General features: G+C 39.8%; 1 protein-coding gene across 1 annotated transcript in view; it reads left to right on the top strand.

Annotated features, from left to right (window-relative positions):
- The first annotated feature begins 142,673 nt into the window (after positions 1-142,673).
- LOC104226741 (inositol-3-phosphate synthase) overlaps positions 142,674-144,179 on the top strand; it is a 3,226-nt gene continuing 1,720 nt past the window's right edge. The window contains exons 1-5 of the mRNA XM_009778801.2: positions 142,674-142,966; positions 143,126-143,194; positions 143,326-143,461; positions 143,621-143,868; positions 143,960-144,179. The exon at positions 143,960-144,179 is cut by the window's right edge and continues 7 nt beyond it. Coding sequence (XP_009777103.1) covers positions 142,779-142,966; positions 143,126-143,194; positions 143,326-143,461; positions 143,621-143,868; positions 143,960-144,179 — 861 coding nt within the window. The 5' untranslated portion in view covers positions 142,674-142,778. The remainder of the gene's footprint in view (positions 142,967-143,125; positions 143,195-143,325; positions 143,462-143,620; positions 143,869-143,959) is intronic.

Raw genomic sequence — 144,179 nt, 5'->3', positions numbered from 1 at the left:
CCATGCATGTTAATAGCCACCGCTGGGACCCACTCCAAAATCTGCACAAGAAGTGCAGAGTATAGTATGAATACAATTGACCCCATATACTCTGTAAGTGTCGAGCCTAACCTCGACGAAGTATGACGAGGCTAAGGCGGATCACTCATACTACAATCTGTATGCAATATATAATAAAGGCAGAAAAAGGAAATATGGAACAAGATAAGAAAAGTCAACTGCAAATAATAACTACAGCCTCAAGTTATAACACAATATCGTCCAGAATTACCAATCTTTAGCAGTTCAAATGGTAATATTGAAAACCAATATAGCTCAAGAAATAGAGACACATAGATTGTTGCGGCGTGCAACTCGACCTTACCGTACAATTCAAATCCTCCCTTAATTCACCGTAATGACATCAACAATAGAGATAATATATAAATATTGCGGCGCGCAACCCGATCTTACCATATATCAATATCAGTATAATAAGTCAACCTTATTTCACCATATCAATCTACCCTTATTTCCACCTGTTGTGGCGTGCAACCCGATCCTACCGTATCAAAACAAGTTCATCCTTATTCCACCATATATTTCCACCCATATTCCACATGTTGTGGCGTGCAACCCGATCCCACCATATCAATATCAAATACTCAATGTACACAATCAAATTAATAATTCAAACCACGAAAACCTTTACGATCAATAAATACCAAACTAAACCAGAAAGGAAAACCTTGTACAACACAGGAATCTACATAAATAATACTATTCAACTAGACCAATCTAGTAATTGACAATTAGAATGTGCTAGTGAGTCAATTTAGTCAAATAACAGGGAATTATGAAACTATGAAAAGGTATAACATCATTAACAGGAGAAGACAATGATGAATGGTAGTAGTTAAGCATGCAAAGCATTTAGAACATATAACAGTTAAGACAGGGAAAGAGACAACTAAATTAAAGTGGAAAATCAGGTAAAACAGATAATTTAACGATGTATAATCACTCGTCACCTCGCATATACGCCGCTCACATAAAATTCACATAGCACATAGTTTGAGGATTCCTATTCCCTCAAGTCAAGGTTAACCACGACACTTACCTCACTCTGCAGTCAATTCAAAGCTCTACCTGTGCTTTTCCCCTAGAATTCGCCTTCAAACCACTCGTATCTGTCACACCTCCTTTTTTACCTACACCTTCGGAAGGGCATAAGGGAGTTTTTCCAATTAAAGGACAATCGAAACGGGATTTTATTTAAAGATTTAGAGTCGCCACTTGGGAGATTTATGGTGTCCCAAGTCACCGGTTGAATCCCGAATCGAGGAAAAGATTGACTCTGTATTACAGTCCGCAAACCAGAAATCCGAGTAAGGAATTCTGTTAACCCGGGAGAAGGTGTTAGGCATTCCCGAGTTCCGTGGTTCTAACACGGTCGCTCAACTGTCATATTCGGCTTATTTATTTGATTTTAATACATGTTGAACCTATGTGCAAATTATAACTTTTTACCGCTTTATTATTATTATTTTTAGAAGAGAATTGCAACATCGTAAAAACGCATCTCGAACCACATCACATCAATGTACCCGTGGTTGTTGACACATATCGAATCCGTTGAGATTTGGATTTGGGTCACATAAATGTGCACCCGAGTTTAGGGAGGTAATATTATTAAAATACGCGCCTAAAGAGACTAACGCATTATTATTTTGGGGAAGGCCGTAAAATTCACTAAACGGCCCGTCCCGAATTCTAAATGTTTTATTTTAACCATTTATTGAGGGCCCCACAAAGTTGCATTTTTATTTGGCGAGGCTCGTCTCATTTTTATTCAAAGGTCGATACTAAAGTGACTATGATTTTCTATTTTTGTCTCTCAAAGAAAAAAGAAAAAAAACTAATTAATTAAAGTGCTCAAAAGCTTAAGTTCCAGTATAAGAAGATGTCTGAACTTAGTCACATTAATGGGCATGGTGTTGGGCTTGAGACGGGACCCAAATTGAATGGGGCGGAACCGCCCAGGCGAGGTTAAGGAGTCGAACCCTTGTAGCCGGGCAGGCCACGAAACGGCTCACCAATATGTTCGTCCTTAAATCGGGCATAATTAAGCAATGGACTCGTTTTGCTTTGTAAGTTATACTTTCTTTTTTCGGCTTCCAATTATTAGAGCAGATGTGAAATGAGATACCCCAAATTCCTTTTAATTACAAATGAAAGGAAAGATAACTACTGAAAGTTTATCTTATTGTTGGTTTGGCTTTTCAAACATATTTACAAAGGAAGCACATAATAGGAAACTGGCTGAAGCTAACCTAACTTATTATACGAACTTATATTGAACCTAATTACAACTAACACTCAAACTAAAGAAGAAAACTTACATACATTTCAGGGCAAAACAATTAACAGTCCGTGCTAATACCAACAGTTTTTCAGTTTATTGTTACATAACTAATTTCAGTCCTACTAGTACAACTTCAAGCAAAGGTCTTACTACATTAAAAAACCAAACATTCTGATACATAAATCAAATGACTAAATCACATAATCTCATGCTTCAGTTTCTATGTCATTCTTCACATTTCAGTTCAAAATTAACCAGGATCAAGCTATGTACCTGGAAACGGCAATACAAGAAGAGGAGAAGGAATAGTCAGCAGCCGCAGATAACACAACAACAACAAACAGCAATCCACAAACAGCGCAGTAACATATGCAGCAAACCCAGGTGAATTTGAAACCATTCAAAACCAGGACACTCAAACTTAAACAGCTCAAACGACCTCAGAAATGAAATCAGAAAAACACACTACTGCAACACTACACCCAAACTCATCTCAAGCTGTCTCAAAACCTTTGAAATCCCGACAGCAACAAAATTCAATCGAAAATCTACTCAACTTTGACCAAAATTACTCAGCATGAAACTCTAAACCAATGTAATAGCATTTTTTATGGAACAGTAGCTCCTTTCAGGGTTGAATGCTATAACTTTTAAGAATATTATCTAAGACCTGGCCTGAATGGAACAGTAGAACCCAAGTATGTATGCCTATATTCTCAGCCTGTTTTCAGCCTCAAAGACTCTGTTAACAATGCTCTTCCCCTCTCCTCCAAAATGTTCTCACTTCCCTTCTTTATACGCAAACTACAACCCCTTTTCCAGCTCTTTGGAGCACTCAGACCCATTAATTAAGCATATTTTTCCCATGATATTCTCTAGAACCCCACCCCTATATGTTTTGCTCTAATTTTGATTCACTTGCTCCCCACTAACCCTTGTCTTTTCTTTATTTAATTCAATGGTTATGGGTATTACATACTTTAATTACATTCCCATTAGGCCTCCCCATGCTATTATGTTTTGTTCCCCACTACTACTAAACAAATGCATTAGTTTAATGTTACCTTAGTACTTACTGTACAGAACACTTAAACTAACCACTTTTAAACTTTTAAGTCCCAAATTATCCCTTGAAACCCCTGTGATTACTACCCATCATCTATAACCAATCCACCTAACAATTAACTAATTAACCACATGAAACTAACTCCTAATCAACACTATCACACCAAAACTGAATTTAAACCAATGATAGATTCATATCAGACCCTGAACATGACAACCTTAGGATTCAATTCATCAAACTCAGACCACAGTTTAAGCTCGAAACTCAAATTAAATGAATAGCATTAAAACAAAGATGTAGGAGCAGAAAGCATACTAACGATGAGCCCTGAAGCTAAGTGTCTAAGGATCAGTACATACAACACTCGACATCAAACCATTTGACGAAAACTACTGGTCTACAAACAAGAATGAATTAATCGACGAAACTATTATAACATATGTTATTAATTGACAGAAGAAAGCTGGACTAAGTAAATGGTCTGATGGAGAAAGGAGAAAATAACAGACAAAGACGAATTACAACGAACCTAATTTAGGCAAACGAATAATCGATTGAACTACTCAAACGAACATTGGAGTATTTAATCTGACCAGAATCAGAAAAAAGGCAGAATATTTACTAGATTAAGAATTAACTTAAACTGAAAACCTAAAGAAACGACTAATTACAACTTAACACAAACAAATAAACATATAGAAAAAGGAAAAGAAGAAGCTAAGAAGAACTTACTGTTCTTTTCTCGGATCCCACCAACATGCCCTTTCGAACTTGAGTTCCAGTTAGCATTAAACGTCTATTTCGTTAGAAATAGGCTTATAATACTAACTAGAACCCATTTTCAACCCTGACAGCTTTGAAACAGTCTCGAACCGTTGAACCCTAGATCAAGAGGATTATTGGGTGTGCTTTTGGGGTTAAGCGGACAGGATAGGGTTTGGGACAGGGATCTTCGATCGAATATTCGAGGGGCTCGGGGGTGATTCGAAGAAAAATGAGCGTGGATTCGGAGAGGGGATGGTTTGATGGTTCAGGGGTGTGATTTTGGTGTTGTTTGGCCACCGTCCGCCACCGTGGGCGATTTCCGGCGGGCGGAAGGCGGTGGTGTGTGTTTTGGTCTCTGAAGAGACGAGTGGGGGGGGGTGTTTGGTATATCAAAATTAGTTGATTAATCTGGGCCATTGGATGATGGGAACCAACGGTCCAGATTAAGTCACTTAAGCCAAACGAGGTCGTTTAGGCTTAGCTGGGGCGGGTATGGTTCGGGGTAAGCGGGTTGGGTTAGAGACAGGTTATGGGAGGGGGATCTTAGACCATTGGATTGGGTGATTGAACGGTTGAGATTGATTGGCGATGAAACGGCGTCGTCTGGTATGGTCTCTTGGACCGGCCGGTTGGGCCTGGATATGGGATGTGACATTGGGCCTGAACCTTTCTTTTAAAACTGGCCTAGTCCGATTTTTAACTTTTCTTCTCTTGTTTCTTCTTTTTCTTTTATTTTCTTTTTAATTCCTAATTACCAAAAATTCTAAATAAATTGTAAAGCCAAAATTAACTTAGAAAAATACTAATTAACCCTTAATAATAATTATCACACAAAACTAAATACAAAGATAATCACACAATTTTGACATTAGACACTAAAAATGCGAAGTACGTTATTTTTTCGATTTTTCATTTTCGTAAAACAAATTACTGTTTAATTAATCCTAAATTGCAAAACTAAATCGTAAATGCAAATGCAACACATATATTTTTTGTATTTAAAAATAGAATAAACATTCACCGACAAAAATACAAATAATTATCAAAAACAATGCCACGCGAATTCTCAAAATTGCACACAAAGAAAAAATTATTTTATTTTCAATTTTTGGAAGTAGTTCTCATAGGGCAAAAATCACGTGCTCACAGCTGCCCCTCTTTGTCCGAAAATACTAGGGGTTTTCGTGCAAAGATAAAGTGAGCGGATACGAGTGATTTTTGCCCGTTGGAATACTCCGTGTGAAGCATATTTTTGAAAGAGAGTTGACTGAACCTCTGCTTCGAAGGTTTCCTACATATCCCTGGCTAAAAGGGAATCAGGTCAATGTAGTTTGGGAAGTTATCGTAGCTGGGACTACCATGGAGCTGTAATTTTGCTGTTACTGCTATTGCTTAATTAATCCTAAATTGCAAAACTAAATCGTAAATGCAAATGCAACACATATATTTTTTGTATTTAAAAATAGAATAAACATTCACAGACAAAAATACAAATAATTATCCAAAAAAATGCCACGCGAATTCTCAAAATTGCACACAAAGAAAAAATTATTTTATTTTGAATTTTTGGAAGTAGTTCTCATAGGGCAAAAATCACATGCTCACAGCTTCCCTTCTTTGTCCGAAAACACAAGGGGTTTTCGTGCAATGAGCGGATACGAGCGATTTTTGCCCGTTGGAATACTCCGTGTGAAGCATATTTTTGAAAGAGAGTTGACCGAACCTCTGCTTCGAAGGTTTCCTACATATCCCTGGCTAAAAGGGAATCAGGTCAATGTAGTTCGGGAAGTTATGGTAGCTGGGACTACCATGGAGATGTAATTTTGTTGTTACTGCTATTGCTGCTGCTACCGCTTACTTACCTCCTTATTACATCATGGTAAAAGAAAACAAGAAGCTGGGCTAAACTAGAAATTACAAAATCTTATCTAGATCTTCAAACTTGCTCTTGTTGCCTTGCTTTCTTGTTGGCTTGTGTTTCTTCTTATGTTTCTTTCTTTCTTGTGAAATTCGAACTGTTTCTCCTCCGACACGCGAATTATCTTCCTTTGACCATTGTTGCCTTTCTTTTGACTTCTGCACTTGAGTTTATGCTGGGGATTTTTGTTGTAACCCTCCGCTCTTCAGACGGGCTCCTGACTTCTACTACGACTTAAAAAGATAATACCTCCATTCTCCAGGCGGGCTCCTGACTTGAATAAAAAACTCAAAGATAATACCTCCATTCTCCAGGTGGTCTCCTGACTTCAACTACAACTTAGAAATATAATATCTCCATTCTCCAGGCGGGCTCCTGACTTCAACAACTTCTTAAAATATAATACCTCCATTCTCCAGACGGGCTCCTGACTTCAACAACTTCTTAAAATATAATACCTCCATTCTCCAGGCGGGCTCCTGACTTCAACAACTTCTTAAAAATATAATACCTCCATTCTCCAGGCGGGGCTCCTGACTTCAACAACTTCTTAAAATATAATACCTCCATTCTCCAGGTGGGATCCTGACTTCAACAACTTCTTAAAAATATAATACCTCCATTCTCCAGGCGGGGCTCCTGACTTCAACAACTTCTTAAAATATAATACCTCCATTCTCCAGGCAGGCTCCTGACTTCAACAACTTCTTAAAAATGTGTTCTATTGTCGTTGTTCCTTCCTACCTCCTGAACCATTTTCCTTCTAACTTGAATTATCTTCTTTCAGAACTGCTTCCCTCAAAACTGGTGTTTCATTCCTCTGAAAACTGCTGGGGATAACACCGGTATTTCATTCAAAAATATGTTATTTTCCTCCTTCAGAGACTACTTCCCTTAAAGCTGGTGCTTTCCTTCCTCTGGAACTACTTCCCTTAAGACTTGTGTTATCTTCCTCCCGAAATTGCTTTCTTTAAACTTGTTTTGCCTTCTTCCAAAACTACTGGGGATACCACTTTTCTCCAAACTTGTGTTATCTTCCTTCTTCCCCAAGTGGGTACCTGACTTCCAGAAAATTTTCAAAATGAAAGAAAATTTCCTGCCCCAATTTGACAATCTTTCTTGTGGCATGTCTTTCTGTCATCAATAACATTTCCTGTCCCTGCTTAAAATCAAAGAGAATTTGTTAGTTTAAAAAGTGGGGATGCTCCTACTGGGGACGGTTTTCCCTTTCGCTCTTTTCTATGCTTCACGTTGTTCGGCATCTTGAAACTTGGCCGATAACTTCCGACCTTCTTGATGATTCTGTATTCAACAACTTCTCAACCGTTGTTTTCCACCTTTGCTCCACACTGTCCCGAAATCTTAGACCAATCCATCATTTGGTCTTACAACGACGTCTTTCTCGTCCCATCACATTATCCTCGCCTGTCTTATCCCCATTTACCTTGCATCATGTTGGCAACTGGTAGTTAGCTTTGAAAATCCTTCTTGAAAACAAACTACTATTGATAAAAAAGAAATGGAAAATGATGACTTTGAAAGATAGAACAAGAAAAATCTTTCTGAACAATTGTTTGAAGAGAAAATAACTTATCTGAATGGTATAACCGATCCCAATGGTCATGTCGTGCATTTTTGGATCAATCAACCCAGTCTATTTATATCAATCAATCTTTCTGATGTCCCTACTTTGCATTTCACAGGTCCCGCAACCCATCTTCTTTTGCCGAAACAACATCTTTATTCTGCTTGATGTCTCGACGGATCCTTTACATCAAGCTTATCTTGTTGGCCCCCTTTTAATTCCTCGTCGTCTTATAGTGCTCTTCGAGGGGTTTTCACTTAATAAGACTCTCTCGTTTCTCTCAACTCCTGTCGCCTTATGGTGCATGTGAAGGTTTTCACCGATAAGACTCTCTCACTTTATTTCTCTCAACTTTTGTCGCCTTATGGTGCCTATGAAGGATTTCACCAATAAGACTCTCTCATTTTCATTAATTTCCCTGCTTGGACCGGAGTATTACCCTGACATGAATCACTTATGTTTGCTCGACTTGTCATCTCTCGAAAAATTGATCAGAAGGTCTTTATCTGGACCGTAATGTGGCCTTTTGGATGGGATTAGAAAGAAAGGGTATCAAAGGCTCAAAATAATTTGACATAGATTTAAAATTACAACTTTTGGAATCACATTTCTTATTATAAATACAACTTCTGCCCCTGTTTCTTGCTTGGGGATCTTTGGATATTTTATTTTACTATGACCGAGCTGTAAAGCTGCTACGTACCCTTAACAGGGATCAGGTCAAACGTAGTTCACACATGAATTTCCTTGTTGTTATACTTTCTACTTCTTTTCTTTTCTCTTTTTCTTTTCTCTCTTTCTCGTTATTGATTCCAAAAGAGGGGTGTGAAAGAAATAAATAAGGCTCAAAATGGGGGACAAAGGGTGGAGTTGTTAGATAGCAGAACAAATTGCCTTCGTCATTCCAATCTTCGAAATAATGCCAAATACAAACAATCAACAGTTATAACAAAGAAATCATACATAATATCTTTTTACTGCATCAGAATTGATAGCCATGTCTATGCATTTTCCTTCGATATCTGTTAAACATAAAGCACCATTGGACAATACTCTGGTCACAACGAATGTCCCTTGCCAATTTGGGGCGAACTTGCCTTTCGCTTCAACCTGGTGTGGAAGGATACGTTTCAGCACCTGCTGGCCCACTTCAAACTTCCTGGGACGTACCTTTTTGTTGTATGCTCTTGCCATTCTCTTTTGATACAACTGGCCATGACACACTGCTGCTAATCTTTTTTCATCAATCAAATTCAACTGCTCCAACCGGGTCTTGACCCACTCATTATTATCGGTTTCAGCCTCAGCGACAATCCGAAGGGACGGGATTTCAACTTCTGCAGGTATCACTGCTTCAGTTCCATATACCAACAAATAAGGAGTCGCACCTACTAAATTACAGATAGTAGTGCAATAGCCCAGTAACGCAAACGGTAATTTTTCATGCCATTGCCTGGAACTTTCTACCATTTTCCGAAGTATCTTCTTTATGTTTTTGTTGGCAGCTTCAACTGCCCCATTCGCCTTGGGACGATATGGGGTAGAATTGCGATGTGTAATCTTAAACTGTTGGCATACCTCTTCCATCAATTTACTGTTAAGATTAGCACCATTATCCGTGATGATCACCTTTGGGATGCCGAATCGACAGATGATATTTGAGTGAACAAAATCGACCACTACTTTCTTGGTCACCGATTTGAAAGTTTTGGCCTCAACCCACTTGGTGAAATAATCAATGGCTACCAGAATGAATCTATGTCGTTGGATGCTGCTGGCTCAATTGGTCCAATGATATCCATGCCCCAAGCAACGAAGGGCCATGGTGCCGACATCGTGTGCAATTCTGATGGTGGAGAATGAATCAAATCTCCGTGTATCTGGCATTGATGACATTTGCGTACAAAACTGATACAATCTCGCTCCATGGTGAGCCAATAATAACCTGCTCGGAGAATTTTCTTTGCCAGCACATACCCGCTCATATGTGGTCCGCAAACTCCTGAATGTACTTCAGACATGACAGTCGTAGCTTGTCTAGCATCTATGCATCTTAACAATCCAAGGTCTGGTGTTCTTTTATACAAAACTCCTCCACTTAAGAAGAATCCACTCGCCAATCGTCGAATTGTTCTCTTTTGATCCCCCATGGCTTGCACTGGGTATATCCCCATTCTGATGTATTCCTTGATATCATGGAACCATGGTTCGCCATCAAATTCTTCTTCAATCATGTTGCAGTAAGCATGCTGATCTCGCACTTGAATGTGCAAAGGATCGACATAGGCTTTGTCCGAATGGTGTAGCATTGATGCTAGGGTAGCCAAAGCATCGGCGACCTAATTATGGACCCTTGGAATATGCCTAAACTCCACTGATCTAAACCGTTGACAAAGATCATGCAAGCATTCTCGGTATGGTATGAGCTTCAGATCTCGCGTTTCCCATTCTCCTTGAATTTGATGTACCAGAAGGTCCGAGTCTCCCAAGACCAAGACTTCCTGGACACCCATGTCTGCAGCTAGCCTTAAACCCAAAACGCATGCTTCGTATTCAGCCATATTATTGGTACAGTAAAAATGAAGCTGAGCCGTAACAGGATAGTGATGCCCTGTTTCCGAAATAAGCATAGCTCCTATTACTACTCCTTTCATGTTAGCGGCCCCATCAAAGAAAAGTTTCCAACCTGGTTTTTCGGCCTGTTCTAGTTCATCAATATGCATCACCTCTTCATCAGGAAAATAAGTCCTCAGTGGCTCATACTCTTCATCGACCGGGTTCTCGGCCAAATAATCGGCCAATGCTTGGGCTTTCATCGCAGTCCGAGTCACATAGATTATGTCAAACTCTGTGAGCAAAATCTGCCATTTTGCAAGTCTTCCTGTCGGCATAGGCTTTTGAAAGATATACTTCAACGGATCCAAACGCGAAATGAGGTAGGTAGTGTAGGATGACACATAATGTTTCAATTTTTGTGCCACCCAAGTTAGGGCGCAACATGTCCTTTCCAGGTGAGTGTACTTAACCTCATAAGCTGTGAACTTCTTACTAAGATAATAGATGGCTTGTTCTTTCTTGTCGGTGACGTCATGCTACCCCAGTACACAACCAAATGAATTTTCCAAGACTGTCAAGTAAAGAATCAAAGGTCTCCCTGGTTCTGGCGGAACCAGCACATGTGGGTTTGAAAAGTAACCTTTTATCTAATCAAATGCTTCTTGACACTCATCAGTCCACTTGATCGCAGCGTCCTTCTTCAACAACTTGAAAATAGGCTCACAAGTTGTCGTGAGCTGAGCAATAAACCTGCTAGTGTAGTTCAACCTTCCTAACAGACTCATCACTTCAGTCTTGTTCCTCGGAGGGGGCAATTCTTGTATGGATTTTATCTTTGATGGGTCCAACTCGATGCCTCGCCGACTGACTATGAATCTTAACAGTTTACCGGATGGAACACCAAATGCACACTTGGCGGGGTTAAGCTTGAGGTTGTACCTGCAAAGCCTCTGGAATAATTTCCTCAAATCCTCGACGTGGTCGGCCTGATGTTTTGATTTATGATCACATCATCTACATATACCTCAATCTCCTTGTGTATCATATCATGAAACACAGTAGTCATTGCTCTCTTATAAGTTGCCCCAGCATTCTTCAACCCAAATGGCATTACCCGGTAGCAATAAGTTCCTCATGGCGTGATGAAGGCTATCTTTTCCGCATCTTCTTCGTCCATTAAAATCTGATGATACCCGGCATAGAAATCCACAAAATATCCAATCTCGCACTTGGCACAATTGTCAATCAGAATGTGGATATTGGGTAGTGGGAAGTTATCCTTCGGACTTGCTTTGTTGAGATTGCGGTAATCGACGCATACTCTGATCTTGCCATCCTTCTTCGGCACAGGCACGACATTAGCCAACCAAACAGGATATCGGGTGACCCGGATAACCTTTGCATCCAACTGTTTGGTAACTTCTTATTTAATCTTCACACTCATATCAGTTTTGAATTTCCTCAACTTTTGCTTGACGGGAGGGAATGCTGGATCAGTGGGCAATTTGTGGACTACTAAATCAGTGCTTAAACCCGGCATGTCGTCATATGACCATGCAAAAACATCTTTGTACTCGATGAGTGCTTTGATTAACTCCTCCCGGATTTTTGGCTCGAGGTAGACACTTATTTTAGTCTCTTGAACATTGTCTGTGTCCCCTAAATTGACGACTTCTGTGTCATTCAGGTTGGGTTTGGGTTTTTCTTCGAAGTGAATTAACTCCTTACTAATCTCTTCGAAGGCTTCATCCTCATCCTCCTATTCGGATTTGTAATCACAATCTACTTCTTGAACTAATATTTCGGAGTCAGACTGATTTTTAAGACTGGGCTGTATAGAAAGGAAAACAAAAACAAAAGAAAAACCATCAGGAATGATGAAGAAAGGGAAATTGTATTTCATTGAATGATAAAAGATAACAAGGTTTGCACACTCAAACAGACAGAACAAATGAAATCTGGATTACAACCCTGGAATAATCCGTACAAACTTAAAGGAAAATCAAAGCGAACTACCAAGACTCCTTCCGAGTAGGGAGAGGAGTAGCCTTCCAATTATTAAGCTTTGTTTTTTTGCCCGACAAATTGCACTTCCGCATTGCTAGAACCTTCTCCAATTTCCACCATGTTCACACTATCGAACAACTTATCAAATCTTTCAATCAACTCCTTGTCAGGATTAATCATAGAACTGGGAATTGCTGTCACTGGGTGACTCCTCGTACCGGACTTGAAAAATGATCTGGAAAGACGTGGGACTGGCTTTGGAAGGACCCATGCCCTCTGTTTCAATTTCCTGGCTCTTTTTATATCTGCGGCTGTGGGCTTGAATCCCAGACCAAATGTTCCCAAGTTCTCGGGAAGAGACACAGGTTGTATGATGCCTTGCAACGCTGATCCCAAACCCTTTCCTGATACAAAACCATTCTTCAACATTTCATACGCTACCATGACTGATGCGGCATTTATCTTCGGATTCAGGATACACTTCCCTTCTGGAACTTTCTCGACTGACATTGCGTCAGAAACTTGGTAGACCCATGGTCCCTTGTCATCTTCAATGAATGGCACAATGGTGTTGTTGTGAGCACACAAATTATCTTTTTCCGTGCACCACTATTTCCTGTCTGTCCCATTCAAACTTGACCATCTGATGGAGCGTTGATGGCACTGCTTTAGCAGCGTGAATCCACGGTCGCCGTAATAGCAAATTTTAGGAAACAGCTATATCCAGCACTTGGAATTCCATTGTGAATTCTACTGCACCTATGGTCAGCTCCAACATTATGTCCCCGACTGAGTCTTTGCCTCCGCCGTCAAATCCCCGCACACAGGTACTGTTCTTATGGATCCTCTCATCTTCTACTTTCATCTTGCTTAGAGTGGAGAAAGGATAAATGTTCGCACTTGAACCGTTGTCAACCAATACCCGGGTAACCACGGAATCCTCGCATTTCACTGTAAGGTAAAGGGTTTTGTTATGCTCAGTACCCTCTACCGGCTATTCATCATCGGAAAAAGTGACTCTGTTTACTTCAAAAGTCTTGTTGGCTATCTTTTCCAGATGGTTTACCGAGATCTTGTCGGGAACATGGGCCTCATTCAAGATTTTCATCAGTTATTGGCGGTGCTCATCTGAATGGATTAGCAATGAGAGTAATGAAATCTGAGCGGGTGTTTTCCTCAACTGTTCTACAACAGAATAGTCATGCACTTTCATTTTCCTCAAAAATTCCTCTGCCTCTTCTTTAGTTACAGCTTTCTTCACCGACGTTGGATCATTTTTAGTTCTTCTTAACTCCTCGGGAGTAAAACACATTCCTGAGCGAGTCAAACCTTGTGCTTCACAAACTTCTTCCTTGATTTATTTCCCTTTGTAAATCACCGTCACCCGTTCATAATTCCAAGGAACAACCTTGTTATTGATCATTGGAAGCTGAGTTACTGGTTTTATAATAACAGGCTCGGTGCGAGCCCCCTTCACGACCACAATTGTTCACTTGCAACCCCCGGTACTACCACTTTAGCTTTCTCGGGTTTCACTGCAACAATGCTTGACGACCATTTCTTGGCTACCACAGCTGGCTTATTGTCTACCCCTTTCAACTGGATCATTGATTTCCCATTAGTTACCTTTTCCTTTGAGCTGGTTTCACTGTAACGGACCATCATTACCGTCTGCGAGGGCTTCTTGGGATCCCCTCCTTTGTGTATCAACTCAATCATATGGGTCTCATGGTGAGCTGGCAGGGGATTCTGATTGATATTTGGTACTTCTGGGGCCTGAACCTCGATCCGATGAGTATCAATAAGCTCTTGCACATCTGTTTTCAGTTTCCAACACTTTTCTGTATCATACCCCGGGGCTCCTGAACAATACTCACAACTCACCGAGTGGTCAAGATTTCTAGGAGGAGGATTAGGCACTTTAGGCTCAATTGGATTCAATATGCCCAACTGCCTCAACCTGTGGAAAAGACTGGTATATGATTCCCCCAGTGGAGTGAAAACCTTTTGCTTCTGTAACCTCTCATTCTTGAAGGCTTGGTTTGGTCGGAAACTCGTCCCGGAGGGATTTCTGTAGGCTCTTGTGGGTGGATACGTGTTTTGTGGAGCTGGGTATGGATTTTGTGGAGCCGGCGCACGCCATTGTGCGTGTGCCGGAGTTTGGGTATAGGTTTGTGCATGATGGACGGAAAAATAGGGATCTGGCGGTGGGTAGTAATGTTGTGGAGGGCTATATAGAGTGTGGGGGTAATTTTGGTAGTAGGGTCATGGTTGGATATAGTAGGATGACGGGCCTCTAGATCCGAACCAGGCTCCGAACTCAATAGTCGTGACATCTTCTTTCTTCTTCTTCCCAAGTACACCCCTAGTGCCGCTTTGAATGGCCTGAGTGGTTGTCTTGATCGCTGAATAACTCATGATTTTGTTGGACTTAAGCCCCTCCTCGACCATGCCTCCCATTTTTACAACCTCATTAAAAGACTTGCCAATTGCGGACACCAAATGACCAAAGTAAGTTGGCTCCAAAGCCTGCAAAAAGTAATCGACCATCTCTCTCTCTTTCATTGGGGGATCTACCCTTGCTGCTTCCTCCCTCCACCGGAAACCATATTCTCTAAAGATTTCACTGTGCTTCTTTTCTAGTTTAGTCAAAGATTTTCGGTCTGGAATGATCTCAAGATTATACTGAAAGTGACAAGCGAATACCTGTGCCAGATCATCCCATGTGTACCATCTTCCATGATCTTGGCGAGTGTACCACTCCAATGCTGCTCTGCTCAAACTCTGACTGAAGTAAGCCATTAGAAATTCATCCTTTCCTCCGGCTCCCCTCATCTTACTGCAAAAACCTCTCAAATGAGCCACCGGATCACCGTGTCCGTTGTACAAGTGGAATTTAGGCATTTTGAAGCCTGCCGGTAGTTGTACATTTGGGAATAAACACAGGTCTTTGTAAGCCACGCTTACCTGACCTCTTAGCCCTCTCATATCCCTGTAGTATTGTTCTATGCTTTTCATTTTTCTAAACATCTCCTCATGTTCGGGATTTTTGGCTGGTCTCTCAGCTTCTCTCGGGAGATCAAAACGTGGATCGTAGGGGTAGGTTTCGGGAGCTTTGAAGGTGGGTTTCGGGGGATAATACTGGTTGTCCTGAGCTTGGAACACGGGTTCACTCAGGGATCTATGGAGTGCAGGTGGTGGAGATGCCACAAAGATAGGGGTGACTGGCGGAGGAGGGCATGGAATCGATTTTGGTGGTGGAGCTTGCGGCATATGAGAAGTAGTGCCATGGTAGTGTTGATAAATGGGAAAACCTGGATTGGTGGCGGGATGATCCTGAGACTGAGCTAATGGTGGGGTAAAATCCGGGTTGGCTGGGTAAGACGGTGGTGAATTGCCCTTGGGACCAGGCCTGGTACATTTCGTCCATCTGTTGCTTAAGCTTGAACATCTCCTTTTTCATTTTATTGACGTCCAACTCCTCTACCTCAACACTAGTGTCGACCCCCAGGATAGACATGATTTCTGGTATTGGTCCCTTTGATCTGGTTTGGTAATGATAATGTGCTAGTATCCTCTAAATAAACAAACTGCTTGAACTCTCTGGAAATCAACAAACTGGTTAGCTTTTTAGAGTTTAACACATATGCAATCACAAGTTGGGATGCAATACACCTAAGCAATTAACCATTTTCTATCATGCATTTGCTTCGGTTGCGTGCATCATTCCGGCCTCTCATGATTGTGCCCCTTCTTTTAAGCTTCTTTTGTTCTATCCTTTATTTATTTTTTCATTTTCCCTCTTTTCTTTTTTTTCTTTTTTTTAGTGGTGATCGAATCCTATAGAGATTGCCTACGTATCATGTTCCCGCATGAATCAGACCGTGCGTAGTTCTACTTCTGTCAGATAAGTGTGCAAGTAAATAAACTATTTTGGGATTTTTAGTTTTTATAAAAACAGATGCTTCAATTACAAAGACTCAATATTAACAAATTTCAAAAGACCAACAGACTTTGATGCAAAGACGAAAAACAGACTCCGAAATTAAGCTATCATACTCTAAAGAAATACAAACTCAAAACAGAAAGAAAATACAAACCCAACATGACTCCCAGACTCTGACAGAAAAAGAAATATAGACTCAAACGGAAAATCATGAGTACATCAATGCTCCTAGTGCCTGCGGGACATCATTCGGTCTCGTCGCGGGCCTATACGCAAGATCCCTTTGGAGTCGGTCCAAGTCACTCATTATCTGCCTAACAAATGTCATCACTGCTGCGAAGAAGGTAGTGCGAGTCATATCCTCATAGATCTGGCATTTCATGACGATGTAGTCGGCGATGTTCCTAATTTTCTCTCTTACGACGGCTTTTTCTTGTAACAAATGCCCAATCTGCTGGGCCCTGGCTTCCAAAGTTTGCTCGACCACATGATTCTGCTTCTGAAGTCATTGCAGATCTATTTCTAATTGCGCCAAGGCCGTATAACAATGTTCCCTTTCAACCCTAAAGTCCTTTTCCTGCTTGATCCTTTTGTTTTCTGTGGCGCTGACCCTTTTCTTTAGCCCTGCAACCTCATTATCATACTTTTCTCTCAGATGCTTAATCAGATATGTTCGTTCTGCCGAGTTTTCGGCCAATTATTTTCGAGCCCTGGTTAATTCACTTTCTGCTTTTTTCAGATTAAAATTATATTCGCCCACTTTCTGCCTCAGGTTAGCTACGAGCTTTTCATCTCTGTTACTTCGGACTGGATTTTCTGCCGCTACTTTCAGTTTCTGAATTTGAGCTCGGAGGGCCTCATTTTCTTTGGCTAGCCTTTTCTTTTCACCCTCATCCGCTGCTGCTTGTAAGCCATTCTCAAATTGAAGGTCTTTGACTTGCTTTTCCAGCTTTCCTATTGTGGCCTTGTACTCGTTTTCTTTGGCCAATCAAGCCCATGGGTATTGCGACACCTTGACGAACTCCTGGAGATTGGGTCATTTGGCCGGCCTCCCAAACTCAATTTCTCTCCTATACCAAGCAAGGTACCCCGACGAAACATCACCTTTGGATCGATCATGTACACATGTATTTGTCATCAAGTATTGACACTCCCTCCAAATTTGACGAACCGTTCCTTTCTTGAAATTGTCCATTAGGCCCGATCTCGACCATTTGGCCACTAAGGTCTTCATCTTTCGGAACTATCTGGCATCTCCCCAACTGCCTCAAAACTCGATACGGGGCATAGGGCTGGATACTCCTGAGTCCCATCAAAAGGAAATGGGGTCCAGTGGCTGGCATATATATGATTTCATCCACAGGCAGCCATCCAAATGTCCATTCTATTTGGCTTGCAGTGACAGAACGAAGGCGCGCTGTCCACTCTGTGACCCCTTCTGGTAAGCTGATTCCATCAACCCTCGTAGAAAATTCCTCTATGTATGTTTTCTCTGTCGACCCATAACTCATAAATTGAGGATGGCGGCATAGGTGTTCGATCATCCACATCTGCAGCAACACGTTGCACCCCTCAAAAATGTTTCCCCTGGCTTTGCAGGTTGTGAGAGCGCGGAAGATTTCAGCTACTATCATGGGTGCGAGGGTGTTGTTGGCATGAGTAAGCAAAGTGCTGACAACCCCAGATACTCGTATGTCAATGTTCCCGTCTTTTCTAGGAAACACTAGGAGTCCCAAAAAGGCTACCATGAATGCAAAACACCTATGTTCTTCCCACTTAAGGCGGTTTCCTTTGCTACAGGTTTTGTAATCTGGCTTGTTGAACCCCCCTATGCGACCATATCTATTGTATATAAACTACAAAGTACTAAATCTAGCTGCCAAGTCTGGGTTGCAGACCCTCCTACTTATTTTCAAAGAGTCTAGGAATCTGTGTACGGCTATGGCCCTCGGAGCAATTAGGTACTGGTGTCTCAGAGGAACTTTGGGACCCCTAATATATCCGGCTATTTCTTTCAATGTTGGGGTAAGTTCAAAATTTGAGAAATGAAATACGTTGTGAGTCGGGTCCCAGAACGTGACCAGTGCCTTTATGATATCCCCTCTGGGATTAATTTTCAGCAACCCAGTGAGGCCTCCTAAATATAGATTTACCGTGTCTCGCCCTGATTCGCCCAAGTCATCCCACCACATGCGCAACTCCAAAGGGATCTTTTTCATAATTGTTATTGGTAAACTCTGGCTTGTGCTCATTCTGCACATTTGTTAAGGTGATTAATCATTATTTGCTCTATTTTGATCAAATTCAAAACTGACTTTTTTTTTGCAAATACGGCCTTTCAACACTTTCGGAGGGAGATTTTAAAGTTGTGTTTGCTAACTGGCCAAAATTTGGAAAAAGCCCAAAGGTGGCTGTTTATGCAAAATCAGCCTTCCGGCGTCCCTTTCGGGAACATTCAGCTATTTTTGACAAAAACGACATTGCCCTAACTATTTTCAGATAAAAGTAAAATTTTGTTCTTTTGGGTTACTTTTGCAAAAAGAAAGTTGGACCCGATGGGGGTTACCTACGTATCTCACACCCTGTGAGAATCAAACTGGCGTAGTTCGGGCAGATCAAACAAACTATTTTTGAAATCAAGACTTTTTTTTAATTGGCAAATAAAATAAACTATTTTTGAAAACAAACTCTTTTTTTTGGCGAATAAAGCAGCTATTTTTTTATTTTCTCAAAAATTCGGCAGAGTTTCGTTACTATTTGGGTTTTTTTTCAAAATAGGCGATTAACTCTCTTTAACCCTTCTACTGCTATTTCTCTTTCCTTAACTTTTCAAATATTCAAAAGCCGGTCAGCATACAAGTCCAAAGCAAATAAATGCACTAGTAGCAAGTAAGATGTATCAGGATGGTCATATTTCATTTTTGGTACACCTGTCCTAGACAGACCCAACCCCTGTGTTGAGCCTCCAAAGTCAAATGCACATGATGCAACCAAATGTTCCTACTAGGGATCCGGCATGAAGCTGAGTTATTCTAGGTTCAAAACCTGGGTATTTGTTATAGACTGTGTACCCGAGCGGACAACTCGAGCCGAGGAGGGGGCTACGTACCGGGAACCAAAAGGCCATCCGGCTTAGTAACTTGTCCGAGCCTCTTTCTTATTTCAGGGTATGACACTAACAGAATAGAGAGTCTCAACCAGCGAGCACATCCCCGAAGATGAGAAGATAAGGGTTTTATAGCAGTTTATATACAGTTCAGATAATATCAAAGCGGTAAAAAGCAGGACTTAGCACATTAGGCCCAAACATGTGAACAAAGTCAGATAATAAATAAATCCAAATACAATAATTATTCTAAGCTCGAATTCTAAACCCTAAACCAGAGGTTCTGGGTTCTGTCCCCAGCAGAGTCGCTAGAGCTGTCACACCTCCTTTTTTACCTACACCCCCGGAAGGGCATAAGGGAGTTTTTTCAATTAAAGGACAATCGAACGGTATTTTATTTAAAGATTCAGAGTCGCCACTTGGGAGATTTATGGTGTCCCAAGTCACCGGTTGAATCCCGAATCGAGGAAAAGATTGACTCTGTATTACAGTCCGCAAACCAGAAATCCGAGTAAAGAATTCTGTTAACCCAGGAGAAGGTGTTAGGCATTCCCGAGTTCCGTGGTTCTAGCACGGTCGCTCAACTGTCATACTAGGCTTATTTATTTGATTTTAATACATGTTGAACCTATGTGCAAATTATAACTTTTTACCGCTTTATTATTATTATTTTTAGAAGAGAATTGCAACATCGTAAAAACGCGTCTCGAACCACGCCACATCAATGTACCCATGGTTGTTGACACATCTCGACTCCGTTGAGATCTGGATTTGGGTCACATAAATGTGCACCCGAGTTTAGGGAGGTAATGTTATTAAAATACGCGCCTAAAGAGACTAACGCATTATTATTTTGGGGAAGGCCGTAAAATTCACTAAACGGTCCGTCCCGAATTCTAAATATTTTATTTTAACCATTTATTGAGGGCCCCGCAAAGTTGCATTTTTATTTGGCGAGGCTCGTCTCATTTTTATTCAAAGGTCGATCCTAAAGTGACTATGATTTTCTATTTTTGTCTCTCAAAGAAAAAAAAACCTAATTAATTAAAGTGCTCAAAAGCTTAAGGTCCAGTTTAAGAAGATGTTTGAACTTAGTCACATTAATGGGCATGGTGTTGGGCTTGAGACGGGACCCAAGTTGGATGGGGCGGAACCGCCCAGTTGAGGTTAAGGAGTCGAACCCTTGTAACCGGGCAAGCCACGAAATGGCTCACCGATGTGTCGTCCTTAAATCGGGCATAATTAAGCAATGGACTCGTTTCGCTTTGTAAGTTATACTTTCTTTTTTCGGCTTCCAATTATTAGAGAAGATGTGAAATGAGATACCCCAAATTCCTTTTAATTACAAATGATAGGAAAGATAACTACTGAAAGTTTATCTTATTATTGGTTTGGCTTTTCAAACATATTTACAAAGGAAGCACATAATAGGAAACTAGCTGAAGCTAACCTAACTTATTATACCAACTTATATTGAACCTAATTACAACTAACACTTAAACTAAAGCAGAAAACTTATATACATTTCAGGGCAAAACAATTAACAGTCCGTGCTAATACCAACAGTTTTTCAGTTTATTGTTACATAACTAATTTCAGTCCTACTAGTACAACTTCAAGCAAAGGTCTTACTACATTAAGAAACCAAACATTCTGATACATAAATCAAATGACTAAATCACATAATCTCATGATTTAGTTTCTATGTAATTCTTCACATTTCAGTTCACAATTAACCAGGATCAAGCTATGTACCTGGAAATGGCAATACAAGAAGAGGAGAAGGAATAGTCAGCAGCCGCAGATAACACAGCAACAACAAACAACAATCCACAAAGAGCCCAGTAACATATGCAGCAAACCCAGGTGAATTTGAAACCAGTCAAAACCAGGACACCCAAACTTAAACAGCTCAAACGACCTCAGAAATGAAATCAGAAAAATACACTACTGCAACACTACACCCAAACTCATCTCAAGTTGTCTCAAAACCTTTGAAATCTCGACAACAACAAAATTCAATCGAAAATCTACTCAACTTTGACCAAAATTACTCAGCATGAAACTCTAAACCAATGTAACAGCATTTTTTATGGAACAGTAGCTCCTTTCAGGGTTGAATACTATAACTTTTAAGAATATTATCTAAGACCTGACCTGAATGGAACAGTAGAACCCAAGTGTGTATGCCTATATTCTCAGCCTGTTTTCAGCCTCAAAGACTCTGTTAACAATGCTTTTCCCCTCTCCTCCAAAATGTTCTCCCTTCCCTTCTTTATACGCAAACTACAGCCCTTTTTCCAGCTCTTAGGAGCACTCAGACCCATTAATTAAGCATATTTTGCCCATAATATTCTCTAGAACCCCACCCCTATATGTTTTGCTCTATTTTTGATTCACTTGTTCCCCACTAACCCTTGTCTTTTCTTTATTTAATTCAATGGTTATGGGTAGTACATACTTTAATTACATTCCCATTAGTCCTCCCCATGCTATTATATTTTGTTACCCACTACTACTAAACAAATGCATTAGTTTAATGTTACCTTAGTACTTACTGGACAGAACACTTAAACTAACCACTTTTAAACTTTTAAGTCCCAAATTATCCCCTGAAACCCCTATGATTACTACCCATCATCTATAATCAATCCACCTAACAATTAACTAATTAACCACATGAAACTAACTCCTAATCAATACTATCACACCAAAACTGAATTTAAACCAATGATAGATTCATATCAGACCCTGAACATGACAACCTTAGGATTCAATTCATCAAACTCAGACCACAGTTTAAGCTCGAAACTCAAATTAAATGAATAGCATTAAAACAAAGATGTAGGAGCAGAAAGCATACTAACGATGAGCCCTGAAGCTAAGTGCCTAAGGATCAGTACATACAACACTCAACATCAAACCATTTGACGAAAACTACTGGTCTACAAACAAGAATGAATTAATCGACGAAACTATTTATAACATATGTTATTAATTGACAGAAGAAAATTGGACTAAGTAAATGGTCTGATGGAGAAAGGAAAAAATAACGGACAAAGACGAATTACAACGAACCTAATTTAGGCAAACGAATAATCGATTGAACTACTCAAACGAACATTGGAGTATTTAATCTGACCAGAATCAGAAAAAGAGGCGGAATATTTACTGGATTAAGAATTAACTTAAACTGAAAACCTAAAGAAACGACTAATTACAACTTAACACAAACAAATAAACATATAGAAAAAGGAAAAGAAGAAGCTAAGAAGAACTTACTGTTCTTTTCTCGGATCCCACCAACATGCCCTTTCGAACTTGAGTTCCAGTTAGCATTACATGTCTATTTCATCAGAAATAGGCTTATAATACTAACTAGAACCCATTCAACCCTGACAGCTTTGAAACAGTCTCGAACCATTGAACCCTAGATCCGCCATTCGACGAGTTTTACTCGGATTCGAGCCAATTTGGTTAGGGATTAGCGATGAGGAGGTCAAGAGGATTATTGGGTGTGCTTTTGGGGTTAAGCAGACAGGCTAGGGTTTGGGACGGGGATCTTCGATCGAAGATTCGAGGGGCTCGGGGTGATTCGAAGAAAAATGAGCGTGGATTCGGAGAGGGGATGGTTTGATGGTTCAGGGGTGTGATTTTGGGGTTGTTTGGCCACCGTCCGTTGCCGTGGGCGATTTCCGGCAGGCGGAAGGCGGTGGTGTGTGGTGGTGTGTGTTTTGGTCTCTGAAGAGACGAGTGGGGGGGGGGTGTTTGGTATATCAAAATTAGTTGATTAATCTGAGGCGTTGGATGATGGGAACCAACAGTCCAGATTAAGTCACTTAAGCGAAACGGGGCCGTTTAGGCTTAGCTGGGGCGGGTATGGTTCGGGGTAAGCGGGTCGGGTTAGAGACGGGTTATGGGAGGGGGATCTTAGACTGTTGGATTGGGTGATTGAACGTTTGAGATTGATTGGAGACGAAACGGCGTCGTCTGGTATGGTCTCTTGGACCGGCCGGTTGGGCCTGGATATGGGGTGTGACATTGGGCTTGAACCTTTCTTTTAAAACTGGCTCAGTCCGATTTTTAACTTTTCTTCTCTTGTTTCTTCTTTTTCTTTTATTTTCTTTTAAATTCCTAATTACCAAAAATTCTAAATAAATTGTAAAGCCAAAATTAACTTAGAAAAATACTAATTAACCCTTAATAATAATTATCACACAAAATTAAATACAAAGATAATCACGCAATTTTGACATTAGACACTAAAAATGCGAAGTACGTTATTTTTTCGAATTTTCATTTTTGTAAAACAAATTACTGTTTAATTAATCCTAAATTGCAAAACTAAATCGTAAATGCAAATGCAACACATGTATTTTTTGTATTTAAAAATAGAATAAACATTCACAAACAAAAATACAAATAATTATCCAAAAATAATGCCACGCGTCTCAAAATTGCACACAAAGAAAAAATTATTTTATTTTGAATTTTTGGAAGTAATTCTTATAGGACAAAAATCACTTGCTCACAGTATCTAATCACAATTGACAAGGAATCAATTACAATGCATAAATTTAGAATTCCCAAACGTTTCCCCAAAAAGTCAAAAATCGACCCCGGACCCGCTTGGTCCAAACCCGAAATTCGGACCAAAACCCTATTACCCATTCACCCTCGAACCCGACTATGTGATTTGTTTTGGAATCCAATCTCAATTTGAGGTCTAAATCCCAATTTCACAAAAATTCCTAATTCTACCCAAACCCCCAATTTTCTCCATGAACACACTAGATTTTAGGTTTAATTCTTATGGAATGTAATGAAAAATTGAAAGAAAATGGGTTAGAATAACTTACCAATGAACTGGAGAAGAAAGGGTCTTGGAAAAAATTGCCAATAGGGTTTTCTTGTTTTGAAAATTTGAAGAATGAACAAAATCCCGTCTAACTTATGTTTTACACAGTTGCAGATGTCGCAAATGCGACCAGGGTTTCGCAATTGCGAACCCCGCAAATGCGAGAAATGCTTCGCAAATACGAAGGCCCCCCATCTCTGTTGCCTTCTCAAATGCGGATTGTGAGGATCGCAAATGCGACCCAAGATTTTGCAATTGCAAAAGTCCACCCCCAGCCCACTGCTCGCAAATGCGATAGTTCCTTCGCAAATGCAAGGCTTGCATTTGCGAGCTAGACCTCGCATGATCTGATACACCAGCTATGATTTTCTAAGTCCATTGCACTCCGTAGCCTATCCAGAACTCACATGAGCCCTCAAAGCTCCAAGCCAAATATGCACACAAGTCCAAACAATATTATACGAACTTGCTCGCGCGATCAAATCGCCACCAAATCAAAAGAAATTTTTCAGAAAACTTTAAAACTTCTATTTTCACAACCGATCGTCCAAATCACGTCAAACCAACTCCTTTTCTCACCAAATTTGACAGACAAGTCTTAAATATAATAATACTTGTATCGGGCTCCGAAACCAAAATACGGACCCGGTATCAACAAATTCAAACTTCGGTCATTCTAAAAATCATTAAACTTTTAATCTTTCAATTTTCAACAAAAATTAATAACTCAAGCTAGGGACCTCCGAATTCAATTTCGGGCATATGCGTAGGTCCCATATTACGATACGGACCCACCTGAACCGTCAAAATACAAATCCGGGTCTGTTTACTTAAAACGTTGACCGAAATTAACTGAAATGAATTTTCAAGGCGAAATTCTTATATATTTTTTTCAGTTTTCAACATAAAAGCTTTTCGAAAATACACCCGTACTGCGCACGCAAATCGTGAAGGACTAAAATGAGGTATTTAAGACTTCAAAGCATAAAATTAGTTTCTAAATATAAAATGACCTATCGGATCATCACATATCTTAATATACAACTTAATATTCAATTGTGTATTCATCTCCAAACATTTAAAATCTTAATACACATCTTAATATTCAGATTTACATTCAGATTAAGACGTCGGAAAGTTAATAAAAACAAATGAGGCCAAAATGCAAAAGCGTTAACTGAAACCATTAACCATGAACACATATAATTTTTTCAGTCATGCGATTCATGATCTTCCAAATCATATTGTCACGAAGATATAGATTTATATGATTTAGTGACTGTCACTCTATTAATAATTGCACATAACTTTTTTATTTCTACTTTAATCCATTAAAAATTAAAAATATAAGTGAGTCTATTTACATGTAAAAGCCCACCGGTCCCCCCATTTTTCTCGTTCCATCTCGACCCCGTCCCCCTGACCTAGGAGTGGCAAACGCACGGGTTGAGTCGGCTATGAATGGGTCAAAAATGGATGATAAAAACAATTATCCGATCCGACTCATATTTAATATAGATAAAAAGGAGTTAACCGGCAGATAATATGAATTTCCATATTATCAATGGCTTCTTATCACTTTTCGGAGAATTCCTAGTCTACCAAACTTGAGGAATCCCTAATTTGAGGCTTTACTAAATGTAAAAGTTAAACCCATTAGTTATCTATTTTCTAAATGAATAATATGGTTTTTATCCATATCTGACCTGTTTTTAAAAAGTTCATAATCCAACCTATTTTAATGGATAATACGGGTAGATAACTGTTTTCTTTAACTATTTTGCCACCACTATCTCGTCCCCCTTCCCCGCACCCCACCCCCACCCTAACACCCTTATTAGTGAGTAACATAAAAATTATTGTTATTATGTCACGACCCTGGTTCACCAATTGTGAACCTGTCGTGACGGCGCCCAGTCTTCGCGACTAGGTAAGCCTAACACATTGCGGAATTTAACAGTTCGAAATAAAAACAGTAAACAAACACTAAATAGAAAAGGAAGTGTATAACGATGTCGCTTGGCACATACACTAAATACACAACTCCTGAAAGTAACATCCCAAAACCCGGAATCCCACGGGCAACACAGGTTACAAGAAGTCTAACACTGCTCTAGTCACCAGAATTTGTCTAATACAAAGAGAGGAATCGAAATAACAGCTAACAACTAGGGATGGAATGAGAAGGAGACTTTGCGGATCTGCGGACGTAGTAGATGTATACCTCAAGTCTCCAATAATGCTCCCTGACAGCTACTAGCGGTATGCCTGCTCAGATGTACCTGGATCTGCACAACAAAAGTGTGCAGAAGAGTAGCATGAGTACACCACAGCGGTACTCAGTAAGTGTCAAGCCTAACCTCGGTGGAGTAGTGACGAGAAAGGTCGAGGCCCTACTGAGATAAAATAAGAATAAATATGAAATAAATAGACAGAAGGAAATACAGTAAATCTTGAGTATCTAGCAAAAATAATAAGTAAACGGAACAGGATACAAATACAAATCTACAAATACAAGAATGATCACTACAGGCTATTTATCATCGGGGATCTCCTGGTATCCTCTTCATATATACAAGGGATCTCCAAGTATCCCGAGGATCTCTTAGTATCCTCCATTTAATCACGAGGGATCTCCAAGTATCCCGAAGATCTTCTAGTATCCTCCATTTAATCACGAGGGATCTCCAAGTATCCCGAGGATCTCCTGGTATCCTCTTCATATATACAAGGGATCTCCAAGTATCCTGAGGGTCTCCTAGTATCCTCCATTTAATCACGAGGGATCTCCAAGTATCCCGAGGATCTCCTGGTATCCTCTTCATATATACAAGTGATCTCCAAGTATCCCGAGGATCTCCTAGTATCCTCCATTTAATCAATCATGTGCCGGGGATCCCTTAATATCCCGCACTTCCAAATCTCGGAAAAAAAATACGAACGAGGGAAACTCCTGGATGCCGTCCCGTAGACCCAATCGTAAACACATCACAACAAATCAATAATTAATAGAAAGAAGTTAAGTGCGGACAACAAGAAAAAAAAATCTAGAGTCTAACATGCTTCACAAAGGAAGACATTGCAATTTAGTCAAATAGAGCAAATAAGTTACTAACATGTTCTCCCTAAGCTGAAACAAGTGAAATTGCCTTTTTAACAGTTAAATACGTGAAGATACACAGTCTAAATAAGTCAAGTAAGGTGAATTTTAAACAATTAGCACAAGTACACCCCATCACCTCGTGCACAAGGCATTTTAACAACAGCAAAGACATCCTAAGGGGAGAGGTCCCCCACACAAAGTTAGACAAGCCACTTACCTCGAACCGGTACAAAAATCGCTAAGAAACAATGCCCTTGCCACGAGTATCCGACTCCGAGTGGACCAAATCTATTCAAACTAATTACATATTGTAAATAACATCGCAAGTAACTAGTTCCACTATTAAAATTAAAGCTAAGGCGCGAAAATAGGTAAAATGACCAAAATACCCCTCAGGTCAACGTCTCAGAATCGAATAAAATTTATATTTCCAGAAACCTCATACTCTCACGAGTCTAACCATTCCAAATTTATCTAATTCCGACACCATTTGGTCCTTCAAATCTTCATTTTATATTTTTGAAAGATTCCACAATTTTCTTCCCAAATTCCATCTCAAATCACTAATTAAATGATAAATTCAATGGTATATTCATGTATTCTAACCAAATCTGAGTTAGAATCACTTACCCCGATGAATTTCTTGAAAAACCTTCGAAAAATCGCCAAAATCCGAGCTCTATAGGTCAAAATATCAAATAAAACCCAAAACCTCGTATTTATAGAGTACCCATCGGATTCCGACAGTGTTGACCGCACAAAAATTACCGCGGTCCGCGCCTAGGGAGTGCTGACCGCACAAAAATGGTCGCGGTCACGCAGCAATTTGACTGCAGTGGCAGGCTTCACTACTTTGGCCATAACGTTCTCTACTGATGTCCAAATGCATATTATAATATGATTTTGAAACCTAGATTCAAAGCTCTACAGCTTTCGTTTTTGAATCACCTCAATATTCCGTGTTGATCAAAAGATATGAGCTTCGGAAGTAGAACCAGCAGCCTGCAGATCTTCCCGGGCGCGGCTGCACGCCCAGCGCGAAAAGGAGCACGGTCCGCGTCTCCACTGCTGCCACCTCCATTTTTCTAAGTTTCGGGGTGTCCGTACTTGCTCAAAACTCACCCGAAATACACCCGAGGCCCCCCTGACCTCAACCAAAAGCACCAACGCATCCTAAAACATTATGCAAACTTGTTCCAATCATCAAAATACCTCGACTAACACTAAAATCATCGAATTACATCAACTTCAAGCCTAAGTTCTTTTAGAAATTTCAAAACACACATTCGATCAAAACCCCGACCAAAACATGTTCGAATGACTTTAAATTTTGCACGCATATCCTAAATCATCTAACGAAGCTACAGCCACTTCCAGAATTCCGTTCCGACCCTTGGATCAAAATTTAACCTATCAACCGTAATTTGTCAAAATACTAACTTTCGGCATTTCTAGCCTAAATGAGCTACGGACTTCCAAAATAAATTCTGAACACGCTCCCAACCCCGAAATTACCTAACGGAGCTAACGGAACCATCGGATTTCCATTCCGAGGCTATCTTCGCACTGTTCCGATTACGGACCATTTTTCAACACTTAAGCTCTTATTTAGGGACTAAGTCTCCCAAAACACTCCGAATCCCAACACCGAATGTCCCGGCAAACCAGAATAGCAGAAATGAACTTAGGGGAAGCAGTTAATGGGGAAACGGGGCATAAATTCCAAAGACGACCGGCTGGGTCGTCACATCCTCCTACACTTAAACACTCGTTCGTCCTCGAACGAGCATAGAGAACATACCTGAAGTAGCAAAAAGATGAGGGTATCGGCTGCGCATATCCCGCTCGGTCTCCCAAGTCGCCTCTTTGGTCGGCTGACCCCGCCACTGAACCTTTACTGAAGTTATATCCTTTGACCTGAGCTTTCGGACTTGCCTGTCTAATATTGCCACTGGCTCCTCAACATAGGATAGATCCTTGACCAGCCAGACTGAACTGAAATCCAACACATGCGACGGGTCACCGTGATACCTCCGGAGCATCGATACATGAAATACTGGATGCATTCCTACCAAGCTGGGAGGTAAGGCAAGCTCATAAGCAACCCCCCCCCCAACTCCTCAATAACTCAAAAGGGCCAATAAACCTCGGAATCAACTTCCCTTTCTTCCCAAATCTCATAACGCCCTTCATAGGCGAAATGCAAAGCAGAACCCGCTCACCAACCATATAGGAAACATCACGAACTTTCCTGTCCGCGTAACTCTTCTGTTTGGACTAGGCTGTACGGAGTCTGTCTTGAATCACCTTAACCTTTTCCAAGGCACCCTGAACTAAGTCCGTGCCCAATAATCTAGCCTCGCCCGACTCAAACCAACCCACCGCTGTCTCCCATATAAAGCCTCATACGATACCATCTGCATACTGGACTGATAGCCGTTGTTGTAAGCAAACTCTGCTAATGGCAAGAACTGATCCCAAGATCCTCCAAACTCAATCACACATGCGCGGAGCATATCCTCAAGAATCTGAATAGTGCGTCCGAACAATCTCCCGGATATAGATCTCCGCCAACCGCTCTGAGGAATAAGTAGTACACACAGGAATAAAGTGAGCGGACTTGGTCAGCCGATCCACAATCACCCAAATAGCATCGAACCTTCTCAAAGTCTGTGGGAGCCCAACTACAAAGTCCATGGTGGTTCGCTCCCTTATACGGTCAAACAAGGAAGACCGAGAAACCACACAAGCTAGGACTCGACTGGGCTTCGAAAGGTCCAATCTCACAAACTGGCTGACTAAGGCCTGAACGTCCATTGCCATAAGTCTCTCTGCACTGCTTCTACTTTCTTTAGATCCACCTAAATACCCTCACTCGATACCACGTGGCCTAAGAATGCCACGGAATACAACTAGAACTCACATTTCGAGAACTTAGCATATAACTTCTTCTCTCTCAAAGTCTGAAGCACAGTTCCCAGGTGTTGCTCATGATCTTCCCGTCTCCGGGAATACACCAGAATATCATCAATAAAGACAATGACGAACGAGTCAAGATATGGCCGGAACACACTATGCATCAAATGCATAAAGGCTGCTGGGGCGTTGGTCAGCCCAAATGACATAACAAGGAACTCGTAATGGCCATACCGAGTCCTGAAAGCAGTCTTCGGGATATCTGGTTCCCGAATCTTCAACTGATGGAAACCTGAGCGCATGTCAATCTTAGAAAACATCTGTGCGCCCTGAAGCTGGTCAAATAAATCATCAATACGAGGCAAAGGATAACGGTTCTTCACTGTAGCTTTGTTCAACTGTCGATAATCAATACGCATAGAAGCACCCTTTTTTTTCTTTACCAACAAAACAGGAGCACCCCAAGGCGATACACTGGGCCGAATAAAACCTTTATCAAGCAAATTCTTGTAACTGATCCTTAAACTTAACTGAAGGTTTTACCTCATCCTTAGTCCATAACCTTAGGACAGGACCCAAACTTCAAAATCTGCCATTCGTCATAGGATACGAATTCCATATCATCACACTGCATTAGTCTTATTTCAACACACTTAAACTTTTAATAATGCTTAAATACTTCGAAATTATTCCTTCGGGTTGTTAAATTCTCCCCCACTTAGGGTCATTCATCCTCAAATACACGACGTAGCTTATCTCTTTCTTCGCACATCTTAAGGTCTCAAATTTTCTAACTTCCAATTTTTTTTTATTTTTTTATTTTTTGAAATTTCGGCAGAGCCTCCCCTGTATTTGGGTCTATTCACCTGCCAGAGTAACACCAAAACAACTACTAACAACACATCCATAACCCAATGAAACACCACAATGTATATATCAATAACACTAATTTCATCATTATAAGCATCGCAATATCATGCTGATATCTGGACATGCAACACATCACCTGTATGCTAATAACCATGTCTCTGGCCATAATAGTTGTTCATAAATCACAACATTTCCAATTAACCTTATGTTAACAATCATCTTATTTCAGACCTCCACTTTACTCACAACGAGGCATTGAGACCTCATAATTACTTACCCAAATTAACGAGTCACATTTAACGCCACATGGACGCTCGTCTCATAGGCTAGAGATCAACGTTACAACATAAAAAAATGGTTGAATATGAACAGAAAATATACCAGAATTGTCAAATAAGCCCAATAGGCATGACTCCCATTTAAAATATAGTACCAAAAATTTTAATTTCATAAAAGAAGACTTTTAAACACATAAACCTTTCACTACCAGGACCTTGTCCTTATATAACATCCACCGCAACTTGTAGCTCGATTTAAAATATTTCACATTATATAATTATTTGAGGATATCACCCTCAACTCTGAATCACAAGTATTTGCACATTGTGCCAACTGAAATTTTTCATTTCCTTTCTTTCTTCTTTTCAATAATTTCCGTCAAAGAAAATCACAACATACAATGATAGGGATAGCTATCTCCATATAACAGCCCAACGTGAGTATTCACATAAGTAGATTTTATGATTATGAAGCTCACTCATGAGTGGAGCATATTAAGAGGACTCGCCTAAATTTTCAAAATCAAATCAAGTTAAGGAAAAAAAATATCATTTTTGTAACAATCAGAATTGTACTTGTAATGACACCATCTGGTATAGTGGCCTCAGCCGCACTATAGCAATTATATCAATGGGTCAGGCATCCACCTCTTAGGCGCCATCTGCTCGTTCATTCTCCATCTCTATCTTGTAGCGTATGTAGATTAGTAACTATAATGGAGTGTGTTGACTGTGTGTTCTGATGAAATAGGTTTCTCCCAAGTTTGGGATAATTTCTCATGATGTTTCTAGTATCACTACATTCATAACAACCCATCTGCAGTTCGACTGCTCATACCGAGTCTGTGCCGGATAACTAGAATAACCATTTAAGGAACCCCATGCTAGTGGTGCATTTAAAAGATAATTGTCCCATGAGAGTGCCCTGATTAACTGGAGCACTACGAGTATTCTAAAATTGTTTTCATTTCTCTACTGATATTGAATGTAGAATCATTATGGATATAGGAACATCAAAAGTCCCCACATCATCCCATACAAATCTCAGCTCCTACTCATATACAAGTTTCAGAGAACTTTTGGATACCACATAAATACACCTCATGCCAAATCTGATATGACACATGACCCACAATTTGATCGTTGATAGTGAACTCTCTTCACTTGGTGCAAGGCCATAAGATACATCTTGATACTCCACAATACTAACCTTTATCGCTCGTATGTCACCATCATGAGACACCCCAAGCCATTCGTTTGGCATATGTCCTTCTTAGGACAGTTAAACTCACTTCCTCCAGCATCTCGGTTGCTAGTTGTACCCTTCGCAAGATAGACATCTCATACGTACCACATAGTCCCTATTACCACCAACTATCTTCAGATCTACATCCACCTCGTGACTCTCCATTACTGCGACGATTAGGCAATTAAGTAAACCTTCTTAGGACCGTACTTATCAACCAGATGACAGAACCTATTGCACCCCCATGTGCACAATTGAATGATCTCTTAATACTTCTGCATTATCGATATGGATGACACGCGGTAACAACGGTTGAGCAAATTCTTGGCTCCCTTATAATCCTTCTGTAGCATCACGAACCATCAGCACAAAATTTATACCGAGTGCGCAATTTCAATACATGAGTGAATGCAAAAAGAACATATGATATAAGCCCCAAACTGGATAAATGACGCACGATAAGAAATGAAATGAAGTGGAATTTTCCTAACGGTTACATAGCCTCTCGTAGATAAGTACAGACGTCTCCGTACCGATCAGCGAGACTCTAATAAACCGGCATGTGTCCCGTGACTCCTATGAACCTAGAGCTCTGATACCAACTTGTCACGACCCTGGTTTACCAATTGTGAACCTGTCATGACGGCACCCAGTCTTCGCGACTAGGTAAGCCTAACACATTGTGGAATTTAACAGTTCGAAATAAAAACAGTAAACAAACACTAAATAGAAAAGGAAGTGTATAACGATGCCGCTTGGCGCATACACTAAATACACAACTCCTGAAAGTAACATCCCAAAACCCGGAATCCCACGGGCAACACAGGTTACAAGAAGTGTAACACTGCTCTAGTCACCAGAATTTGTCTAATACAAAGAGAGGAATCGAAATAACAGCTAACAATTAGGGATGGAATGAGAAGGAGACTTTGCGGATCTGCGGACGTAGCAGATGTATACCTCAAGTCTCCGATAATGCTCCCTGAAAGCTACTAGCGGTATGTCTGCTCAGATGTACCTGGATCTGCACACTTTCTGCACAACAAAAGTGTGCAGAAGAGTAGCATGAGTACACCATAGCGGTACTTAGTAAGTGTCAAGCCTAACCTCGGTGGGGTAGTGACGAGAAAGGTCGAGGCCCTACTGAGATAAACATAATAATAAATAAAAAATAAATAGACAGAAGGAAATACAGTAAATCTCGAGTATCTAGCAAACACAATAAGTAAACGGAACAGGCTACAAATACAAATCTACAAATACAAGAACGATCACTACAGGCTATTTATCATCGGGGATCTCCTGGTATCCCGAGGATCTCCTGGTATCCTCTTCATATATACAAGGGATCTCCAAGTATCCCGAGGATCTCCTAGTATCCTCCATTTAATCACGAGGGATCTCCAAGTATCCTGAGGATCTCCTAGTATCCTCCAGTACATCACGAGGGATCTCCAAGTATCCCAAGGATCTCCTAGTATCCTCCATTTAATCACGAGGGATCTCCAAGTATCCCGAGGATCTCCTTGTATCCTCTTCATATATACAAGGGATCTCCAAGTATCCCGAGGATCTCCTAGTATCCTCCATTTAATCACGAGGGATCTCCAAGTATCCCGAGGATCTCCTGGTATCCTCTTCATATATACAAGGGATCTCCAAGTATCCCGAGGATCTCCTAGTATCCTCCATTTAATAAATCCTGTGCTGGGGATCTCTAAGTATCCCGCACTTCCAAATCTCGGAACATAAATACGAACGAGGGAAACTCCCGGGATGCCGTCCCGTAGACCCAATCGTAAACACATCAGAACAAATCAATAATTAACAAAAAGAAGCTAAGTGCGGACAACAAGAAAAAAAAATCTAGAGTCTAACATGCTTCACAAAGGCAGACATTGCAATTTAGTCAAATAGAGCAAATGAGTTACTAACATGTTCTCCCTAAGCTGAAACAAGTGAAATTGCCTTTTTAACAGTTAAATACGTGAAGATACACAGTCTAAATAAGTCAAGTAAGGTGAATTTTAAACAATTAGCACAAGTACACGCCCGTCACCTCGCGCACAAGGCATTTTAACAACAGCAAAGACATCCTAAGGGGGAGAGGTCCCCCACACAAAGTTAGACAAGCCACTTACCTCGAACCGGTACAAAAATCGCTAAGAAACAATGCCCTTGCCACGAGTATCCGACTCCGAGTGGCCCAAGTCTATTCAAACCAGTTACATATTGTAAATAACATCGCAAGTAACTAGTTCCACTATTAAAATTAAAGCTAAGGCGCGAAAATAGGTAAAATGACCAAAATGCCCCTCAGGCCAATGTTTCGGAATCGAATAAAATTTACATTTCCAGAAACCTCGTACTCTCACGAGTCTAACCATACCAAATTTATCCAATTCCGACACCATTTGGTCCTTCAAATCTTCATTTTATATTTTTGAAAGATTCCACAATTTTCTTCCCAAATTCCATCTCAAATCACTAATTAAATGATGAATTCAATGGTATATTCATGTATTCTAACCAAATCTGAGTTAGAATCACTTACCCCGATGAATTTCTTGAAAAATCTTCGAAAAATCGCCAAAATCCGAGCTCTATAGGTCAAAATATCAAATAAAACCCAAAACCTCGTATTTATAGAGTACCCATCGGATTCCGACAGTGTTGACCGCACAAAAATTACCGCGGTCCGCGCCTAGGGAGTGCTGACCGCACAAAAATGGTCGCGGTCACGCAGCAATTTGACTGCAGTGGCAGGCTTCACTACTTTGGCCATAACGTTCTCTACCGATGTCCAAATGCCTATTATAATATTTTTTTGAAAACTAGATTCAAAGCTCTACAACTTTCGTTTTTGAATCACCTCAATATTCCGTGTTGATCAAAAGATATGAGCTTCGGAAGTAGAACCAGCAGCCTGCAGATCTTCCCGGGCGCGGGCGCGCGCCCAGCGCAAAAAGGAGCGCGGTCCGCGTCTCCACTGCTGCCACCTCCATTTTTCTAAGTTCCGGGGTGTCCGTACTTGCTCAAAACTCACCCGAAACACACCCGAGGCTCCCCGGACCTCAACCAAAAGCACCAACGCATCCTAAAACATTATGCAAACATGTTCCAATCATCAAAACACCTCGACTAACACTAAAATCATCGAATTACATCAACTTCAAGCCTAAGTTCTTTTAGAAATTTCAAAACACACATTCGATCAAAAACCCGACCAAAACATGTTCGAATGACTTGAAATTTTGCACGCATATCCTAAATCATCTAACGAAGCTACAACAACTTCCGAAATTCCGTTCCGACCCTTGGATCATAATTTAACCTATCAACCGGAATTTGTCAAAATACTAACTTTCGGCATTTCTAGCCTAAATGAGCTACGGACTTCCAAAATATATTCCGAACACACTCTCAACCCCGAAATCACCTAACGGAGCTAACGGAACCATCGGATTTCCATTCCGAGGCCATCTTTACACTGTTCCGATTACGGACCATTTTTCAACACTTAAGCTCTTATTTAGGGACTAAGTGTCCCAAAACACTTTGAATCCCAACACCGAACGTCCCGACAAACCAGAATAGTAGAAATGAACTTAGGGGAAGCAGTTAATAGGGAAACGGGGCATAAATTCCAAAGACGACCGGCTGGGTCGCCACATATTATTATTATAAAAAGAATAGTAGGAGAAAGTGGTTGGTGTGAAGACAAACTTATCTCTATTTTGGAAAGTAAATAACGGGAGCAATTTGGTATATAGAATTAATGGTGCTTTACCAAACAATACACATATGTAGCGAATTACTGAGGGTTATGTTCGATTTAGAGTTCACTTCTTCTATAATTCAAAATGCAAATCAGAGGACGAATATAAGTATTTAACTAGAAAATAGAATTTTTGGTCCAAGCCTAATTTTAAAAGAATCTGGGTTACTGATAATCAAATAAGGAACAAATAAGAAGAATTGTATTAAACGATAGCTGAGTAAGTAAAAGAAAGCAAAGTAAATCAGTATATTCCAATAATATTTTGTATCCTTACAAATGTTTATTTCTCTCCTTTTATAGCTATTTCTAAGTAATACGTTTCTTTCTTCTCACAACAGAGCCATTATAAGCAATTAATGGCATTAATGTAACGTTATAATTGGTGGTCGTAACTGTTTCGTGAAGATTCTATAACATTTTCCATCACCGATGCTCATTAATTACGGATAATACGTATCTGTACTTTTTGCTATCTAGGTTCATTCCTCCGATGTCTTTCAAATTATCAAGAGGTCCGAGTAACCGCTCCTTCCTGTGTTCTTGAATCTTTGCCCGTACCTATTAAGGCTCGTGTCTCTTCGAATACTCTTTGCCAGCTGTCACTCTTTCATTGATCCATGTGTCTTGACATGTCAACACATAATTAATTTCATATATCATGTTGTTACCTGATGAGACGCCAAATGCACATTTCACAGGATTTAACTTCATATTAAATTTGCAAAGAATCTGAAATGTATCAATCAAGTTCTGAAAATGGTCCCCTGTTTGTTGTGATTTGACCAACATATCATCTATATGCACTTTCATGGTTTTGCCTAAGTGTTCTTGGAACATTTTGATTGCTAGCCTTTGGTATGTGGCCCTAGCATTCTTTAAACCGAATGGCATGACTTTGTAACAGTAAGTCCCCCTATTTGTGATGAAGGAAGTTTTTTCTTCATCTAGAGGATCCATTTTAATTTGATTATATCCGAAATAGGCATCTAAAAAACTTAACAATTTATGCTCTGTAGTAGCATCAATTAGTTGATCTATGTGCGGTAATGGAAAAGAATCTTTAGGGCAAGCTTTATTCATATCAGTATAATCTACACAAACTCGCCACTTACCATTCTTTTTAGGTACTACAATAGTATTATCCAACCAATCTGGATATTTTACTTCGCGGATGGATCCAATTTTTAAAAGTTTTTGCACCTCATCTTGAATCACCTGGTTTTTGAAGGAGCCTTGCTTCCTTTTCTTTTGTTTGACAGGTGAGTACGATGGATCTTCATTTAATTTGTGGGTCATTACCTCCGGTGGTATACCTGTCATATTCAAATGGGACCAAGCAAAACAATATGTGTTAGCCTTTAAAAATTCAATCAACTTACGTTTCATATCTAGGTTGAGGTTGGTTCCAATGTAGACTTTCTATCTGGCCAATGTTCAAATAGCACCACAGCTTCCAGTTCCCCGATCGTTGTTTTGATATTTTCATTTTCTTCTAGTTTCTGAATAGTATCGGGCCTCGAATCTGCATCTGTTTGCCCATCTTCAGTTGAGGTTCGCGTTGATGCGTCCTCAACTGTATTCTGTGATTGCTATTTTTCGTCACTTTTTGTGTTTGAATCTGTCACGGAATTAATGCTTCGTGAAGCTTATTGGTCACCGCGGATTTGCTATATCCCCCATTGTGATGGAAACTTGATAACTTGATGTAAGGTAGATGGAACAACGTCCATTTCGTGAATCCACGGTCTGCCGAGAATCATATTGTAAGCCATATCTATTTCTACCACCTGAAATTTCATATCTTTGACCACTCCTTCTACGAATGTGGTTAGTATTATCTACCTTTTTGTTACGACGCTCGAGTTGTCAAAACTAGACAAGGTGTGTGCCTTGGGTATCAGCTTATCATCAGCTTGCATCTTGTTTACCACTATTAACAGAATGATATTCATGGAACTACCTGGATCAATCAAAACTTGTTTTACATTAGTGTCATGTACAAGTAAAGATATTACCAGTGCATCATTATGCGGGATTAGCACGCCATCTACTTCTGCATCATCAAATGTAATACTATCTTCTTCCAAAACCTGTCGAACTCGCTTCCCGTGTGTAACTGTAATTTTTGACACTTTCTTTGTTGCCGTATATGTTACGCCATTGATCTATTCTCCTCCACTTATGATATTAACCGTCCTTTTATATGAAGGAGGTTTTGGGGGCTCCTGCCTGTTCTTTATATATGCTTGCTTTCCCTTTTCACTAAACAATTCAGTTAAATATCCTTGTTTTAATAAATGTTCAACTTCTCCTTGCAGCAATCTATAATCCGTCGTTTTGTGACTGTGATCGTTGTGAAACTCGGACAAAAAATCAGGATTTCGCTTGTTCGGGTTTGATCTCATTTCCTTTGGCCACCGTACCATGTCTCTCATGCTTCTTAAAATAGCTACTAACTCGGATGTGCTAACATTGAAACTGTAACCGCCGATCTTTGACTTCGAGCTTCTGTCATCATCTTGCGTCTCTCGCGTGTTTTGTTCTTTTCCGAACCTTGATGATGAACCTGACTTTCTATCTCTTGATCTATGATCGTACCTTGGGTTTTCCTGTTTTGAACGTGAGTCTCTTCCTGCTGGTCCCATGTAAGGCTCGTACCTATTTTTACCGGAACTTTTTTCAGTTTCAGCTCGTCTTGAACTTACCCTTTCATCTTTTTGAGACTGAATGATGGTATCTTCTTCTATCCGTAGCTTCGTGATATATCTGTTATAAGCATCATTCCAAGTTGCTGCTGGAAATTCTCGTAAACTTTCCTTAAGTCTCCTCGTGGATTCTGAATTTTTTTCATTTAGATTACTAGCAAATGCCATAGCTACCCAGTTATTAGGTACACATGGCAACATCATCCTCTCACACTGGAATCTGTCTATGAATTCCTTGAGCAGCTCCGTATCTCCTTGTTTTATTTTGAAAATGTCCTCTATTCTTTTTTCAACTTTTTAAGCTCTCGAGTATGCTTTGATAAATGAATCTGCAAGCTCAGCAAAAGAATCTATAGAATTTTCGGGTAAAAGAGAGTACCATGTTAATGCTCCCTTAGTGAGTGTTTCTCCGAATTTTTTGATCAATACTGATTCAATTTCTTTCTTGGTCAAGTCGTTGCCCTTTACACCGGTTGTGAATACAGTTACGTGTTCCCGTGGATCAGTTGTTCCATCATATTTCGGAATATTGGACATCTTGAATTTCTTCGGAATTGGTAGAGGGAAGCACTTGGCTTCCAAGGTTGTTGTGAATATTTTTCCATATCTATTCCCTTGATTACAGGCGGCACTCCAAGTATTTGCTCTGTGCGGTTGCTCTGCTCCTCGAGCTGTTTCTGCAAAGTTAGTACTAAATTTTGTACATCAGAATTAATTGAGTTACCTGGACCTCCATCACGAGATTTGCTGAGGGTTCCGCCACTGCCTGAGTTAACGAGTCCTGAGCAAGGATTTTCTAGGGTGTTGTTGTTTGGAGTTGGTGTTGGGGGCACAACCGGCAAGTGGTTGGTAAAAGCCTGAAGAGCATTGCTGACCTATTGAGCGATTAATTTTTTCAAAGCTTCATCGATAGCTTGATCATTTGCAAGTCTGTCATTTTCATTCGATTCAAATCTATCAGGAGTCCCCTCTCGTGATTGTCGAGGAGAATGTTGTGGTGAGGGAACTGGAGTTCTGTAACCTTGTTGGTTCAGCTGATGTTGTGGATCTTCTTGGTGTGGTAAATTTTGTTGGTTGTTGTTGTTGACATTCGACATGATTGTTTTGATAAAAGAATCAACTTGGAAAGCAAAAGATTATCAGATTCCTGGTAACAGAACCAATTTGTTTAACCAGAAAATAGGGATTTTAGTCAAAGCCTAATTTTAGAAGAACTCGAGTTACTGATAATCAAATAAGGAATAAATAAGAAGAATTATCTTAAACGATAGCTGAGTAAATAAAAGAAAGCAAAGTAAATCAGTGTATTCCAATAATATTCTCTGACCTTACAAATATTTATTTCTCTCTTTTTATAGCTATTTCTAAGTAATACGTTTCTTTCCTCTCACAACAGAGCCATTATGAGCAATTAAAATATTCTCTGACCTTACAAATATTTATTTCTCTCCTTTTATAGCTATTTCTAAGTAATACGTTTCTTTCCTCTCACAACAGAGCCATTATGAGCAATTAATGGCATTAATGTAACGTTATAATTGGCGATCGTAACTGTTTCGTGAAGATTCTATAACGTTTTCCATTATTGATGCTCATTAATTACGGATAATACGTATCTGTACTTTTTACTATCTAGGTTCATTCCTCCGATGTCTTTTCAAATTGTCAAGAGGACCGAGTAACCGCTCCTTCCTGTTTTCTTGAATCTTTGTCCGTACATATTAAGGCTCGTGTCTCTTCGAATACTATTTGCTAAATGTCACTCTTTCATTGATCCACGTGTCTTGACATGTCAGCACATAATTAATTCCATATATTAACTTGATTTTTCCCAATACAATAAGATAGTATGATTCTTTCGTCTTACAAGGAGTGATGAAAGTTGTTTATATGCTTTCTAGCGCACCAAATGGTGAGAATTTTTCTTAGCAATTTTCGACCTCTTTCTTAAGAGCTTCGTGTAAAAAGGTATTACAAACCTTTGTTATCCTTAAAACCTTTATCTCAATGAAAAATCTAACATATATCAAGGCTATTTAGCTAAAAATAAATCCAGAAAGAAAATAAACCCTCTTTACTAATACATGATTGGGTGTGACCATTCCTCCTTTTACCTTTTTTTTTTTGGCCTTCATTTGCTCTAAAAAAGAATTCACGAAAAGGTGGACTTGAAATAACATTGGTTCCTGTCTTCCAGACCTTATTTTTTTATAAAACAATTAAATAAATAAATGACCCATTTTCTTCCGACATCACTTGTCTGTAGAGCAGGAGTCTTACACACACATACCCGTGCAAAATCATTGTCTTCTCTTATTGTTTCCTCATCTATAGCATGGCATCATTAATATATTACTCCGCCCATTTACTTTTATTTGTCAATAATGGACTTTATACGTCTTTAAAAAATAATAAATAAAATACATATTTTATCATAATACCCATAATAATAATATTAATAATAAATAATATTTTGGGAAGTTTTGAGAAATAATATGTGAATTGAGTAATTATTGATGAGTGTAAAACATGAAATATATATATATATAATCTCCTCTTGATTTGCTAAAATTGACTAGTAAAAGTAAAATAAATTTTTAATATTGTGGACCAGCAAAAGTAAACGGATGGAGTAATTATTTATTTGTAAAATTCTATGGATATCTTTTCTGTATATAAAAAGTAATTCCTTCTAGTCCATTTTAGTGTCATGGTTACTAAAAAAATAGGTCTAAAATACTTATAAATTTAGAATATCAAGATATAATTAATTATTTTTTCATTCTATCTTTAGTATTAATTATTCTTGAGAGAAAAGAACATTAATTACATAGCATAGAAAACCAAAATATAAAGAGTAAATAGGGCGTAGTAATAAAAATAGTACAACAGTGTGTGACTGGGAACACAAATTGGGTATTATAACAAGCTCCTTTAATTAAACTTGTCCATTTCGCTTCCCGTTTCCTTGAAAGAGAGAATCCTTACATTAATGAACCAATATTTACAAATTTATCTACCTCTGCTACCGTGCTACGAGCAGCTTCTCCACCTAGCTCCACGATAGGAAAATGTACAAAATTATTCACAGGCCAAGGGAAGGCGAACAAAAGTGTCAAAATTACTAGTGCTTGGAATTCTGTGGCAAGACCTCCCACTTTGTTTTTTTCTTGATAGAGCAAAGAAAGAGGAGAATCTTAGACCAAATGTCTTTTTTTCTTGACCAAGTCTGTTATCTATCTCTTTCTTCTTGTTGTTTTTACATCAACAGAGAGTGTTGTTATTCTCTTCAATCTCTCAAACATTATGTATTTTTCTATACTTGAAATTTTTTTAGTCGAGAGGTGAACTCGCCAGAACAATATATACAAGTTGCTTAGTTTTTTCTTAACGAGAATTTTTTTTTACCGAAATTTGTTGTAGAACGTCACGTGAAAAACAAAGCTCCAAAAACAAAGCCAAATATATTAGTCCAGAGTTCATCCCGACAGATGAACAAAAATTTACTGTTGTCAGTATCACAAGGAATAAAAATGTTAAGGGGACATGTGAAAATAATACATGTGATATAGTGATTATTATTATTAGGTTTTGGTTAATTCTGCATGGTGGCATGTGAATATGTGATTAGTTAATCATGCAATAGAATTTTCTAGAGAAAAGCTAACCAAGAAATAAGTTTGGCTGCAATCTCAATGATTTACCCAAAAAAGCAAAACAAAGGGCTGGGTCCTTTGGAGAAACTCTTTCTCCCTCCTAATTATGGCAGTCGTGTGGTTGATTCAAGAATTTTATGCAGCAGAGCAATCTCTTCTATAGTGTTGCATTTTTTTCTGGCGGATCCCTTCGGTTCATCGTATCGGAGTGATTCGAGAAGAACGATTAGATTCTTTTTAATCCAAACACTTCTTATGATCAAAGATCTAGTAACATATATTTTATTTGAATATATATATGCATAGGTAGATTCTTTCTTTTAATAGAAAGTTAGCGGACTCATCGGCGCCTTGATAACTTTGAATATAATCTTGAACAGAGCCTTTCATCTTGAGTCTATCTCATTTACTTTACGTTTAGAGCGGAGGTACGCTGATCATTAAAGATTGTAGTAGAATGAATATGATCTGTTCACTCTTAATAAAAAAAATTGAAATGGAAAAATCTTTGTAAATAGCGCTTGCCCTTATAATAAACTTTATGTGACGCGAATTCTGATTAAGCAAAACCCCAAAGCAGATAACAGATATTAAGTGGGAAAAGAAAAGAGAAAAAAGGAGCGGAGGCACGCTGGCTCCGAAAGTTCAATTTTCTATCGTTGGAGTTTGGAGTAATATAATTATTTAAGTTTTCTAACCGAAATCTGTAAATGTTCTGACGGAAAGTCATATTCACGTGTGATGACAGCAGTTAATAACTTGTTTTATTTTCGCCCCTTCTTCATCTGCATTCTTATTCATTGTTACTATCACTTGAAAAAAATTTGGAGCATTTTTCTTTACTTGATAAAGGTACAGTAAAACTTTGAACACAATATATATCTTTGTAAATTGTGGTAACATAACAACCTGGCTTTGTGAAGAATTTAACAATATGCAGATGAAGAGAGAAATTGAGATTGAGAATTTTCGAGAGAGAAATCAGAGAAGCTATGCTCTGTATATTGATACAACCAACTCACTGAAAAGACGAAGAAGCTACAGTATTTAATTAACTAACTGACAGATGTACATCACTAACACTAATTAATGCTATAGTTAAGTTAAGCTAACTAAGGTTAACTACAAGGGTTATTATAACCTATATTCTTTACACCTCCCCCCCCCCTCAAGATAGGACTAGGAAAGATGTTGAGCAAACCTAGCTTGGACAGCAAATATGAATGCTGAAGGCGACCAAGTCCCTTTGTGAGTATGTCAGCTTCCTGCTCAGCTGTAGGACAATAGAGAGTAGAAACAAGACCATGTTGAATCTATTCACGAATGAAATGACAATCAATATCAATGTGCTTCGTACGTTCATGAAATACAGGATTGGCAGCAATAGCAAGAACTGATTTGCTATAACTGTAGATAGGCACAGAAGAATTATGATCCACTCCTTGCTCCTTGAGTAAACCAATAATCTATGTAATCTCTGCAATTGTGGATCTGTGATATTCAGTTTCAGCTGAGCTTCTAGAGATAGTGGACTGCTTCTTAGATTTCAAAGAAATTAAGGAAGGGCCAAGCTTGACGAAATAGCCTGTGACTGACTTTCGTGTGTTGAGATATGCAGCCCAATCTGCATCACAAAATGCTGAAAGTGATTCAGAACACTTAGCAGCCAAGAAAACTCCCAGACCAGGACTACTTTTGATATATCTAACCACCTTGAGTGCATCTTCCATATGAGAAATCTTGGGACGATGCATAAATTGGCTCAAACTTTGAACAGCAAAAGAGATGTCTGATCTTGTAACAGTCAAATAAAGAAGTTTACCCAAAAGCCTTTAATACTGCCCTGGATCAGTCAATAATGTGTCATCAGAAGTACCTGTATGAGTGTCAAATTCAGCAGTAGTGAGCTTCACATTTGGCTCCATGGGACAGGATACAAGTTTAGAGCATGAGAGCCCCAACTCAGCTATGAGTTCTAGGGCATACTTGCGTTGATGCATTAATATACCATCATTATTTCGTGCAAATTCTATGCCTAGGAAGTACTTAAGCTCTCCTAGGTCTTTGATCTTAAAAGAAGTTTGTAAGTCATCCTTAGTCTGTTGGATTATGATGGGATTATCTCCAGTGATAAGAAGGTCATCAACATAGACCAGAACAACCACCATGTGATCTCCTGACCTTTTGATGAACAGAGAATAATCTAACTGACTCTGTTGAAATCCAGCATCCATCAAGGCTGATGTGAGTTTGAGATTCCACTGTCTAGATACTTGCTTAAGTCCATAGAGGGACTTAAGCAGTTTGCAAACTCTGAATTCAGCTTTTGGTCCATTGAAACCTTGAGGTATCTCCATATACACCTCCTAAGATAGATCACCTTGCAAGAAAGCATTGTAAACATCTATTTGTTGAATAGACCACTGCCTTGAAACTGCAATAAACAACACACTTCTAGCAGTAACCATTTTCACCACATGTGAAAAAGTTTCTTGGTAGTCTAAACCTTCTCTCTGATTATACCCTTTAGCCACTAATCGAGCTTTTAACCTTTCAACTTCTCCTGATGCCTTATATTTAATCTTATAAACCCACTTGCATCCTATTGCCTTTTGTCCTTGTGGCAAGGGATACCAGTTCCCAAGTCTTATTATCCTCCAATGCTTTGATTTTTGCCTGCATTGCTTCTACCCATCTCTTGTCCTTTACTGCCTCTGAATATGATGTAGGTTCTATTTCCACTGAAAACTTTGCCAAGTAGCTTTGATATTTTGAAGAGATAGCTTTATATCCAGTCACCTCTGAAATAAGGTACTTGCAGCAGCTTGCAGAACTTTTCTTGCCATCTCTGACATAACCCTTAAGCCATATGGGAGGCTTAGATACTCTTATGGATTTTCTAGGTTCCTCAATATCAGGCAAAATAAGAGAATCACCAGGACTACCCACACTGTTATATTTAACAGGGTATGAGATGTTCTACTCATCTGAGATAACTGGAGTTAGAGTAGGAGAACGTGGCATATTGGTTCCCTCAATATGAGTATCAGTAGCAGAACTAACTGCCTTCAGTTCTTCATCAAAATCTTGTCTTGGCACTGGAATTTTATCCAGGAATAATGATTCTGATGACCCTTCTACTGTGTGGAAAGGAAACATATCCTCATAAAACACTACATCTCTGCTTATAAAAAATACTTTATTCTCCAAATTCAAAAGTCTGTAACCTTTCTGATGTGCAGCATATCCTAGAAAGACTGACCTCACAACTCGAGGAGCAAATTTATCATGGCTTGTCAGATTAATAGTAAAGCATAAATATCCAACTACATTTAAATGTGTCAATGAAGGTGGCTTACTCATAAGTAATTCACATGGTGGCTTATGTCCCAAGACAGAGGAGGGAATCCTGTTGATTATATTACAACAGCATCAATCCAATGTCCCTTGTGAACACCTAATTTTTGCACTATTTTAACACCTCTTAAAGTTATTAGTGTTTTGTTATTTTAATTATTTTTCTCAATTTTTGTGAGTTTAATTACATATTTCCTATCATAAAATACTAAAAAAAATAGTTCTTTCTTCATTTGTGCATTTTAAGAATTAACTAGTTGTTCAGTTGGTGAATTAATCTAGGTAATTGATCATTAGAATAAGTTATTTAATTAATTTATTTGTATAAAATTAGTTTAATAAGTAGGATTAAGGAAGAAATTTGGCCAAATTTGAAAGAAAAAGTGTCAAAGAGTGCAAGATAAAGGGCTGCCATTGAAAGGGTCTGAAACTACGTAGTTTTGCCTCAAAACTACGTCGTTTCACTAAATGAAACAAGATCAAATCATACCCACTCATTCCAACTTGATCCAATGGATCTCATTCACTCTTGGCTTAGGTACTTAAAGCCTCAAAAGTCTGAAAATTATCCTCATTTTCACCCATAATTCTTTTCTCCTTCTTCTCTCCTGTCTCTCTCTTCACTCTCTCTACGCCGCCCCAGCTCCGCCCACCGCCGCCGGCCGGAAATCACTGCCGCCGGCAGACCACCTCCAAACACCTCCAAATTCACACCATGTAATCTCCACAACTTCCTCTTTCCATATCTCCAAAGCAAATCCTTCAAAAATCTCTCAAACTCCTTGAATCTTAGATCTAGGAAACTTTTCCGTCACTTTTGCCCAAATTATTGAAGCTCCAACCACTACCGTACCACAATACCTACATTAATGGATAGAGCTCCCTAAGACCTAGCTATTGATGCCAATTTTACCCTGAAAATTCGGTGACCAAAATCCGGCCAAATTCCGGCGACCTCCCCGAACACCCTCTTTGGGCATACCATCATTTTTTCGGCCACTTGAATTATAAAATGGTAAAAATCCTATTCTTTTGTGGCTGTTTTTTCTATTTTATTTTTATTTTTTTAGATTTTATTTTTGTCTATGATTAATTATAGTTTTTGAAGTTTGAAATGTTAAATTTTCTGTTTTTTGCACTTGTTGAAATAGTAAAATAGTTTTGTGTTGATAAAAGTGAGGTAGTGAAAAATACTTAAGAGTATATGGTACTTGTTTGGTTGTTTATTTACTGCTTCAAGACTCTTTAAGTACAACACTCAAAAGTCAAATTGTTTGGTAAGAAAATGTAGACCTTTGGACAGTGTTTGAATAAAAGTTTGTCTTTGAATAGTGGAGAGCAGATTTTATTTGAAATACTTGACAAGATTTGAACCAGAAAGTCTGACATTTTGAATTTAAGAGCAGATTTTGTAAAAAAATCTATCAAAAAGATTGAATTTTTATTTTTTTTGAAATAGCTGATTGTTTTGATATATAGGAGGACACTCCATCTTACTGAGGGAGCTCTAGACACACAAAAAAGAGAAAAAATCAGTAGCTATAATATCCCTTAGCAGCTTTTGTGAGTTGATTCTTAAGTGAAAAACTTGTTTAAGGAAAATAGAGTAGTCTTGAAAGATTTTTCTGGAGTTACATAATTGTACTGTTTTGCTGGGGTATTTCTAGTTTATTTTCTTGGGTTTGAATCTGCCGGTTGTCGCTGTCTTTTGCTGTTGTTGCTGCCCGTTTAATTGTTTTGCTGTTGATTTTGGAAAGAGCTGACTCTGTTGTATTTGTTCTTCTTTCTGCTGTCCAGGTAATTTTCGGACCATGTTAACTCATAAAATCGAGTTGGAATGAAAGATAATGAAGCTGAAAAATATTAGTAGCTTTATCCTTCTATTGTAATTCATTTTTATATGCTCTTGAATGTTTGATAATGTTATAACAATATATTAGTTAATTAAATTGTGTTAAGCATCTTTAATTATTTTTATCTTTACAAAGCATTAGATATAATTTCACAGGCATTTGGTTGTCTGAAAGGAGCATATATATTAAAATTTGAACCCTTGTAGCCATGTTTGTCCCTTTGTTGTCACCAAGCTAAGTTTTTATTATTTTATTATTATTATTATTATTATATTTTAGAGTCCCAATAATCTTTTTTTATCTCTTAAAAAATACTTATTTAGTAAGGTAGTTAAGTTGTAGATTAGAAAGACAATCTGTAAACTTATTTTTGTAAATAGTTGGCTACGGATTGCAAATAGCAAGATATGGCCAAATCTGTAACATAGCTTTAAAAGGCCATATCTGCAGATTTAAAGTCCCAAAGCATATGGGCTTTTGGATTTTGTCTTGGACATGAGCCCATTTGACTCTATCAACCCAATAGTGGGCTGCCTCATTCAATGTCAAGACAAGCTCACATCTTATTAGTTTTAAGCAATGTCAATTGATAATTTTCTCTCATTACTCTCATCTTTTAAATTAGTATTCATAACAATAATTTTCTCTCATTAGTTAAGTTGTAGATTATTATTCAAATCTTTTCTTTATTTTTTTAAAATAAATAAAAACGGACATAAGAAAAGCATAAAAATCAAATAAACCACAGTTTATCCAAGTTTAATTCAAGCCAAATGTAGTCAATAAAGCGACCGTGCTAGAACCAAAGGACTCAGGGAATGCCTTACACCTTCTCCCCGGTCAACAGAATTCCTTATCGGGATTTTATTTTCGCAGACCAATAATAACAGAGTCAAACCTTCCTTTGAATAGGGATTCAAATAAAAGGTGACTTGGAACACCAGTAGAAATCAATTCCAAGTGGCGACTCTATAAATAAAATAATCTCTACTTCAAATTTGTCACTTTAATTGGAAAAGCTCTTTAACCCACAATCCATAACATTTTACACTTATCTCTTGGAGGGGTAAAAGGGGTGTGACAGCTCTGGCGACTCTGCTGGGGACAACCAGAATTCGAGCTTGTACATGTTGACTTTTATTTGTCTTTATTAATTTTTTATATACTGTGATTTATTTGGGTATAATGTGCCACTTGTTTGCTTTTTACCACTTTGATATTTTTGAATGGTACATATAAATTATTTTCTCACGTACCCCCTCCGAGTCTTCTTGAATTAAAATTGGGCATTTGCTTGACATAGCCCGCTTTCTTTGAGATAGCCGGGGTGTTTGTCACTCGGTGAACGATTTTAGTCACACCTATTTTAGGTAGGGAGCACCACCAGTTAAGCCGGAAAGCAATGCTACCGGTACACTGACCCTCCTCGGCTCGAGTTGTCCGCTCGAGTAAGCCAGTCTAGATACATTTTCCACCAAGATTTAAACCTAGGAGAACAAACCTCATATCGGATTTTTCCTAGTAGGTTCGCTCTATGTGCATCACATGCATTTGACTTAGCGAAACTCGGCACAGGGGCCGAGTCCGTATAAGACAGGTATCCTATTTGAAACTATCATGTTCACGTATGTGCTACTTGATACATCATTTGGAAGGCTTGTTTGCATTGTCGACCGACTTTAGAAAATTAGTGTAGCAGAATTATTAAAAAAAAGGTACCCAGTTTGACCGAACTACGCGGGTCTGATTATCATCGGATGTGAGATACGTACGCAAACCTCATCGGTTCCGGCCCCCAATTTTCAAAAAAACAAAATCAAATATATTTCCCTTTACTTCCTTCTTTAGAAAATAATTTCTTAGAGACCCCAATTTTAAAAAAATCAAAAAAAAATTAATATTTTCTTCTTTTTTCTTTTATAAGTCTTTCTTCCACAAAAAAAAAAATCAAAATCAGATTTATTTATTTTTTCTTCAAAAATCACAAAAAATTAAATAAATGAAAAAAGAAAAAATCGAAAATTCCAAAAAAAAAAATTGTTGAATTCCAAAATATATTTTTTTCTGTTTCAAAAGTTTTTCTTTCAAAAATTAAAAAAAATAATATTCGAAATTCAAAAATATTTTATTTCTTCTTTAGAAGTGTTTATTTCAAAAAATTCCAAAAAACTAAATTCAAAAAAAAAAAAAGAAACTTTAAAAAATAAAAAATAAAATCTTTTTTTTAATTCTTTCTTTCAACAATTCCAAAAACAAAATGAAAAAAAACTTTCTTCTTTTGAATCCTTTCTTTCTACCAAGAAAAAAATCCAAAATCATTTTCCTTGTTAGGAGCTTTCGTGGAGTTATTTGTATATGAGTAAAAAATGAAAGTTAGTTTATGTACTTTATTTCTGATTTTTTCTGAACTACGTAATGATCTGATTCATGCAGCGTCATGATACGTAGGCAATCCTCATCGGATTCGATCATAACCATAAAATTAACTGAGGAAAAAATAAACTAAAAAAAAAAGAAAAGAAAAAAAAAGAGAGTGACAAAATAAAAGAGTGACAAAAAAAACAGAAAGGAGAATGCCAAAAACTAAAAAGCGACAGAGACGAAAAAAATCAAGAGTGATTAAATAGAGGTAGAAATAAAAGAAAAGAGGTACATACTTAAAGGGTTAGTTAAGGCCGGGATGAAACATGCAACCGTTCAAACACATGGTAGAAAGATTTAACTATTAGGTTCATTGCATCCCCAACGTGCGATTTCCTATGTGTTAAATGTCTCAAAACTAACGAGGTTGTGGTGTGAGCAAATTAGTCAGGTTCTGTTTAGGTGGTTGGTTTTGTTGGTATGCAGTGATGAATGCGCAACCTTGCACGCGGCCACAACATTATACACAAAACCGAGCTCCACCTCCTAGAAATGCACATCCTTACCCAGCTCCATAAAATCCCCAACCAAATGATCTCCGATACAATCCTCGCCCAAGAGAGCCTTTGAGAAAGAATCAGTTCACCCCCATTGGTGAATCGTATTCAAGCTTGTTCCAAAAGCTAATCAGGCTAGATCTATTGCAGTCAGTGGCCCTGAAATGGCCGAACCCCGAGTCCCCCTCGCACCGAGCTGATGTTAGATGTGAATACCACTCTAGAGCAGTGGGACACAGTACAGAGGACCGTTAGACCCTCAAAAGGGTAGTTGAAGATTTGATTGAAACTGAAAGAATCATTTTTCGGGATGAAGAAACTTTTGATGTGATGAACAATCTGTTGTCTGCCCACAACATTGGGCCAATGGTCAGAATGATTTGTGAGGCTGAGGAATTTGATCCGACACCGAAGGCCGTTGCAGCCTTTGCCGAGATAGAAGAAAAGCCAAAAATGATCGCCAAGCATGAAAGTTCCCCATCAAACGGGAGTCTTAATGGCCAGTCTTGCTATCCTTTCTGCATCCGGATTATCTCAGGGTGTGATCCGGATATTTTACCTTATTGTCTTACATTCTGATGCAAACCCTTCTATCTTCAAAAAATTGAAAAAAAAAATAAAAATCAAAAAATCAAATGAATTAATATTTTATTTTCCAGGAATGTCTCTTTTCTTCTTATTCTCTTTTTAGTTCTGTTAAATGCAGATTTCAATAACATGACATGCTTGCGAACTTCATGCCCAGATCCTGAAAGCTGTCAGGCCTCGAAATAATGAATCAAGGATTAGATCGCAATGAAGATAAAGTTTAAGGAAATAAAATAAAGAGTTGGAACAACTGAAGGGAAATTGGTTCCCGGGTTGGAAAGGTCCATACATTGCAACAAGAGTACTACCAAAAGAGTGCGTCGCACTTGGGACACATCGAAGGAAATGTCCCTGAAATAACTGTCAATGCAAATGCAGTCAAAAGGTACTATGTTGGATCCTCCATATAGTGCTAATATTCTCCAATTGGGATGACGAAGGCTTTCATTCTCGCTAACCATACACTATCAACCCTTTGCAAATCCTTTGAGCCGGCTCCCATTCTTTGAACACCCTCTTTGGAACCTGAAAGTGTTATTGAAAAATGAAATGAAAAAAAGAAGAAAAAGAAAAAAAAATGTACAAAAAAAAGAGGAAGAAAAAACAAAGAAAAAGAAAAATAAAAGAGGAAAAGGAAAGGAAAAAGAAAGAGTAAACAAAACAAAACAGAAAAACGAAAGAAAAAAAAAAGTTCCCTGAACTACGTTCGACTTGATTCCAAAAGGATACGTAGGCAACCTCTCTCTGGGGTTCAGTCACACCAAAATAAAAATCCAAAATTCCCCCAAAAGTGAAACTAGGGCAGATGTTGTAATGGTCCGACGATGATCCCGCCTGAATGGTTCCAAAGTTGTAATTCGATCCAAATCATTTTTACCCAAATCCTTTTAAGTCCTTCCGATCTATCGGTGAGAATGTTCAAGGATCAGAGAATACGACTACTTGGATCTGATGCAATAAAAATAAGAGAAATAAAATGAGAGAGTCTTATTGGTGAAAACCCACACGGGCACCATGAGGCGATGGTAAGAAGAGAAATGAAAAATAAGAGAGTCTTGTTAGTGAAAACTCGTAAAGAGCACTATAAGGCGAGAAGAAAAATGAGAGAGGTCAGCTCGTGAAAACCCGCAAAGGGCGCCCCTGATCGAAAAGAGGATCCTCACAGCCATCGGCACCGACAGAGTCCTGACAAGGTTTCTCGATTTTGAGGAAAAAATTGTGATGAATTTCTGAGAGTATGACGGTTTACACAAATCAGGCATCCAGTCCAAAAGGCATGTCATGTTCATTGAAGTCCGCATGTATTCCAGATAAGTCCTTCTTTCCTTTCCCCGAAAGGGACACTTCTTATTTTAAACTCATTCTCCATTCCATTGTTTGTTTTCTTTGAATCCCTTTCGGTCTAACACTGTTCCGAAACTAAGACAAAGAAAGGATGGCAAGACTGATTTATAGGGTTCTCATTTGGCGCGAGCTAATGTGCAGAAAGGCACCCAGCCTCTTACGGGCATCAAGTCGACCCCGACTAGCCATGGCGGCCGATGCTTCGAAATCAAAACTGTTGGAAAGAGAAAATCCAATAGAGTGCGTATAAAGGCAAATGAAGTTGAAAAGGTTGAGTCCCATGTGTCTAACCGTCTCGGCAAAGAGTTGAAAAAAGCCAAGGCATTCCAAATGCTCTGAATTTGAAGTTGGGAGAAAGAAGCCAGAAAAGAAAGGCCAACAAAGGCGAAATAAAATTGGAAAAGGTTAAGTCCCACGCGACTAGCCGTTACAGCAGAGTTTGAGGAACCGAAACTTCCCCAATGCTCCGAAGAAAAGAAAAGAAAAAAAATGATGAAAAAAAAAGAAAAAAAAAAGAAGAAAAAAAGAGACATCAGAAGGAAAAGGCCTATGAAGGCAAGATAAAGTCGAAAAGGTTGAGTTCCACCAACCAATCATCATGACAAAGTCTAGATAAGCTAGAGTTTCTCCAGAGTCAGAAAGGCAATCGGTATTCAGGAAACAACCAGTTTCAGTTGAAAGGGCTGAGATCAAGTGATCAAAACAATCAAGGCCACAAAACCAACCACCACTTTGAAAACTCACAAATTATTCTTTATTTGAAACAGGAATAAAGCATGCAGAATGGTGATTCTAAAAGAAGGAATGTCACCAAACGTAAGCTCCTTAAAATATCCATTTTCCTTTTACTTTCGGCATACATCACTATTGTTCACACCTCCTATTTTTATGTAGCTTAACCCAGGTAGAACCGTTTCGCCTAGGGGGATCCAGCTCCTAGTTTTCGGGTAGAAGTACTCTTCGCTCAGGTTATTTTTATGTAGCTTAATCCAGGTAGAACTTTTTTCTCCTAGGAGAATCCAGCTAATAGTTCTGGGTAGAAGTACTCTTCGCTCAGGTTTTTACGTAGCTTAACCCAGGTAGAACCTTTTTCTCCTAGGTGATCCAGCTCATAGTTCCGGGCAGAAGTACTCTTCGCTCAGGTTGTTTTACATAGCTTAACCCAGGTAGAACCTTTTCACCTAGGGGGATCCAGCTCATAGTTCCGGGTAGAAGTACTCTTCGCTCAGGTTGTTTTTACGCAGCTTAACCCAAGTAGAACCTTTTCACCTATGGGGATCCAGCTCATAGTTCCGGGTAGAAGCACTCTTCGCTCAGGTTGTTTTATATAGCTTAACCCAGGTAGAACCTTTTCACCTAGGGGGATCCAGCTCATATTCCGAGTAGAAGTACTCTTCGCTCAGGGTGTTTTACGTAGCTTAATTCAGGTAGAACCATTTCACCTAGGGGGATCCAGCTTATAGTTCCGGGTAGCAGTACTCTTCGCTCAGGGTGTTTTACGCAGCTTAACCCAGGTAGAACCGTTTCGCCTAGGGGGATCCAACTCATAGTTTCCGGATAGAAGTACTCTTCGCTCAGGGTGTTTTACGTAGCTTAACCCAGGTAGAACATTTTCGCCTAGGGGGATCCAGCTCATAATTCCGGGTAGAAGTACTCTTCGCTCAGGCTATTTTACGCAGCTTAACTCAGGTAGAACTGTTTCGCCTAGGGGGATCAACCTCATAGTTTCGGGTAGAAGTACTCTTCGCTCAGGTTGTTTTGCGCAGCTTAACTCAGGTAGAACTATTTCGCCTAGGGGGATCCAGCTCATAGTTTCCTGGTAGAAGTACTCTTCGCTTAGGTTGTTTTACATTAGCTTAACCCAGGTAGAACCTTTTTGCCTAGGAGAATCCAGCTCATAGTTTCCGGGTAGAAGTACTTTTCGCTCAGGGTGTTTTACATAGCTTAACCCAGGTAGAACCGTTTTGCCTAGGGGGATCCAGCTCATAGTTCCGGGTAGAAGTACTCTTCGCTTAAGTTGTTTTATGTAGTTTAACCTAGGTAGAACCTTTTCGCCTAGGGGGATCAAGCTTATAGTTCCGGGTAGAAGTACTCTTCGCTCAGGTTGTTTTACATTAGCTTAACCCAGGTAGAACATTTTCTCCTAGAGGGATCCACCTTATATTTCTGGGTAGAAGTTCTCTTCGCTCAGGTTGTTTTTACGTAGCTTAACCCAGGTAGAACCGTTTCGCCTAGGGGGATCCAGCGCATAGTTTTCGGTAGAAGTACTCTTCGCTCAGGGTGTTTTACGTAGCTTAACTCAGGTAGAACCGTTTCGCCTAGGGGATCCAGCTCCTAGTTTTTGGGTAGAAGTACTCTTCGCTCAGGGTATTTTACGTAGCTTAACCCAGGTAGAACCGTTTCGCCTAGGGGGATCCAGTTCGTAGTTCCGGGTAGAAGTAATCTTCACTCAGGTTGTTTAATACAATTTAACTCAGATCGAACCTTTTTTCACCTAAAAGGATTCAACACTTTATCAATAATACATAGTGCTAACACTCGATTCTATTTCCTTCTAGTAAGAGAAGGTACCAGCCCCTGATTACATTTTCTTTCAGTAGTACGGGATACCGATCCCTGGTTACACAATCATTCGTTACCAAATTTTATCTCTTTTAGCTAGTTTATACTACTATTTCTGTCTGTCTTTTCAATAAATTAGACAATTTACAGATTTCTCTAATAACTCACAAAATTTTTCTAGTGCCAGACTGGGGCAGAATTTTTTTTTGTTCGTTTTTGATGGTTTTGCAGGCTCGGCCGTATAGCACAAGTGAAGATTAAAGCTTGCAGTTTCAGTTTCTCATCAGAAGGAAGAAGTTTTTCGATCACAGGATAGTTGGAGTTAACTTTGACAATTTGTCAGTAACCCAGCTTCTCAAGATTCATCTTCTCAATTTCAGATCAGGAAAGCAAGCAACTGAAATTGAGTCATAATCGTTTCTTCAAAGAGTATCAAAATCCAATCTAAGGTCAACGCAAGTGAGCAGGTCAGAATCAAGATTTGACTCCAGAAGACGCATAGATAGGAATTTTGTACTCTTAGTTTGCAGACATATATAGTACTCTTCTCTTTTTCTTTTTTGATGTAAGAAGTGAGTAACGGCAATAGCAACAGCGACAGCAACAGCAGCAACTATCTTAACTCTAATGTCTGGTAGTCCCAGCTACCAAATTTTTCCAGAACTACACTGACCTAATTCCTTTATAGCCAAGGATATGTAGGCAGCCTCGGAAGCAAGGTTCGGTCACCTTTTTTTTCAAAAAAAAAAAAATTACTTCCATTGGAGTGACATGTGAGCAAAAATTAGCTATGGCATTCACTTTTCTTTGCACGAAAACTCTTCATGTTCACGAGCAAAGAGGGGCAGCTGTGAACACCTAATTTTTGCACTATATTAACACCTCCTAAAGTTATTAGTGTTTTATTATTTTAATTATTTTTCTCAATTTTTGTGACTTTAATTGCATATTTCCTATCATAAAATACTAAAAAAAATAGTTCTTTCTTCATTTGTGCATTTTAAGAATTAACTAGCTGTTCAGTTGGTGAATTAATCTAGGTAATTGATCATTAGAATAAGTTATTTAATTAATTTATTTGTGTAAAATTATTTTAATAAGTAGGATTAAGGAAGAAATTTGGCCAAATTTGAAAGAAAAAGTGTCCAAGAGTGCAAGATAAAGGGCTGCCATTGAAAGGGTCTGAAACTACATAGTTTTGCCTCAAAACTACGTCGTTTCACTAAATGAAACAAGATCAAATCATACCCATCCATTCCATCTTGATCCAATGGATCTCATTCACTCTTGGCTTAGATATTTAAAGCCTCAAAAATCTGAAAATTGTCTTCATTTTCACCCATAATTCTTTTCTCCTTCTTCTCTCTTCTCTCTCTCTTCACTCTCTCTATGCCGCCCCAGCTCCGCCCGCCGCCGCCGGCGGAAATCGCCGCCACCGGCGGACCACTTCCAAACACCTCCAAATTCACACCATGTAATCTCCCCAACTTCCTCTTTCCATATCTTCAAACCAAATCCTTCAAAAATCCCTCAAACTCCTTGAATCTTAGATCTAGGAAACTTTTCCGTCACTTTTTTGCCCAAATTCTTGAAGCTCTAACCACTACCGCACCACAATACCTACATCAATGGATAGAGCTCCCCAAGATCTAGCTATTGATGCCAATTTTACCCTGAAAATCCGGCGACCAAAATCCGGCCAAATTTCTTTGATGGTTACATTTCCTTTTAAAACACTAGAATCTTCCCACTCCCAGCCAAATGAAAAGGGATATGATGTAATGTTTTCGTCCTGTTGAAGGAAAAAGTTGATTGATACTTCTTGCTCTAATTTGCTCTGTCCTACAAAAGGTGGTTGTTGCCTATTTATTGAAATGCTTGAAGTAACATTTATAGATGTTTTTAACTCAGATGTATATGATATTCTTTCAAAAACAATATGTTAAATCTTCAACTCTTCAAATAGAAGGAAAAAATGAGGGAAAACTCTCATAAATAAATTTGTACTCATAAATTTTGAGGAGGATTTATCTTTTCTCTTTCTTTTCTTTTTTCCTTTTTGTTTGGCTAGGGAATGGGGGTTGACAGTAACATGAAGAAGGCAGAGACATGTCTCCAAGTAGTTGGGCATAGGATGGCCACTCGAGGACATTGATGAGCACATGGCCACAAATCAATTTAGTGGTACTCATTCTTTAATTTGTCCTTTGAATTACACTGATGTTGATATAATTCAGTAGTAACTATATTCATTATATTTCATTCATTCACATTTGGTCCCCAAACGACTCATATGTTTCCAAGTGGAATGTTTCGTTTTGTGGTAACCTTCAATTCTCCCAAACTTTTTCCAACTTCTTAAAAAAACGAACTTGCTGCGAAATTATCATAGAATGCATAAGTTTAGGAATGCATTAATTCCTTGATATTCAATTCTAGTTAAATATGACTTATATAATGTAGTCTTGCTTTTCAATTTGAAGTAACTTATTAGTAGTATGATAATATGAGATTATGTCTGGATTTTAGATTTATTTCTTTTACTTTCTTGTTTTTGAAACTACAAAATTAATGGAGTATTGTGATTCCTACTTATAGAAAACAAGAAAAAAATTTGTGAATTGTCCATGTGTCAAGACTGATGTCCCACATCACTCTCTCTTTTCAAATCAGGTTTTACGCGAATTATTTATCTTTGAGATTGATAAAAGCTATGCATAATATTAGAACTAAACACACCTGACAAGTGTATGAATCTGATAGAGCAATTGTGCTGAATTAACAGTTAAGATAAATGGCGTTAATATGTGGGCACTATAAATATTTGATATGATTTGCGACTTTTGTCTATCCTCCACGTTGCAAATAATGATTATAACCGAATAATGACTTCTGCACTGCTCGACTCATTGTCTAGAAATGTAACATCACGAGTAGTTTTCTTTCTATCATTTTTGTCAATAACTCATTAGAAAAATACAAATTGAAATTCTCCCCTCACCCATTTTAACCTTTAGTTTTCACGCAACTTTTTTGAGGAGCATAGCAAAAAAGTGAAAGTTGGGGAACATAGAGAAATTGACAAATTAGAAAAAGGTACACTTTGATCCAAACAATACTAAAAAGCAATGAAAAGAAAGGGATGGGAAGAGGTCAATAATGCATGGCTTTTCATCAACTGTTTATACTTAAGCCATTGATAGAAGTAAAAACCAATAAAAACTTAGAAGTGCTCTTTCATGAGAAGTCGCTTTAAAATGTGAATGGTACAAAATTTAGGGAGTCAATTTTCCTCAAAAGGTTTGGTCCTAAGATGGGGAAATCTGAATGTTTGTGACCATTTAATTAAAAGCTTAAGTAATGTCATGGGCGGCTTTCCAGCCATGCCCCATGACCCCTTGGGCGTACTCTGTGGCGTCCTAGCAAGCCTCCCAATACCTAGCACCACAGACAGCCCCGTGATCTTGGCCGCGCCAAATGATAAGCGCGTATGTGTGTTTGTCTCCCCACCGATATCCCTCGTCAGCGCCCAGCCGCAGGCAGATGCCAAGCACCGCACGCGTAGATCATGATGCCAAAGACAATGCTGCTAACAACAGACCTGTTTCTGCCTTGTATAAAACTAAGTCCTTTTCATTGTAAATATAGAGTAGTTTTATTTCATGTACTTCCATTATGTTTCTCTAGCTTAGTCAAGTCTAGTCTTGTAGATTTGGTTTATTTTTTAAGCATTATTAGGGGGGATCAAACAATCAAACTTTCTAGCGAGCAAACAATTCTCTATACTGGTGTCTCTCCCCATCGACACCGTATTGCTTTTCTATAATAGCTTTCATTAATGCAATCAAGCTTTCTTTCATTCTCAATTCTCATTTCTGTTCTCTCAATTGGTCTTGACATTGGTTTTCTCGTACGATACTGACAATCTAGTCTAGCGTACGGAGGGGACCTCAGTTGGTAGACAGTAACTGCACTGACATCAGTTGCTTAGCCTTACGTCACCCTTCCAAGGAATCTCAAGAAGGCGCCGCATAACGGTTGGTATCAAAGCCTAAGCTCGACATCGGATGAGGGAACGATTGTCATTACCACCATTTCTGACCATGGTGAATCATGGGGACCGCATTGTGGCCCTTGAATAGATGGTTGATGGATTACAGCATATCGTGGATACGGTGCCTGAACTAAGAACCAGTCTAGGGCAAAGGTTGGACGACCTGGACCGCAGGGTGCTCCAGGCCGAAGTTGACATAGAAAATATCAGTCGCGACTCCGAGGGAGACCGGCAAATGGCAGCCACAGAGGCAGCCAAAATGTTTGGCAAATTCGAGGAACTCCAACAGGAGCGTGCCGAGGATTTAGCTTACAGGGCACAAGAGGCAGACAGGGTGACCGCCATGCAACAAACTATTGACGACTTGACAGACAAGCTCAATGTTGTCAATGCTGCTTTACAGGGCTTGCTACGAGGCGGTGTAAACCAAATCGGGGGCACTACGAACCCCGCTTCCGTGACACAAAAACTGAAAATTCCTGAGCCAAAGCCATACAGTGGAGCTAGGAATGCCAAGGAAGTGGAAAACTTCATCTTTGACATCGAACAGTACTTCGATGCGGTTGGGGGACTAGAAGAAGCTAAGAAGGTAGCAACTGCTGCCATGTATCTTCAAGGTAATGTTAAACTCTGGTGGTAGGTGAAGTACGAAGCCATCAAGGCCGGTGAAGATGCTCTCGGGACATGGGCAGAACTGAAGGCAGCCATACACCTACAGTTCTTCCCCGAGAATATTGAATACAACGCAAGGAGAAAGCTACGGGAGCTCCGCCAGACCAAATCAGTGCGGGACTACATGCAGGAATTCTCCGCGCTAATGCTAAACATACATGACATGGGGGACAAAGACAAGCTCTTCACCTTCCTGGAAGGGTTGAAACCTTATGCCCGTATGGAACTACAAAGACAAAGGGTAGATACCCTACCCAAGGCGATCCAAGCAGCTGAATGCCTTGGGGACTATCAAGTGGAAGCTCTGAAGGATAGGCCCCAGACGCCTACCCGACTGGGATTCAAATGGGGCCAACCTAGCAATGGTGGCCCTAGCAGAAGTGGGGGAGATCGGAGTGCAACCAAATCTAAGGCTCCCTCCTCAGGCAGCAATAGTGTTACGTCAAACAACAATGACCGGGGGAGAAAGCCTCCTTTAGGATGTCGTCATTGCGGCAGACCACATTGGAACAATGAATACCCACATACACAGATGAACGCCTATCAGGCTTTTGATGATGGGACTGATAACGACACAGACGATGCGGATCAAACTGAACCAGTAAGTGGCTTCAATGCAATTGTTGGCTCTATTTCTAAGGCATTAGTGGAGACCAGTGCTGGTATCCGTAAGAAGAAGGACCCATGCCAAATCAACAAGAAAAGGGAAAAAGAAGGCGGATGAGGGGACTCCTCTAAAACAAGAGAGAATCTTAATGTTCGTCGAGATGAAGTTGAATGGCAAGCCCATTCAGGCAATGATAGATACGGGCGCTACCCACAACTACTTAGCCTCGACTCAAGTGGAGTGCCTTGGCCTAGTTGTAGGAAACGATAGAGGTCATGTTAAGGCTATTAACTCACCTCCTCAGCCAGTGGGTGGAATAGCCAAAGAGGTACTGGTGAAGCTTGGCCCTTACGAAGGAAAATTCAACCTACGAGTGGTGTTCATAGATGACTTCGAGTTGATAGTTGGGTTGGAATTCCTAAGGCAACTGTTACATCCCACATTTTTGTATGTTAAAGTTTCGTCGTAAGTTAATCGACGTAAGTTCGGGGATGGGATTTTTTTGATATTTTAAGTATTATGCTATTTCAAACAAGTGATAAGTAAATTCATGAAGGTGAGAGGGGAAGCAAGTCGAAGACAATAAATTGTATTTTGGGATAAAATACGGCTCAAGCTAAAATACTCGGTATGTATGGACTAGTACCATTCAAGATAACACATGACCATAATAGTAAGGTATGTGAAAAGTGAGTAATAATTCAAGCAAGTGGGAATAATTCTCAATTTTATGAGTAATTGATTAATTACCGGGTAACAAAATATTACCCGGTTAACTAATAAGTGGATAAATAATTAATAATTAATCCCCCCGTGTCAATGAGTCACAAAGCCTAGACAATGACTAAGTTGTCATTATTCTAGGTGGCTGCATGGGAATAAATTAAATGAAGACTTAAAGTCAAGTCTTGGTAAGACTTGTAAAGTCTTATCTAATTAGACAATTTAAAACTTCAATTCATTTTCCTTGGTTTGAAACCAAGAACTTGGAATAAAAAATCATTCTTGTCCAACTCCAAGCCAACGAATTTGTTCTTGATTTTGAAACCAAGAACATTAAAACAGAACACTTCGTCCAAGTATTCAACTAGTTAGACAAATCCAAGTATTTTAAAATCCCAATACTTTCATCCAAATCTTGGCTTCACTTCAAGTTTAATGTCTTTGGCATTGGAAACCAAGAACTAGTCTCGTCCAAATCCTTGGCTCCATTTCGTTATTTTGGCAGTGATACCAAGCCAATTTCGTTCCTCAAATTCAAAAGCGCAGAGGCCTAAATCCAATTTCTGGGTTCTAAGTTCAATCCATGAAGGTTTCTAATGGGATAATTATACGGAGTCATTCCTATTTCAGGTATGTTAAGGTTATCCCTTCTTTCTTTTGGCATGATCCATACGATATGAACGAAACGTGAAAATGCACAAATTCCATAAGTAACTCTACTCATAGAAGTAATAGAAATATCTATGTTCTTTAATTTCCATGTGTCATAATATTTTATCATTTTTTCATGGGTCTCAGAAAAATACGAAAGTTGAAAAGATGTTACTTTATGATATTGCTCAAGAGGCAAAATGGTCTTATGACATTCCGAATGATTTTATTGACGTACTTTACATGCATTGCGTTCATGTGCATTGACCCATGACCAGATGACGTTATATACGCGTATATATGTATATGGGATATGGGAAAAGGTTACGACGTTATATACGCACCACCACCTAATCAGCTGGTATATGATGATGATGTTGCCCACAGTGGCTGAAATATGATCCAAACGGCGTTATATACGCATATATATGTATGTACTCAAACAGCGTTATATATACGTATATATGTATGTATATATATGTATATGGGATATGGGAAAGGTTATGGCGTTATATATGCACCACCACCTGATTAGCTGGTATACGATGATGATTTTGCCCACATTGGCCGATATGATATGATGGGATGCCCTCAGAGGCTGATGATGTTATGAAACATGTACCTATGCACGACATGACAGTCATACGCATATGCATGACGCTAAAAGTAATTTATGATTTGCAAAGTTATTCAGACTTACAGGTTGAGTCATGTACTCTATATTTCTTCCATGTCTCTTATGTACTTATTTATGTGCCTTACATACTCGGTACATTATTCGTACTGACGTCCCTTTTGCTTGGGGACGCTGCGTTTCATGCCCGCATGTCCCGATAGACAAGTCGAGAGCCCTCTAAGTAGGCTATCAGCTCAGCGGAAGATGTTGGTGCGCTCCATTTGCTTCTCAGTTGCTTGTTTGGTTAGTATGATTTAGACATGTATTGTTTGGTATGGCGAGACTCTGTCTCGACCCTTATGATATTTATGTATTCTTAGAGGCTTGTAGACATATGTCATGTACGTGAAAGATTGTACGGCCTTGTCGGCCTATATTTTGAGTTGATAAATGATTATGTTGGCCTATTAGGCCCGTATGTCACGTGTATATGATGAGGTAATAAGAAAGATATGTTACGTTTTGTACTCGGTTGAGTAAGGTACCGGGTGCCCATCGCGACCCATCGGTTTGGGTCGTGACAAAAGTGGTATCAAAGCAGTTCTGTCCTAGGGAGTCTACAAGCCGTGTCTAGTAGAGTCTTATTTATGGGTGTGTTGTGCACCACACTTATAAGTTGGAGGCTATAGGGCATTTAGGATTGTCATTCTTTTTTCTTACTCTAGATCGTGTGGTAGAGCTCACATATAAGAATTCGAATTCCGAAATTCTTTTGTTATTATTCGTAATAAGACGATACCTACATCCAGAAAGAAGGATTGGAAATAGAGATAATTGTGGAAGAGCTGAGTCAGAGGAATTGAATTTTTGTATAATGCCTACGATAAGTAAATGTGAGGTCTTTAGTAGATCATGGTGTACTGAGAGGTGCAACTTCTTGATAAGAAGCCTTAGGGCAAAAATGTCTATCCATCTTTATGGTAAAAAATAATAATGAGAGATTAAGAAGATAAATACAGGTTTCAACAAGCAATGGAAGCAAGATGAAGAAGGGTACGAGACACCCAATTAATAAAGGCTAACGACGTTTATAATTGAGGCAGAGGAACATAAGCTTTTTGAGTTATATTCAATAGTAACAGGGGTATATACAATTGGTCACACCCATTCCAGATATGCCCTATGGAGATTAACAGAAGTAGTATAAGAAGATATGATGGATGAATTGTTTGCGTCAGTTGACATTTCCGAAGGAAATTGCAAATATGCTAATAGATCTGTTTATGAGACACCAGATGGTGCACTCTGAAATAGTGCAACCAGATATGAGTACTACAAAGACATGCACTATAAGCCTTGAAGGGATAAATATTACTTTAGTGTGGCTCATATCCCTAGTAAAACGAGAACGTTAAGCAACTTGAAGAGCCATTGGATAGAGCAAAGGGAAGCTAAGAGCAAAAAAATGTCTTGTTCAAGTTTGCAGAATAAAGTGATAGGCATAAATGTTAGCGGGAAATAAGAAGAGAGTTAATGAAGCATTATGAGTAAGATATGATACACGGGTAATAACAGTAGGTCCATAAAATGATGATAGTATTTACAGTCAAGTGAAGGGAAAGACAAAAGATGACAGGCCTTGAGACAATGAAAGAATATAGGCCATAAAGTCATATCCTCACTTCGAGAAATAAGTTCGCAACTCTGACGCAATTACCAAAAGGAAACGTTAGACCCTAGAGTAATAGAAGCTAGTATGGATTGGTGAACAAGATAAACTAAACATGAAATAGGGACTGAGTGAGTTGATAATAGTCGGCATCATAAGAATTTCATATCGTATTCTGGCAATAATAGGACGGACAATAGAAGAAGGTTCATGAGAAATTCAGAGGATGTTCATTCAGGAAGATGCTTCCCTAAAGCAAGCAATATTAGCAAAGTTAAGCTTAAGGGACTGTATGTACCAGTTACATTAAGTGTCACCCTCGTGAGTAAGGGGATTTGTTATCCTTGGTACGGAAGGATTACCGCAAGGCGAGTAAGAGTCATCGATGGTGTGAAAGGATGCCAAAGATAAAGAGGAAAAATATCTGTAGGTTGGTCGTCATAGCTCCAAGTCATAGTACTCCCCTAAAGGGGGGAATATGGAGTAATAAATGAAGAATGCGGTAAACACGAAAAAAGAATGAGATTACACTTATTCAGCTCCTACGTATATGCTACAATTCCAGAACATTATGCAAATACGACGTCAATGAGAGGAAGTAAGGGTTCCTGCTCGAGATGTTATTGATAATTAAGGAGACAGTGTGAGACATAAGTTAAGACCAAGGAAATAACCCAAGAAAGAATTTCACGAAATATTGATATGAGAATGGGCCAACGAGTAGTTAGTAATTGATTCAGGAAAAGCTTAGTTATGGCCAGTCAAGAAGTTACAGACAAATCAGCAAATCATGCAAGATAAATGTAGTATACCCCAATATGGAGAATTCAGCCTCACAGTAATGTCATTATAATACTGGAGATATATTCAAATAAGAGTCAGGGTAGTTAAAGGTACCGTATGAGTTTTACGGAAATAAATAAGAGTGCCACTGGAAGACAGTCAAAATATTACTTCAAAAGCAACCCTACAAACACAAGAGCATAGAAGTAAGTAACTATGGATAAGTATAGGAAAGAAAGGACATTAGAAGGTCCGTCGAGTATACAATGTAATAGGCTTACAACTTTACAGGAGCCAAAGAGTCTTCCCTAAGTACTACGATGAAGGACTAGCTGAAGAAACAAGGAAGAAGGCTTCAACCTAATCACAACGACATAAAGAGAAAATTGTCGTGTAACAACAAATCTCACAACAACATTGTAAGCACTCAAAAGGAAAGGGGTACCTACCGTGGTTAATGAACGGGAAGTAAAATTAAAAGTAATATTCGAGATCATATGAGTTGCACGAAAACTCTGGCATGCGTGGGAACTAAGATAAGCTAAGTATGCACGTAACAAAGGGGCAAAAAGACCAGGAAAAGTAATAGCTTACGTTAAAGGAAGTGAAGAAGGAACAAAGGAATTATTAAATCAATGATCCCGAGTTGATGACGTTATGAACGCACTTAAGAGTTTGGAGTTCTATACCTGCAACATATACAGCCGTAGAAGATTTTGGTATACGTTAAAAGAAGGAATTGAGCCCAGGTCATAGACGAAGGATTGAATTATTAAAAGATTTTATCATGGATATCGCTCATCGCCTATGAAAGGCTAAAGTAATAACCAATACCAGGAGTCGCATATCGGAAGATAGCTTAAGCCTACATAAAGGCTGATCAGAAAAAAAAGAGGAAACTAAATAGTTACATTGACTAAGCAAAACAAAAGGGACCAAGAGAATTATAGGCCTCAGGATCACTCTTAAGTAGCAGAGGCATAAGAGAGATAGTGCAGTAGCCATAAATTATAACGGCTCTATGATGAAACCAACTGAAGAGTACTAGCCTTATAAGAATTCATTATAAAGCTCCCACCGGATTATGTATGTACTAGAGGTGCGAGTATTATAATAGATCTTCAAGTTATGGACGTGAATTACACCTAGGTAGAAGGGAGGTTATGAAGGATATAAAAGATATGATACGAGATTTTAAGTAAGTAAGGTAAAAGTGAACAACATACGAGATACTCAAATGTAGAAAGTTGTGAATAGTCCATACTTTGGATAGAAGGTTATAAGCACGAAGATTCAATATCTAGGAATGATAGCGGCATAGTCAATGGCATATCTCATAGCCTATGGTTTCTAGGTATCGAGGAGGCTAATTAATACAGTAAAGAAGAGTTAGAGACAATGTGATGTCCCAGAATGACATAAGGAAATCTATGATACAAGCAAGTTGAAAGGTTGCAAGTAATATAAATAGAGTTGTGTAGGTCGCAAGCCATTGTATGGTGAAGCGACAAGGTTCTAGAAGACAAGAGTAAGGATAAGAAAGGGCAAGTGAGAAAGTAACGAAAATGGATAAGTCCTCAGAATTACGCTCATGAAAACAAGAAGAGCAGATGATTTCTCTAAATTATACAAAGCTCATTATAGCCTAAATAAACTCAAAAGAGTCTAAGACTAATAGCATTTAAAATGCCACCCTGGTAGTAGAATGCAGATGTAATTGTGATAGAAAAAAAATGACGTTTGGGCCTTCGATTAAGTAATGATTCAACGAATAAAAGAAATGGATCTTATGAATTGGACAGGATTAAGGTACCCACACAAGGTGAATCGCATTGGGATGCTGTGAGGTACGGTTATGAAAGCAGTATATCGCCCCAGGTGGATCAGTCTAATCATTTCAGACGTCCCCCGATAAAACGTAAATCCTAGCAGCAATATTACATAAAATATTAAGTTATCAGTGGTATATTATGGATCAAAATTAATGGATAAAAGTTATAAAGTATGAGAAGAGATTAAGTTGTCATTCTTAAGATGAACAGTAATGTGGAAGCATTAGAAGACATAGATTTATACGTATGGGATAAGCAATGAAAGTAACATAGGATTTGGTAGCAAACCTCAGTAACGAGAAGTCGAGGTAAGAATTATGGTATAGTATGACCTATGTAGATGCAGCGAAGTCATACGAATGGATAACCACGTCTATAGAATAAGATATAGAAATATTCGTAAGTTTGACAAAAACAAAGAGCGAAGAACTTCAGGATTGGCTGGGGAAAAAGGAGAGGAGAGTCGCATAAGCACACTTACAAGGTCAGTATCATAGAAGCTGCATGATTGGAGGTAGCAACAGTTATGAGATTGGGAGGAATTTGATCACAAGTCATGACGTGGGAAAGAGGCCTAAAAGGGGAGAATACCCTAGACTTTGGACTTATTCACAAAACAGTTGCCTAGATGGCAAGAGGACTACTAAAGTATTCGGAAGACATAGGCTATGAAAATGATAAGAGCACCAGCCAACATTCGAGGACGAATGTTCCAAAGGGGGGAATGATGTTACATCCCACATTTTCGTATGTTAAAGTTTCGTCATAAGTTAATCGACGTAAGTTTGGGGATGAGATTATTTTGATATTTTAAGTATTATGCTATTTCAAACAAGTGATAAGTAAATTCATGAAGGTGAGAGGGGAAGCAAGTCGAAGTAAATGAATTTCATTGAAATTTTGTATTTTGGGATAAAATACGGCTCAAGCTAAAATACTCGGTATTTATGGACTAGTACCATTCAAGGTAACACATGACCATAATAGTAAGGTATGTGAAAAGTGAGTAATATTTCAAGTAAGTGGGAATAATTCTCAATTTTACGAGTAACTGATTAATTACCGGGTAACAAAATATTACCCGATTAACTAATAAGTGGATAAATAATTAATAATTAATCCCCCCCCCCCCGTGTCAATGAGTCACAAAGCCTAGACAATGACTAAGTAGTCATTATTCTAGGTGGCTGCATGGGAATAAATTAAATGAAGACTTAAAGTCAAGTCTTGGTAAGACTTGTAAAGTCTTATCTAATTAGACAATTTAAAACTTCAATTCATTTTCCTTGGTTTGAAACCAAGAACTTGGAATACAAAATCATTCTTGTCCAACTCCAAGCCAACGAATTTGTTCTTGATTTTAAAACCAAGAACATTAAAACAGAACACTTCGTCCAAGTATTCAACTAGTTAGACAAATCCAAGTATTTTAAAATCCCAATACTTTCATCCAAATATTGGCTTCACTTTAAGTTTAATGTCTTTGGCATTGGAAACCAAGAACTAGTCTCGTCCAAATTCTTGGCTCCATTTCGTTATTTTGGCAGTGATACCAAGCCAATTTCGTTGCTCAAATTCAAAAGCGCAGGGGCCTAAATCCAATTTTTGGGTTCTAAGTTCAATCCACGAAGGTTTCTAATGGGATAATTATACGGAGTCATTCCTATTCCAGGTATGTTAAGGTTATCCCTTCTTTCTTTTGGAATGATCCATATGATATGAACGAAACGTGAAAATGCACAAATTCCATATGTGACTCTACTCATAGAAGTAATAGAAATATCTATGTTCTTTAATTTCCATGTGTCATAATATTTTATCATTTGTTCATGGGTCTCAGAAAAATACGAAAGTTGAAAAGATGTTACTTTATGATATTGCTCAAGAGGCAAAATGGTCTTATGACATTCCGAATGATTTTATTGACGTACTTTACATGTATTGTGTTCATGTGCATTGACCCATGACCAGATGGCGTTATATACGCGTATATATGTAAATATATGTATATGGGATATGGGAAAAGGTTACGGCGTTATATACGCACCACCACCTAATCAGCTGGTATATGATGATGATGTTGCCCACAGTGGCTGAAATATGATCCAAACGGCATTATATACGCATATATATGTATGTACTCAAATGGCGTTATATATGCGTATATATGTATATATATATATATGTATATGGGATATGGGAAAGGTTATGGCATTATATACGCACCACCACCTGATTAGCTGGTATACGATGATGATTTTGCCCACAGTGGCCGATATGATATGATGGGATGCCCTCAGAGGCTGATGATGTTATGAAACATGTACCTATGCACGACATGACAGTCATACACATATGCATGACGCTAAAAGTAATTTATGATTTGCAAAGTTATTCAGACTTACAGGTTGAGTCATGTACTCTATATTTCTTCCATGTCTCTTATGTACTTATTTATGTGCCTTACATACTCGGTACATTATTCGTACTGACGTCCCTTTTGCTTGAGGACGTTGCGTTTCATGCCCACAGGTCCCGATAGACAAGTCGAGAGCCCTCCAAGTAGGCTATCAGCTCAGCGGAATATGTTGGTGCGCTCCATTTGCTTCGGAGTTGCTTGTTTGGTTAGTATGATTTAGACATGTATTGTTTGGTATGGCGAGACTCTGTCTCGACTCTTATGATATTTATGTATTCTTAGAGGCTTGTAGACATATGTCATGTACGTGAAAGATTGTACGACCTTGTCGGCCTATATTTTGAGTTGATAAATGATTATGTTGGCCTATTAGGCCCGTATGTCACGTGTATATGATGCGGTAATAAGAAAGATACGTTACGTTGGTACTCGGTTGAGTAATGTACCGGGTGCCCGTCACGGCCTATCGGTTTGGGTCGTGACAACAACCCAACACCATGCCCGTACCATATGCAGACATGCTACTGATGATGGGAAAAAATGGGGCCAAGCCCTGCATTATCCCTACATGCCTATGAAGATGGCCGTTGAGAACATCTCGGCCTTGCAGTTAAAGAAGGGTCAAAAGACATGAACCTACGTTCCTGGCAACCCTCTGCATTGAAGATATAGAACGCTCTTCGGGTCCCATTCCTGAACCTATGAAGGAGCTACTACTGGAATTTGAAGATGTCAGGCCACAAGACATGCCAAAGCAACTCCCGCCTAGGCGCATTGTGGACCATGAAATTGAGTTGGTGCCGGGCGCGAAGCCACCCGCCTGAGCACCTTACAGAATGTCACAACCCGAACTCACCGAGCTTCGGGGACAATTTATGGAAATGCTAGATAATGGGATCAATGTGCCCTCCAAGTACCCATATGGGTCCCCTGTTCTATTCTAAAAGAAACATGATGGCAGTCTGCGACTCTATATGCATTATCGGGCTCTAAACAAAATCACAGTGAAGAACAAGTACCCTATTTCGCTAATGGCAGATTTGTTCGATAAACTAGGTGGTGCGACGACATTCACCAAGATATACCTGAAGACATGTTATTGGCAAGTTCGGATTGCAGAGGGTGATGAACACAAGACGACCTGTGAGACAAGGTATGGGTCGTACGACTTCCTGGTTATGCCGTTCGGCTTGACTAATGCCCCGGCTATATTTTTCACTTTGATGAACCAAGTCTTCCAAGAGTACATTGACGAATTCGTTGTGGTGTACTTGGATTACATTGTGGTATATAGCCAAACATTGGAAGAACACCTGGTTCACTTGCAGAAGGTCCTAGCTCGATTGCGGGAGCATGAACTATATGCAAAGCTATCCAAGTTCTCCTTTGCTCAAAAGTAAATTGACTTCCTCGGATATGTCATCGGGGAAGGGCGGATCAAGATGGACCAACAGAAGATTCAGGCAATTACAGATGGGCCACCGCCTAAGGATATCCATGCCTTGAGGGTGTTCCTTGGCCTATGTAATTTCTACCAGCGATTTGTGAAGAACTACTCCCTCATTGCAGTGCCATTGATAAAACTTCTCAAGAAGGTAACGCCCTGGGATTGGGGACCCAGGCGAGCAGAGGCCTTCAACGCATTAAAAGTGGCTATGTCTAGTAGCCCCGTCTTGGCCCTCCCTGATCTAGCCAAGCCATTCGAAGTACAAACGGATGTGTCTGACTATGCCCTCGGCGGAGTCTTGCTACAAGAAGGACATCCTGTAGCGTACGAGAGCCGGAAGCTGAAGGATGCAGCGCGGCACTATGCCGCCCATGAGAAAGAATTATTAGTTATCGTCTACTATTTGCACCTTTAGAGGCACTATCTGCTGGGGACCCCATTCGTGGTCAAGACAGACAACACAATTGTTAGCCATTTCATGACCCATCCGAAGTTGAATAGTCGATAGGCCAGGTGGCAGGAACTCCTAGCTGAATTCCACTTCAACCTGGAGTACCGAAGTGGGAAGACCAATCATGTTGCTGATGCACTCAGTCGGAGAGCTGATCTAGCATTGGTGTGCCTACTCGCCACCCTAAGGGGGAGCGAAGTAGCCACCTCCATCAAGGACCAGATACAGGATCTACTCATCAAGGATCCTGCTGCATAGTATTTGGTTGATTTAGTAGGACAGGGGAAGACTCGCCAGTTCTACATGGAAGATGGTTTTTTGAAAGTGAAAGGGAACCGACTTTATGTTCCTAAAGGAGGAGATTTGCAAAGGACTCTTCTAGCGGAATGTCATGATACTCTGTGGGCCGACCATCCCGGTGAGGAATGCACTATGGCGTTGCTTCGTCGTGCATATTATTGGCCTCAAATGGCCGATGACGTTGCTTAGTATGTGAAGACTTGTCTGGTATGCCAGAAGGACAAGTCGGACTACTTGACACAAGCAGGACTCTTGGAACTATTAGCTGTCCCAAAGAGACCTTGAGAAAGCGTTTCCCTGGATTTCATCACCAGATTGCCCAAGGTCGGAGATCTCACAACTATCTTGGTTGTGGTAGATCGGTTTTCCAAGTATGTTACCTTTATTTCCTCCCAACAATATATATCAGTAGAAGATACAGCTCGACTCTTCTTCTCTCATATCCTCAAATATTGGGGCCTGCCCAAAGACATTGTTAGTGATCGCGACTCACGCTTCACTAGCAACTTTTGGACCCAACTCTATAAGTGCCTTGGGTCAAAGTTGAGTCACAACTCAAGTTTACATCCGCAATCTGATGGCCAAACGGAGCGATTCAATGGTATGTTGGAGGAATATTTCCGCCACTTTGTAACCGAATCGCAGAAGAATTGGGTGAAGCTTTTGGATGCTGCTCAACTGTGTTTCAATTCACAAAAGAGCTCTAGTACAAACAAAAGTGCTTTTGAAATTGTTACCAGACAGCAGCCGCTACTCCCACACACTATGAATGCACCAAACATGTCTAAATCTCCTCGAGCTTCTAGCTTCTCAAAAGAGTGGAAGCGAAATTTGGAGATAGTGCGAAGCTATCTAGTCAAAGCTCAAAAGCGGATGAAGAGGCATGCTGATCAAAATCGTCGCTTTGTTGAATACCAAGTAGGAGACAAAGTGATGGTCAAAATTCCAAAGCAGTACTTATTTGCGGGGGTCCATGACCCTTGACTATTGCCAAAATACATTGGACCCTTGTCCATTGAAAGGCGCATTGGTAAAGTTACATACCAGGTGGATACCCCACCTTGGTGGAAAATCCATCCAGTCTTCCATGTCAGCCTCTTGAAACCTTTTCAGGAAGACACGGAGGATCCTTCACGGAGCCATCTCACAATACCCAGTATTCTAGGTCCCAATTTAACCAGGAAAAGGCACGTTGAAGCTATTCTTGATGATAGAGTGATTCATGCCTCAAGGAAAGAACACCAAGAGTTCTTAGTGAAATGGCAGGGTTATGATGCAGAGGAGAATACTTGGGAGAGGGGAACAAACCTCAAAGCCTACAAGAGCCTAATTGAAGATTATCTTGCAAGTAAGGTGCCGAGGACGTCGCCAACTCAGGTGGGGGAGAATGTCATAGGCGGCTTTTCAGCCATGCCCCATGACCCCTTGGGCGCGCCCCATGACCCCTTGGGCGCGCCCCATGGTGTCCTAGTAATCCTCCCAATGCCTAGCACCACGGACGTCCCCATGGTCTTGTCCGCGCCAAGTGACAAGCACGTATGTGCCTCTGTCGCCCCACCGATGTCCCTCGCCAGTGCCAAGCTACAGGCACATGCCAACAGCGCCGCGTGAGCACACATCGCCGTGCGCACAGACAATGTCACGCGCGCAGATCATGATGCCAAAGACAATGCTGCTGACAACGGACCTGTTTTTCCTTGTAGAAAACTAAGACCTTTTCATTGTAAATATAGAGTAGCTTTATTTCATGTACTTCCATTATGTTTCTCTAGCTTAGTCAAGTCTAGTCTTGTAGCTTTGGTTTATATTTGTAAGCATTATTAGGAGGGATCAAGCAATCACACTTTCTAGCAAGCAAACAATTCTCTGTACTAGTGTCTCTCCCCCTCGACACCGTGTTGCAATAACTTTCATTAATGCAATCAAGCTTTCTTTCATTCTCAATTCTCATTTCTGTTCTCTCAATTGGTCTTGACATTGGTTTTCCCGTACGACACTGACAATCTAGTCTAGCATATGGAGGGGACCTCAGTTGGCAGACAGTAACTGCACTGACATCAGTTGCTTAGCCTTGCGTCGCCCTTCCAAGGAATCTCAGGAAGGCGCCGCATAACAGTAATAATGCTACTACATTACTACTAAAAGGTATGGTGAAATGGTAAAATTTCTTTCCTCTTAACAAGAGATCTTAGGTTTAAACCTTGTAATAGAATTTTTCTTTTGTAGGGAATCTTCAGACCTCCCATAATAGAATTTTATGGCACGAATGCGAATTAATCCGACTATAAACTTTTAATACCAGACGTTTAAAGTAGTAGTTATGACATTCAGTTCTTAAAAGGGACACGAATAGGATTGTGGGTGTGGGGTGTCGTGCCCTTTTTTTATCGAGAAATTGGGTTTCGATATGTGACAACTCTTTTAAGGAAGGTGTTAAAAAAAAGAGTCGCCACCTAATGGGTTTGAGATGCATTAGGGAACCTATTTGCAAATAACTAGTTTAACCAGTTTGCGTCAGCAAAGATCGGGTAAGAGCTCCAATTACCTCGAAGAGAAGGTGTTAGGCACTGTGGGTCCCGACCGAACTCAAATTATATGAACTAGTCAGACAAACAAAGACCAAGAAGTTTGGGAAAATTCATTATTAAATACTTCGAATAAACACAAATAATTGATTTAAAGACAAGAGGGTGTCCTAAATTTTTTAGCCTAAAGGATCACCCCGTGCAACATAAATAATACTTTGTAACTCCCTCGAGATGGGGTGTTACTCGTATTATTCAGCAGACACAGACTATCATCTCCTACTACCCGATTACTATCTTTATTATTTTTACCTAAGCGCACTAGTTGATTCTAACCGCACCTTATGCGTGCACTACCCGTCCCATGCCTATGGACCAGGAGGCATTTGGACCTCTATTTTGGGTGGCTCTAGACTCACTCAGGAGGCTCAAAATGATAAATCTAAGCGACATTCAAAAACACATAGGAGTACACATAAGGGCAGCAAATGGCTCAAGGTGGCCTCCACATATAAGCAAAAAATGCACGCAATCAGGTTTTTTACATTAAAAAGGTGACAAGTTCCAGAATTAATATGAAATGGGGTCCTTAAATCCTACATGCATGACTTCTATGTGATTCTGAATTTTAAACATGTAGGCATTGTTGTTGTTGTCTTAGCACGACAAATATTACAAATCATATAGGTATGCTTCCTAATTTGTTTACAAAATAAGGCAGTGAGACAATTTGATAGTTCAATTACCAGCGTTTTGTCAACATACTTCCTAGGTGAGCGATAGAGTCCTATAGGCAGGATTTCTAAGAATGAGCGCTTGAAACTTGTTCTTTATTCTTTCATGCTTTTTAGGCGGGCAGTATAATGGAAATAACATCTAATTTAATTATTTTCCTATAGGCATGATATCTACATAAATATTGTAAAGAGCAGGTATTTATGACTCAATGTAATCCTATAGACATGATATCTAACATGAACATTATGAAGAGCACGTTTTTATGACTCAATGTAACCTATAGGCATGATATCTAACATGAACATTATGAAGAGCAGGTATTTATTACTTAGTGTAATCCTATAGGCATGGTATCTTACATGAATATTGTGAATAAATAATTATTGTGTTGCAGTATGATAGGCAGTCCAAAATGTGTGAAAATAGACATGTGAGCAGATGAGATTATTTATGTCCTATAGGCATGTTATCTATCAGAATACATCGAAGCAAAGCATATTGAGCACATTAAACACTCAGATCATATAGGCATGATTTCTACCCTTTCATGCAAACATTAGAATAGACCTTTTTTCCAAATTTTACTAATACTCCAATTGTTATTACAGAATTATTACAGGCTCAGTAATGAAATAAATTACAAAGTGATAGGAATAACTATAGTGGGCCTAAGAATGGCCCAAAGTATATCCAGCCCTACCAGGCCTTCAATTTCATATCTAACAGGCTTCACCACTGCCCAGAAGTCATAGCCAATCAAATCCAGAAAACAATCTTCATTTACACAAAAATAGTCAAAACCCAGTAGCCATCAGAGATTCAGAAAAATAGCCATTTACACAAACCCATTAGCTTATTCAGTAGGTGAAATGGGGTAGAATTTAGCAATTAGGACAAAGTGGCCAAAGAACCTTAGACCCTAGTATGTCAGAGTTCACAAGGGTCTCAATTGGACCCCGAGCTAGTGCTCACACTTGGAAGGTCAGTAGTAAGAGTCTTGGTAGCCTTTGCTTTCAGCCGGCGAAGAATGGTAGGTTCAGAATAGCATTGGTAACAAATGAGAGAAAGTGGACAATGGTTAAGGGGCAGAAGCTGAGAACACAGAGACACTAAGCAAACAGGTCACAAGACTTAGAAGGAGGTTCAGCAAGACTCAGAAACAGGTTCAGTAGGATTTCAACACTTAGTAAAGTAACACATAACAACCCCATATTGAAAGAGTTAGGGAAGAAACAAGTTTACAAGATTGACAGAAATTACCAAACAAGTTTAAAACCTAAGAGGTCTAAATTATGCTGGGTATACATCTTAATGTCATAAGATAAACATGTTAACTCTCATCAGGAAGCAAGACATGATAGGGAGCACACATTATGACAACCCAGGTAATCACTGAAGTAACAAGGATTAGGTGAGCCAAAGATATTCTGAAGGACATGTTAACAGGTATACAAGATCATAATTGATAGAAAAGGGCCTTAACACTGATTAAAACACATTATATATGCAAGACAAACATTGCAAAGATTCAGAGCAATGTGTGCAAGTGAACTCATGTCAAATAGCACATGTAGGTATTCTAGTATTGACACAGTAGACTAATTAACTAAAGAAGGTCCAGGCTATGTTAAAGATTTAGCATGAAGCAGTTCAAACAAATTGAGATGACTATTCTAAAACCTCAAAAATTCACTAAAAGGGGGTATAAAATCAAGTGAACATGTTGAGTGATAAAAATAGCAGAGAAACATGTCATAGTTAACAAAGGGAGTTCTAACACAAGTCATTACAAATATGAAGCACATTACAGAGATTCAGGACGAAGAAAGTAGGCATATTTAGGAACATTTAGGCACTAACACACTAGTTAAACACGCTTAAGAAGGTCACATTATCCTAGTTAGACTTAGACAATCTCAGAACTAGCAACATTAGATGAAAGTTAGATGCTAAAGAAACTTAAAACAAGTTCCAAGTTAATAGAGACATGCATAAAAGTAACCCAGAAACACATTAAGCAATGAACTTCAGGGATGAAAACACATGCGAATCAAAGACACATAAGGATGAAACTGCAAACGTTCAAGTGGCTTACCAGGTAAACAAACAACAATAAAGAAAAAAATCCACAACAATCTAGAGCCTCAATACGTCAAAGTTCCCAAGAGCTTCAAAAAAACTCCGGGCAATGCTCGCACCAAGAATAAGTTTGAACAGCATACTCTTAGTGGCTTTGGCTTTCAGCCGGCCAAAACAAAGCACAGAACAAGATAATGAAGGAACCACGGAACTAAGCTTCAAATTTTAATTAGATTATAGTAGTTCAGGTCTGTCCTGAAAAAGGGAAAGGGAATGAGTTTATATAGTGGTAAAATCAATACATAAGTAAGGAAATACAATCAATCAAACCATAAAAGAAAATAAGAACACATAAATCATATGAAATCGGGTTAGGAGAAGAAGTTGGTAAACCCTAGTTTTTAGGAAAAAAACAAATATCAATGGAATATACATAAAAACAGTAGCATAGGATGAATATAGACACAAATAATACTCAAAATCAAAGAATCGAACAAATTTTGGTTCGATTTGAAGAGTTTTGTAAACCCAAGTTTTAGGGTAAGTAAGAATCAACAAAACATACACAAATATTCGTACTCACAATAGAACAAAAGACATAGAAAGGATAGTAGAAAGATCACTGATTTGAACTTATTTTGGTTCGATTTTAATGAGATTTGCTTGCCATATTTAGGCAAGCACTATAGGAGAATAACCAGTACCAGGAGGAGGCCGTATATGGCAAGTAGTAACAATCAAATCCCATGTCTGGTGGGATTAGGAGAAGGACTTGGGGGAAGACGACTTGGGTTTAGTTGAAGAAGAAGGGGGGGGGGGGTTGAAAGAATATGAGGGTGCCAGATTGTAGGGGAGTGCTTAGGGTTTGGGGTGAGAGGATAATTAAAAGAAGGGATTGAGTAGGGGCAGTTGATCTCACAGATCAACGACCAGGATTTTAAGAGGGTTGGGACGGGTTAGCTTAGGTGGGTTGCAACCGGGTTTAGGATTAGTGGGTTATTTGGTTTGGGCTAGGATTATTGGGCGGAAGTATTAGGGTTTTGGGCCATTTATTTAGTCCGAAATGGGTTTTAAAATGGGGCTAGTTTTTAAGTACCCAACTTTTATCAAAAAAATAATATATAAGTGATTAAATGAGTAACAAAAATATTATTTGTGCACTGAAAAGATTAAAATAATAACTTAATATTATTAAAATATAAAAATTTATTTTTTTGCATAAACAATGTAATTATACACAAACATAGGTTATTATTGCAAGTGTGTGCAATTAGCCTAAAAAATACAAATGTAATTATAAAAATGCACTAAAATATTTAAAAACATACATGTTGGTGTAAATTATAATTTTGGATGATTAAATCACCATAAAAACAATTTGAAGGATAATTATTGGATATTTATACAATTAAATGCAGAACAAAATTGATTTAAAGCCATTAAAAATTATGAAAAATATTTGTATAGGTTTGTAAACTAAATGATGATGCAAATATACTATTTGAAGGTGTATATATATATATATATATATATATATATTAGAAATATGAGGGAAAAATTGTGTGATGGCCCAAAAGGTCATATCTTGTTTTAAAAGTCAAATCTGTATTCTGAGACCTTTAAATCCTCCTCTCATCTCACCTTGATTTGCCTGCATAGTCCGGGCGTATATCAAGAAAGCCTTTATGCAAAAATTTGAGAAAATGGTAATTTTGCCTTTTAAAATTGAATTTAAGTTGACTTCGGTCAACATTTTGGGTAAACGGACCCAGACTCATGATTTGTCGCTCCCGGAGGGTCCGTAGGAAAATATGGGACTTGGGCATATGCCTGAAATTGAATTCCGAGGTCCCTAGCCCGAGAAATGAAATTTTGAAAGAAATTGTTTAACTAAAAATGTAAGAGCTTTTGGAAATTTAAAGATGTTTGAATTTGATGGTATCGGGCTCGTATTTTGGTTCCAGAGCCCAGAACATGTTTAATATGATATTTAAGTTATGCCTGTAAAATTTGGTAAGAAACAGAATTCATATGACGTGAATCGGACCCTCGGGTGTGAAATGGAAACTTTAAAAGTTCTTGAGATTTTTCTTTGATTTTGATGCTAAACTCGTAGTTCTAGGTGTTATTTTGGCAATTTGATCGCACGAGTAAGTTTGTATGATGCTTTTGGACCTGTGTGCATGTTTGGTTTGGAGCCTCGAGGGATTGGGTGAGTTTCGGATAGGTTTCGGGATGTTTTGGACTTAAGGAATTCTGTTGTTTTGGTGCTTCTGGTATACTGATATTTGTTCTTCGCGTTCGTGATTCAGCTCACGCGAACACAAAGTACAAGCTGGGCTGGGGAGGGGTTTCTTTTACGCGAACGCGGGGCCTTGGTCATGAACGCAGAGCATTAATGGGGATTGCTCTTCGCGAACACGACTGGCCATACGCAAACGCGTAGTGCAATGGAGGTGGTTGGGGGGAGTCTTTGAGTTGTTCTTCGCGAACGCGGTCCCAGGCCCGTGAACGTGATGGTCAGGGGGAACAGACCATCGCAAATGCGAGCAGCTCATCGCGAACGCGTAGGCTCTTCTGGCCACAAGCTTCGAGAACGCGACAGACCCTTCGCGAATGCGAAAAAGGTCTGCCCAGCGAAATAAAATAGAACCTAGGTCGGGATTTCATCAAAATTTCATATCTCTCTCCCTAAAATCCGACCTTGGGCGATTTTTAAAGAAAAGTTTCAACACCCAATCATAGGTATGTGTTGTTGAGCTTATTTCTTTCATTTTCCATCAACACCCATTAGGTTTCTAGGCCTAAATCTTGTTCTTTAAGGGTAGAAATTAGGAATTTTAAGAGAATTGAGATTTTACAAATTTGGGGGATTTAGACCTTGATTTGGGGTCGAATTCCAAAACTACTTGCATATTTGGGCTCGTGGGTAAATGAGTGAACGAATTTTGGTTTGAACCTCGAGTTTTGACCAAGCGGGCCCGGGGTCAGGTTTTGGCTTTTTGGAAGAATGTTGGAAAATCTGTAATTCTTCATTTGAATTGGTTTTTTTGGCTTCAATTAATGTTAATAAGTTAATATTGGCTAGATACAATTGAATTGGAAGTGGAATCAAAAGGGAAAGCAGTATTTGAGGCTTGAGTTTGGCCGTGGAGTTCAAGGTAAGTGTTTGGTCTAACCTTAGCTTGAGGGAATAGGTGTTGCGTCTTATTTGCTATGTGTTAGTGTCGAGTACGATGTATAAGTGAGGTGACAAGTATCTATACGTTGGTGTCAAGCATGTCCGTGAGACTTAAAGGACATTGTGGGTGCTACTGTCACGGTGAAGGGTGAGGTCACTTCCACCTCAAACGGAGTTGGCATGGCTGAGGGTGTTGTTACTTCAACCTCGAATGGAGTCGTTGCGGCTACTTCGACCTCAATTGGAGACTAAATCTGCACCACAATAGGTGTAAGAGTGACTGGAGGCATTTTAGGTTCATCCCCTTCACAAATGAGCCTGGTTGATCTTTCCGGATCCAATTCTTCATCAGTTTCGATCACATTTACCCCCTCGCACCTGTGATCCGGGAGGGGATTGTTGCGGACATTAGGTATAGCCTCTTTTGCTTGTATAAACTTAGTGTCAATCAGCGTCTGGATCTTATCCTTCAAAGTGCGACATTCATCGATAGTATAACCCTTCATGCCCGAGTGGTAGGCACATGTCTTGTTTGGATTGACCCACTGAGAGGAATTTTCCTTGGCAATAGTGGGAATATGAGTGACATAACCGGCAGCCTTCAGTCTCTCATACAACTGATCGATGGGTTCAACAATAGGAGTGTATTGTCTGGGCGGTTTATGGTCAAAATTTGGTTTGGGTTTTTGGTAGTATTGGCGGGCTGGTGGTGAGTGGCAGTATGTTGGCACCGTGTTATAAGTATGGTAAGTGGCGGCGGGTCGTTGGTATCTGGGAGGTGAAGGCTGATACGTGGGTGGTTGTTGTTGATACCCAATTTTTCCCTATATATTTTTTAATATGCAAAATAACTTCAAAATAGCATATAAATGCATATATAAGCATGTTCAAATGTTTTATTATTTTTTCATAATATTAAAGGTTTAAATTGATTTATTTTTCCCTTTTTTATCCATAAAATCTCAATAATTATTTCCAAAATTATTATTTTTGGTAATTCATCTATTGGATTTTCATATTTATGCCAAAATATGGCTAAAATAATTTTTACATACTTTTACAATTTCATTTAGTGTTTTTAAAGATAAATTGCACATAATTGCAATATTAGCCATTTTAAGGTTTAATTGTATCTTACATTTATAAAATTGGATCCTATATTTTCAAAATTGTTATTTATGTGTTATAAATCATTTTGGCTTTTTTAAATCAATTTTTAGAAGCCATTTACTATTTTTTATAATCTAAAAAGGGGAAAATTAGCTATTTAAATAATAGCCCATTTGTATTTCAATTCTAGCCTAAATTGAACCCCAATTCCCCAGCCCATTTTTAATTAAACCCTACCCTAACCCAATTTTAACCCTACCCAAACCCGGATCCCCACCTACCCCTTTTAATCTAGGCCGTTGATCAATCAGATCAACAACCACCATTGCCCCTTACCATTTTTAACCCCTGAACGACCCCTTACCCTAAATCACTCACCACCCGCTGCCCTTGAATCCCTTCCTCTCAAACTCTCTCTGCAAATTCACCTAAAACCTAGTGGCTGCCACCCAAATCTACCCTAATCCCCTTCAATCCCCACCTAATCCATGGACTCCCATGGAGGTTTGAGACATGTACTCGTCTCTTATGTCTACTGGTTACCTATTTTCGTGATTCCATGGACAGATCTCGAAGAGATCTGGTCCAGTCCTTGCTCAACCTCTATTTATGGTCTTTTTCCGGACACCTATGATCGTTCGAGTCAGATCCATGACTTTTCTGGCTAGATCAGTAACTCTCAAAGTCTTTCTCACTTTTCTAGGTTCTTTGAAACCCTAGCTTTAAGAGCTTTCCGATTTTCTTTCAGATCTGTCTTAGACTGTGCATGTTATGAACTTCTTAAGTGTTTTCTCGAAGGTTCTTCGATTTTCTTTCAATGTGACTTCTCATTTTCAACGATTAGGGCTTTTCTTAAACTCTTTTTAAAAAAAAGATCTCTTCTCTGATTTTAGCGTTGTTTTATGATTTTACTATGTTCAAACGATTTGTTTATGCTTTTTTTTCTACTTGATTCAACATGTTGAAAACCCTAAATAGTTTGATTCTGTCCGGGTTCTGAAACTGCCCTTGTTTGTTTTGAGTGTATACTTGTTCGATTAAGTTCTTTGTGTTTGAATCCTTTTTCCTTATTTGACTTATCTAATTCTGAGTTCTTACTATTTTTTTAAACTCGACTATTGTTGAAACCCTAATTTCTTAAAAGGTTTTCCTCACTTAGTATTGTGAGTTCTTTACTTATTTCTGACTCTCTTTACCTGTTAGACTGGTTTCTTCACTTTGGCTCTACGTGTGAGCCCTGACTGCTTGACCTTGTTGATTACCATGCTTTGAATAGTCCCTAGCCTATTCATGACACTCCTGTCTATTTATATTCATCTAGTTTGCTCCTTTTGGTCAATGTGTTTGACCATGCATGTCTAATACGCATGTTCATTCCTTTCTATTTATATGTCAAAGTGCAGAGTCATGATTCTTTGTTGATTGATCTTGATTTCCTCAATGCTACGACTGATTGGGGTTCTCTTATAAACCCTAATTTTTACTCATTTTGTTTAAAATTGATTTATTCCCTTCCTTTAATTACTGTGATGTTTTACCTTGCTGAATCCTTTCCCAAATTTAAGTATATTTTTTACTTAGACTCAAATATTTACCTTATACTTTCACTACCCCCTTATATGACAAGAATTAATCTGGCTCAAACTGATTTCTTTCCTTAATTAACCCTGTTAGTATCTGTTCAAGCTATAATTCCATGATTAAAGGGAAGTACTTGTATTAATTGATTATGATTGTGATTTATTTCCATGTTTGTGCTAAAACTTTACTTGTTACCTTATTTTCTACTCGTTTTCAAAGTTATAAATACCATACCCTCTCTTCTTTAAACACACGAACAATTGAGTTCAAAAACACACTTACACTCAAAACTCTCTCTTTCTCTACTACTACTTGTGCTACTGATTTGTCTAGTCGGCTGAAAGTCAAGGCTAGACTGTGAAATCCTGCTTACTTTACCTTTCTGCACGTTGCTTTCTCTACTGGTATGTCCTAGTTAATTTTTCAAGCCTCAACAACAACATGCTTCTTTAGTTGTTTCAGTTTCTTTCATTCTTGCCTACTTCTGCTTATAGTTCTGTAGTCAAGCTACATTACTAGCATGCTATAATGTCTCCCCTTCCCCTCTAGATTAATGCACTCCCCTACATGTGTTCCAAGGCATGCTCTGTCAGTCACTTATTGTGTACTTGCTGTCTTATGAATCCCAAACCCCCATATCCCCTCTATGTGTTTGTGTTCTTTTGGTTGGTTTGTGACCATGCTAGTATCAGCTATTGATGTGCATGACCAAACCAGACCCCTGTTGGGGTCATGTGCTTACATACAAGTATCTCCCCAAAATCCCTTGACCCCATTTGTATGACTACTGATTCTGTGTGTGATCCCATCTTGGGAACTTGAGTTTTGCTTACTACTACAAGTGCTTTAAATCACCTCTATTACTGATTACTTTCAAAATGGACCTACCAGTCCAGTTTTAAATAAACTCTTTTTTTAAAAACTATGTCAAGCACTCTCACCTACTCTTAAAATCTAGGTTCTGCCCTTCTTGTGTGAGCCTTACCTTGGGACCCTTGAGCTCCTTCTAAACTTGGACACATAAGAGCTGGCCCTTCCACATTGCACTCATTCTATTTGGTTATGCAAATCTGGGTGTGAGCATTGTCCAGGATCCCTTGAGGTCCTTAGAGAACTCTAACGCACCTAGATATGAGAAAGGCTTTGGAATAATACTGGCATTGAAGTGGTTCATTACATAACTCAGAGAGGAAGTCAAGATCAGGCTTCTTTTGGTTGTAATTTCTTATTTTTGCACTTCTTTGTAATTCAATCATTTGGTCTGTAATAATTTGTAAACAAGTATGGGGTTGGCTAGTGAAAAGGGCTGGGAAATATGCATGTTTTAGCTATCAAAAGGGTAGAAAGCATGTGATTAGGTTTACATTCCTATTTGCATAATAGAATCCATGCTTAGGAATCATTTCATGCATTAGAAATCATGTTCCTTAGGATTTACACTTACTATCTTCAGCATGTCTGTCTCACTATCATATCACTTAGCAAATCCTGCGTTAAAAATGTGTTAATAACCAATGTTTCTGCAATCATGTTCCTACTGCCATGCATACTTAGAGATCCTGTTTTAGGCTAAACAACACTTACAAACATATTCTCTCTACATATTCTGGAAATCATGTCTTAGACGCTGAAATATTTGTACAAATAGAAATCCTGCTTAAGATTCTGCATATACATCATTCTGTACCTCTTTACATTTAGATACCATGTCTTTAGGATCTTATTTATATTCGCTTAAGCACACTAAGGCTAACTACGAATGCATAAAAAGGAATAAAACGATTTCATTTAGTCTTTACAACTAATTGGCCATAATTCTGTGTGTTGAACACCTAGAACACCATGTTTAGGTAATAAGAATAATCTCCAAATGTCTTAATGATTCTGAATAATCACTAATTACTACTTACGCCTAGGCAAGCCTTAGGTAATTACTCAAAAAAACTGGAACTGCCTTTGTTTAATTATCAACTGCTACAACCAGCAGGCATGCCTAATTCAGAATTTTTTTCTGAGTTATATAGTGAATCTAATTCTAACTGAAACTCCCTGCTTTAGGATTTTTTAAATTCAGACCTTAACTGTATTTAAGTCGTTCTATTTAAATGCATTACTTGCAGAGGTATGCATGAGCCTTCTTACTACTTACATGTTTCCCCTTTAAATGCAGTCCTACGTGTTTTGTATGTCGCCTTAGTTTTTTTACCTTTAAACCTAAGAGTCAGCCTATAACCTCCCTCTTATAGGAATAGTAGTCCTAAATTCCTCCAGGACTAATAGGAATGGGATGGGTAACAGCATGCAATAAAGGTCGATACCAATCCTCACTTTAATACCTTCACAAGGTAGGAATGGTAGATATGGACATGATGACCGGTGCGCTAATACCACGTGTATCCCCTCTTCTGAAGAGTGTCATACTGGGTATTGCATTGAGGTGATCCATATTACAAACAAACCTATGACCCCTTTTATATTCACAAGCATATTTAGATTGTAACTCTTTTCAAAACCCTTTTTAATTGTTTTCCAAACATTTGTGTATTTAAGCTTAAATCCCCTATTACTTGATCCTTTATTTGTTTACTTGTTAATTGCACAAATTCACAAAAACTTATCTGGCCGGGAACCACACTAGTGGATCCTAAGGGGTGCCTAACACCTTCCCCTTAGGATAATTTCAAGTGCTTACCCAATCCCTGGTTATCAAACATAGTTGTAGTTGAACATTATAGGTGCCCTAATGCACCTTTAAATCGTTAGGTGGCGAATCTTCAAAAAATCCAATTCCCAACAGGAAATGAATCATTACACCCCATTAATGTTGAAACCCGGACTCCTCTCCGATGGAAAGGGGAAAAAGGGGTACGACAGCATAGCAACTCTGCTGGGGATTTTTAGGTTTTTACCATTTCAGATTGTTCTTGTGAATTTGTACCCCTCCCTTATGTGCAATTATTTGTTTAATTTTCTTTAAGCATTCAATTAACTGACATATCTTTCTTGTTTCCTTCCTTTATTGCTGCTTTAAATTATAAAAACTGCTGTATTTATCGCTTTCTTAATGTGCAAATACGTATCAACATGCTTTTAATTATTGCATAATCATGCTCAATATCATACTCCACTTGTGCCAAACAAATACTATAGCAACGCTTTTAATGAGTGGTTACGCACTTCCTATATCATTATTCCCTAAATTTGGAAAGGCATATTTGCAGTAAAACTAGTCGATCAGCAATGCAGTTGACAGTTCCGTGCCTTCCCCCTTGAGTTGTCCGCTCAAGGGTACGAGTCTAAAACCCTATAAAAACTTTACTCTGTTCAAATTGTGAATGCATCATGGTCAAACCTAACCGGGTCAATTATGTTGTCCACATAATGATCCTTTAAGATAGTCTTGTCCAAAGTCCACTGGGTTTCCCTAAACCCAAATAGACATCATCATATTCTGTGCATTTATTTGGAGAACTAAAGGCTTCATGCTAATTGTTGATGATAAATAGTCAAGTCTGGTGGGGGTAGGGTCTAACCCTTTTGTTTTGCAAAATATGAGGCACGATGTCCCCAGTTTCGGTATGATTAGAACGCCCCCACTCTTGCTAGACTGGTGATCAAATGACCAAATCAATGAGTGGAAAGAGAGGGCCGCTAAAGCTAGCGAAAAGTTGGAATATCTAGAATACAGTCTGCTGGAATTGGAAGGAAAAGTGAGGAAGAGAGTCACCGACTTCCAGAACGCTGAGGGAAATGAAAGAGAACACCTGGAAAAGGCATTTTTACTGGTAAACCTACGCAAACTAGAGGATCTAATCAACGAGATCATTCAACCTGAGGAAGGTCCTTCTGTGACCAAATAGATAGGAATTTATTTTTTCGCCTTATGAATGTAATAAGGCCAATGGCCATTAGTGACTTTTATTTCTTGCTTATTTAGTGTCGTTTTGGGATTCGCCTATCTTTATTAATAAAATGAGACATTTAGCATTCTAAGTTCTCCAAATTAATTTTTCTCTAGGCCTACCTCGGTCACAAAGAGGTTCCCAAATTAGGACACGATTTACATTCCCGCACTATGTGTTTAAATATTGCAATACTTTTCATAATCCTCACTAACTTGATTACCTTTTGTTTTTATTTTTGCTTTTATTATTCCCCTCCCCAAAGGTTAGTTCGTGCACTCTGGCATCATCATCTTATTTCACAAGATCTAAAGGCCCTCCACCCACTCCTCCTCTTAGTCCCATTAAAGGCAAGAACAAAGGCAAAATGGAAAATTTAAGCAACATCGGGAAGGAGAACATAGTTGAATGGGTAGAGGCCACTGATGGCCAGAGTTTGCAGTAGTGAAAAACTTGTTTTTAGAGGACAGTGATATGGGTTGTTGTGTTATTCTCGAGGAGGAGGGGGGAAAGGCCCTTCCATACAAGCTGTGAGCAGAGGGGCATATCTTAATAATTGGACCATCAGGACAACCAAAGCTCGACGAGCTTCGAGGTAGCAAGGCTAAAACAAGCATCATTCACTATTTTATTTACTAAATGATTTTCTTTTCACATTTTTAATTCCCGCAATAAGATATTCAATGTTCAAAACAGTTATTCAACTTATCAAAAACATTTTGACTTTTCTTATGAATCAACACTTATTATCGTTATCTCTCATTACTTTACTTATACAGCATTACTATTACTTATCTTGATGAACTAATGACTGTGACATGCAATGAGACAACACAACAAACGGACATTGATTCAGAGGAGGATGACATACCTAACGAGAATGTTAGAGAAGTTGAGAATTTTGAAAACAGACCTAAGTCCAACCTGGACGAGACCGAAACTGTTAACCTGGGAGATGTAGAAAACGTCAAGGAAACACGAATCAACATTCACCAATCGCCATCAGAAAAGAAAGAATGCACAGAATTTCTAAAGGAATATGAGGACATATTCTCCTGGTCGTATGATGACATGACTGGTCTGAGTACGTCTATTGTGGCTCACAAACTGCCGATCGATCCGACATGTCCGTCGGTAAAGCAAAATCTCAGAAAGTTCAAGCCTGATATGAGTTTGAAAATCAAGGAAGAAGTTACCAAGCATGTCACAGCTAAGGTTCTCAGGGTAGTAGAATACCTGACATGGTTAGCCAACATCGTGCCAGTGCCAAAGAAGGACGGGAAAGTCAGAGTCTGTGTCGACTACTAGGATCTCAACCGGGCCAGTCCAAAAGACGACTTTCCTTTGCCAAATATACACATCCTGATTGACAATTGCGCCAAGCATGAGCTGCAGTCATTTGTAGATTGCTTCACTGGTTATCATCAGATTTGGATGGATGAAGAAGATGATGAGAAAACGGCTTTCATTACGCCGTGGGGAATATACTATTACAAGATGATGTCGTTTGGCCTGAAGAATGCAGGGGCCACCTACATGAGGGCCATGACTACCATTTTCCATGATATGATACACAAGGAGATAGAGGTATATGTAGATGATGTTATTATCAAATCCAAGAAGGCCACTAACCACATGGAATATATGAGGAAGTTCTTCAATAGACTGCGGAGGTACAACCTGAAACTAAACCCCGCAAAGTGCACATTTGGGGTTCCTACTGGGAAATTGCTTGGGTTTATTGTGAGTCGCCGAGGAATAGAACTGGATACATCAAAAGTCAAAAGCCATTCAAGAACTACCACTGCCAAAGAACAAGAAGGATGTGATGAGTTTCTTGGGAAGGCTCAACTACATCAGCCGATTCATAGCACAGTCTACAGTTATCTGTGAGCCAATCTTTAAGATGTTGAAGAAGGATGCTGCTACCAAATGGACCGATGACTACCAAAAGGCCTTTGACAGAATCAAGGAGTACCTATCAATACCGCCAGTCTTAGTCCCGATTGAACTAGGTAGACCCTTACTACTCTACTTTGTAGTGCTAGATGGAGCTTTTGGCTGCGTTCTGGGATAGCATGATGAAACGGGGAGGAAGGAACAAGCCATTTTTTATCTCAGTAAGAAGTTTACCCCATACGACGCCCGATATTCTCTATTGGAACGCACCTGTTGTGCTTTGACTTGGGTAGCTCAGAAGCTGAGACATTACTTCTGTGCCTATACTACATATCTCATATCGAGGATGGACCCTTTGAAGTACATCTTTCAGAAGCCCATTCCCACCGGCAAGCTAGCCAAGTGGCAGATCTTGTTGAGTGAGTTCCACATTGTTTATGTAACTTAGAAGGTAGTCAAGGGACATGCACTAGCAGATCACCTCGATGAGAATCCCGTGGATGGAGAATACGAACCCCTAAAAACATATTTTCCTGATGAAGAGCTATCATTCATAGGAGAAGACATTGCAGAATCCTATGATTGTTGGAGAATGTTCTTCGATAGAGCGGGAAATTTCAAAGGAGTTGGCATAGGAGCAGTCCTAGTATCAGAGACTTTTCCAGCTTAGTATAAATAGAACCTTTTTCCATTTTAGGGCATCAGATATTATCAGCTATTTTCTGAACTGAGCTACGCTCATGAGAAGACCATATGTAGCCATTTTGGGCATTTTAACTTAGTTTTAATGATAGAATCTCTGTATTTACTTTAGTGTTTAATTAATATGCCTTTATCTTCATCTATTTCTCTGTTCTTCTCTTCAAGCATGAGTAGCTAAACCCATTAGCTAGGGTTGTGGCTCAACTCGAGTGTGGGTAATTGATGGGTATTGTGATTTAGGGCTAGATTGATTATGCGTGTTTGTTATTTGGGTCAATTTTATGGTTTAATTTATGAATTGGTGGTTGCAAACACTGGTTTGTGCTGAGTTGATTTGGCTCTTCTTGAGAAAGAGAGCCTAAGTCTCCAAAATTGACCCAACAAGGAATTGGGATGGACTCAAGAGAATTGATAGTCCCAATTAAAGGGATAACCTCGAGAGAGTAATTACCCTACTTGAACCCTAGTTGCTTGAGCAAATTTGCCTACCCATTTGGTCTTGAGAAAGTCAATTGGGCAAAATCACTCTCTCTACCGAGAGGTGTGAGAGTGGGTAAAATCGTGCAGCGGTTATAGCATATTTCTCCAATAATGTCAATTGTGCCTTAGAAGCAATTACCCGTCAATTAGCCACATAGGTGAAAGTCACTACCCTAGTGCCTTTTTATCCATTAGATACAACTTTTAGCAATTCTCGTTTAGCATAATCTAGTTGCATTTATAATTAGTAGTTGATAATAGTAGTTTGTTAAAGAAAAACCAAAAAAGATTGGAAGTGATATTTGGAACAAATACACAATGCCACTCTAAATAGATACTCGACTCCATTCCTAGCTCCCTGTGGAAATCGATCCTGACCCACAAATCGGGTAAAAGCTATTGCGACCCTCTCTTCCTACTTTTTAGTAGTGCAGAGTAGGCTGCGATTACTTTTTGGCGTCGTTGCCGGGGAGCTAACGGTTTTGGCTATCTATTTAGTTAGTTTTGTGTATCGTTCTTCTTTCCTTCTTTGTTACTTACTTGTTTGTGTTACTACTCAGGTACCAACATGGCTTTAAACAACGCTAATGACCCTCTTGGAAATGTGATAGTGGGGGAGGAGGTAGATGATCTTGAGCAAGATGACGTGCCTCTTGCACCTCAAGGTCAACGGAGAGGCCGGAATGCCAATGCTAATCCAAATGACAATATTCTAGACCCTCCCCCGGTTCTTCCAAGAGTGTCTCCCAGAGTATTACCGAACCAGGGCTACGCAAGTGCTATTGTCCACCCCGAATCCAGGCGGGCAAATTTCAGATAACCAATGTGATGTTGCCCTTACTTGAGCAGCGTGGGTACTTCACGGGCGCTTCAAATCAAAATGCCTACAAATATCTCAAGAGGTTCCTAGATATATGTTGGGGGAGCAAGCAGACGAATGTATCCGAGGATGCGCTGAGATTGAGACTTTTCCCGTTCTCACTTCGGGGGAAGGCAGTAGGCTGGCTCGAGAGACTCCCCAACCATTCCATCACAACTTGGGATGAGTTGGCGGATAAGTTTATTGCCAAATTCTTCTCTCCTAGTCATATGGCGGCACTTCGAGATGAAATATTAGCCTTCAAGCAAGATCCAACGGAACCTTTGCATGAGATTTGGGAGCGGTATAGAACGATGGTGAAGGAGTGCCCAAATAATGATATGACCGAGGCTATGATCCAACAAACCTTCTACCGGGGCATAAATACTACAAATCAATGCATTGTTAACCAATTGGCCAGGGGTAATTTTATGAAGCTTTCTTGTGATGAGGCATGTGAAGTACTTGATGAAATGGCGGACACTTCTTCAGCATGGCAAAGTAGAGCAAATGTGCCTCAAGGTGACCCTATGGTTATCCATTTTCACAAGGAATTGCATGACCACGGGCAAGCGATAGCTGAGCTTACTACTACTATGAATCAATTGGCTAAGGCGCAGTTGCAACAAGTTCAGAATCCTCGCCAAGTGAATGTCATGGAGGGTGTGACTATGCTTGTCAACAAGAGAAGGCAAAGGGGGCAATAAAATCAAGGAAATTCTGAGCAATTTGTTGATGAATATGATGGGTGTCAAAATGATGGTTATGATGACCAAAGTGAAGAGGTACAATATGTCAACAACTATCAAGGCAATAGAGGCAACTCTTCAAACCAACAATGGCGAACCCAAGAAATTGGGGCAATCAACAACAAGGTGGTGGCAATAGGAATAACAACAACCAAAACAACAATTGGGGTAATCAAAAAAACAACCAAGGCAATTGGAATGGAAATAACAACAATTGGGGCAACAACAACAATCAAGGCGGGTGGAACAACAATGGAAACCAAGGCAATCAGGGGCAAGGCTTTCAAAGGCCCCCAATGTACCAACAACCGAACAATCTACCCCCTTTCCCTTCTCAAGGTCCTAGTTATTATGGTAATGATATGGGTAGAATTGAAATGATGTTCGAGCAGATGATGAAGAGGAATGCGGATTCTGATGCACAGTTAGCTTCTCACAACACCTCTATCCGAAACTTGGAGGTGCAATTAGGCCAAATCGCTCAGTCATTGAATACTCGCCCAAAGGGTTCTCTACCAAGTGATACGGTAGTGAACCCAAAGGGTGGGAACAATCATGTTATGTCAGTCACAACAAGAAGTGGGAGAGGCGGTGATGTGAATGCCTCTAAGAAAAAGCAAGTCGTGGATGTTGATGTTGAGTTGCAAGATGACGAAGTCCGTTTGGTAGTTGAAGATGTAGTTGATGAAAATGTGAACAATGAAGTGAGGATTGATATTCAAGAAGTCGAGGTGGAAACCCATAATGATGTGAACCGGTCTAGGGAACACATAATTGACATGCCGGAGCTGGTTGTGCCAAAAGCCAAGGCTCCTTTGCCAAGTCCACCTCCACCTTATCCTCAAAGGCTCGCGAAGCAGAAGAATGATAATCAGTTTAAAAAGTTCATTGACATGATGAAGAGCTTATCTATTAGTTTGCCTTTGGTGGAGGCACTTGAACAAATGTCGGGTTATGCAAAATTCATGAAAGACTTGGTTACAAAGAAGCGTTCTATGGATTGTGAAACTATAAAGATGACTCACCAAGTTAGTGCTATAGTGCATTCAATGGTCCCGAAGCTTGAAGATCCCGGTGCTTTCACCATTCCTTGCACCATTGGGAGTGCGGATTTTGCCAAGGCTCTATGTGACTTGGGAGCTAGTATCAATTTAATGCGCTACTCGGTTTTCAAAACTTTAGGTATCGGGCAACCTAGGCCAACCTCAATAAGACTTCAAATGGCGGATCGATCGATGAAGCAACCTTTGGGCATTATTGATGATGTGCTTGTCCGGGTGGACAAATTCATTTTGCCGGCTGACTTTGTCATTTTAGATTGTGAAGTGGACTATGAGGTTTCTATTATCTTGGGTAGACCTTTCCTTGCAACGGGGAAGACATTGGTTGATGTTGAAGCGGGTGAACTCACTTTCCGAGTGGGAGATGAAAATGTCGTTTTCCATGTTTGCAAGTCTATGAAGCAACCCAATAGCACCGAGGTGTGCTCATTTGTAGACCTTGTCACAACTGTGATTGTGGATGATACCAGTGCTATGAGCAACGTGGAGGATCCTCTTGTGACCGTGCTATTAAATCTTGATGTCAATGAGGATGAAAGTAGAGTGGAGTGAGTGAATGACTTACATGGGATGGGCTCTTATTCTTAGAGCCTAGAAAATTGTCTTTGGATCTTTAAAACCGGGAAACTTTTGAGGATCCACCGGTGTTGGATTTGAAACCATTTCCTCCACACCTCAGGTATGAATTCTTGGGTTCAAACTCTACTTTACCAGTTATTCTTTCTTCTTGCCTTACTAACATGCAGGTTGAGGCCACTTTGGCGGTGCTTCAAAAGCAGAAAAGGGCAATTGGATGGACTCTAGCTGACATTCGGGGAATAAGACCCGCATTTTGTATGCACAAAATTATCTTGGAGGATGATGCAAAGCCTTCTTTGGAGCACCAACGAAGATTGAACGAGGCTATGCAAGAAGTGGTGAAGAAAAAATGATCAAATGGTTGGATGCCGGGGTTGTGTACCCCATTTCTGATAGCTCATGGACTTCTCTGGTGCAATGTGTACCGAAGAAGGGTGGTATGACTGTGGTGACAAATGACAACAATGAACTTATTCCTACTCGGACAGTCACAGGTTGGAGGGTTTGCATGGACTACCGGAAGCTAAACAAGGTGACCCAAAAGGACCATTTCCCATTGACATTCCTTGACCAAATGCTTGATTGTTTCACGGAGCGTGCTTTTTATTTCTTTTTGGATGGGTACTCGGGTTATAATCAAATCTTAATTGCCCCAGAGTACCAAGAGAAGACCACCTTTACTTGTCTGTATGGAACCTTCGCTTTCTCTCGGATGTCGTTCGGATTGTTTAATGCTCCGGCGACATTCCAAAGATGCATGATGGCTATTTTCACCGACATGGTGGAAGATATATTGGAGGTCTTCATGGATGATTTCAGTGTGGTTGGTGATTCCTTTGAAGAATGTTTGAGAAATTTGGATAGAGTATTGGCCCGATGTGAAGACATAAACCTCGTACTCAATTGGGAAAAATGCCATTTCATGGTTGAAGAGGGTATACTGTTGGGTCACAAAATTTCAAAGATGGAATTGAAGTTGACAAAGCCAAGATAGAGGTGATTTCAAGGCTTCCTCCCCCATTTCTGTCAAAGGGGTGAGGAGTTTTCTTGGGCACGCGGGTTTTTATCGGAGGTTTATAAAAGATTTTTCAAAAGTGGTAAACCCCTTGTGCAAGTTGCTAGAAAAGGATGCAAAGTTTGTGTTCGATGAGGGATGTATGCAAGCATTCGAGCATCTCAAGCTTAAGTTGACCACTACCCCAATCATTACCGTACCAAATTGGAGCTTCCCCTTCGAGCTTATGTGTGACGCAAGTGACGTTGTTGGGCTGTTTTAGGTCAAAGGATTAACAAGATGTTTCATGCGGTGTACTATGTAAGCAAGACCATGAATGAGGCTCAAAGGAACTATACTGTCACCGAGAAAGAGTTGTTGCCTATAGTATTTGTAATGGAAAAGTTTCGGCCGTATCTTATGGGGGCCAAGGTCATAGTGCATAGTGCACACCGATCATGCCGCTCTTAGGTACTTGATGACAAAGAAAGACTCTAAGGCAAGATTGATGCGATGGGTGTTACTACTTCAAGAGTTTGATCTAGAAATTATGGACCAAAAAGGTAGTGAGAACCAAGTGGCGGACCACTTGTCCCGTTTGGAGGAGGAGGGGAGGCCTTGTGATGGCCTTGAGATCAATGATTCATTTCCCGACGAACAACTCCTTGCGGTGTCAATGAATGATATGCCATGGTTTGCCGATGTTGCCCATTACCTTGTGACCGGAGTAATCCCGTGTGAGCTCTCTTCTAACCAAAGGAATAAACTCAAGCGGGATAGTTTGGATTTCTATTGGGATGAGCCATACTTGTTCAAGATTTGCACGGATGGTGTGATTCGTAGATGTGTCCCGGAGGAAGAACAATTGAGTATCTTAGAGTCTTGCCATTCTTCACCCTATGGTGGACATCATGGTGGGGTGAGGACCACCTCGAAAGTTCTTAGTTATGGATTCTATTGGCCTACCTTGTTCAAAGATGCGGGTGATTTTGTGAAGAGGTGTGAAGATTGCCAAAGAGCGGGTAGAATTTCAAAAAGGATGAGATGCCTTTCAATACCATTCTTGAAGTGGATATTTTTTATGTTTGGGGCATCGATTTCATGGGTCCATTTGTTAGCTCTTGTGGGAATACTTACATTCTCGTGGTGGTTGACTATGTCTCAAAATGGGTTGAAGTCATGGCTTTGCCTAACAATTAAGCTCGGAGTGTTGTTGCATTTCTTAAAAAGAGCATTATCACAAGGTTTGGCCTCCTCGTGCGATTATTAGTGATGGGGGGTCTCACTTTTGCAATAAAGCTTTCGACACATTGCTTTCCAAGTACAGTGTCAATCATAAGGTTTCGACCCCTTATCATCCTCAAGATAGTGGTCAAGTGGAAGTCTCCAACAGAGAAATCAAAAGTATCTTGTCAAAGACGATCCATGCAAATAGGATCGATTGGTCGAAGAAGTTGGATGACGCTCTATGGGCATATCGGACGGCTTACAAAACTCCGATTGGGATGTCTCCGTATTGGTTTGTGTTTGGGAAAGCATGCCATCTTTCGGTTGAGTTAGAGCACAAGGCCATGTGGGCTTTGAGGAAGTTGAATCTTGAATGGGATGTTGCAGCTAATCTTCGTGTTGAACAACTCAATGAACTTGATGAATTTAGATTCCATGCCTACTCCAGTTTGTCCTTGTATAAGGACAAGATGAAGTACCTTCATGACAAATATGTTCGTAGAAAGGAGTTCAATGTAGGTGATTTGGTTCTCTTGTTCAACTCCCGGTTACGTCTGTTTCCAGGAAAGCTCAAATCCAAATGGAGTGGACCGTTTGAAGTTGTGTTTGTGACCCCTTTTGGTGCTCTTGATTTGAAAAACAAAAATGGTGAAGTCTTTAGAGTCAATGGGCACTGGGTAAAGCATTATCTTGGAAAGTTTGATGACAACCACGTGGTGGCACTCCTTCATCTCAAGTGATGTGGTGGTAACATACGTCGTGCCGTGACGTTAAATTAGGCGCTTCTTGGGAGGCAACCCATGTGTTTTTCTTCTTGTTTACTTTGATCTTCTTTGTAGTATAGGATTGATTTTTGGGCTAACTGGTTGTGAGATGTTGCAGGGATTGTGTTGATGCAGTGCAAGACATAGTGAAGAAAATGTTCAGTCTCTGAAGTTGCCAGTGCGACGCACTACACTTTGTGCGGGCCGTACTGGTGAAGGCTAAAATGATACCTCTCTGAAGTTTGCCACTGCGGGCGTACTACACTTTGTGCGGTCCGCGGTGGACCATTACAGCCGCGGTCTGTTTTGTGCGGATCGCAGTGGGATACTGGGCCAAGCTTGATCATAACTGGCCAGTGCGGACCGCGGTCCATTTTGTGCGGTCCGCACTGGTATGTGAGACTGGGCCCTAGGGGCTTTTCTATAAATAGACCCTGGGGACCCCCTTTTTACCCTTTTCGCAATTTTAACTCTCAGAAGCATATAGAACTGTTCATCTTCCTTTCTTCTTGTAATTAACTACTTACATCGATCAGTCCTCACTTCATCTAACAACTGGTAACATAATTTTCCATTTTCTTGTTTCAATTCTGTCAATTTCATTTTATTTTCAATTTTTCTTAGCTTATAATTCTTGTTCCTCCCCTATTTAGTTCACTAGCTGGGTTAGATTGGTTGTAGTGCTGATTCATGAGGACTTAATGAGTTTTATGGACTGGGTAAATATGTAGGGACATAAATTAGCAAAAGTTGAACTTAAAAGCAAAATCTAAGAACCCTAACTCAGTGCCACTACTGGGCACCCTGTACGGACCGCAGTCACTTTTGTGCAGTCCGCGGTGACCTAGTGCGGTCCGTAGTACCACTTTGTGCGGACCGCATTGACAAACTTCAGAAAGATTACTCTTGGTCAGTGCGGTCGCACTACATATTGTGTGGTCCCCACTGGCCCAGTATGGCCGCGGTACCATTTTGTGCGGGTCACACTGGTCAGATTCAGAGGAAGGGTAGTCTGAACCCCATCCTTGTGCGGAATGCGGTCGTTATTGTGCGGTCCGGGTAGTCCCTATGCGGTCACAGTCCATTTTGTGTGGTCCGCACTAGGCTATTTCTGCAACCTGGCTGCAACTTTTCAATTCTGTCTGCAATCCTTTCTGCATAAATGTTGCCCACTACTTTTATTGATACTAACAATGTAAGATGATTGTGTTTGCAGATAATAGTTAAACAAAGAGGAAAAGGCTCCAAACAACCCGACAGAGGTGATTTCTCCTGGGGAGGGAAGCAGAGATTGGTTAATCTCACTCCCCAGGCTCGTCAAAACATAAAGAAGATGAGAAAGGAAATTAAGGCAGCTGATAGAGCCTGTGATCAGTTGGGGAGTGAGTATGTTCCCTACCAAGATATTTCTTCAGACTCAGTACCAACACATTTCCACTCAAGTTTCAGATTGATAGATGACACTCCTCTACCATCACCCACTGCCCAAGCACCAGAGCATGTTTCTACTAAGGGGCTCAACAGTCGGTAGTGGTGAATACTCCACCTCCCGCATAGCTTCATTATCTGGGAAGGGTGCAGAAAGAGGTGAGGAGGAAGTGCAAGGGGTTGAGGAGGTAGCTGAGGGTGGTGAGCCTCAGGTTGGGGGCATTGCCCGAACTAGAAAACACGAAGTTTGGGAGGATAGGTTCGTAAGCCAGGTGTCGTACCACAAATTTAGGGAGTGGTGGCCGGTGAGAAAACTGATACCCGAGCGGAGTTTCATTGACATAGATCTTTTACCCCACAACCCTAACGTGCTTAGATACTTCAGAACGAGAATGGGTCGGGGCACTTCTTAGATAACTGCGTGGATGCCAATGAACACTTGGTCAAAGAGTTCTATTGTAATGTAGCCCACATCATAAAGGGTTCCAAAGTGACCAAGGTTCAGAACCTCAAGGTGTTGTTTGACGGGAAGTCGCTCAACGAATACCTGGGTTTCAATAAGGAAGATGAGCTCTTTATATGGCAAAGCTGGAGATGGGTGAGGAGGTCCGTCCATGGTTAGCTTAGTACTTGGCAATCCTAGGTACCATTCCGGAGTGGTTGACTGTTGGGGTCAAAATACTATGGAGGACCCTAAACTTTGAGGCGAGGGGCTGGGAGACATTTGTGTGCAGCCGGTTAGACCCTACTACCCATGACCAGACACTTCCTCTCCACTGGGCTGTTTTGGTTGCTTCCATTATGGCGGGGTACCCCATCAAAGTGGGGAATGTGATGTCCCGGATCATTTCTATAGTGGGTGCCAAGAGTGACCGGAACTATCCCTTCCCCAACACCCTTACTATGTACTTCCGGGACTTGCAGGTGGACAAGAGGCCATACGACATCAAGGTCAAGGCAATAGCCCCGTTCTCCTGGTATAGCGTGAAGGGGAATGACAACCCCAAGGATAAGAACTACAAAGCCCCTACTTCTGCCTCAACTGGCCAGTCTGAAGCGCCAGTTGATATAGAGGCCCCCGCTGAGCCTCCCTCTACTTCTGCTGAGATGCCTCCCGGACCTTCCACATCTTTAGCCATTCCTCTTGGCCCTTCCACATCAGCAGGCCCGAAGATCCCATCTTCCCGGGCACATCCTATCACTGCCCACCGGCTGAGTCAGATGCTTCAGAGTATCAACAACTAGATGTATACTGCTTCATCCAAGTTGTCTACCTTGACCACCACTATTGCAGCTCAGTCGGCACCTTAGCCAGCACAGGTCCCACAATCTATTAAGGATGCTTTGAAAGAGATTCTTGAGAACCAGAAGAAAATCCTCACTACCCAGGATGCATTGGCAAAGGCAGTTGATTCGCATAGCAAGGATATCAAGGAGCTTGCTAAGGAGCATAAGAAGCTGCAAAAGACACGGGCCTCCAAGGAGTCCGTGAAGGAGCTGCGGGCGGATGTTGACAAGTTGAAGGCAGACCAGTTGCCTTTAGACCCATTGTTTGAAGACCCAGTTCCAGCAGTTGAGCCACAGCCGGAGTAGTCACAGCAACCTCCGAAGAGGAAGAGGATGATTTCTAGAGCCGATGATGCTATCATCCAGTTAGTAGACCCAGCAGATACTTCCTCCAGTCAGCCACAGGGTGTACCAGATCCAAAGCCTGTCCAGGTCCAGGCCCAGGTCCCAGCAACTGAGCAGTAGGACACCGGGAACCAGTCTGAGGTTCCCGGGAAAATAGAGGACCTAGGGACTATCCATGATCCTATGTAGACCGACAGGGCTTAGGGAGACTTCATATCCTTTTTCTATTATTTTTTATGCTTATTTGGACTAGTTGGCATTGGGGACAATGCCAGCTTGGTGCGCCCTACATTTTTGGATGACTGTACATATTGATTCATTTTATGCTTTCTTGATTTGTGCATTTGGTCTGTAAATAATTTGATATTTAGTTACTTTTATCGTATTTTTCATCTTTCTTTGGGTCTGTATATAAAGTTACATCATTGTATATATTCATCCCCGTTGTATATTCAAATCCCCTATTGTATATATTCATTCTATTTTTGCAAACATTTTCCGTTTTTATCTTCTTAATTTTGTTCGTAGCTTTTGTTTTGTTTAGGACGTTTTCAATAAGCCTTTGGTTTTCTTAATGCCACAGTTCTTTCCAAAGGTGGAGTGTTGTGTGAACCGGGTGGCTCTTCCCAATGATGGATGGCGTGACAACCTTCTTAAGAGTTTGAGTCTGTTTTTGTTTTTGTTTTTAGTAGTTTATAGTTAAGGATACCTCAAACAAAGCTTCACTTGGGCCTAGCACATTTGCCTTTGATCCCATGGTCAAAGACAAAATGTTGTGATAGGATGGTGAAAGTCGTGACCTTGAGACTCTTGTGTTGATCGATAATCATCAAGTGGTTTTTCGGGACCATTGTGTGCTCAAATCGTATCTAAGGTCATTGTGGGCCCCCGACTCTATGTCTTTAGCGATCCTTTAGCTTGTGTGGTGAGTAATTGAAATGCAAATCCAAGTCACAAGCCATTGGTCTAGAACTTGCCCCGAATGTTTGTTGAGGCAAAATCCTAAGTGAATTTTGACTTGAGATGTGATTATAGGCCCTCCTTGATCCAAATAATAGCTTGAAAAATTCCATAGCCTACCAACGATATGATCCCTAGTTAACCCTTTTGAGCCTTAGACCTTTTTCTTTCAAGTACCATGAGACAAGCCTATACCTGTTCTAAAAGATACCCTCTCTTAGCACCCGATCTTTCCTTGAGCACATGGCAAAAGTATAAGTTTGGGGGAGAGACGAAGGTGGCAACAAAGTGGTAAAAGGCACAAAATGAATAAAAGGAAAGGTAATGAAAAAGAAAGAAAAGCAAAAGACAAAAAAAATGCTCAATGTGAAAAAGAATAAAAAGGGATTCAAGAAAAGCAAAAGAATGAAAGGTGTGGAAAATTGAAAAAGGAGAAACGGTTTGAATTGCATAAGAAAGAGTGACAACGTGTCCTCTAACCCCTTAGAAAGAGGTGAGATGACACTTTGTGCGGTCCGCACTAGGGAGATTCAGAGACCTGGATTTGAAGGCATCAAAGCAGTGTAGCCGCAGTAGATATTGTGCGGCCCACACTGAAGACACCACGGCCGCACCACCATTTCATGCGGTCCACAGAAGCAATGTTCAGAGAGATGTCAAGTGCCAGGGTTCAAGCCTGTGCGGTCTGCAGTCCATTCTGCGTGGAACGCATTGGAAGCCTCCGCAACCACGATCCATTCTGCGTGGTCCGCGAAGCCTGGGTTCAGAGAGTTGGAATTGTAGAGTCAAGAGCCTAGTGCGGCCGCACACCATTTTGTGCGGTCCGCACTGACCCCGCAAGGGTATTTTTGTCCAGTTTTTCCAGCTTAGTATAATTAGAACCTTTTTCCATTTTTAGGGCATCAAATATTATCAGCTATTTTCTGAACTGAGTTGCACTCGTGAAAAGACCATCTGTAGCCATTTTGGGCATTTTAACTTAGTTTTAACGATAGAATCTCTGTATTTACTTTAATGTTTAATTAATATGCCTTTATCTTCATCTATTTCTCTGTTCTTCTCTTCAAGCATGAGTAGCTAAACCCATTAGCTAGGGTTGTGGCTCAACCCTAGTGTGGGTAATTGATGGGTATTGTGATTTAGGGCTAGATTGACTATGGGTGTTTGTTATTTGGGTCAATTTTATGGTTTAATTTATGAATTGGTTGTTGCAAACACTAGTTTGTGCTGAGTTGACTTGGCTCTTCTTGAGAAAGAGAGCCCGAGTCTCCAAAATTGACCCAACAAGGAATTGGGATGGACTCAAGAGAATTGATAGTCCCAATTAAAGGGTTAAACCTCGAGAGAGTAATTACCCGACTTGAACCCTAGTTGCTTGAGCAAATTTGCCTACCCATTTGGTCTTGAGAAAGTCAATTGGGCAAAACCACTCTCTCTACCGAGAGGTGTGAGAGTGGGTAAAATCGTGCAGCGGTTATATCATATTTATCCAATCATGTCAATCGTGCCTTAGAAGCAATTACCCGTCAATTAGCTACCTAGGTGAAAGTCACTACCCTAGTGCCTTTTTATCCATTAGATAAAACTTTTACCAATTCTCGTTTAGCATAATCTAGTTGCATTTATAATTAGTAGTTGATAATAGTAGTTTGTTAAAGAAAAACCAAAAAAGATTGGAAGTGATATTTGGAACAAATACACAATGCCACTCAAAATAGATACCCGACTCCATTCCTAGCTCCCTGTGGAAATCGATCCCGACCCACAAATCGGGTAAAATATATTGTGACCCTCTCTTCCTACTATTTAGTAGTGCGGAGTAGGCTGCGATTACTTTTTGCGGTCAACATTACCCGGTGTCTGCCAAACTCAGGTTCCCCTGCACCAACAATATGGCCGAGTAAGAAGCTTGCATCTTAGGGCTCAAAATGGCCATTGACATGAACGTTCAAGAGCTGCTAATAATTGGAGATTCAAACTTGCTTATACATCAGGTATGGGAAGAATGGGCAACCAAGAACTCCAAGATATTCCCATATCTGCATCACGTACAGGAATTGAGAAAGAGGTTCACGAAGATGGAATTCCAGCATGTTCTTAGGATCCATAACGAGTTCGCTGATGCATTGGCTACCCTATCATCTATGATACAACATCCAGACAAGAATTCCATTGATCCCATTCCAGTGAAAATCCATAATCATCCAGCTTACTGTGCCCGTGTCGAAGAGAAAGCAGACGAAAAGCCTTGGTTTCATGATATCAAGGAATATTTGGCAAAAGGAGAATACCCAGAGCTTGCTAATCCTATTCAGAAACGCACACTTTGGAGATTGTCCAACAACTTCTTTCACAACGGATGATTCTTGTATAGGAGGATTCCTGATTTAGGACTATTAAGATGTGTTGATGCAAATGAAGCATCTAGGCTACTAGAGGACATTCATACGAGGACCTGTGGTCCACATATGAACGGTTTTGTCTTAGCAAAGAAGATACTCCGAGCTGGTTACTTTTGGATGACTATGGAAACGGACTGCATTCAGTATGTCCAAAAATGCCACCGCTGTCAGATACATGCAGACATGATAGAGGTACCTCCAAACGAGCTTAATGCAACAAGCTCACCATGGTCGTTCATCGCTTGGGGGATGGATGTTATTGGACCAATCGAGCCTGCTGCTTCCAATGGAAACAGTTTTATCCTGGTAGCCATAGAATATTTCACCAAGTGGGTAGAAGCAGCATTTTGTAGAGTAGTGACTAAGAAAGTTATGGCAGACTTTGTCCGCGACTGCGTTGTTTGTCGATTCAGAATTCTAGAGTCAATCATTACTGATAATGGCTCCAACCTCAACAGCGACTTGATGAAAGCTATGTGTGAAACTTTCAAGATCAGACACAAGAATTCCACAGCCTAAAGGCCTCAAATGAATGGAGTTGTAGAAGCCGCCAACAAGAATATCAAAAAGATATTGGGGAAAATGATAATGAAGAGTAAATAATTGCATGAAAACTTATCATTTGCTCTATTGGGGTATCTCACCACAGTCCGCACATCAACCGGGGCAACCCCCTATATGCTGGTTTATAGTACAGAGGCTGTCATTCCCGCTGAGGTAGAAATTCTTTCCCTAAGGATCACACAAGAAGCTGAGCTCGACGACGCAGAATAGGTAAAAAGTCATTAAGAGCAACTAGCCCTTATAGATGGAAAAAGAATTAATGCAGTGTGCCATGGTCAACTCTATCAAAACAGAATGTCCAGAGCCTTCAACAAGAAAGTCAAACCAAGACAGTTCACACCGGGGTAGCTGGTGTTATAGAAAATTTTTCCGTATCAAAATGAAGCAAAAGGGCAGTTCTCTCCCAACTGGCAGGGTCCATACATGGTTCACCGAGTTCTGACAGGAGGAGCTCTCATACTTACAGAAATGGACGGAGAAGTCTGGCCAAAGCCGATTAATTCAGATGCAGTCAAGCGTTACTATGTGTAATCTTTATGCTTCCCCTATATGATTGAACTACGCCTGACCTGATTCCCATTTAAGAGAGGATATGTAGTCAGCCCTATGGGTTTTGGTAACAATTCAATAATAATTTCATTTCGACCCCTCACCCCCCCTCCCCCCGCAATTGGAAACTGGGGCAGAATTTTGAGGAGAACCCTCAAAATTCCAAAGTAACTTCAGCTGATCGCCGCATGAGCAACAGTCAGAAACGTCAACCCATCAAACTGGGGCAGAATTTTGAGGGGGGCCCTCAAAATTCCGTAGCAAGAGAGGTTGCAATGTCCTGAACCACGTCACAGTCGTCGGTTCATCTAAAAGCTATTTTGTATTATACACTTATGCCATACTTTTACAAAATCATTGCATGTTTATTATCGAAACTGCTTTGTTTAGCAACACTACCCCAATAATACACACAGTATCACCAAATCAAAGTCGAGCAGGTCAAGCAGAGCCAGTGGGGACACGAACTAACCTCTCCCCTTACAAAACTCACGATTTTTCTTTGGATGCAGGCACTAGGATTGCAAAATCATTAAACACACTATACGCCCATAGGACAAACAATGTTCGAGAATACGACTCTTTGAGTCATTGCACTTGCCAACATTTACTATCATCACGCACAAGTAATGATGTGCAGTCACAATGCTCCCAGTAATCACAATGCCGCCATATGCTATCAACTAAGAAAACTCTGCTGTCATTTGCTCTCTTATTTCTTGCATAAGGCTACCATTCTGCCTTCTGAGACTAAGCGCTCTCTCCATTCGTATTGCATAAGGCTACCAGCTGCCTTTCCAGACTAAACAATGTATCCATCTACATTCACATTGCATAAGGCTACCATTCTGCCTTCCGAGGTTAAGCTCTACCTCCATCTGCATCTGCATTGCACAAGGCTACCATTCTGCGTTCCGAGACTAAATGCTGTCTCCATCTGCATTTCTGCATAAGGCTACCATTCTGCATTTCGAGGTTAAGCTCTACCTCCATTAGCATTCGCATCTTTGCATAAGGCTATCATTCTGCCTTCCGAGGTTAAGCTCTACCTCCATCTGCATCTGCATTGCATAAGGCTATTGTTCTGCCTTCCGAGGTTAAGCTCTACCTCCATCTGCATTTGCACCTTTGCATAAGGCTATCATTTTGCCTTCTGAGGCTAAGCTCTATCTCCCATTTTCTTCTAAACTAAGCATTGTCCCAAGCACTATTTATTTTGATTTTCTTACGGGCTAAGCTCTGCCCTTCAATTCACAAGACTAAGCTCTGTCTTGTCTGTATCATACTACTGCATCCTTCATGGGCTGAAATATCGCCAACTCATCCGAATCGTCATCATTCAGAGGCACCATCTTCATAGCCCGAGAACACCATGTCATGGCCTGAGGATCCATTTCAATCTTTCGCATATCATTATTCAAAGGCATCATGGTTCGGAGGCACCATCATCATAGCCCAAGAGAATCATTTCATGGCATGTGAATCCTTCATCATACGCTTCATGACCCAGGACATCATGGTCTAAGGACGTCATCCTAACCGTCCAAAGACAACATTCATAGTCCAACGGGAAATTTCATCATGTTTAAATTTATGCACAGTATATGCTTGCATTGTTTCTAATTGCAAATAAACCGGCGAGCAACGGCCAACCCGGCAAGAATGGTCCCACTCCAGTTCCCGCAAGTCGTCCACTCACCCCGCCCTGGATATTGCGTACGTTCTTGAAAAGTCTCCATCGGCATAGTGCGCCAACGGATCCTGAACTATATACGGCCTAATTCCTGTAAAACCAGGGATATGTAGGCAGCTCAGAAGCTAGGGTGCGGCCTAAACCTCTTTGAACCATTTCGCTCGGTCAAAATTGACCATCATATCTTTACCCGACAACTCTTTCATCCTTCCCGGGTAAAGAGTCCAGTTGTTGATACCCAATTTTTGCCTATATATTTTTTAATATGCAAAATAACTTCAAAATAGCATATAAATACATATATAATATAAAGCTCCAGAAAATTTTGCTAAGTAATTTAAGAATTCGTGGTGCCAAGGTAGGCTAATTATTTTATCTCGCGTGCAAATGAGGATTCATGATATAATGGATATCAATTGGATATGTTAATAAGTGTATAAGTCATATTATAAGTGATTTGGGGTCCAAAAAGAGGCCTAAGTCTAAGCCAAGTTGGAAAATTTCATAATAGACTAAAGTTGTAAATGAGTACGCACAAGATCTCACTTTGGACAAGAATATCTCCATTTATATAAGGTGTTATGCGATGCACAACCTATAAAATTAAAGCTCTTTGAGTCTAGTTTCCAACGCATCAAACCGTTTGTCATTTGGAGGTGTATATAGAAGGTTATTACCATTTTACCGAACCTGTGTCAGATGCATGTCCGCGGCGTGGCCGCGGGAAAACTGAAAGTTTCTGCCTCCAAGCGTGGTACGAGCGCGGCCACCGTGTCCCGGGCGTGGTTTGACCGCGGTCGCGTGCCTAGCAGCCCTATAAATACCCCAAGACCAGGTATGGAGAGTCTCTATGTCATTTTGTTTGAGCTAGGGCTTGCTCTATCAAGGGGAATCCGTCCCATACTTTCCTCCTATGATCCAAGGTAATGTTTTTGGAGTATTTTGAGTTGATTACAACTCCTAAACACTTATATTAACAAGGATTGATCTTGAAAATCTATAGATTCTCATTCAAATTCCTAAATTGATCAAGAACACTACAATTGGGGATTCTCAAGATTCTTACTACAAGAGGTATGTCTATCATCTCTAACTACTCTATGGTGATTATTTCTGTATGATATATACGTTAGAACTCATGGGATGGTGATTGGAAGTCATGGGTGCCTAACCTAGGTTGTGTTGGTGTTGTAGAGATTGTGAGATGGGTTATTGAGGTATGATTCTTGGGTGTAATAGTATTATGTATACATGCATGTACAAATTAGGTTTGTGGGAAGATTGTTGAACATAAATAAGTAAAGATTGGGTTGGGGAATGAAGGAAATCTTGTAAAAAAGATTTGAAATCAAGATGCTCAACTAGTATTTGATAAAATGCTCAAATGAGCTGAAACCATGAATACATTTTTGTGTTCAATTTTGTTATGTCTCGTAGATTGGGATTGCTAGAATTTTTGGAACGTCGTAGTAACTTAAGGAAAGCTTAAATGAGTTATGTATGGATAAAACCTCCTCCTTTTAAAAATTGAGCCTCCATGGTGCCCGTTCAAATGTTGTAAGCCCGGAATTCGATTGATGTGGTACTTGTTATGTCAAATAAATTAATGTTGTGAAAATGTATGTAGAAGATCCTTCTCCATGTGTTTAGTGTGTTATTCTTTGTAAATTGAGGATGTAAGGAAAAACATCAGCTATGTGCTAAATGCCTAAATGTCAGTCAAGGTTACATTGTGATTAATATGCCGAACTAGATGAATTTCTCTCTATGTTTATACTTAAATTGCTTTTGTATGTGCCTATGATCCTAAATGGCAAGATAAATGTTGAAAATGGGAATAATGCGAAATGTGATTTGATAATAGGCGAAATCTAGGTGATTTAGCTATTGTTTATGCTTCCGCTTGATTATATTCCAATGACATATTATAGTTAATTGATGAAAAATAGGATCTAATTGTGATATGTATACATTGCAGGATGAGGAGCCTATATGATACTTTCAAGAGGATATTGGAATGATTTATGAGCAAGAACAACCCCTCGGAGTCGAGTGCGCGCAAGGACGAGACGAAAAAATGGATGAAATCAAGCTCCAGGTGCGCGAAGAAACGCGCGAAGTTGCACAGTAGTTCGCATGTAAGAAAGGCCGAGGCAGAATCATGCGCAAAGAAACGCGTGAAGTTATGTGCGAGCTCGCGCGTGTCCGGTCCGAAAAAACGTTATTTAGGGGTAAAATTGGAAATCTGGAGGGAAACTCATTAACCTATATAAAGTCAAGCTCACCCAAGGTTAAAGTATCAAGTTTTTCATAGTTTGGTGGAAGAAATAGAGAGGCAAGAGGCAAGGAGGAGTTTTGACCATCAAGTTCTTCTTTTCTTCTCTTGTTTTTGCTGTTTTTTTGTGATGAAATTGAACTTATTTATGATGAACACTAGTATGAGTAGCTAAAACCCATTGTTCTGGGGTCATGGGTGAAACATGAATGTTGTTGTTTGAAGTTTAATTCTACAAAGTTGGTTTATCATATTGGGTTGTTTATTTAATTTTGCGTTTAATTATTTTGCTGAGTCGCTAACAGTGAAATACTATCTACGAATATTTAGTTGAACTCGAAAGTGGGAACTTTAGATTGCATATAGAATTAAATAGAGCAAGTTCTTGAACCCGGGCCAGGGGGAATGGATTTGCAATTGGGATAGACATATACCAAATTACCTTGCTTGGTTGAACTACAGGAATTGTGTGCGTTCTTGTTAATTTTAATACCATAGACATATAGGCGTTGAGTTTACTTGAATAGGCGAGTAAGAACTCAACAGATTCTTATAAGTAATATCAACCCTGTTAATCAATAACCCAGATAAATTGATTAGTCATTTTGAGCCAAGAACACAACACGATTGTTGACTATGCCCGTGACCCTGGAATATCTTCTCCTACTGTTTGTTACTCGTAATTGCTATTCGTTTGGGTACTTGCGTTAGTTAGATTAATTCTTTATAGTTTAAGTAGTAGAACAATTACATCTCTCTTTAGTGAACAATCTCTTGGGTAGATAAAGAAATTGGGTTTGAATCAGTCAACGGCTAATCATAAGTCTTCGTGGGAACGATACTCTACTCACTACTCTATTACTTGACGATCACGTGCACTTGCGTGAGTGTTTTGGTCGCAACAAGTTTTTGGCGTCGTTGCTGGGGATTTAAAAATTAGTTACTTGACTGAATTGAGCTTTTATTACTTATTTATTCGAGTTTTAACTTTTAGTTCACATTGTTTGTGCTAATACAGGAGTTTCTATTGAATGCGAAGAAGTAGAAGTGCAAACAATTTCCTTCCTCTCAATCCCGAAATTGAACGAACACTTCACAGATTGAGGAGGGAGGTGGACGTGAGAACCAGAATTGAAAGAGAGTTGGACATCGAAGTTCAATCATAGCCAATTGAGATGGCAGGTAATGAGGAACGTGCGGTGATTGAAGCCGCAAGGCCCAGTCTGGATAATACGACTCAGGCTATTGTGAAGCCTGACATCACTGGGCACTTTGAGCTGAAACAATACATGATGCAGCTGATCCAATCCACAGGGCTGTTTGTGGGTTTACCTCATGAAGACCCCTAGAGACACATTCAAAATTTCTTGGAGATTACGGATACCTACAACTATTCGAACGTTTCCAAGGACTATGTCAGGCTGACACTTTTCCCCTTTTCACTGATTGGGGAAGCTAAGGAGTGGTTGAATAAAGAGCCAGCAAATTCAATCCGCACCTGGGATGATCTGGTGAGGAAATTCTTAATCAAGTTTTTCCCCACTAAGAAAACAAAGGTATTGAGGAGTCAAATTCTTGGGTTTGAACAACGAGCGGGCGAGACACTGCGTCAAGCATGGGAAAGGTACAAGAAGATGCTCAGAGACTGTTTGCCAGACGAACGAGGTATTCGGTCACACTTTTGTAGATGGGTTAGATGATACTTCAAAGATGAATCTTGATTCCGCTTGTAGGGGTAGTTGCATAGCCAGACCGTACAGTGAAATCCAAATCTTGCTGAATAACTTCACTGCTAATGATAATAATTGGCAAGGTGAGGGTGATTCACGAAAGGCAGTTAAGCAAAAATCAACTAGGTTACTTGAGTTAGACGAAGTGTCATCCATGAGAGCTGATATTGAAAAGCTGGCCAATCAGATGACTAGGATGACAATGCAGCAACCACAGACAATGCAACACGTACAATAGATGACTATTTGTTGCGAACTCTGTGGTGATAGTCATATGAGTGATATGTTCCCCACGAATCTAGAATCTATCTATTATGTGGGGCAACAGAACAGAGGTCCGCCAAATCAGCATGCACAATACGGGAATTCTTACAATCCAAATTGGTGGAATAATCCCAACTTCTCATGGGGTAGAAATCAGCAGAATCAGAATCAGCATAGACCCCAAGGGAATTTCAATCAGCCTCAGAGACCACCCCAACAAATGGAAGAAAGTACCAATGATCTGCTAAAGAAATTGTTGATTGACAATCAGCAACTCAGGACTGACTTCAGAAATCTTGAAAGGCAAATGGGGCAGTTAGCAATAAATCAAAATACTAGACCTACAGGCATCCTCCCTAGTGATACAGAAAAGAACCCTCAAGTGAATGCAGTTACACTTAGAAATGGGAGGGAGCTAGAGGAAGTGCCAAAGAAAAAGAAAGACAAGCCCATACCTGATGGAGAGTTGATCCCTAAAGTGACTCAAGAGCAAAAGAATGTTGCTGAAATTTTAGAATCCGTTGAGGCCCCAAGACCACCACCCCCTTTTCCCCAGAGATTGCAGAAAAAGAATGATGATCGCATGTTCACAAAATTCCTCTCTATGTTGTGCCAGGTTCAATTGAATATCCCACTTGTTGATGTGCTTCGTGAAATTCCAAAGTATGCTAAATACATAAAAGATATAGTGGCTCACAAGAGAAGATTAACTGAATTTGAGACAGTGGCACTTACTAAGGAGTGCACTTCAAGGGTCCAAAATAAGCTCCCTCAAAAGCTTAAGGATCCCGGCAGCTTCACGATTCCTGTGCGCATTGGCAATATTGATGTGGGTCATGCTCTTTGCGATTTGGGGGCGAGCATAAATCTAATGCCCTGTCCTTGTTCAAGCAACTGGGCCTGGAGCTCCAAGGCCCACTACTGCGATGTTACAGCTGGCTGACAGATCGATAGCACACCCTGAAGGGGTGATTGAAGATGTGTTGCTGCAGATTGGGAAATTCATCTTCCCTGCTGATTTCATTATCCTCGATTATGAGGCTGATGAACTGGTTCCAATCATATTGGGGCTACCTCTCTTAGCTACTGGTGATGCAATTATCAAAGTGAGAGAGGGAAAGATGATTTTGAGGGTAGATGACAAGGAAGCAGTTTTTAATGTCTACAGAGCAATCCAACTTCCCCGCCACTATGAGGAGCTCTCAATGATATCTGTTGTTAAGGCCAATGAGCAGATTCATTATCCGAGTGTATATCTAGACGATTCTCTAGAGAAAGTACTTATGTTACTTGATAGCTTGGGGACTGATGAGGAGGTTGAGGAGATGATGTACATCCTTGATACATCTTGTGTGTACCTGCAAGGGACGCACCCCTTCGAGCCTTTGAATAGACCAGAAGGGCCTCCTCCAAAGCCGTCAATTAAGGAAGCCCCAAAATTGGAACTTAAACCCCTTCCAACTCACCTACAATATGCTTATTTGGGTGACTCTGACACTTTACCTATTATTGTCTCGTCTGACTTGTCTAAATTGCAGGAAGAAAAGCTGTTGAGAGTGCTACGTGAGCACAAGCGAGCACTTGGGTGGACTATGTCTGACATTAAGGGCATTAGTCCAGCCTTCTGCATGCACAAAATCCTCATGGAGGATGGACACAAGCCCAGTGTAGAGCAACAACGCCGACTCAATCCAATTATGAAAGAGGTGGTAAGAAAAGAAGTGATTAAGTGGCTCGACGCAGGTATAGTATTCCCTATCTCAGACAGCAAATGGGTAAGCCTCGTCCAATGTGTACCCAAGAAAGGGGGGATGATTGTAGTAGTTAATGAGAATAATGATTTAATACCTACAAGAACTGTCACCGGGTGGAGAATTTGCATTGATTATAGAAAATTGAACAATGCCACCCGAAAGGACCACTTTCCCCTCCCTTTTATTGACCAAATGCTTGATAGATTAGCTGGCTAGGAGTACTACTGCTTCTTAGATGGTTACTCGGGGTATAATCAGATTGCTATAGCCCCAGAGGACCAAGAGAAGACCACTTTTACGTGTCCTTATGGCACGTATGCGTTCAAGGGAATGCCTTTTGGTCTTTGTAATGCACCTACGACTTTTCAAAGGTGTATGATGGCCATTTTTACTGACATGGTTGAGAGGTTTGTGGAAGTGTTCATGGACGATTTTTCTATGTTTGAATGTTCTTTTGATAACTGCTTGATGAACCTTGATAAAGTACTTGCTAGGTGTAAAGAGACTAACTTGGTGCTAAACTGGGAAAAGTGCCATTTCATGGTATGTGAAGGTATAGTCCTGGGGAACAAGGTGTCCAAAGAAGGTTTGCAGGTGGATAAGGCAAAGATGGAAGCGATTGAAAAATTGCCTCCACCGATATCTGTCAAAGGCATTCGCAGTTTCTTGGGCCATGCAGGTTTTTATCGTCGTTTCATTAAAGATTTCTCGAAAATTTCCTCTCCCTTGTGCAGGTTGCTTGAGAAAGATGTTGCCTTCAAATTTGATGATGCCTGTCTGAAGGCATTCGAGGAACTGAAAGAAAGGTTGGTTACTGCACCAATCATAATTGCTCCAGACTGGGAGCAGCCGTTCGAGTTGAAGTGTGATGCTAGCGACTTGGTTGTTGGTGTTGTCTTGGGGCAAAGGAGAAATAAGATATTCCACTCCATCTACTATGCAAGCAAAACTCTGAATCCAGCTCAGATGAACTACACTGTCAGTGAAAAAGAGTTGCTTGCAGTGGTGTGGCGTTTGACAAGTTCAGGTCATATCTTGTGGGGACCAAAGTCATCGTTTACACAGATTATTCAGCCATCAGGTACTTGTTTGAGAAAAAGGATGCCAAGCCGAGACTGATTCGATGGGTCCTACTGCTGCAAGAGTTTGATTTAGAGATTTGAGACCGCAAAGGAATAGAGAACCAAGTGGCTGATATCTTGTCCATGTTAGAAAATCGGAACCATGTGGCTGAAGGGGGTGCAATCAAAGAAACATTCCCTGATGAGCAGTTATTGGCAATCACCTCAAGCACAGCCCCGTGGTATGCAGATTATGTGAATTTTATTGCAAGTGGGGTGACACCACCAGAATTGACACCAGACAATAGACGAAGGTTCTTGCATGATGTGAGGCTCTACATGTGGGATGAGCCATTCTTATACAGGCTATGTGCATATCAGTCGGTGCGGAGATATGTTCCTGAGGAGGAGATGAGTGCCATACTCCATAGTTGTCACGCCTCGTCATACGGAGGTCATCACGGTGGAGACAGGACCGCCCAAAAAGTTCTACAATCAGGTTTCTATTGGCCGAAATTGTTTAGGGATGCATACGCCTTTGTTAAAATGTGTGACAGGTGCCAAAGAACCGGGATGATCACTAAGAAGCACGAGATGTCGCTGCAAAACATCCTGGTAGTGGAGCTTTTCGATGTTTGGGGAATTGACTTCATGGGACCTTTTCCATACTCGAACGGTCATAGATACATCTTGGTGGAAGTTGATTATGTGTCCAAGTGGGTGGAGGCCATTGCTCTTCCCTCTAATGATGCAAAGGTGGTGGTAAGCTTTGTCAAGAAGCATATCTTCACACGTTTTGGAACTCCCAGAGTGTTGATCAGTGATGGAGGTACGCATTTCTGCAACAAACTGTTAAACAATGTCCTTGCAAAGTACGGGGTCAAGCACAAGGTCTCCACTGCCTATCACCCACAGACGAGTGGTCAAGTGGAGGTTTCAAACAGAGAGGTAAAGCAAATTCTTGAGAAAACAGTGAGTGCGAAGAGAAAAGATTGGGCCGGAAAGTTAGACGATGCATTGTGGGCGTATCGAACAGCATACAAAACTCTTATAGGTGCTTCTCCTTATAGATTGTTGTATGGGAAGGCATGTCACTTGCCCGATGAACTTGAGCACAAGGCCTATTGGGCAATAAAGAAGCTGAACATGGATGGGAACTTAGCTGGAGAGAAGAGGTTGTTGCAACTCGATGAGCTCGAGGAGTTTCGATTACATGCATATTAGAATGCCAATTGTATAAAGAAAAGACTAAGAGGTGGCATGACAAGCACATTCAACATCGAGAGTTTGAGCCAGGGCAAGAAGTTCCGTTGTTCAATTCGAGGTTGAAGCTTTTTCCCGGAAAGCTTAAATCTCGTTGGTCGGGCCCTTTTGTTGCGTTAAGCGTGAAGCCTCATGGAGCCGTGTAGTTGAGAGATATGAGTTCCACAGGCACTTTCTTGGTGAACGGTCAACGGATAAAACATTACTGGGGTGGTGACTTTGCATGTCACAAGACCTCATTGGACTTGAAGGATGCTTGAGAACATGTTGAGTCGTGTCGCGACATTAAATCAGGCGCTGGATGGGAGGCAACCCATTGAAATATTGTAACCGTCGTGCCACGATGTTAAATAAGGCGCTGGTTGGGAGGCAACCCAACGATAGTAGTAGTGTTTGATTTTGAGCTTTAACTTACTAACAAATGCAGGCGACGAAGGGCGGGTGAAAGGACCATCAACCAGGAGCAAAACAGGTGACAATAAATGCAAAAATAAATGCCCAGGAGCGCAACTTTGCGCCCACTTCGCACGTATGTTCGCGCTCCTGGGAGAACCTTTCTACCTGGAACTCAACAGAACCGCGCGAAGAAATGCGCGAGCTCCAAACTTCGCGCATATGTTCGCGCGCCTGGGTGAATCTTTCTGCCTGGAACTCAACGGAACCGCGCAAAGAAATGCGCGAGCTCCAAAACTCCGTGCACAAGTTCGCGAACCTTTATGCCTGGAACTCAACAGAACCACGCGAGCTCCAAACTTCGCGCATATGTTCGCGCGCCTGGGCGGAACATTTTGCCTGGAACTTTTCAGGCATTTTGTTTTTCTTTTTATTGTTTTATTTTTGTAGTTTAATAGTTTATTTTTTTAGACACATTTACCCCCCCCCCCCTTCTATTAAACAAAACCCATATCCCATCTTCCAAAATCTCCCAATTCCTTCAAAAACACCAAATACCAGCACCCCTGCCCCCATCACCCTCTCTCACGATTCTCTTCCAAAAAATCACTAGCATCATCCCCCTCTCTCATGATTTTCAACAAGGAATGAGCCCTAGTTGTAGTTTTCTTTCTTTTTATCTTTCTACTTTCAGATTTTTTATGTTGTATCTTATGCCATTAGTGTAGATGTGTTTTGTGAATTGGTGTTCAAACTTGGTGAAATATGTTGTGGGGTTAGTTTGTTGTAAGTGTGGGGTGGGTAGTACTTGATTTGGGTTATGGATGAGATTTTGTAGGAGGACCTTGTTGCAAGACCCTTAGAAAAGAGTTGTGAGAGCCTAATGCCCACAAGGTGTTTGTGGAAAGGCCTCAATGAGCATGATTATGTAGTTGTGACCAATTTTGCATGTGAAGTCTGAGGAACCGCATTAAGTCACACTATTTTTGTTGGGATGAGCTAATGTGTCCACGTTTTGTAGGTATTATGGCACCATCGAAAAAGCACCAAGCCACGGGTCCATCCTCAAGCCGCCAAAGGGCAGCTCATGCACGTCCCTATGAAAAAAACAAATTTGTCTCCCCTGAGGCTTAGACCCGTTTTACAGAGAAGGCTGCCAAGAAGCCAATTCCGAAGAGGGGCATCAACATCAAAAAGGTCAAGGAACGATGCCCCCACATGTACAATAAGTTGATGGAGCGGGGTTTGCAGGCCTTCATTGACGAGTCAGGGGAGGCTAATGTAATAGTTGTACGCGAATTCTATGCTAATCTACCAGAGCATGTCAACCATGTGGTCACAGTGCGCCGTAAGGCAGTGGATGCCTCCATTGAGGCGATACGCATAGCTTATCAATTGCCCGACCCTCTGCCTGAGAATACTGACTTTTATGAATATGGGCAAAATCCAACCGATGCCAAGTAGGAGCGTTTCTTTGATGAAATTTGTGCACCAGGAAAAATGGTAGAGTGGCTGGAACATGGAGAGAAGTTCCACTCATCCGTCTTAACTCTAGAGGCGAAGAGCTGGCTGTATGTGATTAACAGTCACCTTATTCCCTCCAAAAATACTACGGAGGTGAGTGGACCCCGGGCTGCATTGATTTGGTGTTTCATCAAGGGTCTTTCCTTCGACATGGCCAAAGTGATCCACGACGAGATGTTTATCCGATGCCCCCAATGCCAGTATGGCTTCTTTTTCCCATCTTTGGTGACTAAGCTTTGCAGGAATGTGTAGGTGCCTGAAAATACTCGTGTAGATGGGCTGGTAAGAAAAAGCCACAAGATCCGACCTGGCACGAACACCATGGGGGCAGCCTCAGCAGCAGCGATAGGTAGAGAGGATGAGAGTGGTTCTGATGCATCGGAGGAGGAAGAGCAAATGGATGTGGAGGGTGAAGCACAGGCCCATGCGCCCAGCGCAACAGCTGCAGCACTGTCACGAGCAGCGTCCTCTTCAGGAACTGCCAGAGTATCCTGGCACACCACATTGGAGCAGTAGGTGGCTGGTCTACGCACCTCCATGAATGATTTGGGCACTCGTGTGGACGCGATAGCTGACCGACAAGTCAAGTCGGAAAAGAGGTTCATGGGTTGGCTGCGAGCTTTGGGGCGTGCGTGCAACGTGAACCCCGAAACCATTTCCGATCAAGAGTGAAGTTTCAGGGAAGTCTCTTCACCTCACTGCTCTTTTAAATTTTAAGCCATGGGGACAAGTCTTCTTTCTTAAGTGTGGGGTGTGGGATTCCTTCATTGTATGTTGTATGTAGTTGTACAAATTGTCGGGTTGTTTTGTTTGTTTCATGTTGACTTGATAGTTTTTGTTAAGCAGGAGTAGTTTTTTTTTTTTTTGTTAATTTAGATAAATGGCTCGGCCCGATGACGGACCCCTTTCGACCGGGTTCTTGAGGGACTGAGTCGAGAAAAAAAAATTGTAAGCTCTTCCTGATGACAGATCTTTTAGACGATTTTCTTGAGGGAAGTGAGTCTAGAGAAAACAACAAAAAGATTTTTTATTATTTTTCTTAGGTAGTGTAGCAATTCCCCCTTGGTTTTTCTTTAAGCCGCAGTTCTTTTCCAAGGGTTTAGCTTGAACCGGGCATAGGTAGTTTTTATTTTTGTTTTCTTTTTGATTTGTAGATTAGGGTAATGGGCTACGAGCTATAAAAATTGAAAGAGAACCCATAGCGTTGACGCACCTGAACACAATAGACCCTAGAGTGTAATGCTTAGTCCTAATTGTTGAATCTCACTGAAAGTGCCTTAATTTGTATGTTTGTTACTGAATTGAATGCTCGTAATGGAGCGTCTTGATGAGCTGATCTGAATGAGTCATATGCCATGTGTGGTGAGTATTTGTCTAGTCCATGTAGTGTACTTATGTCTAGAACTTGCCCGATATGTGAGTTGAAGCGAAATTTTAGGTGATGCTCGGTTTAAAAAAATGATGTTAAGCTTTCTTTGACCTTTTTTGAGATTAATTGCTTATCACAAATAAAATTTGTCCCTAGTTAACCCTTTTGAGCCTGTAGACTTTTGTTTGGCACCCGCATTACAAGCCTATACCCGTTTGTTCTTAATTGACATTGTTTTGATCCTTTTACCTTTTAAAGCACTTTAATTGTGAGAGGAGCGCTAAAAGAAGTAAGAAGGAAATAAATGTGGGGTGGCTTTTGAGTAGAACCAATAAAAGGGTGAAAGGTACACTTATGTTGTAAACGAATACACCACTAGCAGAAATTGAGTGACAAGAAGAATAAACTTATCAAAAAAAAAGAGATGATTACACTGTGTCTTGTTCCAGCTAGTGGGAATGAATTAATAGAGTGCTTAAAGAAGAAGGGAGTATTTGTGGGATGATACTGTGTGTGAATAAGAAGTGGGTTGAAGAATTTGCGCTAAAATATTGCTCATGTGATGTGTTAAAGTGCTTAGGGGTTGAGTCATTATTCCTAAATACATCCTACCCGTCCCTTAGCCCACATTACAACCATGAAGTCCTAATTGATTTTGGATCGAGCTATCCTACATTAGTAGAGATTTACATTAAGGGCAAGATTATGGTACCAATTGCATGCATGTGACCTTTTTTGTGAGAGTGAGTGATTTCCTTGATATATGTGAGTATATGAATTAAATGTGGTGGATTGAACTCAGTTTTTGTTGATGTAATTGTGAGGGCATATGATTCGTGATGGAAAAATAAGTCTTGACTTATGTGTAGAGTACTTTGAGGAAGTGTGAATATTGCATGGCACTTGAGAGTCGACTTTGAGACTAGGATTGTTCACTGCTAGGCGTAATACATGTACATTGTTCTAGGTGTAATGCGTTAAGGAAAATGGTTGAGTGAAGGATTCTCTAGAGAGTATAGTTGATTGCTCGAGGACTAGCAATGAATTAAGTGTGGGATGTTGATAATAGGCGAAATCTAGGTGATTTAGTTATTGTTTATGCTTCCGCTTGATTATATTCCAATGACATATTATGGTTAATTGATGAAAAATAGGCTCTAATTGTGATATGTATACATTGCATGATGAGGAGCCTATATGATGCTTTCAAGAGGATATTGGAATAATTTATGAGCAAGAACACCCCTCGGAGTCGAGTGCGCGCAAGGACGAGACGAAAAAATGGACGAAATCAAGCTCCAGGTGCGCGAAGAAACGCACGAAGTCGTACAGTAGTTCGCGCATAGGAAAAGCCGAGGCAGAATCATGCACGAAGAAACGCATGAAGTTATGCACGAGCTCGCGCAAGTCCGGTCTGGAAAAACGTTATTTAGGGGTAAAATTGGAAATCTGGAGGGAAACCCACTTAACCTATATAAAGTCAAGCTCGCCCAAGGTTAAAACATCAAGTTTTTCATAGTTTAGTGGAAGAAATAGAGAGTCAAGAGGCAAGGAGGAGTTTTGACCATCAAGTTCTTCTTTTCTTCTCTTGTTTTTGCTATTTTTTTGTGATAAAATTGAACTTATTTATGATGAACACTAGTATGAGTGGCTAAAACTCATTGTTCTGGGGTCATGAGTGAAACATAAATGTTGTTGTTTGAAGTTTAATTCTACAAAGTTGGTTTATCATATTGGGTTGTTTATTTAATTCTTCGTTTAATTATTTTGCTGAGTAGCTAACAGTGAAATACTATCTACGAATCTTTAGTTGAACTTGAAAGTGGGAACTTTAGATTGCATATAGAATTAAATAGAGCAAGTTCTTGAACCCGAGCCTCAGGGAACTGATTTGCAATTGGGATAGACATATACCCAATTGCCTTGCTTGGTTGAAATACAGGAATTGTAAATGCGTTCTTGTTAATTTTAATACCATAGACATATAAGCGTTGAGTTGACTTGAATAGGCGAGTAAGAACTCGACAGATTCTTATGAGTAATATCAACCCTGTAAATCAATAACCCAGATAAATTGATTAGTCATTTTGAGCCAAGAACACAACACGATTGTTGACTATGCCCGTGACCCTGGAATATCTTCTCCTACTGTTTGTTACTCGTAATTGCTATTCGTTTGGGTACTTGTGTTAGTTAGATTAATTCTTTATAGTTTAAGTAGTAAAACAATTACATCTCCCTTTAGTAACAATCTCTTGGGTAGATAAAGAAATTGGGTTTGAATCAGTCAACAGTTAATCATAAGTCTTCATGGGAACGATACTCTACTCACTACTCTATTACTTGACGATCACGTGCACTTGCGTGAGTGTTTTGGTCGCAACATGATTTATGGAATGTGGTAATTGTGGCCCCAAGTGCCGAGAAACTAATTCATGTGAATCCAAAGATTGAAGTGAGATGATTAACGGAAAAGGGTAACATCTTGGTAAGATGGCTTAGCCGATCGGATCGTGATCAGACGCCATGTTATACACACATGGTGGTACTGTATTGATAATTGAAACTGAAAAGTGAGAATGAAATAAGAGTAACGTCTTGGTAAGACGGCTTAGCCGATCGGTCCGTGATCGTACTCCACTCAAGAAAGCGGTGGTAATGTGGATTATGTTGAAACGATAAGGAATGCCCCAACCAAAAATTTCAGAAATTCTGTGGAAACTATGTGAACCTCTTATATTATTGATGTGATGCTTATTTGAAGCTTTGTTGTCCTTATGATGTCTTTTACTCTTGTGTGGTTGTTCTTTCTAACTGGATGGTGTTTAGTTATACATACTAGTACTATTCCATGGTACTAACATCCCTTTTTCCGGGGGCGCTACATTTTTTTAAATGAATGTAGGTGGCTCCGTAGTGGATAGTGCCGATCGCGCGTAGAGGAGCATCCTCCTCTCAAAGTCTTGGTGAGCCCCTTTCTCCTTCAAAGGGGTTGTGTTGTACATCTTTTGCTATAGATATCCACTTTTGAGGTATAGCCGGGGCCTTGTTTCCAGCATTGTCATACTTGTCTTTTGCATCCTTAGAGGCTCCGTAGACATATGTGTGGGTTATGTACGGGGGTTGGATGGGTCTACGAATTATGTTGTAATTCTAGCTCTCACTTCTCTAAAGTGTAATTGTATGGAATCTTGAAAACTTAACTACGTTTTAAGGTTGTGATATAAAATGAACTAACCGTGTTGAATGTACTATCTTTCCTATTGTATAAATAAATGAAAGCATGGCTTCCTTATTCATATTGAGATGGGTAGAAAGTGTTTGATAAGGCTTGCTCAGTTGGGTTCACTCGATTGAGCGTCGGTCGCATCTCCCGAGATTGGAGCGTGACAAACTTGGTATCAGAGCCTAAGGTTTTACGGTGTCCTAGGATGTCTCGGAGCCGTGCTTAGTAGAGTCCTTCTTATCGGTGTGTAGTCGACCACATCTATAAGTTGGAGGCTACTTGGGCATTTAGGAATAACACCCTTCTTTGATATTCTGGATCGTGCGGTAAAACTTGTTATGAAACTATCCCTCTCTAATTAGTGCATTGTTCTATCTTTCAGTAAATGACACATAAAAAAAAGTGAGAACTGGTCAAGAAGCAAATGCCACCTTAGGAGTGGCTAATGATTCATTGCTTGACACTGCGGGTGAGGGTAGTTGCCCTACTATCACCCTGCCTGGTTCTTCTATTCCAGAGCAGACTACCCCAGTTCCTATATTTGCGGAGGGTACTACTATCCCTCCCATTGATACTCTTATTCCAGCCTTAGCTTCCGGTTCTGGTATTTCTGATGGGGATCTTAGGGAAGCTATCCAGATGTTGACCCAGCTAGTGGTGTCTCAGGCCAAGAGGTCAAATGTTGCGCCTAGTTCATCCAGCCAGCAAGGGGATTCCACCAGTTCCAGGGTGAACAGATTTCTTCAGTTAGACCCTCCAGTATTTACGGGTGCCAATCCAGAAGAAGACCCTCAGGATTTTATTATGAGATGCACAAGACCCTCAGGGTTATGCATGCAACTGAGACAGAGGGAGTGGAGTTGGCTGCCTACCGTCTGAAAGGGGAGGCCTATTCATGGTTTGAGTTGTGGGAAGATTCCTGTGAGGAGGGGAGCCCTCCGGTAAGGTGGAGCAAGTTTTCTTATGCCTTTATAGATCATTTCCTGCCTGCCGAGACAAGGGCAGCCCATGCAGCAGAGTTTGAGAATCTGAAGCAGGGTAGCAGAAGTGTGTGGGAGTACCATATAGAGTTTGCTTGCCTGTCTAAATATGCTATTCATATGTTGCCCACAATAGGGGGATAAGGTGCATCGGTTTGTTCAGGGTCTCAATCCTTTAACTATTAATGAGGCTTCTACAACTGCATTGAATTCTGAAATGAATTATGCGAAGATGGTGGCATTTGCTCAAACCACAGAGAATCGTAAATTGAAGAACAAAATGGAGATAGAGGGTAACAGAAAGACCCGGTCTACAGGCAACATGGGTGAGTCATTTGGTAGGGGAAGATCAGCTTTTAAGGGAGGATCATCAGGGCCGTCCCAGTCTGTTGCACAGTCTTCAGCCAGTGCACCACCATCAGGGCCCAACCAGCAGCAGTAGTGGAGTTATTTTAGGCCCAGTCAGGGCAACAGAGGATCCTATCAGCGGGGTCGGTCAGGAGAGAGATCCCAGCAGTAGCAGAGGTCTCTGTGCCCCAAGTGCGGGAAGATGCACTCAGGGGTTTGCTACTTGGAGTTACTCGTATGTTATGGATGCGGGATGAGGGGCCACATTCAGAGGCATTGTCATACATCCCTCCAGGGAGTGGGTAGGGGCACAGTCATCCAGTCCAGCAGTTGTTACATCCTCAGCCCCCTCTCCAGCTCGAGGTGCCCCAGTACCCGTAGGGCGTGGTGTAGCTAGGGGTGGTGCGCAGAGTTCAGGAGGACCCAGCCGGTTCGATGCTATGAGTGGTCGCCAGACTGCAGAGGCTTCTCGAGATGTTGTTACAGGTATTCTGACTGTCCAATCTCATGATGTGTATGCACTTATCGACCCCGGTTCCACCTTGTCCTATGTTACCCCTTTTGTTGCTATGGAATTTGGGATAGAACCGGATCAGCTTCATGAGCCATTTTCGGTGTCTACTCTGGTGGGTGAGTCTATTATGGCTGCTCGAGTTATAGAGGTTGTGTTGTTACGGTACGGGGCAGGGATACCACGGCCGATCTTATTGAATTAGGGATGGTCGATTTTGATGTAATAATGGGAATGGATTGGCATTATTCATGCTTTGCCAAACTTGATTGTCGGACTAGAACCATAAGGCTTGAATTTCCTAATGAGCCCATTGTTGAATGGAAGGGAGATAATGTAGTGCCTAAAGGTCGGTTTATTTCTTACCTTAAGGCCGCAAAGATGATCAAGCAGGGGTGTATCTATCATTTCGTTCGAGTTGCGGACACCAATGTTGAGGCACCTAGCCTTGAGTCCGTGCCAGTTGTAAATGAGTTTCTGGATGTCTTTCCAGATGAACTCACTAGAATTCCTCCAGACAGGGAGATTGATTTTGGGATCGATGTGATGCCAGACACGGAGCCTATATCAATTCCACCTTACAGGATGGCACCGGCAGAATTGAAAGAGCTAAAGGAACAATTGAAGGATTTGCTAGAAAAGGGTTTCATCCGACCGAGTGTGTCACCATGGGGCACATCGGTCTTGTTTGTAAGGAAGAAAGATGGGTCGCTACTGATGTGTATTGACTACCGGCAACTCAACAATGTCATAATCAAAAATAAATATCCTCTACCAAGGATAGATGACTTGTTTGATCAATTGCAAGGTGCTATGTGTTTCTCAAAAATTGACTTGCGGTCTGGGTATCATCAATTGAAGATAAGGGAATAGGATATTCCAAAAACAGCTTTCAGGACTCGGTATGGGCACTTTGAATTTATAGTGATGTCTTTTGGGCTTACAAATGCCCCTGCAGCTTTCATGGATCTTATGAATCGAGTCTTCAATCCTTTTCTAGACTCCTTTGTGATAGTATTCATTGACGATATTCTTGTATATGCCCAAAGTCGAGAAGATCATGCTAACCATCTCAGGGCAGTTTTGCAGACTCTTCAGCAACATCAACTGTATGCAAAATTTTTGAAATGCGAATTCTGGCTTGAATCCGTCGTGTTCTACGCTCATGTCGTCTCCACGGAAGGAATTATGGTTGATCCTCAAAAGATTGCAGCAGTAAGGAATTGGCCCAGACCTACCACTCCAACAGAGATTCGCAGTTTCTTGGGTTTGGCTGAGTACTATGGGAGATTTGTGGAGGGGTTTTCTACTCTTGCCTCTCCATTGACTAAATTGACCGAGAAAGCAGTTAAATTCCAATGGTCCGATGCTTGTGAAAGTAGTTTCCAAGAATTGAAATCAAGACTGACTACAGCGCCGGTATTAACCCTGCTAGAGAGTACAGAGGGATTTGTGGTGTATTGCGATGCTTTAAGGATCGGGCTTGGGTGTGTGTTAATGCAAAACGGCAAGGTTATAGCCTATGCTTCTAGGCAACTCAAGAACCATGAAAAGAACTATCCAACCCATGACATAGAGCTTACAGCAGTGGTGTTTGCAATAAATATTTGACAACATTATTTGTATGGGGTGCATGTGGATGTATTTACGGACCACAAGAGCTTTCAATATATTTTCAAGTAGAAGGAGTTGAATCTGAGACAAAGAAGATGGCTAGAGTTACTTAAGGACTATGACATTGATATTCTTTATCACCCGGGAAAGGCTAATGTTGTAGCAGATGCTCTTAATCGAAAATCTATGGGGAGCTTGGCTCATTTGGAGGCATAGCAGAGGTCGTTGGCCAAGGAGGTTCACCAGTTGGCTAGTTTGGGAGTTCGCCTGGTGGACTCTAATTAAGGAAGAGTGATTGTGCAGAATAGGGCTGAATCATCGCTTGTGACGGAAATGAAAGAGAAGCAATTCAACAATCCATTGTTAGCACAACTAAAAGAGGGGATTCATAAACACAAGACTACAGCTTTTCCCTTGGTATGGATGATGGTACCCTACGGTACCAAGGCCACCTATGTGTTCCGGATATTAACGATCTTTGGGAAAAGATCATGGCAGAAGCTCACTCTTCCAGGTATTCCATGCACCCAGGTTCTGCGAAAATGTATCATGAGCTCAGGGAAGTTTATTGGTGGAATGACATGAAAAGGGATATGGCGGACTTTCTGGCTAGATGTCCGAACTGTCAACAAGTGAAGGCCGAACATCAAAGACCTGGTGGATTGGCTCAAAGCATAGAAATTCCAATGTGGAAATGGGAGATGATCAACATGGATTGTGTGGTAGGGTTGTTGCGCACTCCGCGCATGTTCGACTCAATTTGGGTGATCGTGGATCGCCTCAAGAAATCAACACACTTCTTGCCAGTTAAATCTACCGACACAGTGGAACAGTATGCTCAATTGTATATCAAAAAAATAGTCAGGTTGCATGGCACTCCAGTCTCAATCATTTCAGATCGAGGGGCTTAGTTCACAGCCAACTTTTGGAAGAAATTTCAGCAGGGTTTGGGCACGTAGGTAAATCTCAGCACAACTTTCCATCCTCAAACCGACGGGCAAGCAGAGCAGACTATTCAGACGCTTGAGTACATGTTGCATGCTTGTACTCTTGATTTCAAAGGTAGTTGGGATGATCATTTTCCACTCATAGTATTTGCTTACAACAACAGCTTCCATGTTAGTATCCAAATGGCACCATTCGAGGCACTGTGTGGTAGGAGAAGTAGGTCTCTCATTGGGTGGTTCGAGGTTGGAGAAGCAAAATTGATAGGGCCGGACCTCGTGCATCAGGCCATGGAGAAAGTCAAGATTATTAAGGAGAGGTTGAAAACTACTCAGAGTCGTCAAAAGTCTTATTCGGACATTCGTCACAGAGATTTGGAGTTCAAATAAGATAATTGGGTATTTTTTGAAGGTTTCCCCCATGAAGGGCATCATGTGATTCAGGAAGAAAGGGAAATTAAGTCTGAGGTATGTCGAACCGTACAGAGTCATTCAGAGGATTGGCCAGGTGGCATACAAGCTCGAGCTGCCACCCGAGATGTCGTTGGTACATCCGGTCTTCCATGTGTCTATGTTGAAGAAGGTAGTGGGAGATCCGTCGCTATTGTGCCAATTGAAGCTATTGAGGTTAATGAAGAACTATTTTATGAAGAAATTCCAGTTGCCATTCTTGATAGGCAATTTCGGAAATTGAGAAATAAGGAAATTGCCTCCGTAAAAGTGTTATGGCGGAACTAGCAGGTTGAGGAAGCCACTTGGGAAGCCGAGGAAGAAATGAGAAAGAAATACCCACATTTGTTTGAATAGTCATGTACTAGATTTTATGCATTTGGTTCCTATGAACTCTTATCTTTTGATTTTATCATGTTAAACTATTCCATTTTGGTTATATATGTTGCATATGCGGCCATGGTTGGTGTTGTACAAGTTATGTTATGTCTATGGAACATGTATATGTTGTTAGTATATGTATCTGGGGCCCTCTGACAGGTGGATAGGCCTAGTTACAAAGGAAACTCTGGTAAAATTTTCAGAAATTTAAGGTGTTAGCCAAATTCGGGGCCGTTGATATATTTCATGATGTGAAAAAGCTGAAGTTACATAAGGATGGCTAATGAATGAACCTTGATTCTCATTCGAGGACGAATGATCTTAAGCGGGGGAGAATGTAAAGCCCCAGAAAATTTTGCTAAGTAATTTAAGATTTTGTGGTGCCAAGGTAGGCGAATTATTTTATCTGGCGTGCAAATGAGGATTCATATAAGTCATATTATAAGCGATTTGAGGTCTAAGGAGAGGCCTAAGTCTAAGCCAAGTTGGAAAATTTCATAATAGACTAAAGTTGTAAATGAGTACACACAAGACCTCACTTTGGACAAGCATATCTCCCTTTATATAAGGTGTTGTGCGATGCACAACCTAACAAATTAAATCTCTTTGAGTGTAGTTTCCAACGCATCAAACTTGTTATCATTTGGAGGTGTATACAAAAAGTTATGACTATTTTATCGGACCTGTGTCAGACGCACGTCCACGGAAAAACTGAAAGTTTCTGCCTCCGAGCGTGGTACGAGCGCGGCCACCGCATACCGGGAGTGGTTTGACCGCGGTCGCGCGCCTAGCAGCCCTATAAATGCCCCAATACCGGGTATGGAGAGTCTCTAAGTCATTTTTTTGAGCTAGGGCTTGCTCTATCAAGGGGAATCCATCACATACTTCCCTCCTATGATCCAAGGTAATGTTTTTGGAGTATATTGAGTTGATTACTACTTCTAAACACTTGTATTAACAAGGATTGACCTTGAAAATCCATATATTCCCATTCAAATCCCTAAATTGATCAAGAACACTACAAGTGGAGATTCTCAAGATTCTTACTACAAGAAGTATGTCTATCATCTCTAACTACTCTATGGTGATTATTTATGTATGATATATACGTTAGAACTCATGGGATGGTGATTGGAAGTCATAGGTGCCTAACCTAGGTTGTGTTGGTGTTGTAGAGATTGTGAGATGGGTTATTGAGGTATGATTCTTGGGTGTAATAGTATTATGTATACATGCATATACAAATTAGGTTTGTGGGAAGATTGTTGAACATAAATACGTAAAGATTGGGTTGGGGAATGAAGGAAATCTTGTAAAAGAGATTTGAAATCAAGATGCTCAACTAGTATTTGATAAAATGCTCAAATGAGCTAAAACCATGAATACCTTCCTAATTTGGGTTCAATTTTGTTATGTCTCAAGTAGATTGGGATTGCTAGAATTTCTGGAACGTCGTAGTAACATAAGGAAAGCTTAAACAAGGTATGTATGGCTAAAACCCCCTCCTTTTAGAAATTAAGCCTCCATGGTGCCCGTGCAAATGTTGTAAGCCCGGAATTCGATTGACGTGGCACTTGTTATGTCAAATAAATTGATGTTGTGAAAATGTATGTGGAAGATGCTTCTCCATGTGTTTAGTGTGTTATTCTTTGTAAATTGAGGATCTGTGGAAAAACATGAGCTATGTGCTAAATGCCTAAATGACAAGTCAAGGTTACATTGTGATTAATATGCCGAACTAGATGAATTTCTCTTTATGTTTATAACTTAAATTGCTTTTGTATGTGCCTATGATCCTAAATGGCAAGATAAATGTTGAAAATGGAAATAATACGAAATGTGAGTTATGCAATGTGGTAATTGTGGCCCCAAGTGCCGAGAAACTAATTCATGTGAATCCAAAGATTGTAGTGAGATGATTAACGAAAAGGGTGACGTTTTGGTAAGACGGCTTAGCCGATCGGGCCGTGATCGTACACCATGTTATACACACATGGTGGTACTGTATTGATAATTGAAACTGAAAAGTGAGAATGAAATAAGAGTAACGTCTTGGTAAGACGGCTTAGCCAATCGAGTCGTGATCGGACTCCGCTCAAGAAAGCGGTGGTAATGTGGATGATGGTAACGATAAGGAATTCCCCAACCAAAAATTTTAGAAATTCTGTGAAAACTATGTGAACCTCTTATATTATTGATGTGCTGCTTATTTGAAGCTTTGTTGTCCTTATGATGTCTTTTACTCTTGTATGGTTGTTCTTTCTAACTGGATGGTGTTTAGTTATACATACTAGTACTATTCCATGGTACTAACGTCCCTTTTGCTGGGGGCGCTATATTTTTTTAAATGAATGTAGGTGGCTCCATAGCGGATAATGCCGATCGCGCGTAGCGGAGCATCCTCCTCTCAAAGTCTTGGTGAGCCCCTTTCTCCTTCAAGGGGGTTGTGTTGTACATCTTTTGCTATAGATATCTACTTTTGAGGTATAGCCGGGGCCTTGTTGCCGGTATTGTCATACTTGTCTTTTGCATCCTTAGAGGCTCCGTAGACATATGTGTGGGTTATGTACGGGTGTTGGATGGGTCTACGAAATATGTTGTAATTCTAGCTCTCACTTCTCTAAAGTGTAATTGTATGGAAACTTGGAAACTTAACTACAATTTAAGGTTGTGATATAAAATGAACTAACCGTGTTGAATGTACTATCTTTCATATTGTCTAAATAAATGAAAGCATGGCTTCCTTATTCATATAGAGATGGGTAGAAAGTGTTTGATAAGGCTTGCTCAGTTGGGTTCACTCGATTGAGCGTCGGTCGCGCCTCTCGAGATTGGGGCATGACATATAAGCATGTCCAAATATTTTATTATTTTTTCATAATTTTAAAGGTTTAAATTGATTTATTTTTTCCTTTTTTATCCATAAAATCTCAGTAATTATTTTCAAAATTATTATTTTTGGTAATTCATCTATTGGATTTTCATATTTATGCCAAAATATGGCTAAAATAATTTTTACATACTTTTACAATTTCATTTAGTACTTTTAAAGCTAAATTGCACATAATTTCAATATTAGCCATTTTAAGGTTTAATTGTGTCTTATATTCACAAAATTGGATCCTATATTTTTAAATTGTTACTTATGTGTTATAAATCATTTTGGATTTTTTAAATTATTTTTCAGAAGCCATTTACTATTTTTTATAATCTGAAAAGTGGAAAATTGGCTATTTAAATAATAGTCCATTTGTATTTCGATTCTAGCCTAAATTGAACCCCAATTCCCCAGCCCAATTTTAATTAAACCCGACCCTAACCCAATTTTAACCCTACCCAAACCCGGATCCCCACCTACCCCTTTTAATTTAGGACGTTGATCATTCAGATCAACGGCTACCATTGCCCCTTACCATTTTTAACCCCTGAACGACCCCTTACCCTAAATCATTTCTCACCACCCGACCCCCTTGAATCCCTTCCTCTCAAAATCTCTCTGCAACTTCACCTAAACCCTAGCTGCCACCACCCAAATCTACCCTAATCCCCTTCAATCCCCACCTAATCCATGTACTCCCATGGCGGTTTGAGACGTGTACTCGTCTCTTATGTCTACTGGTTACCTATTTTCGTGATTCCATGGATAGATCTCGAAGTGATCAGGTCCAGTCCTTGCTCAATCACCTCTGTTACTGATTACTTTCAAAATGGACCTGCTAGTCCAGTTTTAAACAAACTCTTTTTTTAAAACTATATCAAGCACTCTCACCTACTCTTAGAATCTAGGTTCTGCCCCTCTTGTGTGAGACTTGCCTTGGGACCCTTGATCTCCCTCTGAACTTGGACACATAAGAGCTAGCCCTTCCACACTGCACTCATTCTGTTTGGTTATCCAAATCTGGGTGTGAATACTGCCCGGGTTCCCTTGAGGTCCTTAGGGAACTCTGACACACCCAGATATGAGAAAGGCTTTGGAACAATATTGGCATTAAAGTGGTTCATTACATAACTCAGAGAGGAAGTCAAGATCAGGCTTCCTTTGGTTGTAATTTCTTATTTTTGCACTTCTTTGTAATTCAATCATTTGGTCTGTAATAATTTGTAAACAAGTATGGGGTTGGATAGTGAAAAGGGCTGGGAAATATGCATGTTTTAGCTATCACAAGGGTAGAAAGCATGTTACTAGGTTTACATTCCTACTTGCGTAATAGAATCCATGCTTAGGACTCATTTCATGCATTAGAAATCATGTTCCTTAGGATTTACACTTATTGTCTTCAACATGTCTGTCTCACTATCATATCACTTAGCAAATCCTGCATTAGAAATGTGTTAATAACCAGTGTTTCTGCAATCATGTTCCTACTGCCATGCACACTTAGAGATCATGTTTTAGGCTAAACAACACTAACAAACATATCCTCTCTACATATTCTGAAAATCATGTCTTAGACGCTTAAATATTTGTACATATAGAAATCCTTCTTAGGATTCTGCATATACATCATTCTGCATCTCTTTACATTTAGATACCATGTCTTTAGGATCTCATTTATATTCGCTTAAGCACACTTAGGCTAACTACGAATGCATAAAAAGGAATAAAACGATTTCATTTAGTCTTTACAACTAATTGGCCATAATTCTGTGTGCTGAACACCTAGAACACCATGTTTAGGTAATAAGAATAATCTCCAAATGTCTAATGATTCTGAATAATTACTGATTACTACTTACGCCTAGGCAAGCCTTAGGTAATTACTCAAAAAAAACTGGAACTGCCTTTGTTTAATTATCAACTGCTACAACCAGCAGGCATGCCTAATTCAGACTTTTTTTCTGAGTTATATAATGAATCTAATTCTGACTGAAACACCCTGCTTTAGGATTTTTAAAATTCAGACCTTAACTGTATTTAAGTCGTGCTATTTAAATGCATTACTTGCGGAGGTATGCATGAGCCTTCTAACTGCTTACATGTTTCCCCTTTAAATGCAGTCCTACGTGTTTTGTATGTCGCCTTAGTTTTTTTACCTTTAAACCTAAGAGTCAGCCTAGAACCTCCCTCTTATAGGAATAGTAGTCCTAAATTCCTCCAAGACTAATAGGAATGGTACGGGTAACAACATGCAATAAAAGTCGAGACCAATCCTCACTTTAATACCTTCACGGGGTAGGAATGGTAGATATGTACATGATGACCGGTATGCTAATACCACGTGTATCCCTTCTTCTGAGGAGTATCATAGCGGGTATTGTATTGAGGTGATCCATAGTACAAACAAACGTAGGACCCCTTTTATATTCACAAGCATGTTTAGATTGTAACTCTTTTCAAAACCCTCTTTTTAATCGTTTTCCAAATGTTTGTGTATTTAAACTTAAATCCTCTATTACTTGAGCCTTTATGTGTTTACTTGTTAATTGCACAAATTCACAAAAAACTATCTGGCCGGGAACCACACTAGTGGATCCTGAGGGGTGCCTAACACCTTCCCCTTAGGATAATTTCAAGCCCTTACTCAATCTCTAGTTATCAAACATAGTTGTAGTTGAACCTTATCGGTGCCCTAACGCACCTTTAAATCGTTGGGTGGCGACTCTTCAAAAAAACCCTATTTTCAAAAGGAAATGAGTCATTACACCCCATGAATGTCGAAACCCGAACTCCTCTCCGATGGAAAGGGAAAATGGGGGCGCGACAATGGAGTTTGTTATGTGAGGGGAGACTTTGGACCTTAGTCTACCATCACTGCCCCTACTTCCTTCTTTTTAGAAATACCACCCGACTGCAAGGGTTTGTTTGTAGCCTATAGTGCCTCAAAATTTGTTACCATTCCACTTTTAATTTCCTCTTCTATTTTTTTTCCCAATTTGATGATGTCGGAAATTTTATGTTTTTCAATAACCATCAACCTCTCGTAATATTGCGGATCCTGAGCTTGAACAAAGAACTTATTCATCTGTTCTTCTTTCAGTGTTGGCCTTACTTTCGCATCTTCTGATCTCCTTCGAGTAGCATATTCGAGGAAAGTTTCTGTTAGCTTCTTCTTAAGATTCTGAATGTAGAAGACGTCTGGTGCATATTCTGTATTGAACCTGAACCGATCCATAAAATTTGATGCCATGCTTACCGAATTAACCCATTTCTTTGGGTTTTGACTGATGTACCAGGACAGGGCATCTCCAGTGAGGCTCCTCGTGAACAGCTTCATGCGGATTCTTTCATATTTACCAACCCCTATGAGCTTGTCACAATATGTTCTCAAGTGTACCTTCGGATCACCTGTCCCTTCGAACATTTCGAACTTAGGAGGCTTGTAACCCTCTGGTAGTTCTACGTCCGGCTAAATATACAATCTTCATAATTCAAACCTTCGATACATTTACCGCCTTCAATACCTTGGACTCAACTAGTAAGTTTCTTGAGCTCCTCTGCCATGCTCTTGATGAGCAGGTCCTTCTCGTCGAATTCAAGTATGTATAGGGTTTGTTGTGGAGTGTGGGGTAAGGTTTCCACGTATACGGGGTTGCTTTGATGGACTCCAGGAATTTGGGCATAGTGATGGTCGTTAGTTGAGTTTTGGGGATCAGGGGTAGGTTGTGGTGCGTTTTAGGAGTGTGGTAGGTGGTGGTCTGTGGATAGTGGGTCGAATGGTGATGATGTTGTGGAGGGATCGGCAGAGGATTAGGATTTTGAGGAGTTGTGGCATACTGATGAGGTTCGATAGGATTTTGTTGGTTTTATATGTTTTGGGGAGGTGTAGGGTTTTGGGAGTTTTGTTGGTTGATATCAAGGACGTTCATGGTAAGGGATAGGTTTGCCAAGTTACTTCAATAGTACATCTAGCCATGCTTGGGAAAGGTTTGCGCAAACCTGTTTGGGATAAAAGTCATTCTCTTTGGATGGTGATAGGTTATGTGGTCATTCCATGGTCGTCGCGGAAGTTCTTGACAGTATTCTCCTCTCTGAAGGTGTTCCAACAACCATACTTGTAGCAACAAATTGCAACCCTCAAAATGCATATACCCCTTTTTGCAACGGTCTAAAGCCTGGTACATATCAGCCAAAATCATAGGGACAATAGGGTTAGTTTGCCCCTTAATCCCCTATCCATTAAGGTCTTAGTGACCATATCTAGGCGAGTGTGGATCCTTTCTCCCTGTATCGAAAATACCAACATCTCCAGAAAGCAGACAATGAATACAAAAACTCGGCGGTGAGTCCAACCCAAAGAAGTGATGGCAAACTTATCATGATAAAGGCCATATGACTTGTTGTGCCTATAACGCTCATAAAGGAAATCGAATGGTATGTAAGACTTCTTCAGACAAACTAACTCATCATTTTTCCTAAAACCCATCATTTTCAATAAACCTCGAGAAGTGCGGTTTTCCGGTACCAACAAACCAGGGCTATCCCATGGGAGCCCAGCGAAGCCTCCTATTTCTTCTAAAAGGGGAGTCATTTCTATGTCTTCAAAACGAAAGACGACTCTCTTCTCATCCCAAAACATGATGGCAACCTTAATTAACGCATTGTTTGGCTGAATGTGTAACAAGGAGGGTAAATTTTCGAGGACTCTTTTCACATGATTTTTGTCAGTTGGTGGGAGATTTTCCCACCAATTCAACAGCAAAGGTAGGATATTTTGAACCATATCGAACCTGGGGACTTCATGCCTCATTTCTGCAAAACAAATAGAGTTAGCCCTTTCCCCCTCCGGATTTGGCTTTTTGCACGTTAATGATCAACATATTAGTATGTTTTCTCCAAATAATGCACAGATCGTGATTGTGTCCATTGGGATTATGGAAATTCCGGCGGACTTTGGAGAAGGCTTGCCTTAGCGAGTTATTATGCGAATAGCGTTCTAACCCATACTAGGTTTGGACATGATGCATGCACAGCTAATATTAGAGTGGGGGTTTCTAGAAGAGTTTAGACTGGTACCCTCAAGTGGACAACTTGAGAGGGAAAGGCACGAAACCATTGACTGCACCGCTGATCGACTAGTTTTATCGCAAATAAGCCTCCAAATTTAAAGGGTGATTTAGAAATAGCGCGGACACTCATCAAGCATCGCTATGGTATTAGTTACGCACGAGTGGAATATGATATGGAACATGCTTTATGCAAAGATAAAACAACACGTTGTCAAATATTTTGCATGATGAAAACAGTAAATGCAGTATTGGATGAAACGTAAGGAATAAAAAGAAAGGAAAACAAGGAAGAAGTTAGTTTGTGCAATGTGAAAATTGTAATAAAGTAGACAAGCGAGTGAGGGTGGGGAGAGACATGATGTAGCAATTCTTAAAAAATGTCTAAAGCAAAACACATGTTATGACCAAATTGAGCAGAGATTTGCATATTAATGCGAATTCAAATAAAGGAAAAACGAGGAAAAGGGTGTACAAGTAGCAATAAAAGGGAAACAGGAGTGGGATATTCATGTAACAGCAAAAATAATAAAGACACGTTTAGCAGAGAAGACTAATTCATATAGACCAAGTTCGCTTAAGGTATGAGCCTAAAAATATCCCTAGCAGAGTCGACATGCTGTCGTGCTCCTTTTTCTTGCGAAATCGGGTTTCGACATGTGACAACTCTTTTAAGGAAGGTGTTAAAAGAGAGAGTGGCCACCTAACGGGTTTGAGGTGCGTTAGGGCACCTATTTGCAAATAACTCTGGTTTAACCAGTTTGCGCCACCAAAGATTGGGTAAGGGCTCAAATTACCTCGAAGAGAAGGTGTTAGACACTCTTCGAAGTCCACAACTATGGGTCCCAGCCGAACTTGAATTATATGAATTATCTGGACAAACAAAGACAAAGAAGTTTGGGAAAATTCATTATTAAAGACTTTGAATAAACACAAATAATTGATTTAAAGACAAGTGGAGGTCCTAAATTTTTAGCTTAAAGGATCACCCCATGCAATATAAATAATACTTCGTAACTCCCTCGAGATGGGGTGTTACTCGTATTATTCTGCGGGCATAGACTATCATCTCTTGCTACCCGATTACTATCTTTAAGTTTTTTACCTAAGCGCACTAGTTGATTCTATAACCGCGCCTTATGCTTGCACTACCCGTCCCATGCCTATGTCCCAAGAGGCATTTGGACCACTATTTTGGCTGGTTCTAAACACACTCAGGCGGCTAAAAATGATAAATCTAAGCGACACTCAAAAATACGTAGGACTACACATAAGGGCATCAAATGGCTCAAGTTGGCCTCCACATATAAGCAACAAATACACGCAATTAGGTTTTTTACATTAAGCAGGTGACAAGTTCCAGAATTAATATGAAATGGGGTCCTTAAATCCTATATGCATGACTTCTATGTGATTCTGAATTTTAAACATGCGGGCAGTGTTGTTTTCTTAACATGACAAATATTACAAATCATATAGGTATGCTTCCTAATTTGTTTGAAAAATAAGGCAGTGAGACAGTTTGATAGTTTAATTACCAGCGTTTTGTCAACATACTTCTGAGGTGAGAGATAGAGTCCTATAGGCAAGATTTCTAAGAATGTGCACTTGAAACTGGTTCTTTATCCCAAGAGCTTCAAAATAACCCCGGGCAATGCTCGCACCAAGAAAAAGTTCAAACAACAGACTCTTAGTGGCCTTAGCTTTCAGCCGGCCAAAATAAAGCACAGAACACGATAATGAAGGAACCACAGAACAAAGCTTCAAATTTTAGTAAGATTATAGCAATTCAGGTCTGTCCTGAAAAAAGGAAAAGGGAATGGGTTTACATAGTAGTAAAGTCAGTACATAAGTAAGGAAATACAATCAATAAAACCATAAAAGGAAAGAAAAACACATAAATCAAATAAAATCGGGTTAGGAGAAGAAGTCGGTAAACCCTCATTTTTAGGAAAAACAAACATCAACGGAATATACATAAAAATAGTAGAATAGGATGAATGTAGACACAAATAATACTCAAAATCAGAGAATCAAACCAATTTTGGTTCGATTTGAAGAGATATGTAAACCCTAGTTTTAGGGTAAGTGAGAATCAATAAAAAATACACAAATATTCGTACTCACAATAGAACAAAGGATGAACATAGACAGAATAGCAGAAAGATCAATGATTTGAATCTATTTTGGTTCGATTTTGATGAGATTTGCTCGTCGTGTTTAGGAAAGCACTATAGGAGAATAACCAGTAGTAGGAGGAGGCCATATATGGCAAGTAATAGCAATCAAATCCCATGTCTAGTGGGATTAGGAGGAAGACTTGGGGGAAGACAGCTAGGGTTTAGTTGAAGAAGAAAGGGGTTTAAGAGAATATGAGGGCGACGGATTGCAGGGGAGTGATTAGGGTTTGGGGGCAAGGGGATAATTAAAAGGAGGGATTGAATAGGGGTCGTTGATATCTGAGATCAACGACCAGGATTTTAAAAGGGTTGGGTCGGTTTAGCTTATGTGGGTGGTGATCGGGTTTAGGATTAGTGGGTCATCTGGTTTGGGCCGGGGTTATTGGGATGTGGTATTGAGGTTTTGGGCCATTTATTGGTTCGAAATGGGTTTTAAAATAGGGCTAGTTTTTAAATACCCAACATTTATCAAAAAGATAATTTATTAAAGTGATTAATAAGTAACAAAAATATTATTTGTGCACTGAAAAGATTAAAATAATAAATTAACATTATAAAAATATAAAAAATTATTTTTTGCATAAATAATGTATACACGAACATAGGCTGTTATTGCAAAAGTGTGCAATTAGCCTAAAAATACAAATATAATTATAAAAATGCAGTAAAATATTTAAAAATATACATTTTGGTGTAAATGATAAGTTTGGATGATCAAATCACCATAAAAATAATTTAAATGATAATTATTGAATATTTATACAATAAAATGCAGAAAGAAATTGATTTTTAAAGACTTCAAAAATTGTGAAAAATTATGAAAATATTTGTATAGGTTTGTAAACTAAATGATGATACAAATATACTATGTGAAGGTATATATATATATATATATATATATATATATATATTTAGAAATATAAGGAAAAAATTAGGTATCAACGTGGGGTAGCGGTCATTGCTCAATCATGCAAGCAGAAAGACCTCTTTTCTTTGCAGCCTTCTGCTAGTAATTTGGCTACATCAACCCAATGGTCCCTCAATCGAATCATTACTAGAAATATAAATTACTTGGCTTTTGAGCCATCAATACAGAGAAAGTAAGTGCGATGTAAAATTGGTAAGGTGAAAATGATAAGGACAATAATCACAATACTTTAAGAGAATTACAGAAAGAAAAATTTATACTCCACTATAGTTGAAACTCTTTAAGGACAAAATTATCACACTCCTTTGATTGTAAAAAATTAAGTGGAGAAAGAGTGAGTCGACTTGATAGAGAACCAGTTGCGGTGGTGTTAGCAAGGTGATTCGCTCTTCCGTGCTTTGAGCTTGGGTTTCTGTATTTGAATCTTAGATTGAGGAGTTGGTTGAGGAATAGTTATCTCGGAATTATAATAATAGGATCATAATATGAAAATTAAATTATAACGGGATTAATTGGTGGATATATTTAAATTGGAAAATGTTTCGTTCATTTGACTAAAAATGAAATATATGAGGTATAATATAAAACATGTGCTTGGTATATACTAGATAAGATGCGATAAACTTTTATTTTCAATTTTAACCTTAGATTTTTTAAATAACTTAGGGGGAAGACCCTTGGAAGGCATCTTTGTCATTGTATTGTTTTATATCTCGAGTATCTTACCCTCAACGAGGGATAAATAATACCAGAATCGTGGTATACATTAATTTCGATATTACTAATTCCGCATTTGAAATTCAGCGAAATGCATGATAAAATAATCTCGTATCTAATTTTAAATTATTATCCTTTATCCAACCAACCAAATGATCCAACAAGTTCAACATTTAAGATCCTTAGCATTAAGCTCATTATCTTTTTAAAATTAAAGATTCATATGTGCTATTAGTTATAAATTTTTGATAGATAAATTTATTTGTCGCCATTAAAAATTTAAAGTCAGACAAACTCGGTATGTAAGTTGCATTCGTCTTTGAGGATTGATGGGTGAGAATAAGAATAGGTTTCCCCAGATATAATTTTGGCTTACTGATGCAGGTAGATAGAATAGTATGCGAATGGCAAATGATAACTTCCATGGATTGAAGCTTTTAGTTTTGAGCATGAAGTAAGGAAGAAGACACCGTGAGCTTTAGAGAGAGAATTTCTGGAAAATAAATTTCATCTTCTTCATTCAATTGTATTGACTATATACAATTACATGTATTTATACACGCTACTCTACTAAGGTCTAACTACTCTAACTGCCTAACCACCTATATAAATTGTAACGACTTAATATAAGTGGGTCCTACAATCACAACTTGCTTTCCAACTAACTCATCTTCAACACTCCCCCTCAAGTTGATGGTTTGAACAAATTCTTTACTCCTAAACTTCTCAGCAGGTAGTCATGTTGTAGCTTGCCCAAGCTCTTAGTCAGGAGATCAGCTAACTACTCTTTTGTAGATATGTGTTCAGTCTTCATAACTCCTTGGAATATTCTTTTCCTAACAAAGTGACAATCTACGTGTATATATTTGGTTCTTTTGTGAAAGATTAGGTTGGATGCAATTTGAATTGTAGCCTTACTATCACATAGTAGCTCAACATGTAGTTCAATCTTCACTCCAATCTCTCCAAAGAGTCATATTAGCCAAGTTACTTCAATAGCACATGCAACCATACTTCTGAATTCTTCTTCTGCTGAGCTCCTAGAAACTGTCTCTTGTTTCTTGGACTTCCATAATATCAATGCATCCCCACACTTTATTAAATAGCTAGTGACTGATATCCTGGTTTGCAAGCAAGCTCCCCAGTCTGAGTCACTGTAGGCTCTAAGTTTGCTTGTGCTATTAGAAGGCATCAGGAGACCTAAACCAGGCTCAGCCTTGATGTACCTTACCATCCTAAAGGCTGCTTCCATATGTGATACCTTTGGACAGTGCATAAATTAGCTAAGGACCTGTCCTACAAAGTCAAGGTGATGTCTGGTCATAGTGTGGTACAACAACCTCCCTACCATTCTTTGATAGCTGCTAGGATGTTTCAACACCTCATCTGTCAGAATCATCTCCATAGCATACTTCCTCTGATTTATTACTATCCCTTCTTTGGACCTAGCAAATTCAATACCTAGAAAGAACTTCAGCTCCCCAAGATCCTTTTTTTAACCTAGTATGTAGGTCATCTCTTGTTTGGTTTAGTTGACTAGGATTGGTGTCTGTGATGATCGAATCATCTACATAGACTAAGATTACAACTATGTCACACTTTGCTTTTCTAGTGAAAAGAGAATAGTCAAAGTGACTCTGCTGAAATCCTATCTCTACTAGAGCTTCTGTTAACTTCATATTCCATTGTCTTGGGGCCTGTTTAAGGCCATACAATAGCTTTTGGAGTTTGAAGACCTTCTGAGTCTCCCTCTGTCTGCAAAAGCCTTCAGGAATATGCATATAAACATCCTCAAGAAGATCACCATCGAAGAATGCATTGTGTACATCCATTTGTTAAATCTGTCAGTTCTGAGAGGCAGCTAGGGCAATAACAGACCTCACAATGATCATCTTTGCCACTGGGGAGAAGGTCTCAGTGTATTCAAGCCCTTCTTTCTGGTTGTACCCTTTGGCCACCAACCTGGCCTTATACCTTTCAGCCTTACCTAAAGACATGTACTTGACCTTAAAAATCCACTTGCACTCAATAGGAGACTTGTCAGGAGCCAGGTCTACAATGGTCCAGGTATTGTTGTGTTCAAGAGCTGCTACTTCCTGCTTCATGGCCTGCACCTAATTGGGATCTGAGATAGCTTCTTTGAAGGATTTAGGTTCAGGAATGGCTGAGTGAAGTGCCAGTAGATGCTGATAATGTGTTGTCAATTTGGAGTAGATTACATTTGATGAAATAGGATATAGACATGTGTGAGTTGCTGGTTTAGTAACATAATATTGCAACCACACAGAAGGGTCTGCTTGGTCTACTAGATCTCCTGAGCTCTTGAGCTGTATCAGAATTGAGTGATAGTGAGTTATGAGCTGCACTAGGAAGAGTTAGATTGGCTTTAGTAGGAGAAGTCTCCTTATGAACTGCAGTAGAGGAAGGAGGTGAGTTGATCTCTCCCTGAGCTAAGTTAATAAAAGTACTATGTGAGTAAGCAATTGGCTGATTCATAGTGTCATTAGATGCCATAGGTGACAGTAAATCTAGTACTGGGAACACAGGATTGCCTGCGGACTTCAGTTGCTTGAAAGGAAAGATAGCCTTTTGAAACACCACATTTTTGCTCACAAAGAGTGTCTTGGACTAGATATCATATAGTTTATACCCTTTCTGAGAAGGAGCATACCCCATGAGAACTGCAGGAATGGCCATTAAGGCAAATTTGTCAGTACATTTTGGAATAGCTGCATAGCAAAAAAGCCCATGACCTTCAAATGACTGAGAGAAGGAGCATGCAAATAAAACATATCAAATAATGATTTGAAACCAATCACTTTGGAGGGTAACCTGTTGAGAAGATAAACAACAGTGGTGACATACTCACCCTTGAACCTCAATGGGATGCCTGCCTGAAACCTTAATCCTTTCCGTGGTTACTTGGTGTTGCTAGGTACTTATCCTGTCAGTTGGAAGTCTAAGAAGCAGAAAACCATTTCTTTTTCCTCAGCTGAAGCTAAATATAGGTTTCTTAGAAAGGTGGCTGGGGAGTTGACATGATTATGCAGATTGTTTGAGGAGCTAATTGTTCCCTTTCCTACACATGTGATTGTGTATTATGACAACCAATCAACTTTACACATTGCTAGGAACCCTGTTTTTCATGAGCGAACCAAATACATTGAGGTTGATTGTCATTTTGTGAGGGATAAACTTTAAGAAGGTTTATCTCCTTGCATCACATTGGCATACATAACCAGTTGGCAGACATTCTCACCAAGGCTCTCACTGGCATCAAACATTCCACTGTGTTGATCAAGTTGGTTGTGAAGACCTCACCTCCAACTTTAAGGGGGGGGGGGGATATCGAGCTATGTATTTATATGTTTTCAGTTCACTTACTATTATTAGCTTAGCTGTCAATTAGTTAGTTTGTTACATGTATTAAGTGATGGACCCACGTGTGTATATATGTACTCACACATTGAACTAATGAAGATTGCACAGTTCATTTCTAAGTTGACTCTTCTCAAGCTCTTCTCTCTCTCTCGAAGCTTCTGAGTTCCACCATGGGAGCTCAAGTTTGAGCTCGAGGTTTTATGTGCTTTCTTCTACTTAACACGCCCTCACGCCCCGCCACCCATCTCAATCCTTGCCATCGCCAAACTAGCCCTTAGATCCCGATTTACCCATCCTTCTGTATGCTTACCCTTTCGTGTCCTATCATGTTAGTATATTTTTTTAAATATATTTTTTGCTACCTAATCAAACACAAGAAAATAAATAAGAAAATCACTTATTTTTAAAATAATAAAAAAAAATTCTAGCATTTTTTTGCATACCAAACACCCCGAAATTACAGAATTTTCATGAATTTAGGACTAATTGAAAATAAGGCCGAGAAAAAGATACTGAGAGGATTATTTTTGGTTTTCCACAAGTGTATGATATCGTCATGAGGCTGGGATTTAATTAAATTTTATCGCATAAGACTTATTGAAAAATTTATTATCAATTAATTTTTTTATTTTATCTAAAATTTGAATCCGAAATCTTTAATAAAGGTCGGAGAATCCTACAGCCGACCTCAATGTTTGATGGTTATATACGAGTATACTCCCCCACGTTCGGGAACAAAAGGGAACTCCACCCACAAATTCAAAAGAAGGGAAAACTGATTTCTCTTTATCTTTCGTCGTTTTCTCGGATCAGTGGGTCAGGGGGGATTTACACGATGTTATAACGGTGGTTTTGGACCCGTGAAACTATTTAGATTTTCTAAGCCCGCAATGTTTTACCACGCTCCGCTCTTTCAAGTGCCATGTGTCGTCGTTAAACCCAAGTACAAGTACAAAAGCGTGTCCTTCACTAACCTTTGTGATCGCGTAAGTTTCCTCGCCGTTTCATTTCAGTGATTCACGAGTCACCGTCACCTCTCGCTACTTCCAGTATCTTCTCGTCTAGTCTAAGCTTATATTAGTTACCAAAAAACAATAAATAAAAGAATAATAAAATAAAAAGAAACACAAAATAATAAGTAGTACTCCCTCCATTCCAATTTATGTGAACCTGTTTGATTGGGCACAGAGTTTAAGAATAAAATGAAGACTTTTGGAATTTGTGGTCCTAAACAAGTCCAAATGGGGTCCAGAGTATTTGTGTGGTTATAAAAGCTTCTCATTAAGGGCAGATTTGTAACTTTAAGCTAAATTGTTATCAAATTTAGAAAGGGTTCATTCTTTTTGGAACAAACTAAAAAAGAAATAGGTTCACATAAACTGAAACGGAGGGAGTACTACTTAACAAATAAAAAAAGAGATGCTTTTGTCCCCATGTTTATGACTTAAATCGTATAGATTTGTGATATATTTTACAACTGATATGTTATTGTGCATTTAATTTAAGTATCTTTTGTAAACATAGAAACCAATGAAACGTTCACAAATCAGTTTCGATAAATCCTGCCACGTATATGCCCGCAGCTCCCATATCCATCTTTTTCGTCGCTCTCAGTCTCACCTCCACTCGTGTCAATCTGACGACTTGCTTACTGGCCCTTTTCTTCGCTCAGAATTTTAATTTCATAATATAAGATTAGAGTTTCAATTATTAATTATTAGTTTAATTAACAACAACAGCATTATCCCACACTAGGCAGAACTTACCCTACTTCTTATATTAGTTTAATTAAGAACTTCAATGTTTTTAGCAATTTCAATATTTCGCACAAATAAATTCAGGTTTAGATCAAAATTATATGGTCCACATCTAGTACTAGTTCTGCCCCTGCCCTTAATTTTTTTTTTCAAGAAACCATAAGAAGGTTCATGAAAATAGAAGGTAAGGGAACCCTCTAGTGTGATACAAACCATAGATAGATCTAAGAAGAAAATGGTATTTCAGACATAATAAACTTTAAGTCTAATCAATACTCAAATCATTTATTTTCTTTGATCGAAAAGAAAAAATGCAAAGAAAATACCATGTTGTTCAAATTTTTGCATGGCTAAGATTCACATTTATATTCAAGGTTTAAAGTGGGACCAGATCCACTGTCGAAGCGCCATGTGTACTTCCACTTCCGCAAAATGTGTCTATATATACATTGCCATGTCTCAACCAACTGGCAGTGCAAGTGGAGCTCTTAGCCTCAAGTATACTCGTAGCGTGTTCTTCTCTTTGTTTGTTAAAAAACCTTTCCCCTTTGATCCTTTCTAAAATTTCCTCAAAATGTTCATCGAGAACTTTAAGGTTGAGAGCCCCAACGTTAAATACACCGAAAGTGAGATTCACTCTGTCTATGATTATCAAACCACTGAGTTAGTTCATGAGGAGAAAAATGGGACATATCAATGGACCGTCAAACCTAAGACTGTCAAATATGAGTTTAAGACTGATGTTCATGTTCCCAAATTAGGGTATGTGTTTTCTTATACCAGATCCTTCATTTCTTTAACATTTACTATAGTAAAAAATATTTAAAATTTACCCTAGATTTGAGAAATTAAAAAATGGGGTTTTCTTTATTTTGCGTTACTATGGTTTTGTGACATTTTTTCTGTGTAATTTTTTGATAGGGTTATGCTTGTTGGATGGGGTGGAAACAATGGTTCAACCTTGACCGGTGGTGTTATTGCAAATAGAGAGTGAGTTTCTTCTCTTATGTTTTTTCTGTAAATTTTCATGATTTTATTTACTGTTTTTTTTCTTGTTTTTATTTTTATGTTGTAGAAATTATTTCTTCCTTATATTATGGTCTGGTCTTGAATATTGGCAGAGGAATTTCATGGGCCACCAAAGATAAGGTGCAACAAGCCAATTACTTTGGCTCTCTTACTCAGGCTTCTGCTATTCGAGTTGGGTCTTTCAACGGAGAGGAGATCTATGCTCCATTTAAGAGCCTCCTTCCCATGGTAACCTTTACTTTTTATGTCCCTGTCCCAATTTATGTGGCATTGTTATTTCGAGAGTCAATTTTTTTTTTTTTTTTTTAAATTTTGGTTCTGATTGATATATTTTTATATTTCTTCTATTTGTTGATAGTTCTTTTTGTTAATTTTAAAATGAAATAGGTCAACCCAGATGACGTAGTGTTTGGAGGATGGGACATCAGTGACATGAATTTAGCAGATGCCATGGCCAGGGCTAAGGTATTTGATATTGATCTACAAAAGCAGTTGAGGCCCTACATGGAATCTATGGTCCCACTCCCTGGTATCTATAACCCTGATTTCATTGCTGCTAACCAAGGGTCACGTGCCAACAACGTGATCAAAGGAACCAAGAAAGAACAAATTGATCAAATCATTAAGGATATTAGGTAAAAAGGGTTGTTTTATTTAGTAACAAAAGTGTGTGGTGTTATTTGTTTTAGTGTGCGCTAATGTAGTGATGTTGTTTTGGTAAATTAGGGAGTTTAAGGAGAAGAACAAAGTGGACAAGGTGGTAGTCTTGTGGACTGCTAACACTGAAAGATACAGTAATGTGGTTGTTGGACTTAATGACACTATGGAAAACCTCTTTGCTTCTGTGGACAGAAATGAAGCTGAAATATCTCCTTCCACTTTGTATGCTATTGCCTGCATTCTTGAAAATGTGCCTTTTATTAATGGAAGCCCCCAGAACACCTTT

The sequence above is a fragment of the Nicotiana sylvestris genome, chromosome 5, assembly GCF_000393655.2.
Source record: "Nicotiana sylvestris chromosome 5, ASM39365v2, whole genome shotgun sequence".
Taxonomy (NCBI): Eukaryota; Viridiplantae; Streptophyta; class Magnoliopsida; order Solanales; family Solanaceae; genus Nicotiana; species Nicotiana sylvestris.
Note: the sequence above shows the minus strand (reverse complement) of the source record. Positions and strands in the feature narration are given on the sequence as shown.